The sequence below is a fragment of the Leptodactylus fuscus genome, chromosome 5 (assembly GCF_031893055.1).
Source record: "Leptodactylus fuscus isolate aLepFus1 chromosome 5, aLepFus1.hap2, whole genome shotgun sequence".
Classification (NCBI taxonomy): Eukaryota; Metazoa; Chordata; class Amphibia; order Anura; family Leptodactylidae; genus Leptodactylus; species Leptodactylus fuscus.
The window spans coordinates 147,260,511-147,389,778 of NC_134269.1; the positions used below are offsets into that span (position 1 = coordinate 147,260,511).

The 129,268-nt window shown below is 42.0% G+C and overlaps 2 protein-coding genes across 2 annotated transcripts in view; one reads left to right on the forward strand and one right to left on the reverse strand.

The window, feature by feature from the left end:
• Window positions 1–31,310: 31,310 nt before the first annotated feature.
• WIF1 (Wnt inhibitory factor 1) lies at window positions 31,311–97,047 on the reverse strand. Its single transcript, XM_075274448.1, has 10 exons — window positions 96,845–97,047; window positions 96,549–96,688; window positions 63,369–63,477; window positions 56,173–56,313; window positions 51,398–51,493; window positions 43,652–43,747; window positions 42,204–42,299; window positions 39,874–39,969; window positions 35,116–35,211; window positions 31,311–31,933 (listed from the first exon to the last, which is right to left on the reverse strand). Exons 1-10 carry the CDS (start codon window positions 96,984–96,986, stop codon window positions 31,812–31,814), a joined length of 1,134 nt encoding a protein of 377 aa, XP_075130549.1. The 5' UTR covers window positions 96,987–97,047; the 3' UTR covers window positions 31,311–31,811.
• A 27,100-nt stretch (window positions 97,048–124,147) lies between these two features.
• LEMD3 (LEM domain containing 3) overlaps window positions 124,148–129,268 on the forward strand; it is a 20,060-nt gene continuing 14,939 nt past the window's right edge. Inside the window, exon 1 of the mRNA XM_075274442.1 lies at window positions 124,148–125,259. Coding sequence (XP_075130543.1) covers window positions 124,161–125,259 — 1,099 coding nt within the window. The 5' untranslated portion in view covers window positions 124,148–124,160. The remainder of the gene's footprint in view (window positions 125,260–129,268) is intronic.

A 129,268-nucleotide genomic window follows, 5' to 3' on the forward strand; every position in this document is an offset into this window, starting at 1 on the left:
CTTAATATACCCCTTCTTAGCTGGACATTTGTCTAGCGAAACGCGTAGGGTGGAATTCAGGACTGTAATACATTGTACGTGTAGCTAGTGAATTCACCGGGGAATCCATATAGGAAATGGGGGAAGGGGTTGAGGTCTAGCCCGGGAGCTTCTTCACGTATGTTGGAGTGTAGTCATCTTTAGCCTCGGCATATATACAGGCTCCTAGACTGTTCCCTCTTGAAAAACCTCCGCATTATTGGAAAATTCCCCAAGCTCCAACACTAGCTCACGTTTTATAATGTACCAGAGGCAATACATTGTCGTTTATCAGTAACAATGTGATCGCTCATTTGCAGTATACTACCAGTGCCCTATCTGCCAGTCCAATGCTGTGGTTACTAGTTACTACATTGGGCATAGGGTGGTAATAGCATAATGAGACACATATATGTCTTATAGGCATGGTGGTGCTAGCTGTAAATTAGGGGCAAAGTACATGTGATCATCAAGAGTGGAGGCTGTGTAATAATAGCATAACTCTCAAAAATATGAAATGTGATCCATGGATTGCCCCTCCATTTTATTAGCGCACTCCGTCCAAGCTTACTGCTTTTTAGCTTTAATAGCAATCCTTTTATGGTTTTTGTATTCACTTGAGGTTACGTATCCCAAATAAATTATAATGTATAGAGGTCACTTTTCTGTTTTTGCCTAATGATAGAATCCCTTTAAGAAATCAAAACAATGCTTATTCCAGTCCACTTGCGAAATTAGTTAGGTCGGAGCCTCACATGGTAAAACCGCTGTGTTTTACAGTACCTGCTAAGTGAATGGGATTCTAGCAATTCCCATCCACGCATTTCTGAAAAATACCCGCAAACCATTGTGTTTTTGGAAATAGCAGCATGTCAATTATACCTCCAAAAATGCTATTTCCCTATAGGTTTAATTGAAGCAGAAAGTTTAGAAAAACTTCCTGTGAAAAGTGCTGCAAGAAAAAATGTGATGGGTTTCCACTGTGTTTTTTTTACCGCTGCACTTTTTTTTCCCCCTGTGGTAGGCTACGTGGGGCATTAGCCTTAAAGAGGTTTTCAGGGACTCATCAATTTAAATTCAGATCCCAAATGAAAATCAGATTAGCTGTTTGACGTGGCGGTGGTACTCCTTGAGGGTCTTCTTCAATGACCATGTGACATGATATTCTTTGGTCACATGGCCATTTCGTAGCTTGATGCCTTTCAAGTGAATGGGTTGAGCTGCTATACCAAGCACACTTGGTAGAAAAATGTATGGCACTATGGTCCGTGATGGGTAGATCATACATTATCAAGCCTGGAAACCCCTTTAGTACAAAACAGAATTATACATAAATAACAATTTAAGCGGGATTTTTCTCTCTGCATTTTTGGGGAGGAAACCCAGTGGACTCCATTATAGTGTATGGGGTCCATGTGTTTTTACAGGTGAGCGGCTCCAGAATAGATATATATGATTAAATGTCATTGAAAAACTTCCAAAATTGGGATCTAGTAAATGCCTTAAAGTTTGAAGCTTTTCCCATATATAACACAGGGCTTACTAATATTTCATCTTAATTTTGAAATATTGAAAATAAAGCTTTTATTTCTATAGCACTTTTCCCATAAAAATGTGGTCTCCATAGAAACTTTGATAAAGACTAACATACAAATTTGAACAGAAAACTCTTTCACATCATAGAGGTTGTTAATCATTGGCAATTCCAGAAAATATCAATTTTGTTCTCATGCAAGCTGTACAATGATAATAGCAGATGTACAAAAGCTCTCAGAATTGTAGCCGCCAACTCAAAGTATTACTTATGACCGAAATGTAATGGGAAGATACCAGATAAAGACGCTTTAGAAAACGGTGTAGAATAAATTTAAGCTATCAATTCATTTCTGGACTTCATTTAGAAGGTATAGAAGATCTCCTAGCTGTAAGTCAGAAGAAAAACCAGTATGGAGCCATAACGCAGGTATTCAGGGTATTAGCCATTCTAATCTTATGTAGTTGGAGATCCTGTCACTTGTTCATCATAAATCTGTTATTTCTGCTTAACACAGTAAAAAGTAAAACTAAAGTCTGTCTGTCATGGTTGTTCACCTTAGATGACTGAATGCCACAGTTGGCCAAGTGCAGTTTTAACTGGGATGCAAAGTTTACAGACCTGTTCACATTCAGATTTTGGTGCTGATTCCACCTCAAAGTCCTCTTCATTTTTCTCTTAACATACCCTAACACTAAGGTGGGAATAGTAGTTATAAGTGCAGATGCCAGTAAGAAGGAATTCTACTATGCGGGGGCCATTTTAATTTGTGTGGGTCAGGTATGTTTAAGTGGTGGTGATGGAGAAGGAAGGGGCATTTATTAAACTTTTGCACAGGGCCCACCAATCGGTTAAAACGACCCTGCAGAGGATGAGGAAGAAGTAAGATCCAGAACAGAAATGGGGTCATAACCAAGATGTGGCTGAGCAGAACATTGAGAGATCTAGTCATTAATAGAAGTAAGTAGGATGCCAGGGATCAACTAACCCACACATTTATTTTTCTTCTCTGGGCTCAGCTCACTTTCCCCTAACTTGACCCACCCAAGGTCAGGGTGGTTGGACTTCCCATTCATAGAATGTAGAGATGTTACAGTCACATACAGTAAATAGAAGAAGCACTACTTGCTGCACAGTCAAAGGACACAACCAGATATCACCCAATTGAAGAGAGAGATTACCTTACCAGACATATCAACTCATCCCTGAAATAGTCTCCTGCTGGATCACCTCAGTGCAGTGAATAATAGATCCTCTATGAATTTAAAGATTACTCATTTTTCATTAGTTGTGAGCAGGATTCTGGAAACAAAGTATACAAGGAACGCCAAAAAGTATTTAAGTGACCACTAAATGGTGTAAATAAAAATGGCTTAACTGTTTGTTTGATTTTTAATTTAACTAGCAACATTCCAGGGTCTTATATTATTATATAGGGTCTGGATATATGTAAGGAAATGCCCTAAAAAGGGCCACTCCCACTTATGTGAATCACCCTATAAAGGGTTCAAGCTAAGAGTGACCTTATCTTTATTTTTTCACTATTTTTTCATCTAACAGATCTGTCCCTGATATATCCATTGCAGTCTCAGGCCTTACTATAACTCCTAGGCAGCATGCCCGCTGCCTCGGGGTCATATTTGACGCAGACCTTTCCTTCACCCCTCACATTGAATCACTCGCACGTTCATGTCACCTCCACCTCAAAAACATCTCCAGAATACGCCCTTTCCTTACCAGAGATACACTAAAGACACTTACTGTCTCTCTGATTCATTCTCGCCTTGACTACTGTAACTCCTTACTAATCGGTCTTCCCCTCACTAAACTCTCCCCTCTACAATCTATTCTGAATGCAGCGGCCAGGCTCATCTATCAGGCTAGACGCTACAGCGATGCCTCTGGTCTGTGCCAGTCACTACACTGGCTGCCTATTCATTATAGAATAAAATATAAAGTTATTACTCTCATCCACAAGGCTCTCCATAAAGCCGCACCTCCCTACATTTCTTCCCTCATTTCTGTCTACCGCCCAACCCGTGTTCTCCGCTCACTCAATGATCTAACACTTACATCCACTATTATCAGAACCTCCCACGCTCGTATACAAGACTTCTCCCGAGCTGCACCACTTCTCTGGAATGCTCTACCCCGGACAATAAGATTAACTCCCAACTTCTACAGTTTCAAACGCAAACTAAAGACGCATCTTTTCAGACTAGCCTATCACAATTCCTAATGCACAAAATTGTCCGAACACTGTATAAGCAATGCCGCCCCTGCTACCTCTTGTGTCACCCCCTCTACCTCATAGATTGTAAGCTCTTTTGAGCAGGGCCCTCAGTCCCATTGTGTGAAATGATGTTCTTTGTTATGTATGTCTGTATCTGAACCCTATAAATTGTACAGTGCTGCAGAATATGTTGGCGCTATATAAATAAAATGTATTATTATTATTATTCACTCTTTTTGTATGTATCTTCAAGAATCCTCTACTCAAGTACCCTTACACTATGAATAGCTAATTATTTGGAATGGAAAAACCTGAGGACTATTTTCTAAGGTATCCTTTTGTGTCTATTGTTCATGCTTGGAAGATGTTTGCAGTCAGCTAATTGGAATTTCCTGTGTACATGAAGAGACTTTGTTATAGCCTTGTTATCAACATCACTTAGCACAGAGAACTAAATGATCCTGAAGTTTTTTCTTTCTTTTTTGCTATGACTCTTAGTATCTCTCTATCTGCTATGAGCTTGTATGTACTGTATTTCTCTCTTCCTATATACTACTGCACTATCCATGATGCTGTAACACACTGAATTTCCCCATGGTGGGACTATTAGAGGACTATCTTATCTTATCTTCTTCCAGGTTGATGTCTCCGTGCCATCTTTTGTCCAGAAAACACCAGGTAGGCATGATGACCCAGCAGCAAATACCCAATGTAAGTGACATTATAACATCATACAGTCAATAAGTCATCACCTTAGTTAGCAAAATAAATGCACAATAAGATGCACATAGCAAAAGCAAACTGCACAATACAGTTATAGTTTTGATAACTTTTGTAGCCATTCTTGGCTTTGGCTTATCAAAATACAGCAAAATCTTCAACAAAAAAGCTGCATTTCTGCAATGTGGGGCCTTAGGCTCAAGTGGTAAGTAGGAAGAGAGAATACGGAGAAAGTTTATACCCCAATACTCTCAAATGTAATGGTTAAAGATCACTATGAGCTTCAACCAGTGAACCACATAGATTCTTAACTAATGATATAACCAGTATTGCTCATAAAGTAGTTAATGTTGATGATAAGTTAATGCTGGGAACACAGTCCTAATAATTCTGCTAGTTTTTAGCCATGCGTCTCTGTTCCCCTGTTGTTGGCAGGCGTGGTAGAAAGAATTTGAACCTCTCAGTAAGACAGTCACTCTATTAACATATCTTTACTTGTGCAATGAACTGTTATGCTTGAGTTCCTGAATTTACAACATAAAACTCTACCAAGAGAAACGTAATCATTAGATATATCTGAATCCAACATAAACCAGTGCCTATATGCAGAAATTGAAATTACTTTTAATGCTAAATTCTGCCTCTCGATGTAGACAATTTAAAGACCATTTACCCAATGTCTTCATCTTTATAGCCCACACTTGATTCCTTGCCATTCGGAGTGTATGTCATTTTACTGCCTACACTAAGGCTTGAGAAACAAGTGAGAGCATTTATTCCATACACGCTGGCAATGACTGCTCTTATTTTTCCATGTGCCAGCGTATGTTAACATTATTAATGTCTCTGTTGAGTTGATAGTTTCCTTTGATGCATTTTATTGTTCATTCTTTATTAGGTTTTATATAAAAGTGATTTTAATAATGATTCCAACCAAAAACCAAATCAAAATTAAATCAACACCATCATACAGAATGCAAAAGTATGGGGTGGGGTATCCATGTCATCGAGTCCTGTATCTATTTAACCTATACTTCACTACATATTCTGTACGTCATGGTATGAACAACACTGTATTCTCTTTCAGATTGTCATCACCAATAGATATTTACATACAGAAACCAAATCTGAAATCCTCCACAATAATTCTTACATGGAGCTTGACTGCGTTCCTGACACTCTGTCAGGAACGTCCTTCTGCCCAGCAGCGCCTATCGCGCTGTACAGTGTGAGCGGGGAGGAACGCCCCCTCCCCTCCTGAAAATACTCATCTATGGGCGAGCACTGTGAGCAGAGGGAGAGGGTGTTCCTCCCCGCTCACACTGTACAGCGCGATAGGCGCTGCTGAGCAGAAGGACGTTCCTGACAGAGTGTCAGGAACGCCCTTCTGACTGTAAAGCCCTACGGTACCGGGACTGATAGCGCTTTACCCGGGGCACAGATCGGGAAATCCGATAGTGCGCTGAATTCAGTGCACTGTCAGTTTTCCAGCAGTATATAGAACTGCCTGTGCCCAATCTGATGAAAGGTCCTCTTTAAAGAGGACTTTTCATGTCCTCGGGCACATGCGGTTTTATATGCTGCTAGAAAGCCAACAGTGCACTGAATTCAGTGATCAGATCCCCTGTGGTTCAAGACCTCTAGGGGGTCTAATAAATGCATAAACATTTTTTTTTTTTTTTTTTTTTTTTTAAGTATAATAAAACAATAAATAAACAATAATAATATATATAAAATGTAATAAAATTTCAAATCACCCCCCTTTCCCTAGAAGAAATAGAAAAAAGTATGTAAATACCGTGAAACATATACACATTAGGTATCCCTGTGTTAGAAAACGCCTGCTCTACAAATCATATGGTAAATGCCGTAGCGGGAAAAAAGTCAAAAGTGCCAAAGTGCCAGTTTTTCACTGTTTTGCCTCTGATAAAAATTTGAATAAAAAGTGATCAAAGCAATAACGATTCCCAAAATCGTATAACTGAAAAATACACCCAGCCCTGCAAAAAAAGACGCCCTATGCATCCCCGTACATGGAAGTATAAAGAAGTTGTGGGTGTCAGAAAATGGCGACTTTTAGAAAAAAAAAATTGTGGCATAGTTTTGGATATTTGTTAAGGGGTTAAAATGAAAATAAAACCATATAAATTTGGTATCCCCGGAATCGTACCGAAACATAGAATACAGGTGACATGTCATTTTGGAAGCCTGTAAGAAAATTGCACAAATGCACTTTTTTTTCAAATCCACCCCATTCTCAATTTTTTTCCAGCTTCCCAGTATATTGTACAGAATAATTATTAGTAGCATCATGAAGAAAAATTTGTCCCGCAAACATTAAGACCTCATATGGCTCTCAGAGCGAAGAAATTAAAAAGTTATGGGGTTTGGAAAGGGAGGAGGCTCAAAAACGAAAAACAAAAATTAAAAAATGCTGTCGGCGAGAAGGGGTTAAAGTTATATGTAGAGAAAAAGTCCAATGACTCTTGTAGCAGAAAGTAAAAAGTAAAACGTCAGTCTGTGTCGCGGGGTGTTTAGAGTCTATACTATAGGCCATGTGTAATATATATTTCATGTGGAATGTATTCTCTAACCTGTTGTATACATCAATGTGTAGTTGGCTGATTAGGGTCTAGTGTGTTAGCACATTGTATGCAAATACCTCTAACTAGTGAGGACAATGGGTGGAGATAATCTGCCCCCAAGAAGATGTTGGACAGTGCATTGTCCACAGGAGACAGGGAGTCTGCTCTGTTTGGCATAGGTGAGGGGGGGAAGGATCTGTGACTCAGCCCTTCCCACCCACAGATATAGGATGTAACAGTCTTAGTATATGTTTGTAGCTAGCAGTTAGTATGGGTTAGCCGGCCTGTGCACAGCTCTGCAGAGAGCCAGGATTTAGTTACAGGACCAAAGAACCAAAGCTATCATTGGATTGTGACTTTCGTGGATTTATTGTTGTTACGGTTGATGTGACCGCCGCCGGCTACTAACTTTGTGGATTACAATAAATTGCTGTTGTCTCCCGACCTCTTGCGTCCGTGTTGATTCAGGATATCCTCCGGAGGAAGGACGTATACCTTTGCTCCGTGACAGTCTGGTTCTCACCTGTGATATGAATATGATGAATATGTTTATATGACTAAAATTAATTTTCAATTATCAGATTGAAAATTTGATGTAGTTAAAGGGATTGTCAGCAAATAAATGTTAATTCAGTGCAAGTATTCCAATATACTTTCTGCATCAATTGCTCGTGGTTTTCTAGATCTCTGCTTACTGTCACACACTCTGTTTACTTCCAGTGAATGAAAATTAGTCCATGGTCATGTGATGTACAGTCTATGGTCATGTGATGTACAGTCCATGGTCATGTGATGGACACAGAGGTGCACAGCTCATTATAGTCGCACCACAGTAATCAGACGTCTGCCTGGTAACGCGCTGCGCGCCTATGTATTATCACATGACCATGGACTGTATATCACATGAACACAGTCTGATGTTTATCCATGAGACGTAAGCAGAATGAATGACAGCATTCACAAATACATGGGACCTGCACATGGGTACAAAGTACCATTTCTTAGAGCAGTGGTCTCCAACAAGTAGATTGTGAGCCACATGTGGCTGGAGACCCCCCTCGGTATGATGCCATGGAAGTACTCAGTTATGGTCATAAGTACTGCTTACAATATGACATAAATACTGGCATTATTGAATATGTATCTGAAACTATTAGCAGTGCCAATTTATACAGTATATACTGTATAACACATGTACAATTACAATAAAATATCTGCAAATGTTTGTGTTTTCATAATTTATTTCTCCAAATGTACTTTTTTTTTCTAAGTGAATTTGGGTCTCAAACTCCAGACAAATGTAGCTGACAGTAAACAAAAGGTGGAAGATTATATCATAGAGCTTAGTTCTAGAGGGTCTGGTCAATTGGGGGCAAATATACATTATGTGATCAAAAGTATCCAGACACCCCCAAAAACATACGTTTTTCCTATTAGGTGCATTGTGCTGCCACCTACTGCCAGGTACTCCATATCAGCGACCTCAGTAGACATTAGACATTGTGAGAGAGCAGAATGGGGTGCTCTGTGGAACTCACGGACTTCGAACATGGTGAGGTGATTGGTTGCCACACATCAAACAGGTCAATGCCAAGCGACACCTCGCTTGGGTAAGGAGCGTAAACATTGGATGATTGAAGAGTGGAAAAATGTTGTGACGATCCGATGGCAGGGTGTGGGTATGGTGAATGCCTGGTGAATGTCATCTGCTAGCGTGTGTAGTGCCAACAGTAAAATTCGGAGGCGGTGGTGTTATAGTGTGGTTGTGTTTTTCATGGAGGGGGCTTGCACCCCTTGTTGTTTTGCGTGGCACTATCACAGCACAGGCCACATGTTTTAAACACGTTCTTGCTTCCCACTGTTGAAGAGCAATTCGGGGATGGCAATTGCATCTTTCATCACGATCGAGCACCTGTTCATACTGCACGGCCTGTGGCGGAGTGGTTACACGACAATAACATCTCTGTAATGGACTGGCCTGCACAGAGTCCTGACTTGAATCCTATAGAACACCTTTGGGATGTTTTGTAACACCGACTTCGTGGCATGCCTCCCCGACCTACATCGATACCTCTCCTCAGTGCAGCACTCCGTGAAGGATGGGCTGCCATTCCCCAAGAAACCTTCCAGCACCTGATTGAACGTATGCCTGCGAGAGTGGAAGCTGTCATCAAGGCTAAGGGTGGGCCAACACCATATTGAATTCCAGCATTACCGATGGAGGGCGCCACGAACTTGTAAGTCATTTTCAGCCAGGTGTCCAGATACTTTTGATCACATAGTGTAGGTTTTATTCTATTTTGCATACAATTTATTTATTACAAAATGATGATTACTTTTAATTGACATATTTGTTTTTGTAATTTTTTTTTTTTTTTATTTCCCCAATGCTGAAGCTAGCAGTTACACCATGGTTTGTAATATTCCTCCTCTATGGAAATTACATATAGATTATAGAGCACAGAGCATATATTCCGGTGTTCTGTGGCAGATGGATGTTTGTGACATCACTATTACATTTAAGAGACATTTAAGGCCCTTTTTAACATAGAGATTAGTGGAGCAGTTTTTAGGAACAAGCATTCCTAGGACTATGCAGGATAATAGCTGTTGGATTGTCGACATCACATTGCCTGCTGTGGTCCAACAATCCATGAAAGTATGGGGAGGAATGATTTCAGACGTGATGTAAAACAAGAGGGATCCAGAGAGTGAGAGCAGGCAGATGCATCATGGGAAATATAGTTTGTTCACAGATTCACAGCATGTAAATAACAATGATACGAGGAGTCTCAAGTAAAATAAAGCCAAGAAAATGCTGCATAAAGTAGAAGTCCATTTAGCACTGTTGTGAATGTATTTGTGGATCATTTTTGGAAGCTGAATAACCCCTTTAAGTTATGCCAGACAATTGGGACTTCCCTATGGGGTTATTTATCGCTAAATCCTCATCATGTGCTTGTAGTACATAAGGGATTTGTAGATGTTAATCTATTTCCATTTGTTCAGTAGTGTATATTATGACCATCAATATGGCAGTGTATTCTATAAACTATTAGCTTGAGAGCCACATTTGGTTCTTAACCCTATGCACACCACTGTGACTTGCCATAGAAGTGCTTAGTTATTATCGTATGCACTTGCAATTTCCATTATTGCAGACCTATTCTAGCCACCAAACAATGGCAATGTGGATGGATTCATAGTAGTATCTAATTTCAGCCAGTAAATGTTTGCAAATTTATGATTTCTTGTTTCTCTATATTTAAAGTATTTCTCCTCCATTCCTTAGTTTAATGTGGCTTCAGACTATCACTCAAAATTGAATGTGGTTTCTAAGATACAAATGTTTGGAAACCTCAGGACGGTAATTTCTATTTAAAGTCTAGTTTTAAGTTATGAAATATCCTTACAAAGTAAGAAGTCCTCCTTTTACTGTGGGTAATACTGAACCATTCTGATGACTTTTTAGGCCATTTTTATGATTTACACCCTACATTTTTAGTAGTTTTCCTTTCTGCCATCCTAATTCTTCATTCATACTGAGCTAATGGGTAGAAATGTCCCATGATTTAGCCCAAACTCTGTACACACAGGTAACAGGATTCTGTAACAGCATCATGGAGGTATGTAGTACAGCAGTACTGAGTAGTATTGATCTGAATAAAGTACTTACTGTTAAATGCAGCAACTATTCTTTAGCTATGTCTCTGATTCTCTTCTCCCTCCCTCCCTCCTTCCTGCGCTAAAGATTTCTATGGACACGTGTCATTTGATTTAAGAGTGAATGGTAGTTGAGGAAGGAAGAGAAGTTGGGAGGGGACGGAAAAGTAGAGAAAGAAGTATTTTCAGATAAAATATACACAGTTTCTTTTATTTTTTCTTATTATTGTGCTATTAGGTGGCTTTCACACTACCTTTGGTGACTGTCAGCAATGTCTGTAGCTATTGTCTGTTACAAGATTTTAGCAACGGACACTAGCTGAACCATCAGTAATCTTTAAAATTTCCATTCATTTTAAGGGGATTTTATCTGTTGTCCATTAGTGTCTCCGTTTGTGTCCATTTACACCCAATCTATCAGAAGTCCATTTTTTCCCAGCGGACAAAAAATCCTACATGCAGGACTTTCGTGTCCATTTGAAAAAATGAATTCTTGATGGACGGCAAGTGAATAGCCATCAGTTACTGTCCGTTATTTTGTGCCTGGTGGTTTCTGTGCATGCTCAGAAATCAGAAACAAAACAGAAAAAACAGACAGTATAAAAAAAATGGACACTAACTGATGCTACTGTCTGTTTTTTTTTTTAATTGATCTATTAAATGGATCAGGTAAAAAACAGACACATTAACATCAATGAGTGTCCGTTAATGTCTTTTATGATAGGTGTCTGTGTTTTTTTTTTTTTTTTTTAACTGGCACCTTCACAATGGAATCCAACAGTAGTGTGAACCCTGCCTTAGTAAGCGACTGCTAGGTCACTATGGGATATCCGCAGTCCTGATGGTGGTGGTGAAGTCAATTATAAGTGATGTATCTCTTGTCAACTTTGCCTATCAGATATGGCAGTTGATGCTCATTGGCATGCAGACAATGAGGAAGGAGACTAAGAAGCTTCCATTAGAGTCAATTGAGGCAGGCTAGTTTGGATGGCCTATGAGAGAGGTAGAACTGAAGGTAGTGTGCTCAACTCTAGAGACTGCAGCAAGTTCTTGGACTTAATTTTTCTTGCACTCTTTCCACTAACCTTTGTATCCTGAGTTTTGCCAGTAAAACCGTGAAAGGGGTTGTCCAGGATTTCGTTTTATTTATGGTGTATCCATATAATAGGCTATAAATATCTGATTGGGAGTCATGTGGATCAGCTGACTGGTGGTCATGCCCGGTCTGTGTTCAATACAATGTATAGGGCCTAGAAGAGATGGCTCCATGGCCTGTATAGTGGCTGGATACCATTACTGCAGCTCTGCTACCATTGAAAAGGAGCCTGTCAGGAGGTTTTTCTGCCCCAAACTGGTTACAACACATGCAGTATCAAATATTGAGCTTTCATATGGTGCCCCTCCATAAGCTTTCTGTTGTTTAAAATAGTCCAGCTTTAAAGGTACATTCACATATATAAGTTGTATCAGTATCAGGGTTTTTTTTATCTCTTAGGTATTACAACTAATGCCAAAACTGATGCAAAATATATTAGTTGTCATCAGGCTTTATTTATTTATTTTAAACAAATTTCTATTCCAAAACCATAGGTTGTCATCAGCTGTCATCAGTTTTTACCATGATGGTCCACAAGACATGTTGGGCTGACATTATACTGTGCAGGGGTAACTAACATGGCAACATACTGTGAAGGGGCACTAACAAGGCACTACACTGTGTGTGGTTCAACTAGTGTTGCATTATACTGTGCAGGGGCTCTAACATGGCATTACACTGTCCAGGGCACCTAATGTGGAATTATACTGTGCAGGGGGGTATTAATGAGCATTATACTGTGTGGGGCACTAATGGGACATTATGTCCCCACGCAGTATAAAGCCCCATTATTGTGCCTCAGTATGCTACTTAGTATCCCCCCACCCACAGTATAATTCTCCATTAGTGCCCCCCGTACATAATTTACATTAACAGTGGCCAGGAGTAATATTCACCCCCACGCCTGCTTGTCCCCAAGTCCTCATGCCTTACACTAAATGGCAGTAGGGATCGGCAATCATCCATGCTGCCTGCACAGGAGCTGACATATGTGAAGGGAGCCGGAATGATTGCCAATTACCGGTCGTGGAGAGAGACAGTGGGCGGCAGATGAATGTTTCTCCCGCCCCCTATCATAATGAAAGTGCTGGGGCAGAGGTCTGAACAGCAGACGACCCCCTGCTCCAGTATGATAGTAAAGCCGGCATTTTCACTACTAGATGATTGTGGGTTCAGGCCTCATCACCTACAGGAGATGCTGCTGAGCTCTGGAGACCCTTTGTGAATCCAGTAATTGCTGGCTACACAACTGTGCATAGATGGACTGCAGCATCGGATACATGCCGGGTGTTTCCCAAAGTTGGATACAGAAACTTTAAGGCATCCAGATGGAAAAAAGCTGTAGGTTTTGTATTTTCTATTTGGCTCAGGCATAAATCTGACCCTATACAGTGCCGGAAATGATGCCTCTTGTGCCAGAACGATCCCATAGAGAACTATGGGATCCATTCTGGCAATAGTTTCACTCTGGATCGTGTTTACCTTGCTTACCTTTTCAATGGGAGGTGTTTTTCTTAGCAGGATTTTGACGTGGATTGCGCATCAAAATCCTGACCATTTTGCCCTGTGCGAACTAGCCCTAAGACATTTACTCCGCCAACTTTTCCTTGCAGTGTGCAGGTGAGGATTGTTTAAATTTCATCCACTAAATTACTACTGTACATGGCAGTGAATTTGTCACTCGCAAATTCAGCAACTGTGTTGTTTTAACTTCTACCACATGTCCGTTTTCAGAACAGTGAAAGCCTATGGGTATATTCATATATCTGTTCGAATAGTGAAAAACATCTGTCCAAAAATCGAAGATATAATCAGGGGCATGTCTAGCAACAACTGTCCCCCATCCCCATGGAAAAGCGCTGCCTTTCCTGGCCCAACACAGTATAACACTCCATTTACACACAGTATAATATCTCATAGCAGCCCCTCCTGAGAGTATAATGTCCAATAGCAGCCCCTCCTGAGAGTATAATGTCCAATAGCAGCCCCTCTTCAGAGTATAATGTCTCATAGCAGCCCCTGCACACAGCATAATGTCCCATAGCGGTCTCTGCACACAGTATAATGTCTTATAGCGGCCCCTGCACACACTATAATGTCACATAGTGGCCCCTGCACACACTGTAATGTCACATAGCAGACCTTCCACACAGTATAATGTTCCAAAGCGGTTCCTCCACACACTATTATTTCCCATAGTGGCTTCTCTACACAGTATTATGTCTCATTGTAGCTTCAACAGTGTTCATCATCAGTGATCATTTCTGGCATGTAGCTGACATCACACTTTCCAGATGTCACTACTGAGGACTGTGATTGGACCTGAGTGTCACGTGGGGCATGCTGATGTTATGACTCTCAGCGGTGACATGCAGGACAAATTACATCAGCCGCAGACTTGTAGAGGATGCCAGTACAGACAATGGAGCAATGCGAGGATGCCCAGTAGAGGTAAGGCAAGGTGAGTATAACTGTTCATTGTTTTCTCTCACCACCCCAGGACTTCTGATTATTATAATGAAAACCAAAAACAAAACCAATATAATAACAGCGGTCTCAAAAACCATTTAAAGTATATATAACAAACAAATTGAGACTCCCAAAATATAATAAAATAAATAATTTTATTAATGAATTTATATAATCCAAATCAAAACAACACATAAAATAGGGAAGACAGACAAGGGGAACAAGACCCCCCACACAAAGTGGCAGTATAATACCTTACCCTCCCACAAACGAAGTCTGAGAGAAACCCCCAAATAACTATAAAATATCACATATGGAAAAAATGCCTGAAGTGATAATACAGTATAATCAGAAAAATAATGCCATAGTAGCTAATGTATATCAGTCTGACCACAGAATATGCATACAGTCATAATAATACTAACACCACAGAATAAAGAGTGTCCCAACAGGGAATACTCGTACATACCCAGAGGTGCAGACATGATTCCAAATCAAATAGTAGAAAAGCAAGGGAAACTCTCAGTACATCGTCGGTGGGACAATCAGAAACGCCTGACACGCGTTTTGCGAAGCCGGGTATCGGCGAAACACGCGTCAGGCATTTCTTATCGCCATTATTTATAAGGGAGCTATTAGCGATATGGGGACTATTATTTATAAGGGTAACTACTATTTATGAGATGGCTATTATTAATAAGGGGGAACTGTTTATAAGAAAGCAATATTATTTTTAAGGGGTGACTGTTACTGATAAGGGGGAATTATTATGGCCATTTGAATTGTGTGTGGGATAATGGGGGTTGTTATTATTGTTCTGGGGGCAGAAAGGAGACAATATTAAAGGGGTTGTTACTAAAAGTGCTGTAAATGACTTGTTTATTCACTGAATATGATGCTGTTGTTGATATATCAGCATTTGGGACCCCCTTTTCATTACGCCCAGGGCCACACTGACTTTGGACGGACACTCAGGATCGCAGCTCTTTACATTCACAACACAGGGATCAGAGCTCTGTCTTGAAACAAGCTGTGCAAACAATAACAATAATAAACAATTTATTTGTTAAAACTGGACAACTTCTTTAAGTGTGAAAAGATTTCATTTTATTTTGTAGCTACCACCTACCTAGATGAAATGTTTTTCATGAGATGCAGCTGTATTTGGAAAAATGACAACTGGAATACACATTGATTCATTATGAACAAAATGTACTGTATTCCACGAGGCCAGTCTAAACACAGAGCGCACAGCATAGTCAGGCCGCCGAGCACCTGTTGTAGATTGAGGTAACCTATTACAATTTACTATGCTGGAAAGCTTAGCAAAGCAATTTGGCACAAATAAAAAAAGCATTCAGTCTTTGTAGTAATGATTCAGTTACTAATAAGAAAAGTGGGAGCAGAGATCTTCTTAAATTTGAAACACATTTTAAAAGGTAGAAAATATTGGAAGTCTTGAGCATTCCTTGGCTGTCCATATGCACATGTTCAATGCTTCAAATTCCTTGCAGGTTATTGAAGTAGGACTTCCTGCATAATGTGCTGTAGACTTCTGGGAAAGAGCAAAGCTTAGTAAATAAGCAGCACTTTGTATATGTTTGGAGACCACTCTAAGATCTCCTTAAGGGCTAGTTCACACGGGGACATGGAGGAGGATTTTGACAGCGGAATCCACGTCATAATCCTCCTCCATACAATGTTAGTCTATGTAGACTGCTAGCTTATTTTTTTTCTGCTAGCAGAGAAAAAGAAGCGACATGACTTTTCTTCAGGCGTTTTCCGCCTGAAGAAAGCAATAGAAGTGAATGGGAAGGGTTTTTTCCGCACGTTTTTTTGTTTTTTTTTTTACAAAAAAACACGCGGTAAAATACGTGACGCGTTTTTTGCAGCCTGTTCTCTTAAAGGATGGGAAAATTGCCTGGAAGCGGTTTTTACAAAAAACGCTCCACAAAAAGCATGCCTAGGTCAAAAAAAACGCTTCCTAATTAGGAAGCGTCTTTTTTACGGTGCCAAAATAAGCCACGCGTTATTTACGTGTGAATTAAGCCTAATAAATACTGATTCATTATCCCATAAAGGCTTTCTTTGAAGAGAAGAAATAAGCATATAGAAGGAAACATGTCATGCTAAAATCTGTTACAAATCCTTGAACTCAAACACAAAACTCCGAGGCAGGCGCAGGCAAACTTTGGCACTCCAGCTGCTGTGGAACTACAATTCCCAGCATGTCTGCTTCCATAGATGTTAATGCTGCATGCTGGGAGTTGTATTTCCACAGTAGGTGGTTGCTGTAAGGGAAATGTGAACTGGAGTTTTATTCGTCAACTACTTTTTTGTCAACAGTAAGGCCTTATAACAATAAGACTGGGTACACTTTTTTGATGGTTCATTTTATAGTTCTGTCCATAAAAACAACAACAAAATAACCTGCCACGTTTGGCTATATAGCCCCCTTTGCAATCGACTATAATGGGGTCCATGTATTTTCTGTGCAGTGTCTGCACAAATCATGTGGAGAGAAAAGTGGTGCTTGCGGTACTTTTCTCTCCACATGATTTGTGCAGAGACCGTGCAGAAAACTCACGGACTCATTTATAGTCTATCGGGTCCTTGTGGTTTCTTGTCTCACCGCTTTTTAATGCGTTTGGTATTCCGTTTGGGTGGGTCCCCAAATGCAATACCGAATGCAGATGTGAACCAGGCCTTATTTAGCATCTGCCTCTTGTTTCAACAAAATCTGATTGTTAGGCTCCATACACACAGCAAACTTTGACTCCTTATTAGGGTTAAAATCCGATTTCCGATCATTTTTCATTCGAACCCGATCTCGATCCCAATTCCGATCCCAATGCAAGTCAATGGGATTTTTTTATTAATCGGAGATCGGATTTTAAAAGCAATCCTATTCACTAGAGATGAGCGAGTACTGTTCGGATCAGCCGATCCGAACAGCACGCACGCATTGAAATGAATGGAAGCACCTGGTACTTCTGCTTTGACGCCGGCCGCTTAACCCCCCGCGTGCCGGCTACGTCAATTCATTTCAATGCGTGCGTGCTGTTCGGATCGGCTGATCTGAACAGTACTCGCTCATCTCTACTATTCACTATACAGCATGGAATCTAAGAATTGTTAGAATCCACGCTGTGTAGTGAATCACTAAGTAGCCAGAGGATTTTTTTTTAATCCTCTGGCTACTTAGTCCCCCCTGGTGTCCACTTACCCCCAGAGATGGCTGCTCCGCTGCTTCTCTTTCTTCTTGTCCTCGCTGCCGCTCCAGCTGCAGTCTTCTTCTCCCTTCGCTGCCCCCTCCCTGCCAGGTTAGGAGAGTGTGGGCGGGTTAGGAGAGTGTGGGTGGGTACTGGGAGGGGAGATGTAACGTCTTCCCGCCCTGTACCCGCCCACACTCTCCTAACCTGGCAGGGAGGGGGCCACGAGGCGAAGAAGACTGCAGCTGGAGCGGCAGCGAGGCGAACAGCAGCGGAGCAGCCATCTCTGGAGGTAAGTAGCTACGAGACATGTTAGTTTAGTCTCCCATTAGAATGAATGGAGGCAGCTGGCGCGCGGGGGGTTAAGGCTGTGTGTCGGCTGCTTCCATTCATTCCTATGGAACCGCAGCGGAGCCTTCACTCATAGAGTATACACTATATACTCAGTGTGAAGGCATTGTGGGAAATACTACCGATCCTGATCCCACCTAAAAAGATCGTGTTCGGAATTCCGATCGCGATCGTGAAATTTTTTCAATCGCCGATCGGAATCCGATTTTGTCCGAACACGATCGCTCAACCCTACTCCTTATCTATTTTATGTGATACAAATCTATATGTTACTAATGTTATTTGATTCAGGATTTGAATGTCTATACTCTGTGCTGCCATATCAGAAGTGGAAGTGGCAGCAGTTTTCTACCCTATACCCATTCATGTTGGGCTGAGCCAAGTGTGCATGTGTAAGGGAGTTCAAGAAGAACAGCTGTCCGCTAAACAAGTATAAAGTTAGACTGACATGAAGACTGCAGAGGTTTCTGGATGTTGTGACAAGCATACTGCAATGTTCTCATCTTTTTTTAAAAAAAAAAAAGAAGAGGAAACCCTTTTAAGTAATACATGGCTTGCGATGTATCTAACCTGATGAGTATATACTACTCCAGACAATCTGTGCTCAGATACTATGCAATAATAAATATGTAAAGCCCTTTATCCTATTAACTTTGTGCAATCATTAATGTAGATGCGAGTTCCCATAATAGGACACAATTTAACCAGTGCTATATTCAATGTCACTTACCCCTTTCCAGATTGTAATTGCTTGATTTATAGTTACATTCAGCGTACACGCTATAGATGGGCAATGACCAAAACAGATTTTTGCTGCTAAAGGTCCTTACCACTGAATGTATTACAGATGTCTTTTTATCCACCTTGGCACCATTTCTTTCCTGAACACTTAGTAATTTTGATAGGCTGACAGATTTCCATCTCTTGCCATATTTTTGCCAGCGACAATGAAAAATTATGTTTTTGGAATATTTCATTTTCTTATTCCATGAGTCCTTTAGTTTTTCTTTTTTCATATCTGGCAAGAATATTCTTGATGGGTTCTCTTCTACTCACAAATTATTTCCATGATCCAACTTGATTTTTTTTTTTTAATGCCAACTTACATATTGAAGCTGCTGGTGAATAGCTGAGAAAATACAGATCTTGTTTCGACTACAGGCCAGAAAATGTCATATTCTTTCCATATTCCAATATATCCTCAAAGCAACTCACAAACTTTTTTTTATAGTATACATAGATACCGCATTTAGCGAGCCATACATGGCTATATAGGCCAATATTTTCTTAATGGTACTGGAAAATGAAGGTAAATCTTAAACAGTCACTTTGTATGCAAGAGTACAATTGTATGTGTGCGTATTAAATTCACTATATATGGGGAAAAAAAACCCTCTCTTTATCAGAGAATTATGATTTGTGTGTTTTGTATGGTTTTCCTTGGTTTTAGTGCATAGCGGCATTTATATGCTGAAGACAGATGTTTAGTACAATTCACTTGTTATTAGATTATATCATATCAAAATATAATGCCATTAAGAAATGTTTTATGGTATGGATTTAATATTTATCAGTTTTTAGAGATATAATAAGGATTGCGCTTTAAAGGGAACCAATTATAGTAAATATAAAAAAAAGAAGCTACAATTGAATATCAAGATGGGTCCTGTCTGCAAATGTCACTGTCTAAAATACCATTAAGGGCTTCTCACGTTCAATCTCCTCGGCATCAGTGGTTTTCCCTGCCCGAATCCTTTCCCAAGCTCCTGGGGCTTCACCCTAGACCCCGGTGGACTGTTTTGGGGCGCTATATTTGCTGTCTACCGGCCGGACGGACTCCTCGTTCTCTGAGGCCTACCTGCACATCGAGACGCTCCGCCATCTTGCCTGAAAGGCCTTCCTCTTCCCTGTGGTCGGCTGCAGCTGGTACCCGGAGCGGTCGCTCTCCTCCCTGGTGGGGTGAGTGACGGACCCGAGATCTCCGTGCGCTACCTCCGGTGCGCTGCTCCGGTCTCCTGTCGGGTGGCTGTGGAGGTGCGGCCTGCGGCCTGCTGCTGCGCATACGGCGGCGGCCATCTTGTGAGGAGACACGCGACGCTGCTTCTCCTCCTGCCCGACCTGCCTGCTGTGTTGCCTGCCGGTGCCCTTCTGGTGAAGCTCTGCTGCCTGTGCCCCTGCGGTCCCTGGTGCTTGCTGCACATTTTCCTGCTGCCTGGAGCTGCTGACTTCCATCTCTGCATTGCCAGTGAGTGATCCTCTGCCCTACCTAGAGCCTGTGTCTTTCCCTGGAGGCCGCCATTTACTATATTCCTCTGTTCCCTTGACAATCTTTCCTGGCAGTGACTTTGCTGATAATAACTGGGGAGTTTAGGTGAGTGCTGAGCCCCTACACCAACATCAGGGGGGGCTCCTCACCTTTCTCCCGGGCTGGACTTTGCATATTACCTGGCTTGCACCCTGCCTTTTTTTTTTTTTTTTGGTTGAGCCCCTACTCCAACATCAGGGGGGGCTCCTCACACTGGGCTCCCATGGGACTGTAATTACCTGTGTGTCCTCGCTACAGGCCACTTCTTACACCATGCTTGATTAAATCGTCAACAGTGTCACCTCTGGCGGCTCTCAGCTGATTGTTGGACTTCCTGCCGTATGACCCCCATGGTCCTGCCGGAATTTGCTGCTGTCTGACCTACTGCGCTGCTCCGCAAATTTTGTACCTGTCGCATTGATCTGCTCTCCTGTCCTATCAGCCTAAGTTGCGTCCCTGACCTTTCCTGCTGTTGCTACTATGCCTCGAAAGAAACCATCCTCCTCTAAAACTCCCAGGAAGCTTTCTGACTTTTTTTCAAGCAACATGTCGCACTCTTTGCCTTCCTCACCGTCCGGTTCCCGCTCCCCAGCGAAGTCGCCTCCGCGGTCTGAATTGGTAGGCTCTCTACCTGCAGAAGACTCCCTCTCAATTGAGCATCATCCCCCGCTGGTCGATGGTGGTAAGAGAAGTTTTGTTGCGTCCCCTCAGGGTTCTCCAAAGGGCAAGGAGCCGTTGTGTAAATGGGTCGTTGATGTCCCACCGGCCTCTGGTACTCTCTCTGATTTTGCTCACCCGGACATCTCTGATTTTCCAGCATCCTCAGACCCTGTAACGTGTGATACTTTGAAGGGGATGCTCGTTCTCCTACAGACGGGGATTAATAAATCTGTTTCCTCTGCAGTGGGCAATCTGCGACAGGACATTGACGCTTTGGGAGAGCGGACTGACCATCTTGAAAATAAAATGGAGGAATTTTCATCTGCCCATAATGAACTGGTTGATGCTCATAATACCCTTGAAGCGGAGGTCAGATGGCTCAAAATTAAGGCTGCTGACGCTGAGGATCGGTCTAGACGCAATAACATCAAGATCCGTGGGGTCCCTGAGGATGTGGCATCGGAGGACTTGGTGGCCTATGTTCAGCGTCTCTTTAAGAAGATTCTACCACATCTTACTGAACTGGAGCTCACCCTGGATCGGACCCATCGTATTCCAAAAGCGAACTCTGCTCCAGTAGATGTCCCAAGGGATGTTTTGACACAGGTCCATTTCTATCAGATTAAGGACTCAATCCTCGCGGAAGCCAGAAAATGTGGTACTTTACCGGCCCCGTTTGCATCAATATCTCTGTTCCCTGACTTATCCGCGGCCACTATGCAGGCCAGACGTGATCTGGCTCCCATCACCAGGATCCTCAGGGAACGGGGTGTACGATACCGCTGGGGCTTTCCTACCAAATTGCTGATACCCCGTAATGGGGTTTTTCATTCCGTTCCTGACGTGGAGGCGGGGCTGGCCCTCCTCCGTAAATGGAAACTTGCCCCTGCTGAATCTCGCTCATCTGGTCCAGACTCCTCAGTGCGGCCCTCCCATCTCTCTAAGGAATGGACTGTGGTGGGCGGCCATAAGTGACTTCTTTGCCCGCTTAGGCGGACTGATTCGCTTTGTCTAACGCTGATTTGATTTTCATGTTTGATTTAGGTGACCTGTGTGCCTTTCTAATACTCACCCTCAATGAGTGTTACTGACCTGTTTTTCTCCCCCCCCCAGCTGATTACTTTTGGTTATTCGGTGTTTTTTGACACTATGCTATTTTGTTTGCATTCTCTGCTCTTGTTTTATACCTGGAATGTTGTTTGGTTTTTGTACCTGTTCATGTATACTTTATGCACCCTTGTTTATTTGTATAGCCACCTGAGTCTTCTGCCATTTCTCTCTAGGTTGTTATTATGGTACTCCGCATATCCTCACTTAATGTTAGGGGTCTAAATAGTCCCTGTAAACGGAGTTCTGTCTGGAGGGAGGCCCGTCGCCTCCGCTGCGATGTGCTTTTTCTCCAGGAGACTCACTTTCAGGCTGGCAAGAGCCCTAAGTTTTCTAATCCCTCTTTTCCTCATATATATCAGGCTTCTTGTGATGCTAAGCGTAAAGGTGTTCTTATTGCTGTGCGAGACTCGGTAGCTTTTTCCCTTGAATCCACTCTGACTGATCCTAAAGGCCGATTTTTGGGGATTAATTGCCTTATTAATAATGTTAAATATACTTTGGTTACTGTTTATCTCCCGAATCGTTCCCAGGCTCAATATTGGAAGTCTGTGCTTTCCAAGATCTGCACTTTTGCTACTGGTATGTTAATCATTGGTGGGGATTTTAATTGTTTAGTAGATAATTCCCTAGACTCTTCCAACCCTAAGAGGCGCTCCCCTATATTATCCTCCTCCTTGATTGATCAGGGCCTTTATGATATCTGGCGTTGTCAACATGGCGGGGAACGAGATTATAGCTATTTCTCCTCTTCGTCCTCCTCCTATTCCCGTATTGACTTTTTTCTTACCGATAAAATTGGGCTGATGCAGGCGGAATCTACGGATATTGGGCTGATCACCTGGACTGATCATGCTCCGGTGTCCCTCTCTCTGCGTGAGAAGTTCTCCACTGCTATGCCTACCCAATGGCGTTTAAATGAATATATTTTAGATCACCCTTCCTATAGTGAGCACCTCTGTGTAGCCCTGAAAGAATATTTTTCCCTCAATTCCCCTTCCATGTCAGATCCTCATGTGCTTTGGAATGCCCATAAGGCATATATGCGAGGGATACTTATTCAGGCCTGCGCGAGAGCTAAAAAAGAAAGGTCTAAAGATATAGATGCTGCACTTCACTCCCTATCCTCCCTATCCGCAATTAATAAGCTTAATCCCACCCCCATGGTCTCTGCGGAGATTAGGCAGTGTCAACTCCGACTACAGGGCCTTCTGGCTTGCCAACAGGACTTAGCTTTTAGGCGTTTTCAGTGTCAGGCCTATGTGCATAATAGTAGGGCTTTTTTGGCTAAAAAGATTAAACAGTCGCGCCCTAAATCTCGTATTGCCTACCTTGTGGATGACTCAGGTACTAAAGTTATAGACCCCCGCCTCATTGCGGATCAGTTTCGCTTATATTATAGGTCTCTATACAATCTTAGAGATGATCCCCAGACGTATCAGCCATCCAAGGAGGACATAGATGAGTTTTTAGACTCTGTGGCCCTGCCTCGCCTTTCCCCGGAGCAATCTGCCTCCTTGGCCTCTCCTATCTCCTTGCTTGAGGTTACGGCAGCTATAGCCTCGCTGAAACCACTTAAGTCTCCTGGTTCTGACGGTTTTTCAGGGGTCTATTACAAGAAATTTGTGGATATTCTATCCCCTCATCTCTTGGCAGTGTTTAGAAAGGCGGCGGAGGAACGATGTTTCCCAGAGGAGATGTTGTCCGCTACTATTGTGACCCTCCCGAAACCTGGCAAATCTCCTACTGTTCCAGCTAATTTTAGACCCATTTCACTTCTTAATATTGATGTTAAGCTGTATGCTAAAATTCTTGCTGAGAGATTACTCCGTCTTATCCCCCAGCTGATTAAACCTGACCAGGTGGGATTTGTGTTTGGTAGGCAGGCCCCGGATGGCACACGGAGGTTCATAGACCTCATCCAGAAAGCTGAAAAAGATGGTGCACCTTCTTTGCTTTTAGCTCTGGATGCCGAAAAGGCTTTCGATAGGGTCCACTGGAGTTACCTTGATAGTCTCTTAGATAAGTTTGGTATGGGCCCTGTTTTTAAGTCTGCTATTTTGGCTCTTTACTCCCGGCCGTCGGCTCGTGTGCTGTCTTCGGGCTTTTTGTCTGAACCTTTTCGGATCTCGAATGGAACCCGTCAGGGCTGCCCTTTATCTCCCATTATTTTTGCGCTAGTGATGGAACCCCTGGCGGAGTCCATTCGGGTGGCTGAGGACATTGAGGGCATTACTGTGGGCCGCCGGCACCACAAAATTGGTCTATATGCTGATGATGTTATTCTGGCCCTAACCTCCCCTGACTCTTCTTTGAGTGCTGCTACTGCTGCCCTTGCAAGATTTGGTAGGGTTTCTTACTATAAAGTTAATTCTTCTACGTCCCAGATCTTACCTATTGTTGTTACACCCTCACTGAAACATGATCTTGGTGTCAAATTCCCCTATCAATGGACTGATTCCCGTATTACGTACCTTGGCATCTCCCTGACAGCGCCTAGCTCTGATTTGTTTGCTGCCAATTATGTCCCCCTCCTGGCTAAGATCTCTTCCCTCCTTTCTTCCTTTTCTCAATCGATGTTGTCCTGGGCTAGTAGAATAGCCATTGTTAAAATGATGGCGCTTCCCCTCATTCTGTATACGTTTCGTACAGTTGCCATTCCCCTCCCGGACTCGTATTTTCCCAAATTACAGTCTATTCTTTCTAAATTTATCTGGGAGGGTAAGAGGTCCAGGGTTCGATTTAAAGTGATGACTAGGCCTTGGTCTCATGGGGGTGCGGGTGTCCCAGATATTAGGAAATACTACATGGCATCCATCCTTGAACAACTCAAAGTTGGTTGGGACGAAACTTCTAAGTGGCGTTGGGCTGAGGTCGAGGAATGCCTGTTAGATGCCCACTTATGAGCATTCTGCGTCCTAAAGACCTGGCCCCCATCAAGGTACACCCCCCTTTATTGAGTCTTAGAGCATCCGTGACTGCCTGGCGTTATTACTTGTCACACACCTCTAGGGAAGATTTGGTTCCTTTGTCGAAATTGCCCTTGCTATATGTGTCCGCTTTCCTTCCTCAGCTGAGCCTTCGAGGGTGGAGCTCTAGAGGCCTCTATAAGATCGCTCATCTGTTTTCAGACGAGGGGTTGAAACCGTTTTCTATGCTTCAGGACGAGTTTCACCTTCCCAAAACCGACTTTTTAAAATATTTGCAATTACGTCATTTTTTTCATACTTATGACCCCTCGCGGCTGACCTTTCCCAGACTAGCTTTGAGAATGTGGAGCCGATCCTCGCCTGCTAAGGGTGGGTTGTCCACATTTTATACTTTCCTCTCTGTCCCTGCTGAGCAGGTCAAACCTCTCCATCTGCTTCGTTGGGAATCAGACCTTGCCAGATCCATTTCTTTGTCGGATTGGTATGCTGCACATGGGTTTGTCAAACGTGTTTCTAAGGGTGCAGCCCACTGGGAAATGGCTCTGAAAATAGCGTTACGCTGGTATAGGACTCCAAGCCAATTAGCGCACATAGATCCCTCTTGCTCGAGTCTTTGCTGGCGGGGATGCGGTCACATAGGCTCTTTCATACATTTATGGTGGGAGTGCCCTCCAATCCTAGCGTTTTGGACGGCAGTATTTCAATTTATGTCTAAGGTAGCTGGCCTCATTATACAGCCCTCCCCTGGTCTGGCTCTTTGTTTTTTGGACACTGATCTTTTCCCCTTGGGGTCACAGGTTGTACTGGGGCAGATAGTGCTGGCAGCTCGGGCTATGATCGCTCGTCAGTGGAAGTCTGCTCTCTGCCTAACTGTAGCTGAGTTAATCCATCATGTCGACTTAGCATTTACTATGGAACGTATGTTGGCCAACAAAAATCATACATATGCTAGCTTCCGTCTTAGGTGGTCCCTTTGGTCCTCGTATATGGACAATAGGAAGGCACCTCCTCCCTTACAGAATTAGGTAGGCCCCGTTGAGATCTCCTGTTTACTCCCTGACTACGGGTGGCTTCATTTTCGTTTTTGCTGTATTTCCTTTGTATAATCAGTATTATATCCAGGTATACTGTTCTTGAGCGTGTTTTGTTTTGTTTCTCTTGTTTTCTTGTGTTTCCCCTGTTCTTTCTTCTCTTTGTTTGTCCTCTTCTTGTGGTTCCCTTTTTCCTCTCGTCTACTGTTCCTGTACTTATTTGTTTTTCTAGTTACACCGTAGTTGCTGGTATTCTTATGCCCTGAGATTTGAATGGCGTATTGATCTTATGAGCTGAAATGTGATTCTATGGCGCTTTGGTGTTTCTTGTTCTGTTTGTGTTATATATTGTAAAATCCTTTTTTCTCAATAAAAATCAAATTTAAAATAAATAAAATACCATTAAGGCTAGGTTCACGTCTGCGTTGGAGTCTCCTAAAATCCGCAGAGAGAAAAGTCCCACAAGGAGGATTTTTTCTCTGCCATTATCAGTATAAAATTTGCTGAAACCTGGTGGACCCTATTATAGTCTATGGGCTCCGCGGGTGTCTGTGGACAGGCTCTCCATCTTCCGGGTCCTCATGTGTGAACCTAGCGTAAGTTAAACTGAACAGTCAAGTCACTATCTGGAAGACTAACCCCTCGTTCACATCTGCATTGGTACTCCTTTTGGGAGAGTCCACATGGGGACCCCCCCGAATGGAATATCGAACACATTTGCGAGCGGTATGCCAGTGAAAGCACATGGATCCCTATAGGCTATAATGGGGTTTGTTTGCTTGCCACCAGATCTCCGCAGGGAACATGCGGACAGGAAAGTAGTTCAAAATCTACTTTCCTGTCCGCATGATTTGTGCGGTGAGCGCACGGCAAGCACACGGACCCCATTATATTCTATGGGGTCCATGTGCTTTCACCTGCACACCGCTTGCAAATGCGTTCGGTAGTCCTTCTGGGGGTCCACATGCGGACTTCCCGAACGGGTTACCAAACTCAGATGTGTACGAGGTGTAAGAGTTCCTTTACAAGGCTCTTTTATAAGGCCAATTATTAGGGACGAGTGTTTATAACAATGCTCGATCCCAGTCATTGCCCCATGTATATGGGGCAAATAGCAGTCAACAGATTAGCAGAAGAGATGCAAGATCTTGGTCATCTCCCCATGTAAGTAAGGGATGTGTTGCCAACAATAATACTGACTGTAATGAGAATTAACAGTTCATTGTGAATGATCAATTGTGCCCTCACCCATTAAAGATCATTGTCCAATACAGTTGAGAAGTTTCGAGCAGTATGTGCACCCTGGGACTCGTATGGTGCAACCGTGGACTCTGATTCCCTTCCTTCCTCTTTCCCTCCTCGTGTCTCCCTGCCTTTGTCTCTTGTCATTTTTTCCTTTTTGCGTTGGTTTTTATTGCAGCTTTGTATTGCAACTATGGTTTTGTTGCTCTAATATGTGATTTACCCGCCATTTCCAGCTCTGGCGGTAATCTTTACACTGGATCGTTTGTTTATTTGAAAATTTCAATAAAAATTACAGTTTAAAAAAAAAATCATCGTCCTCTTTAACCCACTAAGGACATTGTCAAAAAGCAACACTGCCCCATTTTTCTACTGACATGTCACTTTGTGGCAATAACTTTGAGATGCTTTAACTCTGTGAAAGTGTTAACATTTTGAGAATGTTTGTCTGTGACACATTCTACTTCATGTAAGGGGTAATCTTTGATCAATATTTGTTGCATTTATTTATTTTAAAAAATTGGAAATTTTTCAACATTTTCATCAAATTTCCTATTTTTAAAATGTGAAATGCTCTGCCTTTCAGACGACAGTCATATTGGCCAAATACGTTATAAATAAAACTGTCATAAATAAATATGTGCTATATCCCTGCTTTAGGTTGGAATTTTTTTATTTATTTTTTTTAATGTCTATCATTTTATGTTGGACATTAAAAGGCTTACAAATCTAACAGTGATTTTCCAGATTTACAAGAAGATTTCCCAAACCTATTTTATAGGGTCCGCTTCAGTTCTGAAAGGGATGGATCACCCCATTTTTAAACTGTACCCCTCCTGCACCTCCCGCTACCCTTATGCCAATATCCCTCCCTACTTCTTGCTCCAGGTTCTGCCCCCCTTCCCCCTTCTCCCTCTGTTGGTGTATCCCCACATGTGTGTTAATGAAGCATTTCAATAAAACTTTTAATGATGAAAATTTACATGTTAACAAGGGGTTAAATGAGAAAATGCATCCCACAAATTGTTATGAAATTATACTGATGTTGGGGTATATGGCAGCATGCCAAAGGGAAGGAGTGTCAAAGGGCGTTTGGAAAACAGATTTTGCTTGAATAATATTTAGTTGCCATGTCGCATTTGCAGAGTTCCTAAAGTACCAATACAGTGGAAACCCTCCAAAAGTGACCCCATTTTGGAAACTGCACTCTTCAAGGAATTTATTAAGGGGTATAGTGAGCATATTGGGAGGACAGAGTTTGCTAGAATAGTTATCAGTTGCCATGTCACACTTGTGAGCATTTTGACCCAAGAAATGATTTCCAGAAAGAAATGTGCGGTGGATGGTGCAAAATGAAAATTGAAATGTTTCAAGATATCTGCTACTGTATCTGCCTGATATATTATACCCAACTTGTGGCACTGTGAAAGGTCATCTGACCAATTCTTATGCTCTGTTTCCTGATTTTGGAAACACTTGACATACTGTATGTCCTGAAAATACGAGATGGCTCAGACGTGAGAGACCCATGTGCATTTGTGGCCCAATTTGGACATTTACGCTGCACTGGCAGGCATTTTCAGAGGTCCTGAGATAAAATAAATAATCCCAAAAATATTACCTCATTTTAGAAACTGCACCCCTCAAGGAATTTCTCAAGGGGAATTATCATTTTGAGCCCAAGAGTGCTTCCCTAAAGTGCAAAGTGAAAAATGAAAACTTTATTGAAATATGCCATTTCATTGCCCATTATGTTGCGCCCACTGTGTCAACAGAGACATGCATCCTTTCAAGAAAAAAAAAAAAGTTAAAGAAATATATATATATGTGGAGTAAATTACTATTTGGGCACACAGCAGTACTCAGAAGGGAAGGAGCGCTGCATTCATTTATTTATGCAAAAATTAAAGTGCAGCTCATTGGGAAAACTGATATTTTCACTTTTTACTGAGATACGTCAATTTACCTTATATACTCGAGTATAAGCTGACCCGAATATAAGCCGAGGCCCCTAATTTTACCACAAAAAACTGGGAAAACTTATTGACTTGAGTATTAGCCTAGGGGGGAAATGCAGCAGCTACTGGAAAATTTCAAAAATTAAAATGGCCACAGTAGTTGCTGGGTGCTGGGAAAGGGGAGGGGGTGTTTTGGTTGTCTGTCTGCCCTTTCCCTGAGCTTGAGGACTGGGTTTTTTTCGCCCCATTTGGAATTCAGCCTGGCTGAATATAGGGTATCTGCAATGCTCCTATTAACCCCTTCCCAACGGAATAACAGCACTTCAGATACCCTATATTCAGCCTGGCTATAGTCAGACTGAATTCCAAGTGTGTGTGTGTGGGGGGGGGGGGGGGAACAGTCTCAGGGAAGGGGCAGTTAGACAACTTTTTTTTCCAGCTACGGCATTTACCGTACAGGAAAAATTATTTTTATAGATTTATAGAGTGGGCGTTTTCGGACACAGGGAATAGAGCAGCCTGGAATTCCCCTCAGCGCTGAGGTCTTCCTTCAGGTCTGCGCTCCTGCCGGCGGCCGGGGATTTCCCTTCAGCTCCGGCGGCCGGGGATCTTCCTCAGCGCCCGCTCCCTCCTCTCTCCAGGGGCATGGCGCCACAGCGGTTACCCCTGGACGGCATCTCCACTGTAACTCAGGAACTCCGGCATTACCACTGTAAGAGTTACAGTGGAGGTTCTGATTGCAATGGCGACCGCTCTTGAGCAGAGCGGTGCCATTATAGCTACAGACCACTACAGACTACAGCCACCGTAGTTTATAGACCTGGCATACAGACCACAGGGCAGGTGCCGGGCCCGCAGCATCGCCACGCTCCTGGCAGGAGCATGGTGATGTTCATTTCAAATTACAGAAGTACTTACAGTACTTCTGCTAAAAGGCCCCACTACTTCTGCCAGGAGCGTGGCAATGCTGCGGCCCGGAACCCACCCTGGTGTCTGTATGCCGGGTCTGTAACTACGGTATTACTGTAATGACTCGAATATAAGCCGAGGCGGACTTTTTTAGCACAAAAACTGAAAAACTCGGCTTATACTCGAGTATATACGGTAGTCCCCAATATGTAGCATCCAGCTTGTGTCAGAAGAGACACTGACTCAAAAAACTACTATACTAAGTCCCCATGTAGTGAGCCGCAGCGAGAAAGCACAACTTTGTGAATATTTATCTTTGACACAAGATGGACACACTAAGCTGACGTATTTGTGGAAAAATTGCAATATTCACTTTTCAACACTGGAGGGTTAAAAATGTTCACTGCACTCCTGGATAAACTCATTCAGGCGTGTAGTTTCCAAAATGGGGTCATGTGTCAGGGAATTCCACTTTCCAGGGGCTCTGCATCCAAAAACTATTCTGGGCAGAACAATGCCATACATGTGGGCAGAAACTTCTGTCAAGCAGTGCTATGTGATTTTTGGAGTCCAGATTTAGATCAGTTGATTTTTGGATGCCACGTCATGTTTGCAATGCCCCCTGAGGTGCCAGTAAGGTGGAATACACTAGGGAATCCCTCAAAGAATTTATCAAGGGGCGTAGTGAATGTTAGTTTTCTCAGATGTAAATGCACAGTGCTGGTGGAAAGTGAATATGTAAACCGTGCAAAGTACATTTCTAGACTGCATAAATTCCCTACTATTTTCCCCATAGCTCCTATGATTTGGGGGTCACTTCTGGTGTATTTTCCCTTGCTAGCCCTAAATCTAGGGTCTACCCTGTTATACACTCGCATAGCTTATGCATCCTCTTTGTTGTCATATCGTACAAGCTATAATTTTTATTCTTCCCATCCTCATAAAAAAGTCTGCAGAGAAAATGCACTGAAAAGCACTGTGGGAAAAACCGTAATGCATTGCTGCTGCGTTTTTTCCCGCAGCCCGCTACATGGGGCCGTAAGAATGCAACCCCCCCCCCAAAAAAAAAAAACCAGATAGTCTTTTTTTCGTGCCCGATTTGTATCACAGTTCTGTGAATAAGCCCTTAAGTCTGAGCTAGATACATTTTGAAGTTAATCACATACAGGATCAATGACAGAAATGTATTACATGGAATTGATGTGACACTTATTTCATATAGAATATTGTAACGTTTATTTGTTGATATGAATAATGTCTTTAAACAATCTGTATTATATATACTAGTTATTTGTACGCCAAGCACTAGAAGCAAGTGTGCAAGAAACAAAGACGATTTGGTCTGGACATTTAGAATGAATTATAAATATCTTAATTTAATTTTAAACATTTTCCATGTCTTACAGCGCTAGAAATATTTCGAGTATGGACACATTGGTGATGATGTCAACACCACATAGAGGTAAAAACCTACAAAAGTAATACAAATTGATGAAGCAAAATACTACTGCCTTTTTACTCCTTAAAGTTAGGTTTTATTATTAGAATACTGAACAGTGGACATATATTACATAGGGTGGAAGAACCACTAAGACAACAGAACAAAACAGAAACCTACTGGTTAACGCTAAACTCATAGAACAATTACATGGAAGTCAGTGGTTCTTAATGATTAAGCTAGTGAGATGTAGACCAGTAAACTGTGATGAACATGTCACCATCCAACATAAGGGAAGTTAATGGAAGCTGTGAATTTGTGTATGGTAAAGTTTTCAGATGTTCTGGTATTCACCAAATGTAATTTGACTCAGGAGGAACATGCCTGTCTTCAGTCCTTTTGGGTGAAGGTGTGTGCTGCCTGTTTTTGGTTCCTGTTGGCCTCATGGAATTCATAAGATTGGCTCCATATCCTGAAAAAAAACATCATTTATAACACAAATTATAAAAAAACAACCTACTGTTATTATTCACACTTTACATTATTCTCCTGTATATAAAATAATAATAATAATAATAATAATAATAATAATAAATAACCAGGTGAGTCAAAAATGATCTGCATTTTGGCTATATAATTTATTGTAATCAACTTTCAGGAAAAAAAAAAAAAATTTCAACATGATCTCCCTGCTTTTCAGTACATTTTCCATCTGTCGACAAGCATTTGTATTCCCTTATTAAGAATGTTTTAGGCTGAACTGCGAGCCACCATTGCACCGCTGTCTTCACCTCTTCATCAGACGTGAATTTGCTAATGATTTGCTGTATAATCCACTGTCACTTCTCTGGCCTACAGAATCAGTTCACGTGCACACTACATGTTGTTGTCCAGCAGCTTCTTCATGGCTGACACTTGTATTTCCCCCCTTAACTTCTCAATCCAGTCATACACACTGCTTTGGGATAAAACACTTTCTCCACACTGTACACAAAATCTTTCAAAACATCGGCACCAGGAACACCCTCAGACCACATAAAAGAATCACTGCACACTGCTCTTTTGTGCTAGTCATAAATGGGGCCAGCATTTTTTCTTTCCACTACAGTCACAAGTGAATGGACATAAGTCACCTGTACAGTAGTGACTAGGGAGACAGAGACCGTGTATGGAAAGCTTTGATAAGACATAGTTACATAGTGTGAGTGCAATCTGCTCTAAGTATCACCGTATTGAAGTCCATATTATTAAAGATATGCTAGCAAAGAGATACACACAAAATACACTCAGCTGTGGTGTATACAGTGTGTTCTGTTTTAATGGTGACAACGAAGCAGTATATAATACATTGCATAAACAAAAAACAGATTGGACTAGTATAATTAGCATAACATGATTGGTGGAGAAGTTGTATCAATAGTCCTGGTGCATGCCTACTGGATAAGAAAATGGAGAGAGGGGGGTTGTGAGCTCTCTAAACAAAGGTGAGTTGTAAAACATGTCTGGAATCCAAAATGGAGGTTGTGAGCACATGTCCAGTATCAAAATAGAGGTTACACAAGCTGACATCCTCCACACATAGTAGATTAGGTTGGATGAAGACAACAGTCCATCAAGTCCAACCTATAATCCTACAAACCCCTACAATATTGATCCAGAGGAAGGCAAAAAAAAACCCATGAGGTTTATAGCAATTGCCCTATTTCAGGAGAGAAAAATTCCTACCCGACTCCAATCTGGCAGTCAATATAACAACTCTGGATCAATGTGTCCTTAAAATCTAGAATCGATAACCCGTAATATTATTGTCTTTGACAGTACGACCAAAAGAAGTTTTACTATAACTGGAGTTTGATCATTTTTGACTCACCCCGAAATATTTAATATTAGAATTATATAGCTAGAATTAGATAAAAATGTAGACATAACCCAGGAATCAGGCCGATGCCGTAAATGAATACACTATTTTTGTTTCTTTTGAAGATTTTCTGGTTTATATGAGCAAATGGCTGTGCCAGCAGTGGAATTCCATTTCGGACTCTTTTTAGAGTAGTGCCCTTGTTATGCTATTGCTCTGCCGTATGTTATGACTCTTACACCATGTCACTGTTTGTTCAGCATACTTACAGATTTGGTAAACAGTTCTGTCCCGGCCATGAATACATAAGCACCGGCTTGTTTTAAGTGCTGTCACACTCCATAATAGTACCTATCATTATCTGCCAGCATCATCAGATTAAAAGTTTGCATTGGAAAGGAGCCAAAATGTCCTTGCCAGTTTAAACTTCTGTGGTGGTCTGGCCCCTCTTATACTAAGCTCATGGAGGTAAAAAGAATCCAAACTCTTGTTTTGTTTTTTTTGTTTTTTGACTGACACTGGGAAATGGCAGTGCACAGTGAGTGGGCGCTTATGACAAATCTACGTGGTAGAAGAAGGCTGTCACAAAGTTCACCGTTGCAATTGCTTATATTATGGGATAAATCATATAAACTACAGGGACCTGTCAAGACTAATTTTTTTTTTATTAAAATGAAAACATTTCAGAAAACATGAATACTGTCTGAATCTATATTAACAAGACCATATTTATATCTGTGAAAGGTCTATTATGTGCCATTAACAAGATTTTGTGCCATTACAGAAAATTTTTCTGAAAAAAAAATAAAAGATTTTCTTGCTTCCTCCCTTACTAGATTCGATGCTGTTTTGGCAAAAAACACCAGGCCAAGGCGCCTGTGTATGTCACACACTGTCTGTTTATAGTGGCGGTGTGAAGTAATTCCAGCCTTGTCACATAGACCTGTATAGGACCAGGCTGTAGTTTCATTACATGGCCGCTATGAGATGTATGATACTGTATAAACAGAGAAGCGGTCACCAGGTACCACGTTCCATTCAAACAGCTGATCCTGAGGGTCCTGGGTATTGGAACCGTACTAATTTTTTTAACTTTTTAATAAGGAAATGCCTGGGGCATTAACAATAAGGTGCACTGTTTTCAGGGGGCGCACAAGAAGTTATTAATTTAAAGATGTACTTGTGGGTATTATTCATTATGGGGGAGTTATATTATATATTTTATAACTGGGGGTAGCAGCAGGATGGGTGTGCAGGTAAGGACAATGCGGTTGAGTGCCTGGAAAGTAAGGAGCGAATGTGTCTGTGCTGCAAACTTTACAGAGATTGAAAGAAGTGGTCATGGCCGTCCATGGAAGAGAAACGGAATGGAAATGTGAATGATTAGTCCCTAAATATTACTGTACTGTATTCACCTAAATCACCTGCAGACCTGTGAAGAGCCGATATATAACATCAAATTTGGTCACCGTATAGCGATAATATGGTTATACCTAAGCTGGGGGCCCACTTGGACATGTTTGCCCCCCCCCTGTGCTCAACCCCTAGCTACGCCTCTGGATACAGTGTTCTGTCTGTCAGAGGTAAGCACACATTTCTTGACGAAAATATCAAAATAAAATATTTCAACGACCACTGTGTTTTTAGAATGGGGGTGGCAATATATAATTTGCTTAAAGTTACATTTTTCTGTTTACACAGCCATGGTTAGTTAAGTGTTTAGACTGAACTGCAGTAAATGGGAACATAGTCAAGAACAGGCCAGGAAATAAATAGAAAACTGAGCTCTTACTTACTTTTGTTACAGTATCTACCATTCCAGCCTTCCTTGCATTGGCATTTGTTGGGTTCAATGCAGGTTCCATGTGAGCCACATGAGGGTTCACAAACAGCTGCAAAACATATGATTATAAATGCCGGTTATAACACTCTCTACAATATAACTAAAGTCACCCACTTAGAAGGCGTTCGCACTTGCGCCCCTGTCTGTCTGCCATGTTTTTGTTCTAGTTCCCGGAGAAAGTGGATAGGGGATGGCTTGCTGGCAGTCACTTTAATAACCCATTCCTTTAAATGGGTTTTCAAAGCAAACCGCCGGAGTCCGTATTCCGCCTCTCTGTGGGGAAACCGTTTTTTTTTCACGGACACAAAGGTGGTCGTGCAGGACTTTGTGTCCATCCCCCCCAAAAAACCCAAAAAACTGTTTCACTGCAGAGAGACTGCATATGAACACTGGTAGTTAGCATTAAAAACCCATTCACATGAATGGGTTTTAAAACTAACCGCTGGGAAGCCATCTCCTATCTAGATTCTCCAGGAATTAGGATGGAAACACAGCAGACAGACAGGGGCGCAAGTGTGAACGCCCTCTTAAAGTCACCTTTTGTTACTTTGAGGGGGGAAGGCGAAAGGACAAAGTAGGAATGAGATCCAGCAGTAGAGATACAGCGGGGCAAAAAAGTATTTAGTCAGTCACCAATAGTGCAAGTTCCACCACTTAAAAAGATGAGAGGCGTCTGTAATTTACATCATAGGTAGACCTCAACTATGAGAGACAAAATGAGAAAAAAAATCCAGAAAATCACATTGTCTGATTTTGTAAGAATTTATTTGCAAATTATGGTGGAAAATAAGTATTTGGTCAGTAACAAAATTTCATCTCAATACTTTGTTATACAGTCCTATGAAAAAGTTTGGGCACCCCTATTAATCTTAATCATTTTTAGTTCTAAATATTTTGGTGTTTGCAACAGCCATTTCAGTTTGATATATCTAATAACTGATGGACACAGTAATATTTCAGGATTGAAATGAGGTTTATTGTACTAACAGAAAATGTGCAATATGCATTAAACCAAAATTTGACCGGTGCAAAAGTATGGGCACCTCAACAGAAAAGTGACATTAATATTTAGTAGATCCTCCTTTTGCAAAGATAACAGCCTCTAGTCGCTTCCTGTAGCTTTTAATCAGTTCCTGGATCCTGGATAAAGGTATTTTGGACAAACAATTCAAGTTCAGTTAAGTTAGATGGTCGCCGAGCATGGACAGCCCGCTTCAAATCATCCCACAGATGTTCAATGATATTCAGGTCTGGGGACTGGGATGGCCATTCCAGAACATTGTAATTGTTCCTCTGTATGAATGCCTGAGGATTTGGAGCGGTGTTTTGGATCATTGTCTTGCTGAAATATCCATCCCCGGCGTAACTTCAACTTCGTCACTGATTCTTGAACATTATTCTCAAGAATCTGCTGATACTGAGTGGAATCCATGCGACTCTCAACTTTAACAAGATTCCCGATGCCGGCATTGGCCACACAGCCCCAAAGCATGATGGAACCTCCACCAAATTTTACAGTGGGTAGCATGTGTTTTTCTTGGAATGCTGTTTCTTTTTGGACGCCATGCATAACGCCTTTTTTTTATAACCAAACAACTCAATTTTTGTTTCCAAAATGAAGCTGCCTTGTCCAAATGTGCTTTTTCATACCTCAGGCAACTCTATTTGTGGCGTACGTGCAGAAACGGCTTCTTTCTCATCACTCTCCCATACAGCTTCTATTTGTGCAAAGTGCGCTGTATAGTTGACCGATGCACAGTGACACCATCTGCAGCAAGATGATGCTGCAGCTCTTTGGAGGTGGTCTGTGGATTGTCCTTGACTGTTCTCACCATTCTTCTTCTCTGCCTTTCTGATATTTTTCTTGGCCTGCCACTTCTGGGCTTAACAAGAACTGTCCCTGTGGTCTTCCATTTCCTTACTATGTTCCTCACAGTGGAAACTGACAGGTTAAATCTCTGAGACAACTTTTTGTATCCTTCCCCTGAACAACTATGTTGAACAATCTTTGTTTTCAGATCATTTGAGAGTTGTTTTGAGTAGCCCATGATGCCACTCTTCAGAGGAGATTCAAATAGGAGATCAACTTGCAATTGGCCACCTTAAATACCTTTTCTTATGATTGGATACATCTGGCTATGAAGTTCAAAGCTCACTGAGGTTACAAAACCAATTTTGTGCTTCAGTAAGTCAGTAAAAAGTAGTTAGGGGAATTCAAATCAATAAAATGATAAGGGTGCCCATACTTTTGCACCGGTCAAATTTTGGTTTAATGCATATTGCACATTTTCTGTTAGTACAATAAACCTCATTTCAATCCTGAAATATTACTGTGTCCATCAGTTATTAGATATATCAAACTGAAATGGCTGTTGCAAACACCAAAATATTTAGAACAAAAAATGATTAAGATTAATAGGGGTGCCCAAACTTTTTCATAGGACTGTATATCCTTTGTTGGCAATGACAGAGGTCAAACGTTTTCTGTAAGTCTCCACAAGGTTGGCACACACTGTTGTTGGTATGTTAGCCCATTCCTCCATGCAGATCTCCTCTAGAGCACTGATGTTTTGGGGCTGTCGCTTGGCAACACGGACTTTCAACTCCCTCCAAAGGTTTTCTATAGGGTTGAGATCTGGAGACTGGCTAGGACACTCCAGGAACTTGAAATGCTTCTTACAAAGCCACTCCTCCGTTGCCCTGGCGGTGTGCTTTGGATCATTGTCATGTTGAAAGACCCAGCCACATTTCATCTTCAATGCCCTTGCTGATGGAAGGAGGTTTGCACTCAAAATCTCACGATACATGGCCCCACTCATTCTTTCATGTACCCGGATCAGTCGTCCTGGCCCCTTTGCAGAGAAACAGCCCCAAAGCATGATGTTTCCACCCCCATGCTTTACAGTAGGTATGGTGTTTGATGGATGCAACTCAGTATTCTTTTTCCTCCAAACACGAAAAGTTGTGTTTCTACCAAACAGTTCCAGTTTGGTTTAATCAGACCATATAACATTCTCCCAATACTCTTCTGGATCATCCAAATGCTCTCTAGCAAACTTCAGATGGGCCCGGACATGTACTGGCTTAAGCAGTGGGACACGTCTGGATCTGAGTCCCTGGCGGCGTAGTGTGTTACTGATGGTAGGCTTTGTTACATTGGTCCCAGCTCTCTGCAGTTCATTCACTAGGTCCCCCCGCATGGTTCTGGGATTTTTGCTCACCGTTCTTGTGATCATTTTGACCCCACGGGTTGAGATTTTGCGTGGAGCCCCAGATCGAGGGAGATTATCAGTGGTCCTTTGACAGCTCTTTGGTCTTCACCATAGTGGAGTTTGGAGTCTGACTGTTTGAGGGTGTGCACAGGTGTCTTTTCATACTGATAAGTTTAAACAGGTGCCATTACTACAGGTAATGAGTGGAGGAAAGAGGAGACTCTTAAAGAAGAAGTTACAGGTCTGTGAGAGCCAGAAATCTTGATTGTTTGTAGGTGACCAAATACTTATTTTCCACCGTAATTTGCAAATAAATTCTTACAAAATCAGATAATGTGATTTTCTGGATTTGTTTTCTCATTTTGTCTCTCATAGTTGAGGTCTACCTATGATGTAAATTACAAACGCCTCTCATCTTTTTAAGTGGTGGAACTTGCACTATTGGTGACTGACTAAATACTTTTTTGCCCCACTGTAGGTCTAAATACAGTGAAGGAGGTGAGTGCAGAAGACAAGTTGAACAAGATGCATCACTGTGTAACCCAGATCACTTAAAGAGGTATCAAGAACTCAAAATCAAGATTTAATATGTCTGTTTCCCACCACTATGGCCCAAACTAATGTTAAGAACATGAGTCCTGTTCCTCTCCCAGCAGATAAAAGACCTACCAGCAACTACATCCAAATAGCGAAGATCCAGTTACAGAAATTGTACAGCTGTTCCTGTATCTCCCATAGAACAAAACCGAGAGAGCCATACATGTACACACATGTACCTCGCCGGTCATCACAGGAATGGGTCTGTGCTGTGTATTATATTTCACACATTAATATATCATTACTCAGTCAAACTGCACAATCCGGATGGCTCTCAAGTCGCGTTATAACTAGCATGAGTTTCCCTATAGATTGATCACCTACAGAAATGACATTGCCATTAAGAGCAGTATTCAGAGTGGCCATCACTGTTCTCTCTTCACATGACATGCATGTAAGGGAAAGTCTAAGAGAAATTATAACGTCATTCCCTGCAGACGTCATGGTCCAAAACTTTAGATCATGAAATGCATAGATCTATTTATACAAGGATAACAATGTAACAGATATGTGGAAAGATAGTGGTATGGTGCTCAAATTTCATAACAAGAAGCGCTACAAAAAATTATAGCTGTCATCTGAAAACATATAAAAAAAAATAAATAATAAACCTATATGTGATTTACAAAGATTTGTGGAAGTGTGGGGAATATGGCAAATCCAGAACTTTCCACAATCCCCTTCCATCATCCATAGTTCCATAAACTACAATGAAAAAGTGAAAATGTCCAGGAAATTTTTTAATCCTAATGTGACTGTTAGGGGGTTAATATGTAACAAGTTAAAGAGGATATAACTGTACAGATTTCACCATTGTACATCATACATACAAAACCAGCACACCGACCCATCCATTTATCTATAGTATGAATAAATATCACAAAAAAATATATAAAACTTACGTTTTGAGCACAGATCTCCTTGGTAGCCCTTGGAACATTTGCACTTGTTCTTGCCACTACATTTGCCTCCATTTCGGCATGGCTGTTGACATTTACCTTAGTAAACCACAAAGGCACAGACTAGTCTTATATTATACTGCTTAATTTATATTATATAACATTTGTTTTCTTACAAGACCATTTTTCTTATATTTAAAATGATACAATGCAATAATAGGTCTCCTAAAGAATATAGGAAGTGAATAGGACAGAGAAGGCATAGACATTGTTCATTATTTATTACATCCCTTTGTGCTACTTATGTCCGCCTGTGCCGAGTCTGACTGGTTGCATGCTTTACTGTAGTTACCTTCTCTAACTGATATACACAAACTAGAATGCACTACATATAAGGAGTCTCCACTTTTTTTTGTAGCCATGTATTGCAAGTGCAAATACAATTAGGTGTTAATTTTGCAGTATAAAACTTCGTGGTTTACTCGCAGTATATTGATTATATTCTAGTACAGAGGCATACCTAGTGAGGGAGCACTGACACTGGGGAGCCCACTTTGGGACCATCGCAAAAACCAGCAATTTCAATAGTATGGGCAACTGCAGGACGCTGATACAAATGAAATGCCCTGTAGAGGAGTAAGTCACTTGCGCTTGCTTCTTGCGCTGCAGTGCTTAACTTCTAACACAAGCTACTTCAAGCCTGCAATCTACAAGACACCATGACTACAGCATATCTAGTTCCTGGCGCAGGCAAGTGTGATGACAGGACATAGACGTGCCGTGGTCATAGTACCTGTACACTGTAGGCCTGAGTGCTTTGTGGCCTCCAGGTTAGAGCAAGAAGAGGGTATGACTGCAGTTCCGATGCATCAGGGGATCAGACGTAGGTGAGTGTAATTTTTATTTTCCACTTTGGGGGCATTATTAATATGCTGTGAAGGTAATATTGATATAGGAGTCTTTATTAATATAAGGGGGTCATCAGGAGTCAGTAACAATTTAAAGTGGTATCTTTTATATAGGGGGCATTGGTCTATGGGTTAATGATTAAAATGAAGACAGCCAGGGAGCTGTAAAAAATAATGTACTTCTACTTACTTGCCTTCTGCCCTCCATTCCAGCACTGCGCCAGCTGCCTCCACCGCTGTTCTGTTCTACTTATTATACAAAGCGGCTACAATGGTATAGTCATGTCAACAGGATCATTGCAGCCTATTAGCACAGTATACAAATTAGAGAAATGAATGGCTGCAGCAGTCCCATGGATGGAACGTCACTGCTGCAGCCACTCTTTGTACATACAGAGTAGCAGGGGAGACGATCCGTCCATTGGCAGGAAGTAGAGGACACAGGGAAGTTTAAGTGTATTTTTAGTTTTTACACCTCCCTTGCTGCCTGCAAAGGGAGCAATATTTATGCACAGGAGTATACTACAATGGACATTAGTGTATATTTACCTCTGGGGAATTGAGAAGTATTGATCTAAGGTGTGCATTAATTATTAGGGTATTATTCATATCCAGGGGATTTTTATATCATATATCTTATAATTGGGGTAGCAGCAGGATGGGGACTGGAAAGGTAAGGAAAATGTTGGTCAGGTGTTTGGAAAAGTGAGAAGACAAGTACACAGACAAGTCATTGCTGGAAAAAGTGGTCATGGAGGTCCAGATGGAAGAGACAGGAAATGTGAATTATTACAATCAGAGACCTATAAGTAAACATATATTTCCTAGACTGAATTCACTTAAAAATTGTCTGCAGAGCCCTGTGTAGTGCTGGTGTCTACTACTATATGGTCACCGTATAGTGATAATATCGGTATTCCTAACTTGGCGACCCCCATGAATAAGTTTGTACCCCTGTACTGAACCCCCAGCTATGCCTCTTCTCTAGTACTTAGGAGAAGATGAATACATACATAGAAATGAGGCCTTATTCACACTTCGGTCTTTGTCAGGTGTTTATTTATTTGTTTTACTACTTCTGTATATGTTCTAAGCGTCTAAGGCAATTTTGAGGTTTGTACCTTTCAACAATCTACATGAACACTGCTTCTACACAAATATAGTATTACAAGTTAGGCTAAATGTGACTGTATTGATGTAGAGGCTGATAGGAAAATGTGAATATATTAGTGCTTCAAACACCACCGGTTACAGTGGCATGTGTGAAAGGCTTTGATGCTAAACCTCTGAAAATTCTTTGATCTTGACATAAATAAAAGCAGCTTGAAAGCTGCACTGGGAGTTACAATTTATTGCATTTTAACCTAACACAGACAAAGGACACATGAATCGCAGAATTCTGTATAATGGGTTCAGGTCACATACTTGTTTCACACTGATCTCCCTCGTAACCTGATGGGCAGATACACTTCCCAGGGTAGAAGCAGGTCCCTCCGTTCAGACAAGTTGTAGTACAGTTTGCTGTACAAAGAAATGAAAAACAATACATTTATACTGTTTAGTCTTTCTGTTCAGAGACATTTTTCATTATCTGGATAAGAAAGATACTTTGCCTTCAGTATCATCTAGAATGAAAGCTATGTTTCTGCGTATAACCTAATAATAATCATATCATCATAACAATAGAAGATGTCTGATGTAGTCTTCACTAGTGAAGCAGACGGTCACATTCTGCATAAGGTCCACCCATTCCGACCTTTAGAAAATCCATTTGAGGCTAAGGCACCACTGGGCGGAAACGCAGCACTAGAGCGCTGCGGGAAGGACCGTGGCGTGAATGCATTGCGGTTCTTCCCACAGCACTTTCAACAGAAAGTTCACATTTTCTTCCACAGACTTTCTGTTACAATTATATCTATGAGAAAGTCGCCGGTGTTTCCATAGATATAAGTGACATGCTGCAATTTTCAAAAACGCGATGGTTTTGGATATCGCAGCATGTTCGCGCTGCGATTTTTTCCGCAAAGTGGGCATGGGATTCGTAGCGTTTCCGACCAGTGGGGCCCCAGCTTTAGGTTAAGGCCCTACACAGCAAGCCGCAGCCAAAAAGTGCTGCGGAAAAGACTGTGGCGGAAACTCATTGCATTTTTTTCTGTAGAGCTTTTCATAGAAAGTCTTCCCTTCATCTCTATGCTCCAAAATCTGTCATATGCGCAGTTAAGTTAATGTGTAGTGTCCCGGCTTCAGTGGAGAAATGAGGATATGCAGGGAGCTTCAGATGGGAGTCCGATGAGAACATCAGACTCATCTCTCAGTAAATATTAGGGATTTATTTTAAAACAACCCTGGGATGGAAAGCCTACTATAGGTATATATGGGACACTAAACCACAAGCATATCCTTATGGACCAGTGGTTTAGTGTCCCAAATTCTCCAACAGGTTTAATTTAACTTGACTTTCAATGGCTTTTGATAAGTGCCACCTAAACCTGTACCATTTATGACACTGGTGTTATCTTATGTTGTTTCAACCACAGCGACACCCTGACCTTTGCAAATAAATTGTGTTTGGTAAAACTTTTCTAGGTCCTAAAAGATGAATCACCAGATACAGGACAGTGTAATACCGGGCTGAGCACTTCAGGCAACCCTTTAGAAGGCAAACTACATGGCCTAAAATCACGTGGTTATGTTGGGAGAAATAATCTATATTTTGCAAATCTGCAGTATAATATATCCATATAAATCACTACGTACTGCAAAAATTGTATTATAGGAAAATATGTCTTGTTACTGGTGATACTCAAAAAATATTCAAACAGGTATAACAATGTACACTTTTTCTGTATAATCTTGTACAGAATGGAATCTACCTTTATCACAGTTGGTGCCGTAGTACCCTGGAGGACAGATACACAATCCTGGAGTTACACAGAGCCCACCATTTAAACAGCGCGGCATGCAAAGTGCTGCAATAAAACAATACATTTACAGACTTCAATGCATTTACCAATGCATAAAACAAACAAGGAAGACATCAGCTAAGATACCGTGTAAGGCGATAGACATACCGTATGTTATGCACCATGGTTGCTAAATATAGTTACTGCATAATTTCTATAGAATTCTATGAACTGCAGCCTGTCCTCACGGAAGACAGATCCGAGCAGTTTCGCAGCAAGGAGATAGATAAGAAGAGAATAATTTTTCTTTGATTACATATATTACAACCTTATTTCTATTCACCTGAACTATTCATGTACAACCCCCCCCCCCCAAAAAAAAAAACAAACACCCCCCCCCATGAAACAGAAGGCACAGTTACTCTTTAAATAGTCCCAGACTGCCTGTTCACTATATAAGTCTAGGCTGTCTACACAGCTATGGGAACTGCCATTGACTTCTAGGAAAGAAAAAAAAAAAGAAAAATGTGAAAAACAGACCCACTTCCCCTACTTTTTTGTTTATATTTTGTATGATATTAATACATAGCAAAAACATGGAAAAATAAAAACATTAAGAATAAACAATGAAAAATGACACATAAATTATATGAATAACCCAAAAGAAAAAAAATGTTATAGCCCTCAAAACTGCATGTATGAAAAAAACCTGAAAATGTGTATGGTCCTGAACCAGGGAAAACAGCCCGGTATTGTCAGCAGGAGCAAGGATTGGTAAGTGAGGCCACGGGCCCATGAACCTCGACAAATACTGCTATCATTATACTCTGGGCACTTTTTGGATCCCAGAGTATAATGATCGGAGGGCCAGTGGAGGTGAGGGAACATAAAAACACTATTACTTACCTCTTCTGCGCTCTGGCAGTCTTCAGGCCTATTTGGTGAAGTCCCAGATGTCACATGGGCCAGGCCGACGTTATTATGCTTAGCCACGGTGGCTTGGCTCATGTGATGTCTGTACCAACATTGAAGAGAATCAAAAGCAGCGGGGAGTCAGGGAGAGGTAAGTAACTGTGTTTTTTATGTGTTTATCCTCCACGAGTTCTCCGATCATTATAGCCTGGGGTCTGAAAAGACCCCAGAATATAATAATTGTTCATGGTGGTCTACTATGGGGCATAATAGGGTGTGCAGGGGCCACAGTGAGAAATTATACTGTGTGGAGGGGCCACCATGGGGCATAATAGTGTGTACAGGGGCCACAGTGGGGCAATAATAGTGTGTGCAGGAGCCACTGTGGGGCATAATACTGTGTGGAGGGGCCACTATGGGGCATAATAGTGTGTGCAGGGGCCGCTATAGGGCATAATAAAGTGTGCATGGGCCACGGTGGGGCATTATTCTGTCTGGAGGCCATTTGACTTTGGGATATTATAGTCAGTGGGGAAGGGGGGGGCAGGAAAGAGGGTGCCATGTGGTTTGGGAAAGCCCCAAGTCAAAGTTTGGTCTCTGCTTGTTACTTCACTGCTTAGATGTTTCCCTTCTGATAAATCCACTCCTTACTTTGACACTAAAAATGCAGCAGAATCTGCAACAAAAAACACTGTGTTTCTGCAATGTGGGGCCTAATAACTGTGGTGCACAGCATGTTAGGGCAACATACTGTAAGTCAGATTTCTGGGGCATTGTGCTTAGTAAGTCTGTGCCACTATGTTTAGTCCAACCCCGCAGTCATGTTGAATATATTCTTCTTTATGAGCTACCCTGTGAAGAAATAGGAGGTTGGATGGAAGACAATAAGTGAGTAACACATGAATGCAGGATCATACCACACAAGTTTGTTTGAAGTTTGTTGCCATGGAAACACATAGGTATGTATTAGAACTGTATACACATACCTGAAATATTTTTTATCAAAACTATTTGCAAAGTATAGCTTTTATTTATAAATACTGGGGGAAGAAAGAAAACTCCAGAAGAGCACATAATCTTTCCATTCTCATGAGTGGGTTTGTAGAGATCAGATTCTGTGTAATGACAAGGTCATTCCTTTTCTACCTTCATCTCCTCTATGGTGTAAACACAGCACAGGTACAGACAATATCTCGGAGTAGAAATAGCTCTGAATGAAATCTTATTTATGTAACAAATAAACTACATATTTAACCTCTTTTACACTTGGCTGACTATTTTGCTTGTGGGTAAAAGCTTAAAATGATGCAGATGTGCAGCACATACACAGAACATGTGCGAAATCTCGGAGATATTTTATCTTTCGTCCTTCTAAAATATAATACGTTACACACATACAATATAGCACATACATTTCTGTATACTTGAATCATAAAGGTATAATAGATGTATCTTGTATTCAAGAGCATTACTTTTTTGTACTTTTTTCCCCCATAAACAATAGGAATGGATCCTAGAGGAAAGAAGAAGTCATCTCCTTTGAAAAAAAAATTAATTTTTTTAATGAGATCAGTTCCTGTTTTTGCTCTGCTATCAATCTCATGATTCATCAGTGCACCATCATATAGACTGCTGTATACTGTACTATATATACCAGCTGTCAAGCAGTGGAATTTTCTCCTTTCGTATCACATTGAAAGCAATAGGGAAAAAAGCAGCCCATTCATTTCTATGGGGAGCGCAAGTATGCGGCTCCCATAGAAAGCAATGGGATCTGTTTTAACGCCGCTGATTCAGAACATGTTACACATTCAGAATCAGTGAGCGTATACTCCGTGTGAAGGGGCCCTAAGTATATAGTTATAGAGCGGAGCTGTGAGCTCCTTCTCCATAGTAATGACACATGAACTTTCTCGTCTTCAGTAGTTAGTGACAGAAGTTTCTGTCTCCCCCTATAGAGAGTTTGTGTGTTACAGTCCATCATACAAGAAGTCTCTTTTGCATCTTTCCATGTACATTTTGTTGGGTCTGAGGGATGTCTCAAGACTTGGAAGAGGAGACGAATTCAGAAAGAAAGACAGAAACTAAAAAAGGTAATACAGGTTGAATTATATTTACTGGGGTACTCAGTACATAATAAATGAAAAACAATCCATGGGAGTTCTTCTTTAACTTTATTCTTTTTGAACCAGTCTTTGATAGACTGACTTGAATGTTTAGGGCTGTCGTCTTTCTTCATGACCCACATTCTTTAGCGAGTCAGCTCACAACATGTCCTAAGGTTTCTTTTAAAATTTGATGGTGTAATTTAGATTTTATAGTTACATCAATGATGGCAAACTGTCTGGGGCCAGATGTAGAAAAACAGGTCCAAACTATGATACTCCCAATACTATGTTTCACAAACAGTAACAGGATTTTATGCTTGAATTCAGAGGTTTCCTCTCTCCAAACAGAACTCTTCTCATTTACACTAAAAAGCTTTATTTTGGTGTCACCCATGCACAAAACATTGTTCCAATAGCTGTTTGGCTTGTCCAGGTGAATATTAGCAAACCAAAGACGGACAAAAATATACTTTTGGAGTGCAATGGCTTTCTTCTTCTAGGTAAATCAGTGTTGTTCAGTATCTCCTGATGGTGGAGTCATGGAAATTAACATTAACCAAAGTGGGAAAGGCCTTTAGTTGCCTAGAGGGTACCCTGGGTTTCTTTGTGACCTTGTGGACTAGTATACCCCTTGGTGTGACGTTTGTTGGTGAACCACTCCTGGGTAGGGTATTAAATGGATGTGAATTTTCTGTGCCATGATACGCTTCCACAAATGTATTGTGAACATCAGATTTTGATAAAACAGGACGCCCACTCATTTCTAAATGTCATCCCATTCCTTGAGAACACGAATTGTATAAATTACCAAATGTAGCATTTTTGACTAATGTGTTTGTTTTGATTCTCCTTATCTACTTTTACGTCAAATGTATGCAAAAATATAAAATATTACAAAAGATTCAAGCACCACTGAATTCTCATGTGCCCAGTGCATGTCTATATTTGCAGTGGGGTTGTAAGAGGACTCAATCCGTTATGACTCATTCATTCTTGTGCCAATCTTTAAAGAGTTAAGTGGTGCCATCTGGGGATAAGTGTGGAGCCATCTATTAATCTAATCCAGTTTGTCTTCTCATAAGGAATTTAAAAGAATTAGTAATGAATGTATCAGAGCTGGAATCCCATTCCTTCTATAATCTATCCTCTAATCTATCTTATAATATTGTCAAAGGAATGACATTATATATGGAATTGTAAATGTTTTAGGTGCCATCTGTCTATATAAAGTTTGATGGTATGCCGATGTCCCTCTCAACTGTATTGCCACATGCATAAGCCGTAAGGTTATTTTTACAAATGTTGGCAGCCTTATAAAAGACGGCTTCAGGCTTCAGGCACTTAGTGCGCATATTTGTTTGCAAACACCAAATACAAAACAGGAGTGAGCACAAAAGTATATTAAAAACCACACAAAGATATCCAAGTCAGGAATGCTGGCTGAACAAAAACACAGCACAGACAAAACTAGAATGAACTTTAGCATATTATAGTCATAGCCCAAAGAACAATACTGCTTGTAGAATGGTAGACAAGCTCATAATATTAATAATAATAATAATGACAACAACAGCGTAATTGTACATATGACATCCAAATGTATGCTATCAGGTTGGGAGATATTAAATCATGTGACTATAAAGGTAGATATTGAAGATCATAAAAATAAACGTGTGCTATTGAAAGAGTGTATTAAACAACATTATTTTTAAAGAGGTCATCCAGGGACACATTTTTACCTATTTCGTGGCAGTTTTGACCACGTCAAGTTTTTGGGACTTACATCCGGCACCTGACTCCCCTGCTATCATGCACATTATCATTCTCAGTTGGACACTGACAGCGATACAGAATGGGGCTTGTTTGGCTATTACAAAGAGCTAATCTGTCAGCCCCACAATGTACGTAACAGCAAGGTGCAAGTAGAGAAGGAAGGAACGGGTACAGGGACCAAATGTGACCTGAGCTTAGAAAATGGCCGGGAATCCAACGTTTAGAAAAGTCTGAACCCAGGCCAGAAAGAGGTAAATATCAGTCCCTCAATAAGCCATTTCAATAGCGCTAATCAGGGCCGCCATCAGGAATTTTGGGGCCCCATACAGCCTACGTGTCTGGGCCCCCCCCCACGCGACAAATTTAGCGCCACCCACTTTTCTGTTGACTCCGCCCATTCATTTTTCATGTGCTCCCACACAGTATAATCCTCCTACAGTCACCTGTAAATTATATACCCCACTCCATCTCTCCCCCAGTTTCATATACACCCTTCCTCTGCCCCCAGTTTCATGTCCCCCCTCCATCTCTTTCCCCAGTTTCATGCTGTTCTCCCCCTTTCAACTGCCCACAGTTTCATGTCCCCCCGTCTCTGCCCCATTGTCATGCCGTTCCCCCCTCATCTGCCCCAGTGTCATGCCATTCTCCCACCCCCCCATCTGCCCCAGTGTCATGCCGTTCTCCCCCCCACTTCATCTGCCCCAGTGTCATGCCGTTCTCTCCCCACCCCCTTCATCTCCACCAGTGTTATGCCATTCTCTCCCCACCCGCTTCATCTGCCCCAGTGTCATGCCATTCTCCCCCCTTCATCTGCCCCAGTGTCATGCCATTCTCCCCCCCTTCATGTGCCCCAGTGTCATGCCATTCCCCCCCTACATCTGCCTCAGTGTCATGCCATTCTCTCCCCACCCCCTTCATCTGCCCCAGTGTCATGCCATTCTCTCCCCACCTCCTTCATCTGCCCCAGTGTCATGCCATTCTCTTCCCACCCCCTTCATCTGCCCCAGTATCATGCCATGCTCTCCCCACCCCCTTCATCTTCCACAGTGCCATGCCGTTCCCCCCCTCCCCTTCATTTGCCCCCGTTTCATGGGCCCCTTCACTTACCTCTTCCATCGCTTCGTGTCACCCGCCGCTCCGCTCTCACGCCACTGAAATAATTTAGGCGCAATGTGATGACGTCATCACATCGCGCCTACAGACGCCGAAGCCGGCCAGCAGCGTTTAAAGAAGGAGCTGAGCTGTCATAGCTCCTGCTTTAATCGCGTAAGTACGGTATTCAGCTCATCGGCGTCCGACGGACGCCGATCAGCTGAAATCGGGACCGGCAAGTGCTGGGGCGGGCAAGTGCCGGGGGCCCCAAGAGGCTCTGTGGGCCCCGGCACTTGCCCGACTATGCCCTGCGCTGACGCCGGCCCTGAATGACTGGTGCAGGCGCCAGCACACGGTGGCGGGCCAAAACCGGGCCCCCACCAGTTTTCAATTTGGCCGGGCCCCTGACACCAGTACCAGTAATACTGGCCTATCGGCAGCCCTGGCGCTAATTTTTATTTGGTTAATCTCCAAAACTATATCTATATAATTATATTACTATTGCTTAATATGTTCCAACATGTGATGTGTTTGGACTCTAGTACCTGAATCCCTCTTTATCTCCCTGCAGCTCGATGTACATTGTAGAGACTGACAGACTTGCTCATTAAAACAGCAAAGCCAATCCTCTTCCCTTTCATTGGTGATGCTCAGTAGCGAAGGGATTGGATTTGCTATGCCAATGATCAAGTCTGCATAACAGCAAGGTGCAGGGAGAGGAGGAGGGGTCTGGTTGGAGCCAGAACCTAGGCAGGACATAGGTAAAAAACTGTCCATACATGATCCTTTTCTATAAACAGATCACCTTATCATAGCAAATCCTGCACTGTACTGTAGATACGCACATGGAGTCCTTGTGGGTCTCTAGACTTTGATTTACCATATACCACTGGATAAAGGAACTACACTACTAGAATACACATGCATGATAGTATTACACAGAACATGGCTCAGCTTTTTTCTGTCAGGTTCAAATGGCCTGAAGGAATTGAAGGAATGTTGAAATACAATTCAGCTCATGATATCCCTGTTAGCCAGATCTATTGTTTACATAGGATATTAAAATATATGGCATGCTGAATTGTAGAAACGTAGGTACTCTAAAAATAAATGTCGCTGGTTAAACTGTATTTTGGCCTCCAAAATACAGGGGGTGCATAGGTAGGTATACATTTAAATAATATGATATATATATATATATATTTTAATTTATATATTTATGTATGACATAATATTAATAGGCCCTGCCAGATTTATTATCAATAAGTCGCTATACACGAATAAATCACTAACCCTGGTGATGGGGCTATGAAGACTGGTGTTGATAATGCCAGTCTTCATACGTCTCCCCCTCTCTGAGGTGCCTTGCTTCTGTCCTCTTTCCCCGCCCGTTTTTAATGAGCCGAAATAAATGTTAATTTTTTTTTATACAGAAATGGTGAGTGGCCACTCTTTTTTTTTCCCTGTTTGGAGATACATTGAATGTAGTTTATTTGAGAGCTATGTACCACCAAAACTCTGATATCACAAAAAGACCTTGCAGAGGTTTTTCCTTATATGACTGTTGGTAGTGCGGTTTCTTATTTTTTTGGATTTATATGTGACCCTTTAAATTATATACATACATGTGTCCAAAAAACTAATGTAAACCTCACAATCATGCGAAGAAAGCTGGAGTAGAGATTTAACACAGTAAATCCTGATCCATGGTAACTATAGGAAATGTTGGATAAGGCTACATAAGTAAAGTAAAGTAAGGGCTATTATTCATGCAATATATAGTTTACATTACATATAGTATGTTCACTTATAGTCTTAGAGAATGTTTTACCTTTTTCACAATGTGGCCCGTAGAACCCATCTGGACATTCACAAACATGTCTTTCATTGCAGAAACCTCCGTTTCTACATCCACCGGGACATTTTGCTTAATAAATAAAAGACATAAGTATATTAGTATATAAAAAAAAAAGTTATTTTAGGAACCTATGGGATTAAACCAACGTTTTTCTACAGTTCTGCCACTTCCAATTGATGAACATATATTCAGTTCTGTAAGGTCTTTCATATGCAGTTTTTGTCCTTGTTTTTCAGTAAAAAAATGTCATGTGCTTCAAGCACTTTATGGTGTTTATATGCTTTTTTTTTATTTTGTGCCATTTATTAGTACACAGGCTTTTACTGGTGTTTTTGAAGTTCAATAATAAAGCCTTTGGAGTAAAAACACTATTCTTAGATCATTCTGTGTTTTCTTTTAGAACACTGCTGACCTCAAAAATGCCACAAAAATGTGATGTTTGTAGACATTTTCTTATTTTGCTATGGATTTTAAACTAACATCTGGCTTTTGGTGCAAAAATAGTGTGCAAAATAAGAATCGGTCAAATACTATGTGTCACCACATACAATATCTAAAATACTTTATACAATAGAGAAAACCCAAATGAATGTGTGTTATACAGTGAAGGAACAGCAAAGGCTATCTGCAATACAACTGTACAGAACCGATGGCAGATGAGGTTAGCCATAAGGATTGAGCAGCGGTTGCCACTTGCAGTGAATTACCACAATTGTTTACGTCAATTTTATGCAGCTCTGACTAAAAATGACTAATATCTGAAAGAGAGCTGAGAAAAACTGTGCGGTGAAGCAGCTAAATAGAAAAAAAAAAACATCTCAACATCTTCAAACTGATATTCAGGATTGATCAACAAGTACAGGAAATGTTTGGTTTAAGTCATTTCGCTAACATAAATGCCAAGAGTTACTAAATCTAGAGGTCCACATATTTTTTCTATCAGAGATTATGAACATCGTGACCATTAAACACATGGGAAACTGCATGTCTGAGTGCCATTTGGCACATCAAAAATACATGTACTATAAGGACTTGAAGGAAGATGAGAACAAAACTTCACATTCAAGTAAAGAACAGACAAACTAAAAGAACTCAATATCAATTCAATCCCTCTGTTCAAAAATAGCTTTATTTCTTTTCCATGGAAGACAGAGGAAAAATAAACCCGTGTGAAGGCGCAGTCGTAGTTTCATGCCATGTTACTTACTTAATAAATTACTTTTCAAAAACATAAGTACATCCGGTCAGAGGAGAACAGAATGATCTATCATTCAGGAGAAGCTAAAAGGGTTGTCCAACAACATAAAAAGTTTTTTGTATATCAGTATACTTTAATAGTTAAAGGCCCAATTTCAGTCGACTGTCGCACTGTCCACTTTCCCATTATGTGCCCCAGGACTGGAGATATCGGTGTCGTTAATTTCAGCACCGATCTCTCCAATTGTCAGAAGGGCATTCCTGACAGTCTAGTGTCATTGATGAGCTGTGAGGAAGGCCCCACCTGACAGCACTGGGGCCTTGTACTTTCAGAGGGGGCATTCCTTACTGCCCAGTGATGACGCCAAGCTCTTATATGCCTTCCCCCCAGTGCAAGTCTATGGACGAATACTGTCAGGGAGCGGTGTTCCTTACAGCCCAGTGATGACGGACTGTCAGGAATGCCCTTCTGACAGTCGGGAGAGGTCGGTACTGAAACTAATGGCACTGATCTCTGCAGCCCCAGGGCACATAATGAAATAGCGGTGTAAAAAAAACATATGCATGAGGACATGAAAGGTCCTCTTTAATTTTAACTATTAACATTCCTATTTTTCAAGACATTTTCACTTTTCAGCATTTTTGCCACGCCTGCCTGTATTGTTTACAGGTGTAGCGAACACAGGGGTTCTGCTGCTGACATAATGCAAATTGATAGGAGTAGAACATCCATGTTAAAAATCACTCATCTATTTGGTTTTCACTGGACTGTGTGAATGCTCACTTAAAAAATGCCTATCGACTATATTGTAGATTGGTGCTTCTTCTGGGCCTCATACTATCCTGTGTAAAATGACTAACCGTAGACAACAAAGTAAGATATAGTTTGGACAAAGTATTCCCCGAGAATACAGAATACTAATCTGTACAACAGTGAAGTGCCTCTGACCTCCCTGGGCTCTTCAATACAAAAAAAAAAAAAAATCTACTTGGGTTCAAACACTATAAGATAAGATAAGATAATCCTTTAATAGTCCCACCTTGGGGAAATTTCAGCGTGTTACAGCAGCATAGTAATACAGATACAGGATAATACAGAGTAATATGTTACAGACGTAGACACAGATAAGCTGAGAAGAGAAGATATACTAGGAGTCCATGGCAGCTAAGGAAAAACAGAAGAGAAAGAGGAAGACCTCATGGTCATCCTCATAATCATTAGTTCTCTGTGCGGAGAGCTCTTCGTTTGGTCTGATGTAGATTATACAGCCTGGTCGCGGTTGGAAGGAAGGACCTGCGATAGCGCTCCTTCTCACACTTGGGGTGAAGCAGACGGTCGCTTACAGTGCTGCCAAGTCCCATCAGGGTCCCATACATGGGGTGGGATTTGTTCCCCCGCATGGAGGTCACCACAGACAGTATCCTTCTGTCACCCACCACCTGTACTGGGTCCAAGGGGCTCCCCAGGACAGAGCTGGCCCTCCTGATCAGCCTGTCAAGTCTATTTCTGTCAAGTCTATGCCATCTCATCTGTTTGTCTATTTAACCCTTACCTCCACTTCTGTATCCATCTTGTATTTTGTAGGTCCTGTGCAAAAGGGAAGGTAATGGTAATCCCCTTACACATCTACAATAAAGGTTTCTCCTGTCCCCTTATCTTATTTTCATCCACTCTGCTCTTACACAGTTTATAATAAACCCCATTGAGCCGTATTACCATAATTGTAATGAGCTGCAGAATAAAGTTATCGTGTAATTTATACCACACGCGGAATGCTGTATAAGTGAATTCCCCTCCAAAAAAGGCAGAATTGAATTTTTTTTCTATCTCACACCTATAAAAATATTAGGTTATTCAGTACATCATTATATACCCCAAGATTATTAAAATTACAAATTGTTCTGCTAACTGGAAAGTTTCATACTTAGAGAATAAAAATATGTAAGTTATGACCATGTGAAAACAGGAGGAAAGAATGTTACTGCCCAAAGCTTTAATATTAGTTGCTATGGGGTTAAAATGCACTTAATGTTCCTGTGTTATGTGCACAAACAATATTTACTTGGGACAAATTAAAAATCTGCAATAAAAAGAATTTACATTTTTGTAAGATTTTTTACAATGTAAGGGTGCATGCACACTACGTAACGCCGGGCGTGTATGAGAGCCGTACACGCCGGCATTACAGCAGGGCTGCCGAACACTTCCCATTCACTTCAATGGGAGCGCTCGTAAACGCCGCTGTTACGAGCGCTCCCATTGAAGTGAATGGGAAGTGTTCGGCAGTCTGCTGTAATGCCGGCGTGTACGGCTCTCATACACGCCCGGTGTTACTCAGTGTGCATGCACCCTAAGGGTAAGTTTAGATGGTTTTTTTTTTTTTGGACTGGAACCGTTCCAGCCCAAAATCCGATGCACTGCACTGGCATCCAGCCATGCACTCTGCTCCGGATTAGGCCCAAGGAATGGGTCTAGTCCGGAGGAGGGTGTGTCTTCAGGCCGAATCGCGAGGCGAAATCGCCTGAAGAATGAGCATGTCGCTTCTTTTTCCTGGGAGCCAGAAGAAATGGCTTCCGGAAAAAACTCCTGTGCGGCTCCTGGAAGAAAACTTCTGAGCGGCTCCCATTTATTTAAATGGGAACCGTGTTTTTGGTCAGGATTTTGAGGCAGATATGGCCTCAAAATCCTGACCAAAAAACTCCGTCTGAACTTACCCTTAAGCTAAGGCCCATCCACACATTGCAGAAAAATACCCCCAGTGGAAATTCTGCGATTTCCAAAACCATCACATATTTGGAAATCGCTGCAATAAAATTATATCTACAGAAACGCTGCAGGTTTCCATATAGAAGCTGAAAGTCCAAGAATATTGAAGCAGAAAATCGCAGATGATTTTTTTTGTGAAAACCAGTACTGGAAAAAAACATAATGCATTTCCGCTGTGGTTTTTCCTGTAGCGCTTTTGGCTGTGGCTTGCTATGTGGGGCCTTACCCTTATATGGTATAAGGGTAAGGCTCGCAAACTGCCATTGATAAAAAATGCAGCATGTTACTGTGCATGCACCCATGCCATTTTTTATCAATGGCAGTTCGCGAGTGCCGGAGGAAGATGGGAACCATTTTAAAGGCTATTCACGAATATGTGGGGCTCTATCAGCATAATTTTGTTGACAGAGCCCCTTTAAGGACACGTTTCCCCATACCTCTTTTTTCCTTTTATTTTCTTCTTTAATTCCTCTAACCTAAAGTTGCCTCCTAGTCTTAATCTGAACTGCATGTCTAGTATTTTGGACAGATTCTTTATACTAGATATGTGTTGTTATTAGTTGTCATTTTTGCTGATTTATTTTTCCTTTTCCTCTAACAATTCCAATAAAAAGTTTAAAACATCAAAAAGACTCTTTCACAAAGACTGCATTGCTAATTGAAAAATAATTAAAGTGAATTTTATTACGCCTGCGAGCTCTACAATCCTGGCTTCTGACAGAAATTTTATGATGCCTTCAATATGCTTTGGCTTTATGTAATTCTTGTATTTTTTTTCACTTACCTTGCTGACATGTTTTGAAAAAGATGGCATTTTGCGGTGTCTGAAGAATCACATTGCCTTCTGAATTCATAACAATTATATTAACCTCAAATGCCGCCACTCCATCTTGATTGCCAAGGCAAGGGAATCCAACCTGAACAACTGAAGAACAATAGCATGAATGCCCAAAGCCACCATATTCTAAATGAACAAGCAAAAGTAATTTATGGAAGCCATATGAGAGAGTAAAAAAGAAAACAAAACGGTAGTGCTCCAGCACTTAAAATTTCCACTCATTGCTCTCCTTCTGTCTCTACCCCCCTTCCCTCATACACTGTAAGCCCCCTACCCCACTGTGCCAGTGGTCATTGTTAGTATGATATCTACCTGTATATTTTGTGTATTGTATGTAACCCCCAAATGTAAAGCACCATGGAATTAATGGTGCTATATAAATAAAAAATAATAATAATTAATAAATAAATAAATAAATAAATAAAGAGGACCTTTCACCATCTCCACCAACTCCAGTTGTTCATTCCACCACAGTTGGATTTTTTTCTCTAGGCCACGGATTGGACTATCAGCAGTTTCAATGGAGCTCCAGAAGAGACTCTGGAGAAGCCGCCAGAGCAGAAGAACTGGGATGCATCGGGAGCATTGGAGACAGGCAAGAATGCAATTTTTTTTAAAAAATTTCACTGCCCCCGACTGTTTTAAAAGTTAAAAAGGTTGTCCAATTTTGGCTGGACAACCCCTTTAACATGACAGAGAAAAAGCATGCTCCAGAACCTTCATGACAAGGGTTTCCATGACCAAGTACATTCAGGCAAGCTCACGTTGCCAAGCGTTGGATAGGGTGGTGTAAAGCATGTCATGGAGTACTGTAAAAAACATGTTCTGTGTAGTGATGAATAAAGCTTCGCTATCTCCCAGTTTTATGGACGCAAGAGTGTAACGAATTCCAGGAGAACGTTACCTGCCTAACTGAATTGTGCCAGCTGTAAGGTGACCGGCTTTAGAGGTCACCTTACCCAAATGGCTGTGAATGACTGGGGATTAGTACTCTTCATTTATAATAAGTGGTTTATAACTGGACAAACACTTTAAACTAAGTTTGTAATTCCCCAGGAAAACCCATTCTTGTGCCGAGTTTCCCAAAGCTCCCCATGCTCTCCTTCATGTCTCCTTACACTATACCCTGGTGGAAACCTCATCCTGTTTATTCAGATATAAATAGCAGATGGATTGTTTTGTGATTACAGAGTATTGGGCCCACACATTAGCTTTACACATGGCACAATGTAATCTGGATTGTGAGCACAGAACACACACTTACCATGCTGCCATCTTCAGACTTAAATGCTAATTGCATGTTATAGTTATTGTTACAATGACAGCACTTATAGGCAAATAGCTAAATTGTATATACAAAGTTATAACCTCATCTAGCATTAGTAATTCTTCACCTAATATATATATATATATATATATATATATATATATATATATACACAGTCCTATGAAAAAGTTTGGGCACCCCTATTAATCTTAATCATTTTTAGTTCTAAATATTTTGGTATTTGCAACAGCCATTTCAGTTTGATATATCTAATAACTGATGGACACAGTAATATTTCAGGATTGAAATGAGGTTTATTGTACTAACAGAAAATGCGCAATATGCATTAAACCAAAATTTGACCGGTGCAAAAGTATGGGCACCTCAACAGAAAAGTGACATTAATATTTAGTACATCCTCCTTTTGCAAAGATAACAGCCTCTAGTCGCTTCCTGTAGCTTTTAATCAGTTCCTGGATCCTGGATAAAGGTATTTTGGACAAACAATTCAAGTTCAGTTAAGTTAGATGGTCGCCGAGCATGGACAGCCCGCTTCAAATCATCCCACAGATGTTCAATGATATTCAGGTCTGGGGACTGGGATGGCCATTCCAGAACATTGTAATTGTTCCTCTGCATGAATGCCTGAGGATTTGGAGCGGTGTTTTGGATCATTGTCTTGCTGAAATATCCATCCCCGGCGTAACTTCAACTTCGTCACTGATTCTTGAACATTATTTTCAAGAATCTGCTGATACTGAGTGGAATCCATGCGACCCTCAACTTTAACAAGATTCCCGATGCCGGCATTGGCCACACAGCCCCAAAGCATGATGGAACCTCCACCAAATTTTACAGTGGGTAGCATGTGTTTTTCTTGGAATGCTGTTTCTTTTTGGACGCCATGCATAACGCCTTTTTTTTATAACCAAACAACTCAATTTTTGTTTCCAAAATGAAGCTGCCTTGTCCAAATGTGCTTTTTCATACCTCAGGCAACTCTATTTGTGGCGTACGTGCAGAAGCGGCTTCTTTCTCATCACTCTCCCATACAGCTTCTATTTGTGCAAAGTGCGCTGTATAGTTGACCGATGCACAATGACACCATCTGCAGCAAGATGATGCTGCAGCTCTTTGGAGGTGGTCTGTGGATTGTCCTTGACTGTTCTCACCATTCTTCTTCTCTGCCTTTCTGATATTTTTCTCGGCCTGCCACTTCTGGGCTTAACAAGAACTGTCCCTGTGGTCTTCCATTTCCTTACTATGTTCCTCACAGTGGAAACTGACAGGTTAAATCTCTGAGACAACTTTTTGTATCCTTCCCCTGAACAACCATGTTGAACAATCTTTGTTTTCAGATCATTTGAGAGTTGTTTTGAGTAGCCCATGATGCCACTCTTCAGAGGAGATTCAAATAGGAGATCAACTTGCAATTGGCCACCTTAAATACCTTTTTTCATGATTGGATAGATCTGGCTATGAAGTTCAAAGCTCACTGAGGTTACAAAACCAATTTTGTGCTTCAGTAAGTCAGTAAAAAGTAGTTAGGGGAATTCAAATCAATAAAATGATAAGGGGGCCCATACTTTTGCACCGGTCAAATTTTGGTTTAATGCATATTGCACATTTTCTGTTAGTACAATAAACCTCATTTCAATCCTGAAATATTACTGTGTCCATCAGTTATTAGATATATCAAACTGAAATGGCTGTTGCAAACACCAAAATATTTAGAACAAAAAATGATTAAGATTAATAGGGGTGCCCAAACTTTTTCATAGGACTGTATATATATGTATATATATGAATAATGTTATATGGAAGATACAGTATTAACAAAAGTAATACAATTATTATATCTGACTTATATGACAACCCCTTCACTAAGACTAACACTAGTGATTATTAACCCCATCACCCCAAAGAGTACTGCACCACACTGCCATGTTACTTCTTCTGGGGAACTTCAAGCAGGCCCCAAACAACCCCCTACTTTGGAAGGTGTACTAAGGACACTTAGTAATATTTTCCACTTTGGTATATACTTTCAAAAGAGTTTTAATATACAAAATGTTTATTTTTATACATTTCATTTTCAAAATACATGTAGCAGTAGTTACAGAGTATGAAAAATATGACTTTAACCCCTTCCTGCAGGCATATTAGATTTTTGTTTTTGACTCCCCATTAGAGATGAGCAAGTAGTATTTGATCAAATACCTCCCCTGCATAGTTATTGGTGTAAAAAAAAGCGCCAGGGACGGTGGGAGGGGAACCGAATTTTTACTGCGTTTACCGCATGGTATTCGACAGAGTACAGTCATGGCCAAAAGTTTTGAGAATGACACAAATCTTCTATTGTCACATGATCTGCTCCCTCTGGTTTTTATGTGTGTTTGTCAGATGTTTTTATCACATACAGAAATAGAATTGCAATCATATTATGAGTAACAAAATCTTATATTGACAGTTAGAATGAGTTAATGCAGCAAGTCAATATTTGCAGTGTTGACCCTCCTTCTTCAGGACCTCTGCAATTCTCCCTGGCATGCTCTCAATCAACTTCTGGACCAAATCCTGACTGATAGCAGTCCATTCTTGCACAATCAATACTTGCATTTTGTCAGAATTTGTAGGTTTTTGTTTGTCCACCCGTCTCTTGATGATTGACCACAAGTTCTCAATGGGATTAAGATTGGGGGAGTTTCCAGGCCATGGACCCAAAATCTCTATGTTTTGTTCCCTGAGCCATTTAGTTATCACCTTTGCTTTATGGCAAGGTGCTCCATCATGCTGGAAAAGGCATTGTTGATCACCAAACTGCTCTTGGATGGTTGGGAGAAGTTGATCTTGGAGGACATTCTGGTACCATTCTTTATTCATAGCTGTGTTTTTAGGCAAGACTGTGAGAGAGCCGATTCCCTTGGCTGAGAAGCAACCCCACACATGAATGGTTTCAGGATGCTTTACAGTTGGCATGAGACAAGACTGGTGGTAGCGCTCACCTCGTCTTCTCCGAATAAGCTGTTTTCCAGATGTCCCAAACAATCGAAAAGGGGACTCATCAGAGAAAATGACTTTACCCCAGACCTCAGCAGTCCACTCCCTGTACCTTTTGTAGAATATCAGTCTGTCCCTGATATTTTTTCTGGAGAGAAGTGGCTTCTTTGCTGCCCTCCTTGAGACCAGGCCTTGCTCCAAGAGTCTCCGCCTCACAGTGTGTGCAGATGCACTCACACCTGCCTGCTGCCATTCCTGAGCAAGCTCTGCACTGCTGGTAGCTCGATCCTGCAGCTGAAACACTTTTAAGAGACAGTCCTGGCGCTTGCTGGTCTTTCTTGGGCACCCTGGAGCCTTTTTGCCAACAATGGAACCTCTCTCCTTGAAGTTCTTGATGTTGCGATAGATTGTTGACTGAGGTGCAATCTTTCTAGCTGTGATACTCTTCCCTGTTAGGCCATTTTTGTGAAGTGCAATGATGACTGCACGTGTTTCTTTAGAGATAACCATGGTTAACAGAAGAGAAACAATGATGCCAAGCACCAGCCTCCTTTTAAAGTGTCCAGTGGTGTCATTCTTACTTAATCATGACAGATTGATCTCCAGCCCTGTCCTCATCAACACCCACACCTGTGTTAATGGAGCAATCACTGAAACGATGTTAGCTGGTCCTTTTAAGGCAGGGCTGCAATGATGTTGAAATGTGTTTTGGGGATAAAGTTAATTTTCTAGGCAAATATTGACTTTGCAAGTAATTGCTGTTAAGCTGATCACTCCTTATAACATTCTGGAGTATATGCTAATTGCCATTAGGAAAACTGAAGCAGTAGACTTTGTAACAATTAATATTTGTATCATTCTCAAAACTTTTGGCCATGACTGTACACCAATAACTATGCAGGGGAAGTATACGATCGAATACTACTCACTCATCTCTACTCCCCATCTATTAAAGGCCATAACTTTTTTTTTTATTTTTCTGTTCACAGAGCTGTATGAGACCTTAATATTTTCAGGACAAAGTACTACATAGTGGTACCTGTTTATATTCTGTATGATGTGCTGGAAGGCTGGAAAAAAAATTGTATTTGCACAACTTTCTTACAGGCTTTGTTTTCATGGCATTCAGTGTGCAGCAAAAATTACATGTCACCTGTATTTTATGCATCAGTATAATTGCGGCAATACCAAATTTAATTTAAGACCCCACATTGCATCCCCTAGAAAAAAAGCGCTGCGAGAACATCAACGCATCACATTTTTTCCCGCAGTGCTTCTCAATGAAAGTCCACACAGATTTCCTCTGTGGACTTTACGCTTCCATTATACCTATAGGGAAACTGCCAGCATTTTTCTAGGCATAATTGACATGATATGATTTCCAAAATCACAACGAAGCTGCCATCTTCCCTAGGGTTCTGGACAACCATCCCCTTCCATTACTTTGTATCCTCCTTGCCACCACATGGACCTCTTTCTATAAGGCCAAAATTGAAGACTGTGTGAACTGGATCAGTACTGGTGAGAAACTCTCTTGATGATCTATACCATGTTGGTGTCCCTTCGTGGGTTAGTCACTTACTGTCATCATTGAACAATGGGAGACAGACTTAAACATGACCTTCTCTGACCTACTTCCCACTTTGTTGTGACAGATTCATCAGTCCACAGAAAATATTTCCACTGCTCCAGAGTCCGTGGCGGTGTAATTCAGTGTCAGCGTACTTTACACCACTCCATTCCCTGTATGACATTGTGCTTGATGATGTACGGCTTACATGCAGATGTTTAGTCACTGAAAGTCCTACCATGAAGCTCCCTGTGCAGTTTTTGTGCTTGTGTTAATATCAGGTGCGGTTTGAAACTCTGCACTTATTGAGTCAACAGGGCACTGGCGACTTTTATGTACTATTTGCTTCTGTACTTGGCTCGCTTTGTAACTTTACATAGTCTGGCACTTCATGGCTGAGTTGCTGTGGTATACATGGACAACTTAACTTAGAGTCACTAACAAGCAGCTGTTATTGCTAAGCCTATGCTATGGTGTATAGCGGGTGGTCTTGAGCTGGAGGGTTTCTCTTCCATGACATCCATAGATCTTTCAGTCAGCTGGTATTTGAAATATAGGGTTCTTTTTTCATGGAGAAAAAAATGCGTAAGAAAAACCATGCTTATATACGTAGCTAGCGGTGGGGGGTAGGGGTAGGTTGTGGTTGCGTACATGCCGTACTTTTAACTAGATTGGAATCTATAGGGTACTGATCTAGTTAAAATGCATCTTGCAAATAGCTTTCTATATTGTAAGCCACATGACACTTTAGGCCTGCAGTTTAAAAGACTCTGAGACAACATGCAAGATATCTGCTTATCGGTACAGGCGGATGCGATGATATGTACTGATATGTATAACCATAGAAATGAAAGAGGTGCGCTTTGTTTTTCTCATTTTTCTATATACAGAGGTAAATAGGGAACCTGGAGGGTTAATTAAAATCAATCATATAGTTCAATAAGTAAATAAATTTGCAGAATCAGAAGCCTGGAGCAGACAGCTATTTTTTGAGCAAACATATTCAGTGCATCCTCCAGTGGAGGCAATAGTGGAGCGTACATGTATCTTTTTATCTGTGTAACTTTTCATTGTTTCCATTAACACGTTATATACTTCAGGTGTCATGGCGTGTGAGCTGAAGCCCTGCCCCCAACTGCCCCATTTTCATAAGACTTGAAAGATATATTTCTCCGAATCTACAAAAATAACATACATAACAGAGGTATGTTGTTTATCACTGATGTGCTATGTAGCGCGGTGGTGACAGTTGAATATACCTGGAGGAAGTGGTACACTGCCTTTAAACTATAGCATAATGCTTACCTGAAGCTTTGTGTGGAACAGTGCCCAGCAATGGTATATTTACTGTAGGATCTGCCATAATTGCTTTATCCAGAGAGCGAAGCGACAGGAACTCATAAAAATATTCTGCCTGGAACAAAAAAAAAAAAAAGTAAGGCAAATAAATCTCTGAGTCTATGTATACATTTGTGAGTATTTTTATATTATTGCATTATACTTCGTTTTGGCGTACAATTTTTTCCAATAGTTATTTCTTTTAAACGTTTTCAGCAGTTCTTATTTGGCAGCATACATGTCTTCACATACATTTCAGACTATTGTGTTCCATACTCAGTGAAATCTGTCAGAGAAGACGTCTAATGGCTAAGACTACGGCCTCCCTCTCTCTCTCTCTCTCTCTCTCTCTCTCTCTGCTCTCCTGAGAGTTCATCATTTAAAATGAGTTCTTATTGATACAAACTCAGCTTAAATTAGACACTATGGCCTGTGAACAGGAGATAGCCTGTAATGACTGTAAAAACCTGCTGTCTTCATTTTCAGTCCAAAATAAGAACAATGCAATAAAATGAAATGCTTACAAAGGTGCCCACAACCTATAAACTCTTCCCAGTGCAGCTATGATTGTTTCAAATTTTGTTACCAGTTGTTTTTACAGCGTTCACCATGTAGTAAAACTGACATTTTCCTCTTATTCGGTGGGTCAACATGATCACAGTGTTACCAAATTTACATAGATTTTGATGTGTTGTAAAACTTTATAAAAGTAGAAAAATGCAAAAGTAGAGCATGCCAAAAATTCTATCTAAGGCTAAGGCCCCATGTGGCATCCCGCAGCAAAAAAAGCCCTGCGGGAAAAATTGTGGCAAAGCATTGTGGTTCTTCCCACGGCACTATTAACAGAAAGTTTGCAGATATTTTAATGCAGGTATTTTAATGCAAACTCGGGATGGGATTCACTAGAATCGTCCACTGTGTGGATGTGTATCATAAATCTTCTTCAATTGTCTCCAGAGCACAAATGTTATAAATTTATGATGCAGCAACTCCCAGCCATCAAAGGAAATCAGAAAGGAGATCAAATTAGTTAAATCAGCCTTAGGGAGGGTTCACACGGTGTAACGTGCCGCGTGATGTGGCACGTCTACGCCGCGTGAGCTTTTGTGGGCCGTTCACGCTCCCATTGATTTCAATGGGAGTGGGGATCGTATGTGCCGCGCTATTTTGCTATTTCGCAAAATCACGGCCGCAAAATAGTGCGGCACATACGATCCCCGCTCACACGGCATGTTACACCGTGTGAACCCTCCCTTAGTGTGTTGGGGGTGACCTTTGGGCCCTGGCTTATGGATCTGGTCGCAGCTGCAATCCCTAAAGTTACTTCAGCATGCAGCTGTGTCCCAAACACTTGAATTGGATACTGCTTCAATATTCATAACCACCACTATAATAGCAATTACTGATGAGAATTGTAGCTCACAACATAATGGGCGACATATTCATTGAGAAAAAAGCTGATCTGTGGCGGCCCCAACAGTCGGAACCCTACAAATCTAAAGTTTATGGCCTATCTTAAGAACAGACCGCCAGTTTTATAAAACTGAATAACACAGTCTTTCCCAAACTTTTTAGTTTTGGGGCACCCCTGGAAAAAAAAAAAATCCTTATAGCACCTCTACTAATTTTTACCAAAAGACAGTAAGCAGCACTTTTGATGTGTTTGTTAGTGAAGTGTTGGAATTTACAGCTGAAGCATTTGAAATAAATTTTATAGAAAACCAAACCAAAAACTGCACCAAAACTGTATGCATTTTATACTGATGCAGTTTTTCACTGCACCACAACTGCACTGTGTAAATGCACCCTAAAATTTACATTGCGCTATACTTCCTATCCAACCACTGCAACCCAGGAAATAGCAAAATAACCTTTTACCATCACCCATTACACAAAGTATATTCACCATCACCATGCTCCCATAGTGTGTCCCACACACACTTTACAGTGCCCCCCGTGGCCTCTACTAACTTCATAATGCTACCCAGTGGCTGCCACACACTGTGGACACACACACACACACACACACACTGTGGACACACACACTTTATAATGCTACCCAGTGGCTGCCACACACTGTGGACACACACACTTTATAATGCTTCCCAGTAGCCTCCCATATACAGTACCTAATCCAAAGTAGTAGAAGATTCACCCTCTATCTTATCTTCGGGTCAGATGGTTGCTCTGTCCCTCCTCCAAGCAGCTTCACTTCTTCTGATTGTCTGCGGTTTCTAAATACTTGTCTATGACTGTCACCGAGAGAGTTAATTCATCAAGATCAGAATGATAATGTATAAATTATAGTTTACCGTATGAACCTTCACTCTATGCTCTGCTAAAAATAGTGCAAGGGTAAAAAAAGGAGGGTGGCAGAAAAATTTGCTAAGGCCAGGGTCCCACATTACATAAACGCTATGGTTTCCCCATAGGTATAATTGATGCAGAAAGTCCACAGAGGAAACCTCTGCAGGCTCTCTGCACAAGGACCGCAGGATAAAACCGCCATGCGTTGTCACCACAGTTTTTCCCACAGTGCTTTTTTGCTGCAGGACGCTACGTGGTGAGTTATAAAGCTGACTCTTTTCAAGCGGTCACACATACTACTTTATAACCTTACATTACAGGATTCCTAGTTCAGGCCTAAATTCCATACTCATGTTACAGAGAATATTTATCAGTACACTGAATATAATGGTGTAATACCTTATGGCTGGGGCTGCAGTTTGCGAAAAACCCTGCTTTTTTTGTTACAGATTTTGTTGTGTTTTTTTTTTACCCAAAGCCAAGTATGGTTTTAAGGGCGGGGGGGTCACATTACCGTTGGTGACCATCAGCAGTGTCCATGGCTACTGTCTGTTACAAGTTTTTAGCAACAGACACTCAGAAAACTTAAAATCTTCATTCTTTTCAATGGGATTTTATCTTGTGTCCGTTTACACCCAAGTCTGTTTTTCCAGAGGACAAAAAAATCCTACATATAGCACTTTTCTGTCCATTAGAAAAAACGGCCGGCAAGTGTCCGTTATTTTTTTAACATTGAAGTCTATGAGCAACGGACAGTAACTGATAGCCATCAGTTACTGTCCATTTATGTCCATTACAATAGGTGTCCGTTTTCTTTTTTGCAAACCAGACACTTCATAATGGATTCCAACAGTAGTGTGAACCCTGCCTAACAGGAATGGAAAATATATAGGAAGCACATATACGTCTCCTTTCTGCTATATTCATACCAGGACTTAGCTCAAAAAACCACTACAAAATCTGCAATAAAAAGGCAGTTTTTCTGCAATGTAGGACCTTAACCTAAAAGTGGTAGTGCTTTACTTAATTATTAAAGAAAAGAAAAGACAACAGGGGTATTTTTTGCCAAGTTCTGCAATTAAAAATTAAAGGGAGTCTATCATTGGCAATAAACATTTTTAACTAAACACATCTTCGCATAGCCTTTAGAAAGGCTATTCCAGGCATACCTTTTATTCATTAATTGGCGCTGGCATTTTTGAATTAGCCCAGTTTTAGCAATATGCAAATTATCCAGCATGGAGCGTCGGAAGCCTTCTAACTGTTCCTTGAGCACCACAGCATCATCAGCCTTCCCCTACTCACTGCCTCCTTTACCCAGAATCCCTCCTCCTCCCAGGGGGCAGTGAGAAGGGGGAAGGCTAATGATGCTGCGATGCTCAAGGAACAGTTAGAAGGCTTCCGATGCTGCGTGCTGGATAATTTGCACATCACTAAAACTGCGTTAATTAAAAATTTCCGGTGCCGATGATAGAATAAAAGGTATCCCTGAAATAACCTTTCTAAAGGCTGTGCAAAGATATGTTTAGTTACAAACGGCTATTGCCAGTGATAGACTCCCTTTAAGTCAAAGCCAAACCATTGGTGCCAATTGCTAGATTCTCACTAGATGTGTAAATAAAAATTTACAATATTTTTACCTTTGCAAGATAAATCAAACCACCTGCTGTGAATTACAATTGACAGCATTACTTGATCTCAATCCATATGCAAAGCCAACATGAATGCAATCTTTTTTATATGAGTTCAAAGGTAACAGGCTGAAAATTCTTGTCTGCTAGTCAGATAATATGCAATCTGCTAACCTCAAAAACACTTTAAGGGTGCATTCAGACTACGTAACGCCGGGCGTGTATGAGAGCCGTACACGCCGGCATTACGGCAGACTGCCGAACACTTCCCATTCACTTCAATGGGAGCGCTCGTAAACGCCGCTGTTACGAGCGCTCCCATTGAAGTGAATGGGAAGTGTTCGGCAGTCTGCCGTAATGCTGGCGTGTACGGCTCTCATACACGCCCGGCGTTACGTAGTCTGAATGCACCCTAAGGCTGCATTCACACGGAGTAAACGCTGGCGTTTTTTGTGTGTTTTTTGCACATAGCGCCGCGTTTACGCCGCGTAGCGTCGCGTTAACGTCGCGTATACGCCGCGTTAACGCCGGGCAACGCCACCGCTAAATAGCGCGGCGTTAACGCGGCGTATACGCGGCGTTAACGCGACGCTACGCGGCGTAAACGCGGCGCTATGTGCAAAAAACACACAAAAAACGCCAGCGTTTACTCCGTGTGAATGCAGCCTAAGGCCGAGGCTCCACGTTGCGAATATGCAGCGTTTTGGATGCTGCTTAAATCAGAGTACCTGTAAAGTGGATATGATTCTGGCTCATCCATTAAACGCATTGTAGAAAAAAAATATGCAGCAGAAATGTTGCGATTTCAAAAAATGCGCATGTAAATCGCAGCATGTCAATAATACCTACGGAAATGCTGACATTTTCTGTATAGATATAATAAAGACAGAAAGTCCAAAAAACATTGAAAGAGTTTTCCTCCTCTGCGGACTTCCTGTCTTTATTATATCTATACTGAAAATGCCAGCGTTTCCGTAGATATAATTGCAGACGCTGCAAGAAAACCCCCCCAAAAACCAAAACCCCACGAAGCTTTTTCACCGAGGTCTTTTCAGCAACATTTTTTGCAGCAATTCGCTGCATGGGTCACGTAATGCATCGCTTTTTTTTTCTGCAGCGTTTTTCATTGTACAGTCATGGCCAAAAGTTTTCAGAATGATACAAATATTAATTTTTACAAAGTCTACTGCCTCAGTTTTCCTAATGGCTATTTGCATATACTCCAGAATGTTATAAAGAGTGATCAGCTTAACAGTAATTACTTGCAAAGTCAATGTTTGCCTAGAAAATGAACTTTATCCCCCAAAACACATTTCAACATCATTGCAGCCCTACCTTAAATGGACCAGCTAACATCGTTTCAGTGATTGCTCCATTAACACAGGTGTGGGTGTTGATGAGGACAGGGCTGGAGATCAATCTGTCATAACTAAGTAAGAATGACACCACTGGACACTTTAAAAGGAGGCTGGTGCTTGGCATCATTGTTTCTCTTCTGTTAACCATGGCTATCTCTAAAGAAACATGTGCAGTCATCATTGCACTGCACAAAAATGGCCTAACAGGGAAGAGTATCGCAGCTAGAAAGATTGCACCTCAGTCAACAATCTATCACATCATCAAGAACTTCAAGGAGAGAGATTCCATTGTTGGCAAAAAGGCTCCAGGGCACCCAAGAAAGACCAGCAAGCCCCAGGACTGTCTCTTAAAAGTGTTTCAGTTGCGGGATCGGGCTACCAGCAGTGCAGAGCTTGCTCAGGAATGGTAGCAGGCAGGTGTGAGTGCATCTGCACGCACTGTGAGGCGGAGACTCTTGGAGCAAGGCCTGGTCTCAAGGAGGGCAGCAAAGAAGCCACTTCTCTCCAGAAAAAACATCAGGGACAGACTGATATTCTGCAAAAGGTACAGGGAGCGGACTGCTGAGGACTGGGGTAAAGTCATTTTCTCTGTTGAATCCCCTTTTTGATTGTTTGGGACATCTGGAAAACAGCTTATTCGGAGAAGACGAGGTGAGCGCTACCACCAGTCTTGTCTCATGCCAACTGTAAAGCATCCCGAAACCATTCAAACCAGCCAAGGGAATCGGCTCTCTCACAGTCTTGCCTAAAAACACAGCCATGAATAAAGAATGGTACCAGAATGTCCTCCAAGATCAACTTCTCCCAACCATCCAAGAGCAGTTTGGCGATCAACAATGCCTTTTCCAGCATGATGGAGCACCTTGCCATAAAGCAAAGGTGATAACTAAATGGCTCAGGGAACAAAACATAGAGATTTTGGGTCCATGGCCTGGAAACTCCCCAGATCTTAATCCCATTGAGAACTTGTGGTCAATCATCAAGAGACGGGTGGACAAACAAAAACCTACAAATTCTGACAAAATGCAAGCATTGATTGTGCAAGAATGGACTGCTATCAGTCAGGATTTGGTCCAGAAGTTGATTGAGAGCATGCCAGGGAGAATTGCAGAGGTCCTGAAGAAAAAGGGTCAACACTGCAAATATTGACTTGCTGCACTAACTCATTCTAACTGTCAATATAAGCTTTTGTTACTCATAATAGGATTGCAATTCTATTTCTGTATGTGATAAAAACATCTGACAAACACACATAAAAACCAGAGGGCAGCAGATCATGTGAAAATATAAGATTTGTGTCATTCTCAAAACTTTTGGCCATGACTGTATTTTCACAGTTTTGATCTGTGCACTTTCTGAAAAACACCAGAGCTTCCTCAGGTATAATTGACACCCTGTGTAAGGATCCAGTTCTGTTTTTACGTTTCACCTGTCTGTGGGCAAGTCTGCCTCGTTGTAAGATGGCCGCTATAGCTTCGGTGGCCATCTTGCCTGCTCTTGAGGCTATATTAATGAATGCACCTGTGTTCCTCCCTGCTTGAGTATCAGTCAGATCTTTGTCTCGTCTGCCTCTAGCTCTCCGCCTCTATTGTGAAGAGTCCTGTGGTTCTCTTGTTCCAGAGTTCTGCCATTTCCTACCATACCTGCATCTAGATACCTGTCTTCCTCCCGGCTGTTGCCCTTCAGCTTATCCCCTCAGCTGCACATGAGCTCCCCCTGATTGATTCAGTCTCTCATCAGGAAAACCTCTAGTGCTACACAACCTGCCTTTTACTACCGGCCGAACGCTACCCAGCCGTGCTGCAACTGACTGTAAGTTCGTCTCTTCTTTGCTGTAACTATTGTCTGTTGTGCATTTCCCCTATCAGCCATAGGTGTCCACAGAGCATCCACACATAGTGTAACAGGATACTCAAGCCCACAAGATGGAGGCCGCTGAGTCTGGGGACTTGGAGACCCGTATTAAGAGAATACAGCAATACACAACTTCTTTGTATACAGAGTTGCAGTCGCTAAAGTCCAAGATAAATTCTCTAGAGTTACAAGCTAACAAAAATGTGCAGGATCTTGGCAAAGCGATGCAGGACTTGCATACACGGACAACCGCGGTTGAGGCTTTGAAGTCAGCTCCCCCCGTAGTACTGAGCCCCCCAAAATTGCCACCATTTAGGTTTGGTGGAGACCGCGACAAGTACCGTGGCTTTGTAAACCAGTGTAAACTCTATTTTGATGCACATATCGGTCAATTTCCAAATGATCGCGCCAAGGTACTCTGCATCATCATGCTTCTGACACACAAGGCTCTAGCATGGGCAAACCCGCTAATTGAGACCGCTGATCCTTGTCTAGATAGTCTGACTCAGTTCCTTGATGGCATGGCCCTGATGTTTGATGATCCTAATCGTCGCGCCACTGCAGAGACCAACTTACTGGCGCTTCGACAGGGCCGACGTACGGTCACAGAGTATGCCATGGAATTTAAGAGATGGGCAGTGGACACGACTTGGAAATCTGAGGCGCAACTACCGTTGTTCAGGAGAGGATTATCCAGCGCCATTAAGGACGAACTGGCCCGTTCTGAGGCTCCCTCCAAGTTTGAAGAGTATGTACACCATTGCATACGGATTGATATCCGCTTATCCGAACGAAGACAAGAGAGATGGGCAGCGATGAATCGCAGGGACAGCCCACCAGCATTTTCTCCTGCATTTCCCAAGGAACCTTCTAATAGGCCCCCACAGGAGACTGAGCCAATGCAACTAGATGTTGTACAGAGGTCTGAGAGTAATGCTCGTAGGGAACGCCGGCTGCGTGACGGTCTATGTCTCTATTGTGGGGAGTCCGGTCATTTTCTCATAAATTGCCCGAATCGACCTCGCAGGACTGTCGCAGCCGTGGCCGAAGGAGATTTGTCTGACTGTGAATCAGAAGCCTCAGAAGCGTCACAGCCTTTGAATGCAGTTATTCAGACCCTGTCGTCGGTGGCTTCACACCTGGAGAAGAGGAAGAAGGAGACCCATTGCCTCCTGCCAATTCAGATTTGGACCAACACTCGTTGGATTTCCACCTCAGCAATGGTGGATTCCGGAGCTAGTGGCAACTTCATGGATCTGGCCTTTGCTAAAGAACATGGTATCGCAACCCAACATAGGGCCTCACCCGTGCTTATGGAGACTGTGGATGGTTCCCCCCTGGTATCGGGGCCAATAGATCAGGAAACCAGACCCCTAAGGGTATCCATGCCGCCTGATCATCAGGAAGAACTATCCTTCATGCTGATCTCCTCTCCTCATTTTCCAGTAATCCTAGGCCTCCCATGGTTGAAAAAGCAGAACCCAGCTATCAACTGGGAAACTAGAGAGTTACGCTTCCCTGCAAAGAAGAAGTCAGCCATTTGCCCGGTCACATCTGCTCCTGACAATCCTTCTAACCTTTTTTCATCAGTCTATTCTGACTTCTTGGGCGTGAGTGACAAGAAGAATGCAGATAAACTTCCACCACACCGGCCATATGACTGTCCAATTGAGCTTTTGCCCGGTGCAGCAATTCCGTTTGGCCACATCTATCCTCTAGCCGGGCCGGAGTTAAAGGCCCTCAAGGACTACGTTGATGAAAACCTGGCAAAGGGGTTTATTCGTCCTTCCTCATCTCCAGCAGGTGCTCCAATCTTTTTTGTGAAAAAGAAGGACGGGTCCCTCAGACCCTGCATAGATTATCGGGAACTCAACAAAATCACTGTTAAAAACCGTTATCCACTTCCTCTAATCCCCGAACTTCTGGAACGAGTTCGCCATGCCAAGATTTTTTCCAAATTAGATCTTCGAGGAGCATACAACTTACTGCGGATTAGAAAAGGAGACGAGTGGAAAACTGCCTTTCGGTGTCGGTACGGACACTTTGAATATCTGGTCATGCCGTTTGGTCTATGCAATGCCCCAGCTGCTTTCCAACATTTGGTTAATGACATCTTCCGGGATCTCTTGGATCAGTTCATGGTGGTGTATTTGGACGATATCCTTATTTTTTCCAGCTCTCTACAAGAACATGAGGAACATGTGAAGATTGTTCTGGACCGCCTACGAGTAAACCAACTTTACATTAAACTCGAAAAATGCGAGTTCCACAGGACTGAGATCCAGTTTTTGGGCTATGTAATCTCACAACAAGGATTGTATATGGATATCAGTAAGATCCAAGCAATCATGGATTGGCCGGTCCCGAAGAATACCCGAGAGGTACAACGTTTCATAGGCTTTGCCAACTTTTACCGGCGCTTTATTAAGCACTTCTCAGAGATTGTCAGTCCCATTACCCAACTTACCAAGAAGGGGACAGTGTTCCGTTGGACACCCCAAGCCCAGGAGGCATTTACTCGCCTTAAGTCAAGGTTCACATCCGCCCCAGTATTAATACATCCTGATCCGGAGTTGGCATTTATAATAGAGGTGGACGCTTCAGACAGTGCCGTGGGAGCTGTCTTATCTCAGAGAACAGGAGAGAAGGGTCTCTTGCACCCTTGTGCATACTTCTCCCGAAAGTTATCTTCTGCTGAGAGGAATTACGATGTCGGAAACAAGGAACTGTTGGCGATCATCTCCGCGTTCAAAGAATGGAGGCATCATTTGCAGGGGGCTTCTCAGCAGATTGTCGTACTCACCGATCACCGTAATTTGGAGTTTGTCCGATCCGCAAGATGTCTTTCTCCCCGACAGGTTCGCTGGAGCCTATTTCTAAACCAATTTAATTTTATCATCTCCTATCGACCGGGCTCCCGTAATGGCAAGGCTGACGCCCTTTCCCGGATGTTCTCTACCGAATCGGATTCGGCTCCCTCATTTGAGACTATAGTACCCGACGCCAATGTGATGGGAGTGATACAGAATGAAGACTTAATTAACGCCTTTAAGGAAGCCTATGTCACTGATCCTCTCTTGTCCCAGCCGGCTAATGACGTTCATCTGACCTTTAAAAATGGAGTATGGTTCCAAGGCCAATGCCTCTACGTGCCTAAGTCTGCCAAACTAAGAGTACTAAGACTGATGCATGACTCCAAGGTGGCAGGTCATAAAGGGGTGCAGAAGACTCAAGAGTTCCTCTCACGATTCTTCTGGTGGCCGGGGTATCAGAGGGATGTTAAAGACTATGTCCGTTCTTGTGTCATCTGTGCCAGATGTAAGACACCTCGGTCTGCTCCGACTGGATTGCTACAACCTCTGCCAGTGCCTTCTCGTCCATGGGGATCCATATCTATGGACTTTATTGTCGAATTACCTATCTCTAAGGGTATGAATACCATTCTAGTTGTGGTTGATCGATTAACGAAGGCTGCCCACTTTATACCTTACCCCAGACTACCAACTGCTAAAGACACTGTGGAATTAATTATTCAAAATGTCTTTCGGCTGCACGGGGTTCCCGACGAAGTCATTTCAGATCGAGGAGCGCAATTCATGGCGAGATTCTGGCAAGGATTTTGTTCAGCATTAGACATTAAAGTCCGCTTGTCCTCTGCCTACCATCCGCAGTCAAACGGCCAGACCGAGAGGACCAATCAGACTTTGGAACAGTACCTGCGTTGTTTCATCAGTCATTTGCAGGATGATTGGCTGGATCTCCTTCCTCTGGCAGAATTCTCCTATAACAATTCCCAGAGTGCTTCTACAAAGGTGTCACCCTTCTATGCCAATCTGGGGTTCCACCCCAAAGTTTTTCCCAGGCTGCCAAGTGATGTCACCATACCGGCAGTTACGGAACGTGTGGCAATCATTCAGCAAAACTTGGAAGTGTTGAAGGAAACCTTGACTGCAGCTCAGGAGAGATATAAGAGATCAGCGGATCAGTCCCGCAGACCAGAACCCATATTCAAAGTTGGAGACTTAGTCTGGCTTTCTACAAAAAATTTAAAACTGAGAGTACCCTCCCCGAAGCTGGGGCAAAGATTTGTAGGACCATTTAAGATAAGTGCCATCATCAGTGCAGTGGCCGTTAGATTAAAGCTCCCCAACACCATGAAAATCCATCCAGTATTCCATGTTTCCCTATTGAAGGCTGCTATCCCTAATCCGTTCCCGGGACGCGCTGCCCAACCACCCGATTCAGTATTGATTGATGGTGAGGAACAATTTTTGGTGGAAGAGATTCTGGATTCTAGAATCCATAGGAACCAATTACAGTATCTGGTCAAGTGGGAAGGGTACCCGCCTGAAGAAAATTCTTGGGAACCTGTTGATAATATAAATGCTCCCCGTCTGGTGTCCAGGTTCCACCGAAGACATCCCGGTAAGCCTGCCCATAGGGTGTCCGGAGGCCACTCCTAAGGTGGGGGTAGTGTAAGGATCCAGTTCTGTTTTTACGTTTCACCTGTCTGTGGGCAAGTCTGCCTCGTTGTAAGATGGCCGCTATAGCTTCGGTGGCCATCTTGCCTGCTCTTGAGGCTATATTAATGAATGCACCTGTGTTCCTCCCTGCTTGAGTATCAGTCAGATCTTTGTCTCGTCTGCCTCTAGCTCTCCGCCTCTATTGTGAAGAGTCCTGTGGTTCTCTTGTTCCAGAGTTCTGCCATTTCCTACCATACCTGCATCTAGATACCTGTCTTCCTCCCGGCTGTTGCCCTTCAGCTTATCCCCTCAGCTGCACATGAGCTCCCCCTGATTGATTCAGTCTCTCATCAGGAAAACCTCTAGTGCTACACAACCTGCCTTTTACTACCGGCCGAACGCTACCCAGCCGTGCTGCAACTGACTGTAAGTTCGTCTCTTCTTTGCTGTAACTATTGTCTGTTGTGCATTTCCCCTATCAGCCATAGGTGTCCACAGAGCATCCACACATAGTGTAACACCCTGTGGATTTTTCTCTGTAATGTGTGGATGGGATTAGTCAGAACCTCACCCACATTGCAGGTATTGTTGAACATTGAATGCAGCATTTGTTGTCACAGTATTTCAGTCACAGCAAAAATGTTGTGGAAACACTGCATTTTTTGGTGCAGATGTTGCTGCAGTTTTTCAGTCAGGAGTGGCTTGAAATGGAAAATATAAAGGAAGCGCTTAGATATTTCGCTCTTGTTAAATCCACTCCTGACTTTGTATCAAAAAACTGTAGCAAAATCTGCAACAAAAAATGCTGCATTTTTTCATTGCCTTTTTTTTTTTTTTTTTTCCATTTCTCTCTGTGGTTTTCCTTCCCTTACTAAATCTATAGGGAATCCCATTCATAGCTAGATTCTCATTCATTATGCTGATACTGCAAATGCAGCATCTTTTTCTGATGCGTTCTGCAGCAGCCCAAAATGTTGTGTTTCCTCAACATGGGGCCTTTACCTTGTTCTGTATGCTAGTGGAAAAAAGCGACATGAACTTTCTTCAGGCAAATTATGCCTGAAAAAAACAATGGTAGTCAATGGGAGGCGGAAAAACCGCTACCGTTCTTTGACGCTGTTTTTGCAAAAACCGCTAGTGGTTTTTTTTTCAAGGTCCATACACTGTGCTGGAGATAAAAACCATTTCCTAATTCCTGAACCAGATTTTTTCCTCTCCAAAATCCAAGCCAAAAAACTCTGTGTATTGACCCTAAGGCTGGGTTCAGACAAGGTTTTTTGGACCAGATTTTGACGCAAAATCCGCATCAGAATCCAGCTCAAAAAACAGCCTCCTATTGAAATCAATGGGAGCCGGTCAACTTCTTTTTCCACGAGCGGTTTGTTCCTAGTCGCGGAAAAAAGAAGCGACTTCAGGTGGATTCGCCTCGCGACACTTATCCGGAGCGGAATGCCACTACTGGATGCTGGTGCACTACACCGGCATCCAATCGCAGCTAGCTGTTTTTTGGACCGGAATCTGAGGAAGCCTCCGGGTCAAATTCCGGTCCAAAAAAACCTGTGTGAACCCGGCCTAATACTTTTCTCTCCTGTTAAATCCTCCCTTGGCTTTGGATCCAAAACAAAAAACAGCAAAATCTACAACAACAAAAAAAAAGCAGCTTTTCTGCAATGTGGGATCTTAGGGTAAGTTCACACAGGGATTTTTTGGTTCGGAACCTGAAGCAGCCTCCGCCTCAGGTTCCGGACCAAAAAACGGGTAGCCACGACTGAATGCCAGTGCACTGCACCGGCATCCAGTCGCACACTCCGCTCCTGATTAGGCCCAATGAATGGGCCTAGTCGGGAGTGTCTTCAGGTCGATTTGTGAGGCGAATTGGCCTGAAGAATGAGCATATCCGTTCTTTTTTCCGGGTGCCGGAACAATCAGTTCCTGGAAAAAAGACCTGACTGGCCCCCCATTGATTTCAATTGGAGCCGTCTTTTTGGTCAGTATTTTGAGGCGAATACGGCCTCAAAATCCTGACCAAAAACCCCGTGTGAAGTTACCCTTAGGCTAAGGCCCCACATTGAAGAAATGCAGCATTTCTGCATGCTGTTAAAATGGAGCACTAAAAAACATTGTGTTTTACAGTACCAAACACAGTTTGTCAATTTTAGCTGCAGAAACACAAGCATTTTCCCTATAGATTTAATAAGGGAAGAAAAAACAAAGAAAAATGCAGCAAAAATACAATGTAAAACACTGTTGAAAAAATGCAGTTCTTTTTGCTGCGTTTTTATCTGTGGTTCGATAGGGGGGGCCTTAGTAAAACGCAGTGTTTTTTTTCTGCTGCATTTCTGCATCAGCAGAGTGAATTGCCTCAAAATCAGGTCTAAATTCGGGCCAGAGTATGCCTCCCATTGTTTTCAATGATGTTTTTAATCAGCGAGTAATCCCAAGGCAGAAAGCCAAAGCTCTGTTTTAGCTTTTCGCCATGGAGTGCATAGGGACGAAATTTGGAGAGGAATCTGAGGGAGAATACCGCCTCAAATTCCTCTTCGCTTTCTGCCCTGTTAATGGCCCTAAGCAAAATGCATCAGTATTCTGGCATGATTTGCACCAAAAACTGTCTAATCATTTTGAGACATTTCTCAAGTATTATAGTTTTTATACACTTTTTGGACTTGTAGGAAAGGTTAAGTAGCTTTGTGGGAAAGGATACTAGTAAATCTGCCCTAAAGGATTTTGTTACTTTTTTTGCAGTTTTTTTCCCTTTTAAGCAAAAAGCCAGGAGTGGATTCAGAAGGAATGGGAAATAGAGGAAGAACTTATACTTTTCCTTCGTTCTAAATCAACTCCTGGTCTTGTCTCAAAAAACACAGTGAAACCTGCAGGAAGAAAAGAGGAGAAGTACCACCTGTCCTTTATACAGTAGGATCTTATGATCCACACCAGAATTTTTGGAATTTTTTTTTTTTTTAAGACAAGGACAGAAGTATATGCACAAAAGACAGCATCAAATAGACACAAAGATTACATGTGTGATTCCAGGTGCTAAAATAATATCTAATTTTTATTTATGGGAAACTGCACTACTACTGACAAAGAAGTAGAACATAAGGGATAACAAAGATGCTTCAGAATTGTTTTTCATAAGGAATACATTTGTTTATTAAGAGAATTTCAGGAGAGCAGGCACGTCCTCTTTAGAGAACTATACATATGTGCAGTACAAATTCAAGACCAAATGAATTGTCTAAAGTCACTCAATGCAGATCTTTACAGACTAACTTTCTTTTACAGTTCTGCAAAAAAATATTGTCCCCTTAGGGTATGTTCACATGGCAGAATTTTCATTCCGCATGTGAACATTCCGCGACGGGATGCCAGTGCAGTGCTCCACCATCCCGTCACGGCATTGCGCTCCGGATTAGGCACAAAAGAATGGGCCTATTCGGGAGGGAGCCTCGCACCGCAGCTGATTTCGCCGTTTAATCCATGGCAAGAAGGGTCATCTCACTTTTTTTTCCCGCTACTAGCTAGCGGAAAAAAGAAGCGAGCAGCTCCCTTTGAAGTCAAGGGGAGCCGGTTTTGGCAGCAGATTTTGAGGCGGATTCCGCCTCAAAATCCGCTGCCAAAAAACTCAGTGTGAATGAGCTCTAAGAGATTTACTTTGTTTTTGCACATTTGTCACACTTAAATGTTTTAGATCAAACAATTTGAATATCAATTGAAAAAATGAAGTAGCATGTGGAGTCAGCAGCACTACTCAATGTATGTGAATCAACACCAAAAATATGGCATAGTTTTAATGGATCACAGGTTTAGTAGTTAAGGCTTTAAGGTGGTGCTCACTGGCATAGAAAAGGTAAGACAGTCCCAAATAGCAAAAATATAGAAAAACAGGGCACTCACCAGCCATTAGTAAAATTTCAACAAACTTTTATTTTCATCCTTAAAAATAGGAACTTGACAGCGTTCACAACGGGGGTCAGGTAAGATGGAATGACTGTGGTAATGAAGCGATGACCATTTCGTGCTACACGCACTTCATCAGGGGAAGCCTGATGAAGTGCGTGTAGCACGAAACGGTCGTCGCTTCATTACCACAGTCTTTCCATCTTACCTGACCCCCGTTGTGAACGCTGTCAAGTTCCTATTTTTAAGGATGAAAATAAAAGTTTGTTGAAATTTTACTAATGGCTGGTGAGTGCCCTGTTTTTCTATATTTTTGAAAAAATGAAGTAGACTAAAAGATCACAAAAAGCAACACATTATGCCTGATCTGTAGAAATTTGAGAGCAGATGAAAGTAATTGAGAAAGACAATGACATCTATTAATCTGGAAAAAGTTACAAAGCCATTTAGAACTCCAGCAAACAATTATCCAGAGAGCTATTATTCACAAATGTCGAAAACAGGGAATAATGGTGACCTTTCCAGGAGTGGCCAGCCTACCAGAAATTACTAAAGAATGCATCAACTACTCATCCAGGAATTCACAAAAGAACCTAGAACACCATCTAAAGAACTGCAGACTGCACTTGCCTCAGTGTTCCTGATTCAACAATAAGGCTGAGTTCAAACGGGGTTTTTTGGTTCAGAATTTGACGCGGAGGCCGAATTAGATTCCGAACCAAAAAACAGATAGCAGTGCACCAGCATCCAGTTGCAGCATTCTGCTCTGGATTAGGTCCAAATGAATAGACCTAGTCGGGAGGGAGTGTCTTCAGGCGGATGTCCAGCCTAAAGAAAGAGCATGTTGCTTCTTTTTTCCGGGAGAGGCACCAAACTGCTCGCGGAAAAAGGAACCTATTGATTTCAATGGAAGGCGTTTTTTTGAGCCGGATTCTGACGCGGATTCCGTGTCAAAATCCAGCCCAAAACCCCCCCGGCTGAACTCAGCCTAAGAAAGAGACTGGGCAAAAATGGTATCTATGGGAGATTTCCAAGACGAAAACTATCGCTGACCAAAAAGAACACAGAGGCCGTCTCATATTTGGCAAATAAACATCTCCCAGACTTTTTTGGGGAAAAAAGACTTTTATGGAGAAAAGCAGAACGTTTTGGAAGGTGTGTGTCGTGTTACATCTGGTGTAAAACTAATACAGCACTTCAGAAAAAGATCATCATACCGACAGTCAAACATGGTGATGGTAGTGTGCTGGTCTAGGACTGCTTTACTTCTTCAGGATGACTTGCGGCAATTGATGGACCCATGAATTTTGCTTTCTAGCACAAAATCCTGAAAGAGAGTGTCCGGCCATCAGTTTGTAACCTTAAGCTCAAGCGTACTTGGGCTATGCAGCAGGACAATAATCTGAATCACACCAGTAAGTCCACCTCTGAATGGCTGGAAAAAACAAAGTGAAGGTATTGGAGTAGCCTAGTCAAAGTCTGGACTTGATGATGTGGCATGACCTTAAACAGGTCGTTCATGCTTAAAAACCCTCCAATGTGGCCAAATTAAATCTATTCTGCAAAGAAGACTGTGCCAAAATTCTTCTACAGAGATGTGAAAGACTCATTGCCAGTTATCCCAAACGCTTGATTGCAGTTGTAATCACCAAGGGTGGCACAGCCAGTTATTAGGTGTAGGGGCAATTACTCCTTTACATAGGGCCAGGTTGGTTTGGATCACTTTTTTCCCTCAATAAAATCAATATAAAAAAACCCCTGCATTTTGCATTCATTCAGGTCATCTTTGTTTGATAGTGAAATGTTTTCATAATATGGATAATGTATGACTAAAAAGCAAAAGAAATCTGTAAGTACAGCACTGTACTACTCCTTTAGCTTCTGTGCTCCACCAAAAAAATTCCCTTCTTGTCTTGGATGTTCCAGAAGATGTAATTTGGGGTAAGGGCTCGTTCACATCTGCGTTGTGAACTCCGTACTTCAGGTTTCCGTTTCCTGCCTAAAACAGAGGCAGGAGACGGAAACCTGCAGGAGTCTCTCTCACCCATTCATTTGAATGGGTGAGAGAGATGTCTGGCCATGAGCGGCGGTGAGCGTTTTATGCTCTCCGCCGCGAAACCGGGTTTTCTAATCCGGACACAGAGTCGGACATGCAGTACTCTGTGTCCGGATAAAAAAAATCCGGTTTCGCGGCGGAGAGCATAAAACGCTCACCGCCGCTCACGGCTGGACCCGGTCTGAGCTTTCCAACTTCTGGCATGCAGAAGACGGAAAGCTCAGAACGGACAGGTGAACGCTAGTGTGAACCTAGCGTTATATTAGCAGCCTATGATGCACCTATATCAAGAAATATTACAATCCATCTAGTTTAAAAACTTCTTAATTTGCAAAAAAATATACTTTCCCACAAAACACAAAGTAATCAGAAGATACTTTTATTAGTCTGCCATTTGCCTACCTTTTTTTTGTCTGCAGGATTTTTGGCACGTTCCAAAGACAGTCTAAGGCTAAGGCCCCACGGGCCGTAATCGCAGCGCCACAGCGCTGCAGAAAGAACCGCGTTTCTGTTACAATTATATCTATGGGAAAGCCGCCAGCGTTTCCGTAGATATAATTGACATGCTGTGATTTGCAAAGCCGCAATGGCTTTGCACATCGCAGTGTGTCCGCACTTCGCTTTTTTTCCGCAAATTGGGCATGGGATTCGCATGCCTCTTGCTCAAAAAAATGCAGCAAAATCTGCAACAAAAAAAGCTAAGTTTCCGCAACATGGGGCCTTCTATACCCACTTAATTTGTTAGCATTTCCAGTTAGGATGTAATGCAAAAATATTTTAAGAGGATGGTTACTTGATTTATTTTATTACATAACATCTTAAATACAAACTAAAAACAAATAGAAGGGGTTAAAGGGGTTATACCATTGCAAATATGTATCCTCTTTTCAAAGTGTAAAGGATACATTTCTGATTGGTGGGTATCTGAAAGCTGAGACCCCCACCAATCCTGAGAACAGTGAAGTCTCAACCCCTTTGAGAATGAAGCCAAATCGTTGGAGGAATCCCCAACCCCGTAAGAGAGATCTGTATGGTTCCATATGAGCGCTGTACTATATCTAGTGCACTCATTGATGAAAATGGGAATTGGGGGAAGGGAAGCTGGCATCCAGCAGTGGTAGGCTGTATTCACAAGGAGGGCAAAGCACCCCCATTCTCAGGATTGGTGGGAGTCTCTATACTATAGAGCAGGGGTAGGGAACGTACGGCTCTCCAGCTGTTGCAAAACTACAACTCCCAGCATGCATACTTGCTCTGCTGTTCTTGGAACTCCCATGGAAGTGAATGGAGCATGATGGGAGTTGTAGTTTCACAGCAGCTGGAGAGCCAAAGGTTCTCTACCCCTGCTATAGAGAGAGGATAACTATTTTCCATGATATAACCCCTTTATCCAGGTGGATGTACAGGAAGTATGATGCAAGTAGAAGTAGTGATAGGATGGAGTAGTTAGGTAGTGGAAAAACAGATTAGCAAGTTTATTTGCATTTAACCCTTGGATGGAAAAGAGTTATGTAAATGGCCAGAGGTATAAAAGACTGGCTTGTCTATGTTAGTGCATTGATCCCTGATGATGCTTTGCAGTGAAATGTGTTAGATTGCTGTATTATGTATTTACTGTGAAGAATGACAGTACTTCAGTTAGACAGAAACTACACTAACATAATGAGAGTAAAGAAGGGGAGAAGGTGGTCACTGTATCCAGTAGTCATTGTATGGTCAGAGCTCTATCATCAAGGTTGGGAGTCTGCTAAAAAAAAAAAAAGTTCAACTAAAATATAACTTTAATGTGACGTGATACCAAGGCTTTCATTTTTTAAAAGCATTTTCTAGTGTACATTTGTGCTCTGTAAATGAAAAAAAGGGAGTTTTTAGAACACAAACAGTTACTGGAGATTATTATTGGACCACGTGACATAGTCTATTGGTATTATGACATTTTGCTCCGTGCACCATTTTCTAAACTGATTTTACATCTGAGATTTTTTTTGGTGGAGATAAAAAATAAATTCATAGGACATTTCCATCTTACAATATGCTATAAATACCTCTAGGACCTATATCTAGCAAGACATGTCTGATCGCAGATACTTAACCCCCCAAATGCCATGGTGAGATGCATGTGGCAAGGCTGAAAAGTAATACTGCAATTCTACCATAGACAACAATACAGAAGTAATGCCGTTTATGGTGTAAATGATAAGTTAAAAAATGCTTTTAAAAATATATGTAAAAATATTGTTACAAAGGATTTTAAAATATAAAAGAATATATAAATGGAAATAAAACCTCCTTTCTCCAAGATCACATATATAAAACTAAACAAAAATAAACATTAAACATATTAATATTATACTACGTGCAACTCACAAAATTGGGATGAGTTTACTGCTCACCGGGCAGACACTCCTTGGGATAGATGGGAATGGAAGCATGGAGGTTCAGGATGGATAGGCAGAGATCTGGATAATTGTTAGGAAGAGGGGAAGAGGGAAGACTGTCACCTTGAACATGTCAATAAGTTTCCCAAGTTGGCAAATGAGGGGGACGTCACTCAGGGTGTAGCGAAGATGCAGGAGGACACAGGGGAATGTCTTTTCCAGAAAGAAGAGAGATGGGAGTCTAGGAAAGGCCAGACAGGTGCTGGTAGTGGGACACTCAATTATTAGGGTACAAGCAGGGCAATCTGGAACAAACGCTGGAAAGTTTCTTCTGGGTGCTCAGGTTCAGCGTATCATAGATTCGGCTGACAGATTACTAGGAGGGGCTGATGAAGATCCATCAGACATGGTGCATGTTGGCACGAATGAAAAAGTTAGCGGTAGATGAAAAGTCATAAGAAAATTATTTTAGGGACTTGGACAAAAAGATTAAGGCTAGGACCTGAAAGCTATTATTTTCAGAAATACTACCTGCACCATGGGCCACAAAGGAGAGGCAGGAGGATCTAAGTAAGGTTAAACAAGTGGTTCAAGAGTTGGTGTCGGAAGGAGGGGTTTGGTCTCTTGCAGAACTGGGTCGACTTCTCTGTGGACTACAGGTTCTATGGTAGGGATGGGCTGCACCCCAATGGAGAGGGTGTAGTTGTGCTGGGGAAGACAATGGCTAGAAGGCTGGAGAAGTTTTTAAAGTAGGGATTGGGGGAAGGGACTAAAAGGGAAGGATATTGTAGATAGTGACAGGGGGATAAGCAAGGAAAGTTAAGTGACGTAATGCACACTATGATCAGGAACCTCAACAATAAGACTCAGTAATAATGTCAGGATACGGAGTCGCCGCGGTCTCCTTGCTGCGCGGCGTCTCCCTGGGAGACGTGTTAGGAGTTCTATTGGGTGTGCTTAGGTCATTAAGGGTTAATCTTTTCCTTGCTTTCAGTCTCCATGCCATTAGCCATCAGGTGTGTTCTCTGCTGCTATTTAAACCCCACCCAGGCATGGATCCTTGCCAGCCATTCACTTGGGTTTCCTGGTCCCCCTGCTCAGTCTGTTTCCCTGTCTGTTTGTATTTGGTCTGTTCCTTGGTTATATACCCGGCTTGTATTTTTGACTGTCCCTTGTCTTTTGATTCGGTACCTTTATTATATCTCCTGGCTTGACCTCTTGCTCGTCTGACCTCGCCTTCTCTTCTGTGTCTTGCTGGGACTTGTTGTCCTCCCTGGTTCCATGCTGTTTAGGCTTTTGTTTTGCATTGCAGTTACACTGTGCTTTCTGTTTAGGTGTGACCCCCGTGACTCCAGTCCCTAGGACTTTCAGGGCCTCCTCTTCCCTTATCCTAGCCGCCGGGATAGAAGCGTAAGGAGTCGTGGTAGGCGCACTTCAATTAGGAAGTGCATTGGTCTGCCTCATCTCAGATATTACAGCATAGTTATAGCTGCAGGGCCTACGACCCCTTTTGTCATTAGTTCACAGTGTTGCTTTCCCAGCTGTGTCACTTTGCACTGCCTGACCCTGACTCCAATCCTTACAAATAAGATGCAATAATGTTGGAAGAGGAATATGATTTAGTGGGGATAAGAGAGATGTGGCTGCATGACAGCTATAATTGGACTGTAAATATACAGGGGGTACAGTCTATTCAAGAAAGACCATATAAATAAATGAAGGGAAGGGGTTTGCTTATATATAAAATCCTGACTAAATCCTGTGCTGTTAAAAGGCATCTGTGAGGTATACGAATATGAGAGTCTATGGGTGCAAATAAGGGGAGGGAAAAATAAAAATAAAATACTAATGGGCATATCTACCGAACAGCGGTTCAGAGAAGACTTCTAAATGTAGGAGAAGAATAGCCTTTGTTAAGGTTATTCCTACGTGTTAGTAGTAAAATATGGGATTTTAATGATAGAATCCCTTTAACAAGATGCTTAGTAAGGGGGTACAAAATAACTAAGCTAAGAGATGACCTTAGAAACTAAACTAAATAGGCAATTATTAAAAGAATCTTAAATACTGTACATCCTGTGAAAGATATATACTATATTAGAATAAATGTGTTAGGAACAAAAGAACACCACTATCGTTAAACCTGTGAGGGGCGCAATAAATGATTTAAAAAAAAAAGCATTAAAGTATTAAAATGGGTGAGACGTGAAGAAGTATTAAAGCATTATAAGGAGAAAAATGAGGTGTTTAAAAAAAAAAAAAAAAAAAAAAAAACACATATAAAAGGTGGCAAAGATTGAGAAAGACAGCTTCTTAGCCCGGAAAAGTAAAAATAATCCCAAAATATTCTTTAATTACATAAATAACAAGAAGCTTAAAACTGAGACTGTGGGTCCTCTCAAAAATAATCTGGGCGTAATGATAAAGGAAGATGAGGAAAAGGCTAATCTATTAATTGTCTTCTTCTCGGTTTTTACATAAAAATTCTACAATAAATGTCTACAGCTTAATTCAACACTAAAATAGACAAATCATGGGGTCCTGATGGTATTCACCCCTGGGTTCTGAAGAAAATAAACAATATACAGAGGACTATATGCATATCCCACAAGATTGGCTCATAGCAAAAGTTGCACCAATATTCAAAAAGTGATCTCAGAAACTATAGGCAAGTAAGTCAGACCTCAGTGATGGGTAAAGTATCTGAAGTTTTTCTAAGAGATGCTATCCTGTAGTAATTCAATGAAAATAACCTTCTAACACCTAATCAGCATGGGTTTATGAGGAATTAGTCCTGTCAGACTAATCTGATCAGCTACTATGAAGAGGTCACTTTTAGACCAGGGGTAGAAAACCTTTTTTTGTTCGTCGTGCCGATTTTAAATAAAAAAAACCCAAAAAAAAAAACCACACACACAAAGATATTGTCCTCGGAGTGCTGGTCAATAATTGTAAGCCTGATGACTCCTAAACTAAAATCATATACCACAAACTATAACACAGAAGTGCTGCCACCAGACAGGTGTTTACTGCCATTTCCTGGGACACAGCTGTACTTTTCCATTACAAGCAATGAAAGTCCATGTGCAGCCCCCAATTATTGGTAAATGTATGTGTCCAGGAGCACCGTATGGCATCGCCTTATGGTGGAAACACACTATGCATCTGGATGCAGCTATATTCTTAGGGCACTGAAACATTTACTTTGATGTAAAACTGCATTCACATGGTGTGTTTTTGCACAAAAATAAATAAATAAATAAATAAAAAGCGTGCAATTTTTGAGCAAAAACACACTGTTATACAGAATAATATCCCATAGCAGCCACTGCATACAGTATGTCCCATGCCAGCTACTGCAGACAGTAATATGACCCATAGTGGCCCCTGCATTTGGTATTATGTCCCATAGTGGACTCTCCACACAGTATAATATTCCAATAATCACCACTCACTGCCTATTATTATACTGTGGGGTCTCTTCAGGTCCCTGAGTATAATAAGTGGAGGGCCAAGAGAGGTGACGAACATAAAAAAACAATTTTACTCACCTTCTCTGTGCTCTGCAGTGGCTCTGTTCTCTTTGGCGCTTCTACCTGAAGTCAGCTACCGCTGATTGGATCTCAGGGGTCACATAATGACGCCGTGACCCCTGAGGACCCATCAGTGGTCTCTTATTTCAGAAAGAAGCGACGAAGAGAACAGAGCCGCTGCAGAGCACAGAGAAGGTAAGCCACATTATTTTTGTATGTTTGATCACCTCCCCAGGGCCTCTGCTTATTATACTCTGGGGTCTAAAGAGACACCATAATATAATAATACGGCCATGTTGGGTCTGATCAAAACAGCTGGGCGAGGCCTCGGGCTGCCCGTGCCAAGAAAATAACCCTCACATGCTACTCTTGGCATGCAAGCCAGGGGTTACCAACTCCGTTCTATACTGTATATGGGTAATGTGATGTGTGTATCTGTAATTAAAAAAAAAAAAAACACCTTTTGATACTGTACCACATAAAAGATTGGAATACACAATGAGAATGTTGGGACTGGGAGAATGTTGGGTCACAGTCACCAGTGGGGTGCCACAGGGGTTAGTGTTGGGAACTCTCCTGTTTAATATCTTTATTAATGACCTGGTAGAGGGTTTACAAAACAGGGTTTCTAGATTTGAAAACTGAGGAGGATAGCAGAATATTACAGAAGGATCTAGGGAGGCTGGAATCATGGGCAGATGCTTGCCAAATTAAATTTAATGTAGACAAATGGAAAGTTATGCATTTTGGTCAAAGAAATAAATTGTATTATTATGTACTTAACAGTAAATTACTGGATAAGACTGCCACTGAAAAGACTAAGGGATTTTGGTATATAGTAAACTTACCTTTAGTAAGTTACAAGTAATATAATAAGGAGGCACAAACATGTTTTTATCTTTCAAAGTTTAAAAACAAAAAAATATATATAGAAAAAAAACCTATATCAATTTAGCAATGGCCTAACCATTCCACTAGCTAGTGATTGCAAGTAATCATATTGGCATCAATTTTTTATGATATAGTATTTGATCATTAAATATGTATTGTGTATAGTACTGTATAATAGAAATTCATATATTCCATGTATCTCTGGTGCTCTGGGCTTGCTTGACGTGTACTTGCCTTACCCAGCAGATTTAATTACCTGGTTACCTTGTATTGTACTTCTGCTTCTTTAAGGATTAGTGTGCTCACCTGCAAACTTTCTTCTGCCAATTTATGTCTATCTGTATAAGAGTCTCCTTCTTTTGCCTCAATGCATGAGCAATATTCTAGCTTCTGTTGGTATTCCTGTGCCAAGATCTTTGTTAGTACATATGTCCTTCTGCCTATATTCCTGAATGGACACATGTCCTTCTGCTTGTATTACTGTTTGGACCCATGTCCTTCTGTCTGTATTCTTGTGTGTCTTGACCTTTTGATTGGATGTCCGTATTCCTGTGTATTACCTATGTCTTTTCCTATTTAAGTACATACACCTGTTATCTGTCCTGGTCTCCTGATATAGTGCATTCATCTTCTACCTGTCTTAATGTCCTGGTTTGGACTCCTGTGCAAGATCTGGCCTCTACTACCTGTATGTGCTAGCCTGTTCCTGACTCAGCACCCCTGATCACCTGTGTGTTTATTCTCTGTGCAATATGCAGTCTGTTCTGACCTTAGTCTGTATTCACACTCTGTGTTTACCTGATTTTTTGGTGAGCTGCATTATAGTCCTTGACCTGCCTGGTCAGTGGTCACCAACAGGACCAACTCAGGAAGTAATGAGCTGGAAGACTCCACATAGTGAAGTCCAGATTTCCATAGAGGGTTAAAGGATGAATACTGGGGTACACTTAAACAACTCTTTTAGGAGTAGCCCTAGGCCAAACTGGTTTGGTGACACCGCAGGTCCACAATTCGCTCTTCACTACACTCTAGAGTGCAGAGAATGCACTCACGTTATTCCCAGTCTGCACACTTTCACACCAGTTTGCATCCTACCCACAAAAGTAGTGCTCAATAGTGAACACATTATTTGGATTATATCATTAATATTTATATATAAAAAAAACCCTAACTGTACAACAGATATTAATATGTTCTGCTGAGGCTGAATAGATCATTGAATGAATAAATGAATGAATGAATGAATAAATTCCTCTATTTTCCTTTCTGAGGTTATTTATTCAAGTGAAGCTGTACTGAGAAAGCAATCTCATCAAACCACACAGTAATACATCTAAAATTATGGTGTCAACACATCTTAAAATGTTTGCAGAAAGATGGAACACTTTTACTACTATATACCACAACTAATTCTCTGGAATATTTGTGAAATTCATTTAGCACCTTCACATTTAGATGAAAGACTTTCTAAGAAAATTTCTAACTTTTTAACTTTTCCCTTGTGTCATCTTTCAGTGATAACTACTGAGCTTAGTTGACCATAAAGAGTTCTCAGCTTTTAAGAAAATTAATCCATGCCTTGAAAGGTAAGACACATGGCTAACTGGTACAGACTGATGTTGGACAGGCTTCAAACTATTAAGCCTTTGTTCTTAGGACTTACAGAGTGGCTTTGATGTCTTGGATAAAACACCCCGGGCACACTAAAGACCAAATGCCTGATTATGTTCTAACGAAAGTATAATCAATAGCGCACGTAAGTTAAAAGCGAGCAGAATTAAAATGCTTTTGTAATTAAAACTTTATTGACTGTATATGCCTCATTTAACCCAGCCTGCACAATTGGTTTGTCTATGGCCTAACTTGGTGCTTGCAATTACCTATGCTACAGTTACTCCAAGAAGTACGTTCTGTCTATTGACAGCTATTGAAAAGGCATGAAGATGTTGTAAGACACACTGGAGGGAACATACAAGCATCGTACTGGTACGGAAAATGAATTGTTTATACTGTAAGCTGGAGATCCTTTTTGCTCCTGAAATTGGGATACATTCTCTAAAGAGGTCAGTCAAGGATTATTAAAAAGGATACTGTTCTCAACAATGTCATTTCATTTAGTTTCCCTCTAATCTAGTAATCTGCCGCTGAGTTGTTAGTGCTGTTGTCTTGCAGCACTGGGGTCCTACGTCCAAATACGACATCTGTATGGAGTTTGTATATTCGCCCCATGTTTGCACACCAAAAACTAATAGGTTAACTGGCCTGCTATAAAATTCTGATCTGTTTGCGAGACATGGAATCTCAATTGTGGAACATGGAATCTCAATTATAAAACATGTGGAGTATTGTGGAATGAACTGACATTACATGCTCAATTTATTTCACGAGGGCAGCTCCTAAAGTAAAATGCAGAGCAAATGTGCATAATTGTTATAATGGACTTAATGTGTCTGAGTGTTTATTCTCTCAAATTGGTCTTTTAAATGTAGGTACTCTGTACAAGTTATTTTGCAAGGGGGCCCCCTTCTCCATCACAATTTCTCTACAGTTATTGGATAAAGCTGCACTTCACAGACTTCCTGATTTTCCTGCCCTCTGTATTCAGTGTTTCCAGCTTCAAAATAAAATGATTAATTTTAATTATTTTATACAGTGATTAATATTGTATAATTAATTAGATGGATAGTTTGTTGCATATTTACTTTCATAGTGATTCTATCACTAGCTTTTTAATGAATTTGAAGATTTTAATTGCTTCTGACTGACCAAAGCCATTAAAGGAGTCAGAGTTAGGTTCACGCTTGTGCCCGGTGTCTGACCTGTGCCATTCCGCTGGGTTTCTGTCCTCAGCCCGGAGAAACTGGACAGGTGACGGCTTCCCGGTGGTCAGCTTTAAAACCCATTCATTTGCTTGCGGCCTTTTTGCAGGGAAACAGGTTTTTTTCGGCCAGACAGTTTGGACATGCAAGACTTTGTGTCCGGTAAAAAAACCCCAAAGTCTTGCATCCACAAACTGTGTCTGGCCGGAAAAAACGGTTTCCCTACAGAAAGGGTTTTAAAGCTGACCACTGGGTAGCCGTCCCCTCTCCAGTTTTGCCGGGGCTGAGGACGGAAACCCAGCGGAATGGCCCAGGGTGGACATGAACACAAGTGTGAACGCCCCCTTAGAAGTGGAGTCGGAATTTGAAGTCAGGCTGTGGAAAAATCAAAGATCCAGATCCGGTGGTGTGGCCTACTAACTCCACAGCCCTGTGTGTAAAGCACTTTGGAAAACCGCATTTGAAAGACCAGGATAATGCATATGAAGATTGCTTCACTATCTGGAGATGGACAGTGGCATTTTTATTATTGTCATTTCACTTTTTTCTGTTGTTGACTGAAATTTTGTGTCTCTTTCCCATCATTAGGAAATAGGAAGAGGTACATGTAACATACATAGTAATTAAGTATGTGTGCAAGTGGCAAGATGTTGTTTTAATTGAGTATTTCCATCTCAGTGTTCATGGTTATATCCATAAGATTGCCTCAAAAATGTGACAGATTTGGTTTCTGGAATCTGCATTAAGCTCAAGAATGGGTCTCCATGAACCAGAGATGGTTATGCATGCGCATCTCTCTACTCACTTGTATGGGAGTTACAGAAATAGCCAAGCTGACAGTTTTAGCTACAACTCTACTTTCAGTAAATCGAGAGATACACTCATGTACCTGCCTCTCCAATACACCTAACAGACACTGACAGCCCCATTCTTGAAATAGATGGGGTCCCAAAGGAGACCCGCATCTATCAGCTATTGATGGCATATTGTAAGGATGTAGTCATAAGTCCTAATATGTGAATAAGGTGTCAGGCCTGAAAACCACTTAGAAAAGAACCTCATCAAACCTTCATAACAATAATATCCAATTTGTTCTTAGTAATGTCCCTGCATTAAGTTACAAATTTTGCAAACTTGAAAGGTACTTGGTTAAGTTAATACTGGAATCAGTGAAATGCATTATACTGCTATTTATCAATCCGCAGCATCATATTTGGCCGGCATTGTGAGAAGTCATCAATCATCAAATAATACATTTATAGTTGCAGTAAACTTGATCACACATCTACTAGATTATATTCACACTGTAACCACTTACTAACACCTTGCAGAATACTCCATGCTCAAGTACAGCAGCATGAGTAAGTGTCCATTCAATAGGCCCAGTCACAAAAAGTTCCAATACATAGTCACGGCTAATGCACTATCCAATAGAGACAGAAATGCAGAAGTTCTACAAGAATACAGGCTACAGCCATGATAAATTGACTGTGTTAGCCACATACTCATTCCGATTATAGCAGCCATAGCAATGCTGGTTAATGGCCTCAAGAAAAGCTGCACTCATTATTAGTACCAGTAACAGTAGCTTTCAAGAATGTCTATTACTAGAGATGAACGAGTAGTATTCTATAGAATACCTCCCCGCCATAGGTATCCGTGTAAGCGGCCGAACACCAAGGGGTTAAACACATCGAATATTCGATGCGCTTAACCCCTTGGTGTTTGGCCGCTTACACGGATACCTATGACGGGGAGGTATTCGATCGAATACTACTCGCTCATCTCTATCTATTAATAGTGTGAGACTCATAGCAGTACCCATTAGTAGTGCCAGCAATAGCAGTAGAATTAGTGCTAAAAATTATTTATATTCTGCATATACACTTACACAATGACCTCGAGTCAGAGTAATTTGAGGTAACATCCATTGCTTGACCTGTTGCATAACTATATTTAGATTGTACGCCATTTCTTAGCGTTCTGGTGGGAACAATACTTTCTACATTGGCAGAACAACAAGCTAATCAACAAAGCCAGCTGCCCGCCTTACTAAACTGATTGGAATACATGTCTTGGCAAGAATGCATTAAGATACTTAAGATCCTAATTCAAGAAAACTTGTGAGAAGCAGTGGTGTGCAATGTAGAAGTTGTGTGGCTATAGGGGTTATAGGCACAACCAGGGACTGATACATAAAGACCCCACCTAGACATAGGTGAACAGTAGTACTATGCGGTGTGATGGAATAACTGCACAAGAATATGGAAATACACTCTTGTGCAAATATATTTTACTATACATATTTATACTGTACTTTTTATATCTCTCCCTTTTATAAGTTGCATAACTATGGGGCAGATTTATAAAAACAGTCTAAGGCTACGGCCCTACGTGGCGTCCCACATCAAAAAAGTGCTGTGGTAAATACCACGGCGCCAAAGCATCATGGTTCTTCCTGTAGCACTTTGCACAGAGATTTCACCTGCAAACTTTCTGCTTCCATTATACCTATAGGGAAACCAACGTCGTTTCCGTAGGTGTAATTGACATACTGCGATTTCTAAAACTGCAACGGTTTTGGAAATCGCAGCATATCCACTGCGCAAATTATATCGCAAAGTGGGGATGGGATTCACAAGACTGTGATGGTAAAATGCCATGGGACCCCAACCTCAAAGGGAGTCTGTCAGCAGTAAAATCATTCTAAACCTAATCCCAGTACCTTGTAGAGGCGATTCTACAGTTTCTATCTATGCCTCTGTTATTCACTTTCAGAGCCTCATTTTATGTAAGTTGACATTTTATTTGTATACACATAAGGTGAAAAATGCTTTGGGGTTGTATTTTTTTTATATACCTACAATGGAAGAATCTAAGGCTGGATCTCTCCAGTGATGGAATCTCTGCTTGGACACTCTGTTGCAGTGTTCACTGAAAATCACTGGATGAAAAGTCCTGCAGGTCCGACTTTTTGTCCAGCAGTTTTAGTTTAAAAAATGGGCACTAAAAGAATGGAAAGAAGTACCCAGGGGTGAAGCTAGCATAACAGAGCATCCAATGCACATAGGAGCAGCAATTTGGCCCCGTTCACACAGCTGTAATATTCAGGTAAGCTACACTCTGTATTACAGCTGTAAGTCCCATCATAATGACTTATGTAGGGGGTTGACAACCTGCGGCACACCATACAAAAAAGGTTGCCCACCTCTGCTATATTATGAAGGTATTCTCCTGAGAAACATAGCTATGCTCCTATAGGTGATAGGTGTAAGGGAGCTAAGACCTAGTTTTTACTAATGATATCAGTTCTATTCCAATTACTTCTCATTTATTGTTTGTTTTACCACTTTTTAATATATGATCTTGGAATATTTAAGAATTTATTCTGCAATTACAATCTTCCAGACAGTCCATACATGTGCCCTCTCTCACTTGAGCACAACTTAATAGTTAGCTGGAGGATCTGGAAAAGAGGATTAAGTAGGTTTTCCAGTGTTTAATAATAATAATAATAATAATAAAAATATATAATAAATTATGTAAATTAAAAAAAAATACTTCTACTCATCCCAAACGACTGACTCAGTAGTCATACATGCACACAATATGACAACTGCAGTGAGGTACATGCAGGCATGTATGACACCTCACAGTGCAGGAGACTGGCGAGGCAGCGGAAATGACAAGTATACGACATTTTTTAATTTTACAACATTCTCTGCTTTTAGTATATTTTTTCAATCCTGAAAGCATATTATCACATATTATACATTGTTACATCAATGGCAGTCACAGTTACATACACATTCATCTACATACATTGTAAGAAGGCAGGTGCCTGTTTTAGACAGCTACCTTTTTTTATTGCTGGCTCCCTTGTGACTAGTTGAAGAGTTTGTCCTATTGTTGGGTCTGCACTCTAGCCTAAAGGTGACGGAGTCCCCACTAGATAAGCAATCCAGTTGCCAATAATATAAGTTAAATTGAAGATTTTTTTTTTATTGTTTGTCTTTTGTGTGTGTATATATATTTTTGTTATTGTACTTCTAGTACACTGTATATGAAGCTATATTTGCTGGTGAATCAAATCCATCAGTGTTGTAAATGTATAGACTTTGTGTGATACATTTCAACTAGAAAAGTAACCATATGGCTTATTTATAAGAATGTTATAGATGAATGTTATAGAGGCCACATTGAAGTAAGTGGTAAAATAAATGTCATAAAAGCTTTGCAAAACATCATTATACATCGCAAATAAAATGCTTTGCTGTTTAAGAACCTTGAGCAATTTAGAAGAAGACATATAGTGCAGAGGTAAATATAGTTATTACACTTGCCAGTGAACTAATAGTGATATCCTGTCTGCATTTAGCAGACATGTAATCTCACTTGATTTCCCTCTTCTTACATGTCTTGGGTATTTCACGGACTGATCTGTATGACATTAATTATATCTTTTGCATTGTTGTGAAGAACAGAGGTTGTGTATTGAACAGTTATACTATGTAAACTACTATGGAAACCAGATGCAGCTTACAAGGTGCCTCGCATCTCAACTTTAAGCACTAAAGCCTTTTTTGGCCAAAGTTTGAGTGGTTTACCGCTGTTTTCTATCAGATAGAACAGATGGCATGCACATGCTTGCTGGACTAAATGAAGTGGGATTTCAGCAGCATTGTGCTTTGATCCTTGGTGGCATGTCTACAACACCAAGATGCAAAATACCACAGAAGAACAGGATCTCAATATTAAAGGCTGGGAGCCACACTCTTGATATGTGAACCCCTTTAGGTAAAAGCCATGCCCACAGAATGTAAACACATTGACATTCCATTTTGGAAATTCTGCTCCCGAGGTCAGGAAACTAGGCATTTTCCTCTGTTTGGTGACATGCAGCACTGTAAAGGTATATGTCCCTTGAGTGCAGTATACTTTTGCTGGCTGGAGACGTTTGTACGTCTTACTAGGAAAGAATTTGAACTACTGATATTTGGCAATAAAGTAAATATTAAGAAAAAATATAGTAATCATACAGAGTGAATGAAACACAGATTGCTATTCACAGAGATGCTAAGACTCCGCACAAGTATTTATGCAGACATGAATCATATTTTCTTTTACAGTATGACAGGGGGCTTATTTATGTGGCAAATTTATAGATATAGCTACTCAGCTACTTGGAATTGGCAGCCTGCATTTCTACACACATCACAATGACACAAGACCCCTCTCGCTGCAATGCTTTGGGGATAGTTTACCCACTATGTCGCCCTGCCGCTTTGATGAAGGCCTTGTTTTGGATGAACTTGAAAGAAAGGTTAAACATACAATTTTGCTTCTCTTTCAAGTTACTATGTGTGACATATTTACAGTCAGTTTTGTGTTTGAGCAGCTGGGAGTCTGGGGCAGCTGCTTGGGGACTCACATTGCCTCCTGAAATATTAAATGGCACAACAAGATCATTGCCAGAACTCTGCCAACCACATGACCTATTTGAACACATGAAAGAGTCTGAAAACTTTGTTCACATGCTCAGAAATGCTGTTATATAAACTTTTTATTATCAAACAGATTTTCATGTATCATTGCGTAATAACAACAAAACTGATAATAATTCATGATAATAAAAGTCATGATTATTATGATGATTAAGTATTAGTAATTAAAAAATATCATTTTACTTAGCAATGAAATTCTATATAGATAATAAATATATGTATAGTTATGTACATAAATATATATGTATTTTATTCACTTATTTCATTACCAAATACTGTTCTGTTCACAGAAATGCTAGTTAACCCTCGATGGCTACATAATTTATAAAAAAAACACATACCATGTGCATCAACAGCATAACATGGATAAATCTATATCTAACATGACATTACATGACACTCACTTGTCGATCCTGGTTGTCAGCCCTGTTAACAACATCATTCTATACATACCTGTCCAGTGGCTTTCCATGTAAAGTTCATTGCCTGGATATTGACAGGGATAGCTGGCATCCTCTGTTGGGCTTTCCTAAAATCATGAGTGAATGGTGCCATTTTCCCCTCAGAAACAATCAAAATATCTTCTTCAAAGCCTGGGAATAAATGTTATGGTGATGAGAAGACAGGTAGATACACATTGTGTGCTCTATCACAATGCATGTAGTGCACTACACAACTGAACAGATCAGAGACTTGGAAAATACCCTTAAAATGTGAATTCTTTGGATTCCCCAGCTAAAGCAAGCTACCTATTAACACTCTTGCTTGGTGGGCATCAATCCACATGTACAAGCTGTCTTCTTGCTGCTGAGCAGCTTCTGCTTGTGCAGATACCCAGAAGAGAATGCTCCATAGCTGGAGAGTGAAGCAGCAGAGTGCTGTTAGGGCCATGCTGCTTAGAGAGATGCTAGTGTTAGGCTCTCCACTTCTGTCCTGGGCTCTTACACTGATTCTATTTACTTTCCCTGCTCTGATCTCACTCAGGGGGCTGGCTCCTGGCAGCATGAAGTCAATGAAGTAGTAAAGGAGGGAGAACTGAGTGTGACATGGGGGAGGTTCCTGATTGCAATTTACTTGATCACCACAAGGGAGCGCCACACAACAGCATTGAAGTCTGCCTAAAAGTTGCTGCTTGAAGTCAAAGCATTCAGAATAAAACACAAACTTGGTAGAAAAATCTCACTGATTTATTTTGTGGGAAAAAAAACCCAAACGTCTGCTTGAAAGACTAATTGTTGTTCTGTAATCCTTGTGCAACTTATGCAGCATACAAGATCCTCAAACACTCAGATTGGTGTAATATAGAAGTATTCTTTTATTTGGTGCTGAGATCATTTATGTCGTCTTTACATTGTTTATTGATTGTTTCCACTTATTGTTGCCTTCACGTTTTATAATATTCTATACTTATATTTGTATTTTGTACATTATATTGCAGGGTCTTACAAATGTCCTCAACCGAAACGTCACATCTATAATTCAAATAAAGCATTGGTGAAATATACAAGATCCTTGCACACACAGAATACATCTATATTTAGTGGATAGATTGGGACCCTTCCTCTGTACCTCCACATCGGAGGGTCACTGCTATCCTACATGTCATCTATACAGTAGTTGTATACAGTATTTTGTAATCCTATTAATGGAAGTTTCACACAATTCAGGGACTTCGTGATAATGGAAAACTACTGTCAGCCATCTCAGCAGATATGGGTTATTTATGCCCGCCACTCTCACAGAATACTGACTAGATCCCTTTATTCTGCTGACCAGGTCATAGGACAGCAGCCAGATTTTGCTTCTGTAAACATAACACAGTTTATGAATAGCAATCTAATTAGAAACCTTACAATTTTCTCAGGCTGTGTTGCCATCTGGATCAGAGGCGAATCTGGACAGCAAGTTGAATCTGACAGACCAACTGAACAGAATACAAGTGTGAACAAAGCCTAATAATCCTCAGTTTAAAATAAAACTTATATAACATACTTTTAATTGTGCAATAGACTTTTGGTACATAGCATTGGACACATGACATTTAGGGCTCATTCACACTATGTAAACGCCAGCTTATTCTGAACGTAAAACACGTCCAGAATAAGCGGCGTATAAAGCAGCTCCATTCATTTCTATGGGAGCCAGCATGCGAGCGCTCCCCATAGAAGTGAATGGGCTGCTTCTTTCACTGCGAGCAGTCCCATTGAAGTGAATGGGAAGTGCCGGCGTGTACGGCTCGGCATGAGCAGAGCTTGCCGTATACGCCGGCACTTCCCATTCACTTCAATGGGACTGCTCGCAGTGAAAGAAGCAGCCCATTCATTTCTATGGGGAGCGCTCGCATGCCGGCTCCCATAGAAATGAATGGGAAGTGTTCGGAAGCCCTGCTGTAACGCCGGCGTGTACGGCTGTGATACACGCTGGCGTTACGTAGTGTGAATGCCCCCTTAGGCTAATGAACCCATACACCCATGTCTGTGTATTATTAGGTAAAACTCATGACAGGTTCTGTTTTGTCCGTTTAGTGGCCCGGGCTCACTTCAGCAAATTGCTTGGACTATAGAAACACAAATCTTATGCTGTCTGTGCTGGTTACCCACGGACTGACACATGGACATGGTCGTGTGCATGAAGCCTTAGACCACTTGCACACTAAGCATTTTTCAATTAAAAAGAACCTTAAGGCGAAGGCCCCATATTGCAGAAACACAGTGATTTTGCTTATAGTCATTATGCAGCGGAAAACAAAGTTACATTTTACAGTATCAGCAAAGTGAATGAGACTGGTTAATCTAAACCACAAGGTGGATTTCCAAATCACATGCGTTTTTGAAAAATATAACATGTTAAACTTAGCTGTGGGATCACAAACATTTTCTTTATAGATCTAACAAAGGAAGAAAAACCCATTGCTAAAAGCAGCAAAAACTGGATAGACAGTTTCTATATTTGATTCAGCATGGCCACATCTAATTTTCTGCTTCCAGATCTCACATATTGTCATTGGTTTGTCAGTTGGTAATGTACAAAAAGATTCCCATACAGGAGATGGCCACTGGAAACCTGTCTGCTACTGCCATCGAACCACAATCTCTCCCTAGGTCTGCCGCGGGTAGCCTTCTTGAATGTTGGGATTGCGCATTGGCTGAAATCGTTACTATCATTAAACAGGCCCTCAGACTGCCGGTGTGCAGGAGATGTAAGTAACAGTGTTTTTTAGGTTTCCTCACCTATCCAAGCCCCTCAATCATTATACTCAGGGGTCTGTAAAGACATCCATGTACTGTATAATGATAGCAGTGTTTATGGGTCGCAGCCTAACTTACCAATCCTTGCTCCTGATCACAGAAGTCTACGTTTCCACAGTAGGGGAAGTGCAGATGGCTGTGAGCAGGAGTGGGGATTGGTAAATGAATGGGGCCTGTTACCTCCCTATATAATTTAAAAAAAAAACAAAAAAAAAAAAAAAACACAAGCACACCACAAATACACACATATATACATCAGGGGCCCACCGGGATCCCAAACGTTGCAGGCCTTGAGGCAGCTGCTACCACTGCTACTCTGGTATTTATGCCACTGGCCACAACCCTTTTCCTCTGATGGTGTCAGAACTTGAGCCCAGGGACTTCGTGTCCCAGACTGCAGCTCTTCCAACTGATATTCCGCTTCCTGGACAGCTCCTGTGCTAATCTGAAGCCTGGATTCCCAGTGCTTCTAGTTTCAGTTCCTGCCTTTCTGGTTTGCTCATCCCTGTTCCCTGATTGAACATCCTATTTAAACCCAGCCTTGCACTTCCTATTTTGCGAGATTACTGTGCTCTCACCCTGTAATCTAGCTAGTCTCTCCTGCCCAGCTGCTATACTGACGCTCATCCTGTGCATTGACCATTGGATTCCTCCTGAGTAGGTTATCAGCCTTGCAATTGCCCCATGTGGTTATAATAAAAGACTCTGAAGCAGACCTGGAATGCTACAAATGGTCTTATCCACTAAATAATAATCATTGGCAATGTCATCTTCATTCCCATTTTTTTCTGATTAGTTATGGCCATGGGATTCTTAGACCTCTTCATAACACATACGTTACAACAAGTAAGGGAGGGTTCACACTACCGTCGGTGTCCGACAGCTAGTGTCCGCTGTTAATGTCCGTTCAAAATCTTGTGCGGACATTAGTAGCTGACACTAGCTGTGTCCGTGACATTTTGCATTGATTTAAATGGACATCGGGTGCGTTCTTTTACTGTCCGTGGGTGTCCTTAACTGTCTGTTCCCAAAGATGTCCGACTTTTCAAGCGGACAGCAAAACCCGACATGTAGGTTTTTGCTGTTTTAAATACTTATAGAACTTGTGAAAAAGGAGCGTGGACTCACAGTAAAGGGGCGTGACCTACAACACTGTGCAGCAAAAATTCACCAAAAAAATTCTTGAGCCATGTGATGATGTGAATCTCCCCCTTACTGTAACGGCCTTATTTGTCAGTGTTATTTTAACATTGCTGGTATTATCTGACCGCTGCTTGTGTAAGTATGGCCGTGTTGCAATTTCTACCGGGTTCGGAATGTAGGGCCATTGAGATGCGTGCACAGTGACATCACAAGCAAGTAGTCCTGGTGACAGTGACATCACTGGTCAGAATCCTTTGAGCTGTGAGGTTTCCTCCTCTTATCATACCAATAGTTCACTGTATTCAGAAGAAGTGGATGTCCTATAATTTCTTCTCATTATTTAGTATACTCAAGGGAAATGTAGTATTATACAATTCCAATATGGTGGCTTACTTATCTATGTACCATCTATCTATCAATAGATCTATTTATCTATCTACAATAGATACATAACTAGATAGTTCAATAGATAACCGATAAATATTAGAAAGAAAGATAGATACGATAGATAGATAAAAACATATATACAATAGATAGATATGACCTCAACCTATCAAATTTACTATAAATCATGCCAGAAAACTAGCATGAGCTATACCTGAAACCTATACCAGTCAGTATTTTTCCATTATTTGGTATTATCCTTTGATCTGTGATGTCTTCTCTTATTGTTTCAGTACTGTCGGAGATTTTTTGAAGCCCCAAACCCGAGGAAAACAACTTTAGGACCTCGAGGACCTTTTTGAGGTACTGAACAGAAAAGAACATCATGTACTGGTTCATTGTCATATGCTTTCTCTTGATAAGAAGCCTCCAAGCCAGACCAATCTCCGTGACTCTGCACCAAAAAGAGGATCATCAGATGGGAACAGCCAACATGGAGGATCTCAACCGCTCGAGGTCCAAAAATGTCATAAAAGAAGCCATAAATTAAATCGGCAAATGGCTGCTGCTCAGACTTGTGATTCTGGCCGTATGCATGTGCTGTTTATTCAGACTTCTCTCTGACTTCTGCGATAAACATGGGGATAAAATCCCAATCAACAAACTATTGAATATGACACAATTGAATCCCCAATCGTACAATGAGGAGGATGAATGATCCTTATGGATCCAGGGAATGTGAGGTCATTTACTATCTGCCAAGACCCTCACACACTTTCCTACTCCTATAATTGGATTGGATTTTACCGGACTTGACTTTTACACTGGATTTGACCTAAGATACTGGATGTGACTTTGTCCATCTAGCACTGCTGCCTCTGCTCCTTTATCCATCATTGTGCTCTCGCCTGCTGGAACCTTCTGCACCATGCCTGCCATCCAATAAAAACAATATTTGGCAATAATAATATTTCTGACTTCTACCATTTTTTTCTTGTTTTTTTTAGCTTGATTTAGATGTAAACTCTTTTTTTGTGCTGTCTCGTTCCATGTATAAGAAATTCATAAACCGTGATCGGGGATTCTTCAGTTATATAGATGAGATTATATATATATATATATATATATATATATATATATACACACTGTATTTTACACTTATTATATGTTTTATTAATAGTAGTACAAAAAAACAGAATCATTTCTGGAGTTACCCTTTAAGTACAGCAGTGACCTCCAGTTTACACAGTGATCTATCTTTGGTTATTCTGGTTTTACCATTGAATGATGTAGGATTGTGTAATAAAAAGAGGAGGGGTCCTATCCATATTCAGTTATTCTGTGATGACTCCTTCCCGATACGCTCCTGCTCACCTGGGTGTCAGTCAGGTCTCCCGGACTCCTACAACAGAAGTTGCAGCAGGAGCACTCTGGGTCCTCTTCTGGCCTCTTCCGGCCTCTTGGGTGCAGTGTCCATATTAGGACATCCTCAGATATCAGAGTCAAACATCAGCTTATAGCTCCGATACCTGACTTCTGATTTGTCTGATACCTCACTACTGACACCTGATACTGAACTTCTGACACCTGACTACTGACACCTGATACCTGACTCCTGGCACCTGACTACTGATACTTGATACCTGACTGCCACAGCATAGTGAATGGCATCTGAACAGGTCCTATTCACACTGTGCAGTTTGTGGGCTGGTTGAAAAACTCAGAAGATTTCTGACTCTCATCTATGACTGAGTCACAAGGCAGCAGTCGGCTAGAAAACACGTACAATATCCCCCCTAATGATTGGCCTGGATTACAGACCTCCCTGCTCACACTTGGGATTAGAAGATACAGTGTATATAGGATCTGCAGGCTGAGAAACTCAAATTAGACCTGATACCTGACTACTGACTCAGTCAGACATCACATACAAGCCAGCACATACAATTTTGGCAGTTGTTTTCCTCGGGTTTGGGGCTTCAAAAAAATCTACAACAGTACTGAAACAATAAGAGAAGACATCACAGGATAATACCATATAATGGAAAAATACTGACTGGTATAGGTTTCGGGTATAGCTCACGCTAGTTTTCTGGCATAATTTATGGTAAATTTGATAGGTTGAGGTCATATCTATCTACTATATCTATCTATTCTATATATGTTTTTATCTATCTAATATTTATCTGATATCTATTGAACTATATAGTTATATATCTATTCTAGATAGATAAATAGATCTATTGATAGATAGATGGTACATATATAAGTAAGCCACCTTATTGGAATTGTATAATACTACATTTCCCTTGAGTATACTAAATAATGAGAAGAAATTGTAGGACATCCACTTGTTCTGAAGACAGTGAACTATTGGTATGATAAGAGCAGGAAACCTAAAAGATCAAAGGATTCTGACCAGTGATGTCACTGTAACAAGGGCTACTTGCTTGTGATGTCACTGTGCACGCATCACAATGGCCCTACATCCCGAACCCGGTAGAAATTGCAACACGGCCATTCTTACACAAGCAGCGGTCAGATAATACCACCAATGTTAAAATAACACTGACAAACAAGGCCCTTACAGTAAGGGCGAGGTTCACACCATCACACGGCTCATGAATCCATTCAGAAGATTAAAAAAAAAAAAAAAAACGGATGCAGACATTTGCCTGTAAGGGCGATTTACACCTGTGCCCGATCTTCGCTTTGGAGTTTTTCTGGTGAATTTATGCAGCACAGTGTTGTAGGTCATGCACTTTTTTTTCACAAGTTCTAAAGGTATTTAAAACACTTGCTAAATGTGGTGCCCAACATGTTACAGAGTTTATTTGGTGCAAATGATACCAGAATTATGGAGCATTTTATTTGATAAGTTTCCACCATTGTATGTGCTGGCTTGTATGTGATGTCTGACTCTCATCTCTGACTGAGTCAGTAGTCAGGTATCAGGTCTCATGAGCTTCTCAGCCTGCAGCTCCTATATACACTGAGTTTTTCAACCAGCCCACAAACTGCACAGTGTGAATGGGACCTGTTCAGATTCCATTCACTATGCTGTGGCAGTCAGGTATCAGGTGTCAGTAGTCAGGTATCAAGTATCAGGAGTCAGGTGCCAGTAGTCAGGTATGAGACAAATCAGATGTCAGAAGTCAGGTATCGGAGCTATAAACTAGCATTAATCTGATGTTTGACTCTGATATCTGAGGCTGTCCTAATATGGACACTGTATGCTTCTGCCTAATCATATATTCAGATATATAACATGTTGTGAGATTCACATAGACTTTGCTTTCTTCATTTGATTGACTTGGCAAAAATGAAGCAGGCTTGTAATTTATGCAACAGCTGTGTCACATTTGTTTTAAGGCGCGTCCCACAACATGACCATTATTGACAATCTTCACATGTGTTGCTACAACACTACATTGAGCTCTTCATGCCACATGAGAAAAGTCGCCATATGGTCTAAATATATATATTTACTTGCCTTAGGCCCTAGGCACACGATCAAGCATGCTTCCTATCTGGGGCCATGTTTGCAGCTGAATGCACTATGAAGACACTTGGATGTCACTCCGAGTGTCATCCAAGCATGTGTTCTGCTACAAAGTTAGCCCCACATTGGACACACACTTGGTCTTGTGCATAGTGTCTAAGGGGTGGACTTCTCCAGGTGTGATGAAAAAGTTGTGCTGTAAGCCAATCAGCTCTCTTCCTCTGTTGCTACCAAAACCTTCATATAGCGTTTCACTAAAACACAGAAATTTCTGCCGATTTCTTCCCCTTTTCCATTTCCCCTATTTACTGTTATATACTAATGGCGCATTTAAAAGACTAAGGGCATTTTAATAATGAAGGTGAATTCTGGGCTGCTGGGAGGCATGGTAGATAACACTTTTACCTAAAAACATGTTGTCTATTACAATGATTACACAATTACATTTGCATGCACTGTGAATATTTATTAATATATCTATTCAAGTCCAGGAGAAAGAGGCTCTTGTTAAAGCAGAATGTCACTTTGATGATTACAGATATCGTGCGCTTATCAAGTTGTACTAATCAGCACCACAACTAACAGTCTTGTACAGTATATCATAGGCATGTTCTGTCCATGGTACTGAAAATTAATAGATTATGTAAAATTCCCCAATACTAATATTGATGACCCTAGAACCTTACTCTTCTAACTACGTGCTACTTTGTCTCTCCAAAGTCTTCTTCAACATAGCATCCAATCCCATAAAGGGAGTCTATCACCTTCCCCAGCCACTTTAAACTCCTGCCATAGTGCTGGAAGAGCTGTAAGCACAATTAAAACCTTACCCTTGTAGTATTTCAGAGCCCCAGGGATACATCTAAAAAGCAGCTTAGGGTGGAACTTCCAGGTGACGCATGCATGCGCAGTATGCTTGGTCATGTCTTTGATTACAGAAGCAATGTCCACATGTACCGGATTTCATAGTAACTTTGGCGACATCAGAACAGTGGAAGATCAGCTTCCACTGCCCTGGGGGGAGAATGCATTACATCCAGGATGGACCTCCAGACTGCTCATTTGCACATTGTGAAATAAATTAATATTTAGGCTCAAATTTTCATGGGGATATTGGAATTAAATTCAGGTGAGCCTGACCTATCTGAGTATAATTTAATATGCTTCACCCTGCTGACCAGTGTAGGGGCAGGTGAGAGCTCAACATCAAACCCTGCATTGATCAGCTGTTTTCTGAGCAGTATACAGAGCCAAAAATACATGGCAGTGGGCAGGTTTGCAATAGCCTACTTCACCTCTCTCATCTATTCTCTCTCCAATAACCCTAAACAACTCTTTGCCTCCCTCCTCATGCCTAAGGTGCGGGTACCTGTCACAGACCTATTGCCTGCCTAAGACATGTCCACATACTTTAACCACTTCAGTACCGGGCCAATTTGTGGTCCAGGACCAGACACATTTTAGGTTTATTATGTATGTGCGGTTTTGAGGTCTGTAAAATTTTTCTCGTATGTCTTAGTCAACTAATTTTTGCGTCTTTTTTCGGGGACACATAGGGCTTTATTTTTATGTTATTTTATTTTCAAATGTGTTTTAATTTTTTTTATATCCACGAAAATAGAAACAAAATAGGAGGGAAATTGTGTCTGGTTTTCAATTTATAATTTTTTTTTAATTTAATAACACAAAGTGTCACTGAAAAACTTTATAATATAGTTTTTCCTCTCCGTTACGGTAATTTTTATTTTGTATGGTGTCGTCGGGGGTGGGGCTATAACCTTTAATAACGGCGTTTTATTAGTGTATTATTTATTTATTTTTTATTATTATTTTATTTACATTTTTTTAAAAACTTTTTTATTATATTTTTATTTTATTTTTTTCCCCAGATTGTGTCCCCATAAGGTGATAAAAGACCTTTGGGGACATCTGATCACTTTTTTTTTTTGTACTTGAGGCTGATTTCTCCTATAACTGAGGCTGGTACATTTAACCTCAGCTACAGGAGAAATACAGACTCCTGCACACTGTATACACAGTATGCAGAGCTGATCTGAGTCCTGTAGGACCCAGCAGCTCTGGCAGGACACTGCTCCCGGCAGATCACGAGTCTGCCGGGTCAGAGGGCAGCTGATTTATGGCTGCGTCCTTAGCCGTGTATACAGCGCTCATTGAGCGCTGTATACACCGCGATTGAGATAGCAGAGCAGGTAATAAATCTGCCCTGCTATCTCTCTGGGAGCTCCGGCTGAAGTTACAGCCGGCTCCTAGTGAAAGCAGCTGCATGATCTTGTGCAGCTGCTGTGTTCAGACTTGGACGTACAGGCAGGGCCGCCGATAGGCCAGTACTACTGCTACTGGCGTCAGGGGCCCGGCCAAATTTTAAAATGGGGGGGGCCCGGGCCCCCTGGCGCCGGCAGCAGTCATCGTATGTCCTGTTTCAACTCAGATCTGCGTCCAGAGGACGCAGATCTGAGTTGAGCACATACGTGGCTGAAGCGAGGAGCTGACACAGGTCAGCTCCTCGCTTCGCCGCTGCCGCCTCTCTCGCTGACACATATGCGGCTGAAGCGAGGAGCTGGAACCCGGCTCAGCCGCATATGTGTCAGCGAGAAAGGCGGCAGCGGCGAAGACGTCACATTGCGTCTACAACTGTGCGCCAGTAAGAGAGAGAGGCGCGCAGAGAGCAGCGGGGGAACGAAGGAGAAGGTAAGTGTAATGTGGAACGTGAAACTGGGGGCAGATGAAGGAGAGGACGGCATGACACTGGGGGCAGAGATGGAGGGACATGAATCTGGGGGCAGAGATGGAGGGACATGAATCTGGTGGCAGAGATGGAGGGACATGAATCTGGGGGCAGAGATGGAGGGACATGACACTGGGGGCAGAGATGGAGGGGACATGAATCTGGGGGCAGAGATGGAGGGGACATGAATCTGGGGGCAGAGATGGAGGGGACATGAATCTGGGGGCAGAGATGGAGGGACATGAATCTGGGGGCAGAGATGTGAGGACATGAATCTGGTGGCAGAAATGGAGGGGACATGGATCTGGGGGCAGAGATGGAGGGGACATTAATCTGGGGGCAGAGATGAGGGGACATTAATCTGGGGGCAGAGATGAGGGGACATTAATCTGGGGGAAGAGATGGGGGCACATGAATCTGGGGGCGGAGATGGGGGGACATGAATCTGGGGGCAGAGATGTGGGGACATGAATCTGTGGGCAGAAATGGAGGGGACATGAATCTGGGGGCAGAGATGTGGGGACATGAATCTGTGGGCAGAAATGGAGGGGACATGAATCTGGGGGCAGATGAAGGGTGTATATGAAGCTGGGGGAGAGACGGAGGGGGGACATATAATTTACGGGTGACTGTAGGAGGATTATACAGTGTGCGGGCAAATGGAAAATTAATGAATGGGCGGAGTCAACATAACAGTGGGTGGGGCTAAATTTCCCGCCGCACATTTTGTCCCTCTTTTGGTTCTTCAAAAGTTGAGAGGTATGGGTACAGGGGGCAATGGAAAGATGTTAGAAGGTGGACGGGGGGGGGATTGTTGGGACATCGGGTGTGCGGCACTGCGGAGAGGGAACTGGGGCAATAATATATAATATATAAGTTTTTAGCTGGAGAATAATAATGATGTAGGCTGCTATGCTACTAGCATAGCAGCCTGTTTGGGGGTGGGACTTTCACTTTAAAGGAGTGTTCACATTGCGTTTTTGGCCTCCCTTGCTGGGATACGTTGGTAACCAGTCACAATTAGCTCCCCACTTATCCCTGCACGGAGAACTGCAGGCCCCCCTTTTTTTTTTTAATGGCCAGTTCTTCGTGCAGGGATAAGTTGACAGCTGATTCTGACTGGTGTTAGAGTTAAGTCCTCCATCTTTGTATTTTGGCAGCCATCTTGTACTCTTTCACATATAAACTGTATAAGTATGTATCTTTCTGCTTAAGTCAAGGAGGCCCCTTGTTAGACTTTAAGGAATGTGATAATGAACGTTAATGCATAGGTTGCTAATCATTATCTCTCAAGGGCCTCATTTTGAGAAGATGCAGCTGACTTTGTATATCTCTTATCTCCTTTACATGATGTATGGACACATAACCAACAAAAGTATTAATCTTATGGTATCTGGGCACTCTGTCATATTTTATGGTATATGAAGGTCACTTAGTGTGTGTATAGACACAGAGTCTATGGAACGTGTCATCTTATCTCTTTTGCCATGATATATACATATAGACATAGTCTGGGATGCTAGCTCACACATAAGTATTTTGAATCCTTCTTTGTTTCATGGGAAAGTCCATCCCAGTGTGGAAAGCTATAATGAGATGCAGATTATAATGAGCCTCAGCCAATAGCCATGTGCCAGGCTTGTCTTATATCTCTATAACCAATCATGATTGTACTGATTAGAATAGCCAAGCCAGCTCTTTGTCTGTAATGTATTTAAACTACCTTTTTCTTACAATAAAATCAGAACTCTTTTGATACACCATCATCTTGTGTCTGAATCAGTTCTCCAGGCCTAAAAGAAAGATGGCTGCAGTCCATCTAGGCCTGTTAATTAATTATCTAATTAGGACCTCTACAACATATGGAGGGATCCATATGTCCCTATCACTGGTTACCAACGGATCCCGGCAAGGGAGGTCAAAAACACAATGTGAATAAGCCCTGAGGATTTATTAAGAGGGCTCTTATAGATGGTGTTGGCTCTCTATAGGCGCTGTCACACGTAGCAGATTTTACCTCCAAATAGAATCTGATTAAGCCTTGTAATGCTGCTAAATAAAGGGAAATGTAATACAGAATTGGTATGACGCAAAATAAGGTAGTTTTAAAATGGTAGGGGAGGGGGGGGCCAGACACAGGCTGTATGGGGCCCCAAAATTCCTGATGGCGGCCCTGCGTACAGGTACGTCCTGGCAGAACTAGACAACCACTATCCGGACGTATATAGTCTATGGGCGGTCCGGAAGTGGTTAAAGATGAAATCGACAACATCTGTGAGGAAATAACCCAATCTCCAAATAGCATCAGTCCCCTTTCCTATCTTGCTCCTCATTGTGAACTCTCATTATTTGGCCCAGCAACAGAAGAAGTCTCCCAGCTCCTTTCTTCTTCTTGCCCTACTACTTGCACAAGCAATCCTATCCTGTCACACCTCCTCTGGTCTCTGTCCCCAGCTGTTACAACTCGGTTGACACTGGGTTCACACCTGCACCTCGGTCTCCGTTCTCAGGTTTCCATCTTCTGCAGACAGAGGACGGAAACCTGACAGACCGTGTCCGGCCGTGAGCACCGGTGAGCGTTTTGTGCTCTCCGCGGCGAAACCATTTTTTATTTTTTTTTTACCGGACACAGAGTCCTGTATGTCCGACTTTGTGTCCGGTTAAAAAAAAAACAAAAAAAAAAACGGCTTTGCCGTGGAGAGCACAAAATGCTCACCGGCGCTCACGGCCGGACATTTTCCAAAGGATTATTTGTGGATTCTGTAATCCACATGAAGACTTGGAAACTATTCCCCATTGGGTATTGGGATCTTATTGTATGGGATTTATCAGAGTTGGTATTTGCAGCACATTTTGAGGCAGTAAATGCCCCGATATCTCCTCCAAGAGCAAATTACCTTAAAAGAGAGCAAGTGCTATTCATATAATGCATTTGAGGTCCTAATGAAGTTATGACCCTTCATCACGAGTGCAGTAAAGATTATTCTGAAAATGCTAATTGTTAATAACCATCAATAGCTCACCACTTATGGGACAAGTTTTGTTTCTCAGAGCGATTGTATTTATCAAGCTGTATTTGGCCATAAATAGGATTGTTTGCCTCAGTCTTCATGTGTTCTGAAAGCATTATAGACATTTGCACAACATTTAGGCTGCTGTCAAATGTGGCAGACATGCTACTGAATTTCTGTTGTAGAAATTCAACAGGATGTTTTCCTAAATTTCTTTATGTTTTTGGAAAGTAGAAAATACTATAGTGTATGGTTAAACTCAGACTCTGTATCTACTGCTTACCATTCATTTTTCCATAGACATACACGTCACTTTTGCTTTGATATAACTTCGACTGTGTCCGTATGCAGCCCCTTCACCTGGAAACAGTTTTTTTTTTTTTGCATGGACACAAAGTCCTGCATATATGACTGTGTCTGTGCAAAAAAAAAAAAAACAACAAAACAAAAAAAAACAAAAAAACCACGGTTTCCAGGAGGAGGGCTGCATACGGACACCAGCGATTACCTTTAAAAACCCATTCAAATGACTGGGTTTTAAAACTGACCCCCAGCAAGCCGTCCTTTATCCATTTTCCGTGAGGTTTAGGATGGAAACCTTGGGGCGGACAGCGGCGGTAGTGTGAACGCCCCCTTAGAGAACTAGAACTTGGACAAATAAGTTTCTAGGAACGCTGACCGTATCATACACTATATTTTATTTCAATTTAAGTTGTGGTTCATACCAAACTTGCTCAATCCAAGCCACCCAAACTCAAAACACGTCTTGAGAGGTTCGCCCATCCCTAGTGATCGTACCTTTTTTGTGCCAAACTGCAATCTTGCTGCTCAGAAAATCAACTTTTGATGTTCGGTAGCCGCATGTGAAAACAGGTGCTCTAACAGATGTGGCTGGGATTCCCCCCAGTGAACTGAACATCTCATTTCTATACGGATTATAAATTGATTTCCTTTACAGCAAGATTACACTTTACACAACAACGTGTGTTCACTATGTCACTAGCAGTCCGTACAACAACAGTGCATACAGTAAGTGGTATAGAAGAGATTGCGGTGGTGGTTGATACCCTTTCGCCTTTTTTTAAAAAAAAACATTTATGAATTTGGCATATGAGAATAAATCAATTTACAATACTGTTGGTATGCTGGGGCTAATATGTAGTCACTAGTGTTGAGCTTCATGAGATCGCAACAGAATCCAGTACAAGGGAGCCCTCTGGAGGATGAAAATGAGAATTTATAAACACAAGAGTGGCTCATTGCAAGCTTTACTGTAAGAATTACAGATATAGTTCCCAGTTTTCTTATATTAACACATTTGCAGATACATTTTTGTACTTTATATATCTATAAATAAAAATAGTTGTGCTTGTAAGAGTGTATTTCGTGTAATTTATTGTTATCATGGGGTAATATAGAATATGATAGTACCAGGTATAACTGTCTATCTATCCAGACGCTAGGAAGGGGGGGGGGGAGGGGGTGTACAGCTGCAGGTGTCACACCTACACAAAACCGACGGCTCGTAAGGTGTGCAAAGCTCATGTCATAGGAGTTACAGAAAGGAAGTGTGTGTCTGTGTAATTTTGTAATCCTAACAGCTAAAATGGGCTTCATCCTTCAAGACTATGGATAACTTTCGGAAAGAAATGTTTTTTCAAAGAGTAGAACCATTTCAAGGAGTAGAACCATTTTAATTTTTGATCTTTCATTCATTTTCTGACCCCCGATATACAGTTTGCAACCTGCTACTAGTTTCCATTGCTGTGTTGCTGTTTTTTTTTAATTCTAGAGATATGAGGTCTACGAGTTCAGGATGCTGCTGCCTTCACCAGCTGATCCTGGTGTGGATTTCTCCATTATATAATCCATTCTTTTCCCTCTTCAGATATACTGATATAATGCTGAGATTTGCCACTTGTCAACACTTCCTGTGATGTCTTGCTCCCTCTCCCAGCTATGTAAAGGAATTACATATGCCTGGAGCTGCAGTGGTCATTTGCCTTCTCTTTAAAGGGGTTGTCCCACGTCGCATACTCACTAGTCTTCGCTGCAGTAAATTCTTCTGTTTTCCGGCTTTGTTGCGTCATTGGTGGGCGGGGTTACATATGCAAAGCCAGCGGCGAGAAGTAGTCGCTTCTATGCCACTGGCCCTGCGTGTGCGCTGCCGATGCACTAGGCATCGGACGTACAGCCTTCACAATGTAATACAGACCCGGCATCCGCTGTAATAGAGAGGCGGATGCTGGGGAGTGTAGACGCCGGCACAGGTGAAGCCAGCAGCGGCAGGACCGATGCTGCTATTCCACTCCTCCACCCACCCCCCTCCCCTCCGGAATAGCAGCATCGCTCCTGCCGCTGCTGGCTTCACCTGTGCCAGCAGCGGCAGGAGCGATGCTGCTATTCCACTCCTCCGCCCACCCCCCTCCCCTCCGGAATAGCAGCATCGCTCCTGCCGCTGCTGGCTTAACCTGTGCCAGCGTCTACACTCCTCGGCATCTGCCTCTCTATTACAGCGGATGCCGGGTCTGTATTGGTGGCCCCTTCCCTCCCCCCAAAGTGTAAACTATCCTCCTCCAGGCTCGCTCCCGTGCACTTAGCCCCTCCCCCCCCCCCCTCAGAGCAGCAGATACATCACTTGACTTATGACCAGATAAGTCAAGGGATGTGTCAAAAAAAATAAAAAAATAAAGTAAGATAGTGGACAAACAAAGCAGTTTTAATAATAATAAATTTTATTTATATAGCGCCAACATATTCCGCAGCGCTGTACAATAGCTGAAGCAATGTATTTAGGAAAAGTCTTACATTCACATTAACAAGCAGTATAGATAGGATCCTTGTGATGGACAACCCCTTTAATAGTGGCAATTTTGAGTTTTGTGGGACAGACCTGCAGTAACTTAAAATCACCACTATGAAAGGGAGTGAGCACTGCAGCTCCTGGTATATAAAAAACGTTGGGAACTATGGTCAGGTAAAAACAAGTTACCTGGGGGATTCTGACTATAAGGCCAAATTGTCACACCAGTAGTTGGGGCGCTGCTTTGTTCCACAGCAACCATACTTGAGCCCATCCATTATTGAATCGCAAACAAAACCCGGATTTCTTGCTAAAGATGATATGACTCCAGTCCATACCAATCAAGATTTCTCATTCATAACACCACTGCAATCAAAGGTACTGATAACTGGCTGCCAATGGCAGGAAATTGTCCAGGCAGAGACGGGTGTGGAATGGGTGGTGAACAAGGAAACTGTGAGAGCCGCTTATACTTGTTGGCAGATCAAATGATCCCCTCTACAAAAGGGTCTGTCTGGACCATCCAGAGCCTGTTCACCCCATGTACGTGATCTCATGTAAGCACTGCTCCTAACACCTTCTAACAACTAGTTCTGAATAGCCTAGATGGCGGGCCATTTCTTGAAATGACCATCCTGTATTCTCAGTACCATGATGCACCCCCAAGTAAAGTATTTCAACTGGACAAAACGTATTTGAGTGCATCGTAGTGGCATGTCCAATAGTCAACAATCTCTAACCAAAAGATACACTACCCAATAGTGGCCTTTCAGAGCCTTTTTATAGAGCAGCGAGCGAAGCACCTTGTAATATATCCCACTTGCAAGTTGCAGACTGCTGCCTTCTGTGAGATGGTACATCCTTTATAAGACAAGACTTGTATCTTTTAATGTCCCGGTACTGCTCGTCCCATTCCCTTTAATAGTCCTTGCAGACCGAGATGGTATGGACATTTGCATGTAAGAGTTTCCTCCCCCTTCATTCCTTCTATATATTACCAGAGCCAGCACACAGGGGGTCTATTAATGCACCATGTTGTGGATGTTTTTGTGAACTACACCTGCCTATACTTGCTATTGTAATTTGAGTTGCCAATGTGAAGGTGTGTCCATTATGATCAGGTGACCTTCAGGACCAATCAAGCTCCCTTGACTGGCCTGGAGGAGGAGGAGTTACAGCCCCCTCTAGGGGGGTTGGGGACCTTTTGTCTGGGGTCTTTGTGCGGAGCCATCGAACACATGGGAAGCTGAAAATGGCAGCCAAGTCTCAGGGCACTTCAAGCAGAGATGTCTTTTCCTCTGTACTCAAGATTCTCCTCAGAGAGTGTTTTCCTCTGAAGCTCCAAGCCTACAAGCACTAAAGTTGACAGACCTGGTTATCCATACATCTGGGACTTCTACACGTATCTCTCTATTCAAGTAAGTCTTTGGGACAAATCTATATTTAAGAAGCCCATAGCTAGTCTGGCAGAATTTGAGGGTTTCCCGCTGCTGGCACTTCTATTTGCTCTCCTACATACGTGTACCCAGTTTGTTGAGGACTAACCCCCTGGATACAGGCCATCTTTACAAGTATATACAAGTTTAACTACTCAAGCAACTACTAATTAAACTATCCAAAGCATTCCCACTCCAAGCTCTATCACCTGCTTAATTAGACACTACCTACAAAGATCGCTGTATTGTATATGAAGAATTACTCCATATGTACATTTGTATTACCTTATCCTGCTAGTAAAAGAGCAACGGCTACCCCCGAAACCTGGTTGTCTGTTGTCATTGTCAGATATCACGTGGGGGTGGGTAGTTGGGGACATCAAAAAGGAGATTTTGTGCACATTTGGGACCCAGGGACCCCCTGAAAGCCGGCCACATCTGATATATTACCCGTGATACCAGCCCTGGCCCTCCTGAGCGTTACATTAGGGCTAGTTCACACTGGGTATATTGAGCCTTCAGAATCTGGCTCAAAAAAACGCCTCCCATTGAAATCAATGGAAGCCGGTCATTTCCTTTTTCACTGGTGCTCACGGCCGGACACGGTCTACCAGGTTTCAGTCTTCTGTCAGCAGAAGACGGAAACCTGGAAACGGAGATCGGGCGCTGGTGTGAACCCAGCGTCACTTGGAGAGTCTTACTACTGGTCACATACCATAGCTAAAGACAAGAAGAGCATGAATAATTCATAAATACCACCAATAAGAAGGTTACTTTTACCAACATTTAAATTATGTACCTTTCAAACAGGTAAGAGAAAATGAAAGGAAACGTCAGAACAACGAAGAGACCTCAAGACCTCTGCAAGTGCTATGGAACAAAAATATTATGTCACAAATTATCTTGTGAAGCCAAAGTCAGTAGACTCAGTGTTTACTATACAATTCAATGTTGATCTCAAACCTCATTTCCTAAAACCAGACAAACAAAATATATGGTGTATAAGAGTCATCCAAAGCATCTTTTTGTGGAAGTGCTGCTTTAACCCTTTAAGAATGCAGGGTAGTTTGTATGTTAATGCTTGGCAACTTTTTTCATATTTCCCTTCCCCGCCTCCCAAAATTCATAACTTTTTAATTTCTATGTTGACTTAGATAAGTGATGGCTTATTCTTTGCCTGATGAGTTGTACTTTCATGTTGCACGATTTTGTGGTACATATACAGTGTTGGCCAAGTGTTGCAATCATTTTCTGGAAGAACATGAGTATTATCTGACAGACTTGCAGGGGTGCCAATACTTTTGGCCAACACGGTAATGTTTTAATTAGATTTTATTAACTTTTTTGGGGGGTTTCCATGAAAAAAAAAAAAAAAAAAAAACCTATCAATTTTTTTTGCATTTAGTTTTTACAGCCTTCACTCTAGAATTAAAAATGACATGGCAGCTTTTTCCCGCGAGTCAATATGATCACGGTGATACTATATTTTTTAGTGGTTTTATTACAAATGAGTGATTTTCCTGGGGCCATTCTGTTACAAATGCATCTGCAACAAACCATACTATAAAAATAGAACGCTATATATATCCCTCACAGTGAGCTCTGTAAAAAAAAAACAAGAAGATTGCTGTTGCTTGGTCACATTGTCTAGATAAAAAAAAAAATTATCAAAAAGTCACATGCAACTGAAAACTATACCAATAGAAAGACATTCCCATTAAAAAGAAGACGTCACAGCTTCAATGATGAAAAAAAAAAAAAAAATTCTGACTCTTAGAATATGGTGCTACTGAAGTAAACTATTTTTGGCAAATAAGTAATTTTATTGTGCAAAAACAGTACGACATAAAAAAAACCCTATATAAACTTGGTATCACCATAATTGTACCGACTGGCAGAATAAAGGTAACATGTCATTTATGATGCCCAGTGAAGCATTTTATTATTTTTAAAGGCATGTATATTAGACACCTCCATAAATCCCCCCATCCTCAAAACTCTTCCCACCACATAATTCAAAACAGCATTTGGGAAGTTTGTTAACCCTTTAAGCATTTCAAAGGAATTAAAGCAAAATGAAGGTGAAATTTAGGGTTAAAAAACAAAAAAACAAACTTTCATTCAGCCCTAAAATTTACACATTCACAAGGGGTTAAAAGAGAAAATGTATAACACAATTTCTTATAACCCATATGCAATTGCTGAATAGATACAGAACAGGGCTCAGAACAGAAAGAGCACTATTAAGCTTTTGGGGGGCAGATATTGCTAAAATAGTTTTCAGGTGTCATGATGCACCCGAACCCCCCCAAACATACTCACCTCTCCCCTGAGCTCTGGTATCATCCCAGCGCAGTCTGATCCTGCTGCTCAGCTGTGTACTTTTGTGGAAGTCCTCGGTGGCTGGACTTCTGCAGGAAGAAAGCAATGGAACTGCAAGACAGGACTGCGCTGGGAGACACCAGAGCAGAGAGGACATGTGTATTTTGTTTTTTTCACTTCCCTCCAGCCTAATTAAAAATAAATAAATAAATAAATAAATAAATAAATAAATAAATAAATAAATAAGCCTGGACTATTAAAGTGCCCTTTTAAGTATTTTGACACCAGAATTTAATAACATTGGAGCATGAAAATAAAGATTTCCATTCTGAGTCCTGTTATGTACCCATACAGCAGAATTGGCATGTGAAAATGAAACATGAAAAATGCAACAATGAAAATGCAACATTGGCATTGGAAAATGAAAAATTAAACTTTCCCAATAAAATGTCACTATAGCCCCAAATTTGCAAAGTGTTAGGGTCAGTGCACACAGTTCTTTGGCGCTGATTTTGACACTGAATTCGCCTCCAAAAAAAGCCTCCCAATAGAGTTCTACTGATTTTGAGGCGGATTTAGTGTCAAAATCAGCACCATAAAACTCTGTGTACACTGACCCTTAAAAGGTTCCAATTTCATATGCAATTTCTCCTGAGTAAGGAAATATCCACACATGGATGAAAACTACCGTTTGGGCACACAGCAGGGCAGAGAAGGCAATAGGCGTCATATGGCTTTTACAGGGTAAAATCGTTATCAAGTAACATAACGCATTTGCAGAGTCAATAACATGCCAGTGCAGCGGAGAGTACAAAGAAATTACCTAATTTTTGAAAAAAATATACCTCTCAAAAGATTTATCAAGGGGTACAGTTATTATTTTGACCCCAAAAAGAAATTCATAATTGATGGTACCAAATGAAAACTGAAATTTTTCACAGGTATAGACTTTCAGAGTCCGATATGTCATACACAGCTTATGGCACTGTGAGAAGTTAGCTCTCTTGTTATTATACTCTATTTCCTGCTTTTGGAAACACCTTACATGCGGCCCTAGTCTTTCGCCTGAAAATATAACAGGGCTCAGAAGTGAAAGAGAACCATGTGCATTTGAGACCTAATTTGGTTATTACTCTGTATTTGCAGGCAATTGCAGAGGATCTGAGAAACTACACCCATCCAGAAATTTATCAAGAGGTATAATGACCATTTTGAGCCTATGCCCAGAGGCCCCACATGGTGCAAGTGCCACAGAAAAAAAAAAGTGGTGTTTTATAGTCTCTGAAAAGTGGTTGGGATTCCCATCCACACATTGCAGAAAAATACACAGCAGGCATACTGCAATTTCCAAAACCACTGCAGTTTTGAAAATCGTATTCAGTCAATCATACCTATGGAAATGCCAGTAGTTTCCTGTGGTCCCTTACACAGTAAGTAAGCTGGTGTAAGTGGCTATTTTCTTCTGGCAGCTGGTATGCGCAGTTGGCTCTGCCTGAGGCCCGATGGCAGAGCTGATAGCACATGCCTAGAAGACTGAAACCCAGGATGGAAGAAGACACATGCAGAGGGCGTTCCAGATGAAGATAGAGGCGGCGCTGGAGAGTTCTCTTGCAGCATTGGGGACCGCCCTCAGTGCCGTGAGAGAACTCATTTGCATACCGAAGAAAACCGGGATTTTTACCTAACAGTGGTGCAGAGAAGACATCTAATGGTAGGAGAACCTTTCTTAAGGCTATTCTTACGTGTTAGGGTGCATTCACACTTCGGATACACTACTGATTCTGAACGTTAAAACACATTCAGAATCAGCGCGTATAAAAGCAGATCCCATTCATTTAAATGGGAGCCGGCATATGAGCGTTCCCCATTGAAATGAATGGGCTGCTTTTTTTCTCTATGGGCCCCTTCACACGGTGTAAGTGCTCGGCTCATTCCGAGCCGTACACGCGAGCGCTTCTAACTTCCCATTCACTTCAATGGGAGCTCTCGTAGAGAAAAAAGCAGCCCATTCATTTCAATGGGGAGCGCTTGTATGCCGGCTCCCATTGAATGGGATCTGCTTTATACGCGCTGATTCTGAGCGTGTTTTAACGTTCAGAATCAGTAGCGTATCCGAAGTGTGAATGCACCCTAAAGTGTATCCAATGTTGTCATGTGAATGGATCACCACCCCCAGATCTCATTCCAAAGAAAACTGGTGTCCTTATCAACTTTGACTGAGGCCATAGGAGAAGGAAGGGGAGGTGGGGGTGGTTAATGTCTGCGATCAGTGATCAGGGACCCTGTGGCTATGGCGGCTGCCATATTTAAATCGCCCGACATCTGCTGTAACTGTATGGTAGATGTCAGAAACAGGGTTAAACATGGTTGTGTTCATGGTTCAAACCCCTTTAGGCTAAGGCAACATGAAGCGAAATACCGCAAAAAAACCCTTTGGAAAAAAAGGCGGCAGAAATGCATAGCATTTTTTAGTGCATTTTCGCTGAGATTTCTTTTGCAGACTTTCTGCCCTTATTATACTAGCTATACAGTAAATGTCAGCACTTCCTTAGGTATACTTGACATGTTGTGATTTTCAAAAATGCAGCTTTTTCCCTGCAGTTTTTTTTTTTTTTGCAATATGTGTATGGGATTAGTCAGAATTCCATTCTCTTTGCAGGTAATGTAAAATGCTGTGTTTTCGCAACATGGAGCTTCAGCCTCAAGGGAACTACAAAAAGGGATGGGTTTCCCTCATCTTATATATGCATTAGACCTAATACTCTTTGGGCTAGTTCACATGGAGTTTTTTTTACAGGAGGATTTTGAGGCAGAATCTGCCTCAAAAACCGCCTGCAAAAAAGGCTCCCATTCATTTCAATGGGAGTCGCTTGCTTCTTTTTCCAGCTAGCAAATTTTTTTAAGATAGCGGGGAAAAAAAAGCAGCAACATGCCCTATCTTTCCATGGATTCCGCAGCTCAGACAGCTGCGGCATGAGACTCCCTCCTGACTAGGCCCATTTATTCGGGCCTAATCAGGAGCCAGATCCCAACGACTTCCCGTTGTGGCTAGCCGTGCGGAGAGTTCACATGGTGAAAAAGGTTTCTGCTGTGTCAACATACCCTTACTGTATTTTGCAATGTAGCTTGTCAACTTATGCTTCATTCACATTTGCGCCCCTGTCCAGTGTTTGCTATATATATATATATATATATATATATATATATATATATATATACACACACAGTGGCAAGCTACTACAATGTAATAAAGCAAATAATATTAGAGTGTGACAAGTGGAGGGACAAGAGTATTCATGTGCAGCTGCATTAGGTGAGGAGAAGATCTTGCTTCAGAAGAGTTCTGCTATGCTGATAAGGCCTTATTCACATGCCCACATTTCACATACATAAATATTCAGACATCAGTATTTTGATGTGGACCATAAAGTGGAGAATGAGGCCACAGGCTAAGGACCCATGTGGTGGGCTCCAGCGAAAAAGCCCTGTGGGAGAAACCGTGATGTAGAAACACATTGTGTTTTTTCCCATAGTGATCTTCACAGAAAGTCCACAGAGGTTTCCTCTGCAGACTTTCTGCTTTAATTATACCTATAGGGTAACTGCCAGCGTTTTTGTAGGTAACCTTGACATGCTGCAATTTCTAAAAATGCAACAGTTTTTTTTAAATCACAGCATTTCCATGGCGGATTTTTTTCTGCAATGTGTGGATGGGATTTGCCATTGCAGGGACAGCCACATGGGGCTTCTGCCTAAGGAAGAAGTGCTGGTGCTGTAGAACTGTAATTATGGTGGTCTCATATGTGGTGAACAGTGAGGTCACCATAAATTAACCTGTGTGCTTGTTTCCTTTGGGCCTGTGATGTACCTGATGGTGGTAGTAGTTTCCTACAGGGCACTTCCAGTTAGAGAGGGGTCCTCTCTTTTCCAGAGCCATGGGATGGTGTTTAGAAGGGCCCTGATGTGACATGTAGGAACGACTCAGGAGGCAGAAGTGCAATTTTACAAAAGATATAACTTTACTGAGGTAATAACAGAAACCAATGCAGCTTCCTGGTTGGTAGTAATATGGAATTCCTCTGTGGGTGGCTGGCACCAGACTTGATATTAGCGGGTGCACAGGAATTGTTGGTAACTTGGTCTCTTTTTTTTCCCCACTCCAAAAAATGTATATTCTGCCTCAACTACTATAGATATAAGGGCTGATATGTTGGGTTCCTTTTGAACTATAAGATGATGGGTCCTGGCTGGGAGGCCCTAATAACCTCAACTCCTCCTCCATATTGGCACTTTTTCCATTCAGGGGGCATTAACAACATGTTTTCCCTGTCTCAGGGCTGCAACAATGGTAACAAGGCACTGGTTCTTAAAATAACCCAGGTTTTTCCTTCAGTGGCTGCAAGGTCTCTTAGTGGGTCTGTTCTGCTTTCCTGCTACCACTGGACTCAACTAACTGACTCAGGTCACTTCCAGTCTCCTCACCTAAACGTCGGACAGTGATGGCTGGGTGATACAACATGAAATGAGAAGGGAGCCATCTTCAATGATAGATTACACTACAGTATATAACAAAGGGGAACACACTTAGGGGAAATCACAAAGCATATTTAGCTTGGTCCACTGAGATAATGCATTTAGTGACATCTCTATATTAGTTTCTGTCCATTTTTCAGGAACACAAGCTTGTGTGTCCCTTTAGATTGTTTGTGCATGTGGTATCATAGATTAAATCAAACTTGCTAACACTCCCTTAAAGGGGTTGTCCAGGATATAGATATTTTTTAGTTAGGTCGGGGAAGGTGACAGACAAATAACCCCCTAAAAACACATATTCACCTGTTCCTAGTGCTCTCAGTATGGTCTGGTCTTGCAGCTCTGTTTTCTTCCGGCAAAAGTCCCTGCTGCACATGACTACCTGTGTCGTTCATAGGTCCTTGCCTTCCGCTGACGCCTTTCAGCAGAAGGGACAAGAGAAGTCACAGCTGGCGAAGACTTCCAGCAAAAGAAGACAGCCAAGCAGCAGGACCGGACCGACACCGAAGCACAGGTATTTTTTGCCACCTCCCCCTGCTTAATTGAAAATAAATAAATATTTACAGGAGACCTCCTCAATGAGTGAAGAAATTTCCCACTAGTAGGGCAACTCTACATCTTTACCTTCAATGATTGGGTTTGAATCCAGCCAAGAACATCTGCAAGGAGTTTGCATGTTCTTCCGGTGTTTGTGTGGGCTTACAGCATCTGGCATGTAAACATTTTCTGGAGATGCCCAGAACAGATGATATGCAGGGAGTCCTGTGTGTCAGACTGTTGCAGATCTAATACTAATAATCTATCCTAAGGATAACCAGGACTGCAGATCTGCATTTGTTTTTTAATTGCAATAACAAGTAGTATGTCACTATGCATCTCACCTGTATGCTAATGGGCAGCACACCAGAGGTTATTAGCTTAATGATCATTAGCATACCATGAAAAATAAAAAAAAAAAGCGGTTCTTTAGCAAAAATAAATAAATAAAGAACTGCGGTACATGCAGCTTATAATTGCAGTAATACTTAGCATAGGGGGTCACAACCTATTTATATGGTGTGCTAGTTTTTTTTTTGTTGTTTTTTTAAATCAAAGACAATGTGTGCCATACAATAGTTGTAAGGATGTCAATCTCTACATGAAAGTCATAAAACAATCCATATCAGCAACCAATTAAACATATTTCATTTGTGATGCTTTTCTGTCGATCAGATCAGCTTTCAAATGAACAGAGAACTCAGATATTTATACAGTCTGATCTTTTCGTTGAATAAAGTCATACAAACTTTTCCAGCCCTACTGAAATGAATGAACAGCCACTTTAGCTTGTTTTGTTACCATATGATAATTGTAGGTTAAGGCCCCACATTGCGAAAACGCAGCATTTTTTTTTTTTTTTTTTAAAAAGGAGCCACTCCTGACTTTGGCTCAAAAAAACCACAGCAAAATCTGCAACATAAAAAGTTGTGTTTCTGTACCGTAGAGCCTTAACCTTACACTTGCTTCAAAGCATAAAAACAATAGCTCCTCTGAACAGGCTCGTTTATATCCAGACACAGTATCACACCTTATATTTCCTCTTCCTCTCCTAGAGCAGCACAGCTGAGATATTCCTGTGCCAGGCAGATATACATGACGTGCCGGAGGTTGCGGCCTAGTATGTGTTAGTATACATTTCACCTGTATGTAAACTGCAAATAAATGGAAAACCTTTGTGCACTGGCTGTTAGGATTCAGGTGAAATGAATAGCAACATGTGCAACTTATTACTGCAAGAATAAAAACACATGCAGGTATTCAGTAAAAAGTACTGTGTAAACCCAGCCGTAGGTTCAGGTCCCACGTAGGGAAATGCAGCGTTTGTTTCACATCGTTTTTCACAGAAAGTCTGCAGTTTTCCTCTGCAGACTTTCTGACCCTATTAGACCTATATGGAAAAAGCCAGTTTTTCCACAGATATCATTGATACATTGCAACTTTCAAAAATGCAAGTGTTTTTGAAAACACAGCTTTTCTGCTGCAGATTTTTTTAAATTTTTTTTTCAATGTGTGGATAGGATTATGCTTCGTTCACACTTGCACCCCATCCAGTGTTTGTCATTCTGCCGGGTTTCCCTCCTCAGCCCTGGCGAAACTGGACAGGGAAGGAAACCCGACGGTCAGCTTTAAAACCTATTCACTTGAATGGGTTTGGAAAGGTGACTGCCAGTGGCCTGTCCACGGGGAAAACTTTTTTTTTTTTTTTTTTTAACTGGACACAAGGTCGGACATGCAAGACTTTGTCTCCTGCTAAAAAAATCTGTTTCCCCCACAGACAGGCCACATGCGGACACCGGCGGTCACCTTTACAAACCCATTCAAATGAATGAGTTTTAAAGCTGAGCAATGGGCTTCCGTCCCCTGTCCAGTTTCGCCGCGGCTGAAGACGGAAATCCTGCATAATGCACACACGTCACACCGGAGATCGATTTGGAGTCACATTTGAGGTGTTTTCTCTTGAAATCAGCAAGAAAACACTGTGTGTGAACATAATCTATTATTGGGGTGCTGAGGCTGACATGCTTATGACGATATACTTTAAAGACACTATATATATTTATACATTAGTAGTGTTTTTTAGGGGAAAAAATTAAAAACTGATGAAAACAAACAAAATGTTGTATATGTGAAGTGGATAGTAAATAAGAATGTAACGTGAGTGTGTTATGAGGCACAACCTGCACTTGGACATATGTGCTTATTAATGCCGCTGCATACCACAGGCCCTAGACCACGTGACGTGTAAACATGTACACCAGCCTGGCAGCGACATGACTGCAGTGACACAAGCGCCAGACTGGCTCCCGGGTGAGCGGCTGGTCTAGTTCACAGTCTAGTTCGCTGACGTCACTTCCGGGGCACAGCCAGCGTGTGTAGGGGGGCAGATAGCCCAGACGAATGGTCAAAATGGCGGCCGCACAGTTAACGGACGAGGAGCTGGTTTCTGAGCTGAAGCGCTCTGGCGTGATGCCGGGACCGGTGACAGACAGCACTCGGCCGGTCTACCTGAAGAAACTCAAGAAGCTGAGGGAAGAGCAGAGGCCTCGAGTCGGGAAAACGCGGCTAACAAATAACAACCAGACCGTGGATGGGCACTCGGAAAGCCTGGGAGCCCGCCCGCTTTCTGGGGATGTGACGCACAGGCGAGGCGGCCGGCACTACCAGCAGGCAGAGGCCGGGAAACCGTCTCCGATTGTAGGCTTCAGCTCCGACGAATCGGATGTGGACAGTGCCTTGGGGGCACATGGCGGGCGCCGGGAGAGGAGCAGCACCCCGCAGACACAGAGGAGCCCGGCCCAGCGGGACTATATGGACAAGGTAGACGGGCGGAAGGCGCCTGTCTGGTGGGGGACGTGCAGGCCGCACAGCCCCCCGCTCCGCGACGACACACAGGAGGAGACGGCTAAAAGCAGGACCGTGAACGGCAGCCGCCTGTACTGCAAGGATTACTCTGACTCTGATGAGGAGGACTATGCGGAGGATGAGCTGATGAGTCGCCGGAGCAGGCGGCCTCCGAGCAGACAGGCCCGCGATAACGGCATGGACCCTGCTGAGGAGACGAGCAGACCGGCCTGGGACAGGGAGGAGTCTCAGGTGTCTCCCAGGCATCGGGCGGCCGCCAGGAAGTCTCACTGTCCAGAAGTGGAGACGAGCAAGAGCAACAATCACCTGGGGGCCGCCTATAGCCCTGACACGGGGCCCCGACTACACCTCACCAGCAACAGCATTCCTAGCAGCCGCGTCTCCCCGTCCAACCATGCCGGCTCTAACCACAGCTACTACCCGTACACCGGCAGCAAGAAGAGGCCGCACAAGCTTCCCGAGCCCGAGGAGGCGCTGCTGCAGCAGTTCAGGAGTGACGAGGTGTCCGCCAGTGCGGGCTTCAGTGCCCACTACCTGTCCATGATCCTGCTCACCGCCGCCTGTCTCTTCTTCCTGCTGCTGGGACTCACCTACCTAGGCATGAGGGGCACAAGCCTGACTGGAGAGGAGGCCAGTAAGTATTACCAGAGTAGGTACACTGGGGGGAGCACTGTTCATGGCTGTATACATAGAGCTGACTGGAGGGAGCACTAGCTATAGGGGGCCCTTGTATACATAGAGCTGACTGGAGGGAGCACTAGCTATAGGGGGGCCTTGTATACATAGAGCTGACTGGAGGGAGCACTAGCTATAGGGGGCCCTTGTATACATAGAGCTGACTGGAGGGAGCACTAGCTATAGGGGGGCCTTGTATACATAGAGCTGACTGGAGGGAGCACTAGCTATAGGGGGCCTTGTATACATAGAGCTGACTGGAGGGAGCACTAGCTATAGGGGGCCTTGTATACATAGAGCTGACTGGAGGGAGCACTGTCCATGGCTTACTTAGGCCAGCTATAGGGGGGGCTTGTATACATATAGCTGACTGGGGGGAGCACTGTTCATGGCTTACAGGCCAGCTATAGGGGGGCCTTATATACATAGAGCTGACTGGAGGGAGCACTAGCTATAGGGGTGCCTTGTATACATAGAGCTGACTGGAGGGAGCACTAGCTATAGGGGGCCTTGTATACATAGAGCTGACTGGAGGGAGCACTAGCTATAGGGGGGCCTTGTATACATAGAGCTGACTGGAGGGAGCACTAGCTATAGGGGGCCTTGTATACATAGAGCTGACTGGAGGGAGCACTAGCTATAGGGGGCCTTGTATACATAGAGCTGACTGGAGGGAGCACTAGCTATAGGGGGCCTTGTATACATAGAGCTGACTGGAGGGTGCACTAGCTATAGGGGGCCTTGTATACATAGAGCTGACTGGAGGGTGCACTAGCTATAGGGGGCCTTGTATACATAGAGCTGACTGGAGGGAGCACTAGCTATAGGGGGCCTTGTATACATAGAGCTGACTGGAGGGAGTACTAGCTATAGGGGGCCCTTGTATACATAGAGCTGACTGGAGGGTGCACTAGCTATAGGGGGCCTTGTATACATAGAGCTGACTGGAGGGAGCACTAGCTATAGGGGGCCTTGTATACATAGAGCTGACTGGAGGGAGCACTGTTCATGGCTTACTTAGGCCAGCTATAGGGGGGGCTTGTATACATATAGCTGACTGGGGGGAGCACTGTTCATGGCTTACAGGCCAGCTATAGGGGGGCCTTATATACATAGAGCTGACTGGAGGGAGCACTAGCTATAGGGGTGCCTTGTATACATAGAGCTGACTGAAGGGAGCACTGTTCATGTCTTATAGGCCAGCTATAGGGGGGCCTTGTATACATAAAGCTGACTGGAGGGAGCACTGTCCATGGCTTATGTAGGCCAGCTATAGGGGGGTGCGTGTAGTGTATATATAAAGCTGACTGGAGGGAGCATTGTCCATGGCTTATATAGGCCAGCTATAGGGGCCTTGTATACATGAAGCTGACTGGAGGGAGCACTAGCTATAGGGGGGCCTTGTATACATAGAGCTGACTGGAGGGAGCACTGTTCATGGCTTATATAGGCCAGCTATGTGTGTGTGGGGGTGTAGTGTATATATAAAGCTGACTGGAGTGAGCACTGTCCATGGCTTGTATAGGCCAGCTATAGGGGGCCTTGTATACATAAAGCTGACTGGAGGGAGCACTGTCCATAGCATAATGTTAATGTCGGTGTGTGACTCCCCACTCCATTACTGTGCTGGATGTTATCAGTCCCAGCCTCGGCCCACAGTCCCATTAGGGCAAGTGGTAGTTTTCGTGTGGATTTAAACCTCTTTTCTGTGTGAAGACACTTGCTATCTGGAATAGGGTTTCAAGTCCATGTTGTGGCTGTACATCAGCTACATGCATATTGGCATCTGTGAATGGCATGGATACGGAGTTGGAAGAAACCCACCTCGGCCTCAATATAAGTTTCAATTATTTTCTGCAATTAATAACATGTATAGATTGTTGTATATTTGCTTTTATAGGTATACAGTCACAAGGTGTTTAATGAATTAGAGGATCTTTACTGCATCTGCCTGACCATGGCTGTCATCCATTTATGAAGGAGTGAGACTTGCTGTGGAAAAATGAGTCTGCAGCTTAGCCTCCTGATGAATGGGGCTGCATGTGGTCTTGTTATAGATTTGCAGAGTGCTGTCTCTGGGTCACATGACTGACCCAGCTCTATTCCCGCTGCTCGTTCATAGAGTAGAGCTGGTTCAGTCACAAGATGCAGATTTCTGGACGACACCCCAAATCCCCCCAGTTCTTTGTGAGTCTATGAATTAGTACACCAAGAAGCCAGTATGTATATTAGTAAATATGTTCCTTTTGAGCAGTGAAATCATTGCCCCAAAAAGATGTATTGCCTGCATCACTCCTTTAATGGGTTGTCAGTCCTGAAAATGGGTTTTCATACTAATGACCTATCCACAGACAGCCTTTGGGCACCTGGGTTAAAGCAGTATATGATAGTCTATTCAACCCAGTGGACTGCTGGAGACAAGTGTTGTAATAAGCGGTTATGGCCATTAGATTAGGATTTTGAGGGGCTTGTTCAACCACCACGCCACACATCGGCACACTGTATCCCATACTCAGACCTGATTGGCTGGGTTTATGCTCTCCTTTTTTTTTTTTTTTTTTTTTTCTTTCATTGCATGCAGTGTATATTGTACTAATGACTTGCACGTGTTACTATTCATCTCACCTGTATGAAATGGCCATGAAACTGAAAGCCTCTGGTTGGTGTACTGGTGAGATGTCCAATAGCATGTTTTCTTCATTGCTGCAGTTAGAGGACGGTTCATGTCCTCAGGCACATGCAGTTTTACCTCTAGAAAGCAGACAGTGCGCTATATTGGTAACAGCGTCTTTTGGCTTTCTAGCGGTATATAGAAGTGCATATGCTTTAAAAACTATATATATATAGTCAACTCCTCCTTAAATGGCTACCACACCAAGCACCTAGTTTTGTCTGGCCGACTGTTCAAAAAAAAAAAAAAAAAAAAAGCGCTGAAAATATACAGTAGAGTTCTATTGGGAGGCTTTTTTTGGAAGCTGATTTTGAGGCGGATTCGGCATCAAGAAACTGTGTGCCCTGACCTTTAGGGCTAGTTCACACGGGGGCAAGGAGGCGGATTTTGACTGCGGATTTCGCCTCAAAATCCGCCTCTGTACATTGGTGGTCTGTGGAGACCACTAGCGTCACTCTCTGTTCCAAAATCCACCCCCAAGTGAACAAGACCTTAGAGGGGTTGTCCTGTTATGGATGTTTATCCTTTGTCCTCTGCATAAGGGATAAATGTCCATAAGTGTCTGATTGCTACTTCCCGCAGTGATCAGGAGGGACTACTGGGACAGTAATCTCTGGCAGCGGCCCTTTATAAGTGAATGTAGTGCAGCTCATACAAATGCACTTGCACTTCAGATCTCTGGGGGACCTGGTGATCAGACACTTATCTCCCTAGGGGCAGCACGGTGGCTCAGTGGTTAGCACTGCAGCCTTGCAGCACTGGAGTCCTGGTGTTCAAATCCCGCCAAGGGCAAAAAACCATCTGTAAGGAGTTTGTATGTTCTCCCTGCGTTTGCATGGATTTCCATCCCATATTCCAAAGACATACTGATGGGGGGGGGGAGACACTTCTCTCCTTGTCCTGTGGATAGGGGATAAATGCCCATAACTGGACAACTCCTTAAGTAAAATATTCTTTTTAATTAGAAAACTAACAGATTGTGAGACGCTTATGACTTTCTGTGGGTATGTTCACACATTAAGGATTTGCTTATGACAAATGCAGCCTATATTTACAAAAGAAGCTGCTTCAGATGTCCGAGGCTCATTCTTGGGTTTTTGTTCCGCACAAGCAGTAGGTCTGCACAAGGACTGACCCCACTTCCACTCAATACAGCTTTATCCTGCAGATTCTGCATGTCTATTCTTATGGTGGATGTCTGTCTTGTTTTTGCGGTGAGGAGTACGCCACAGTTTGTCACAGACCATGTGAATGGGGAATAACTTGCTCCATTCTCTTGGATTCAGAGCGTCATTGC

Bases quoted from the DNA above. Each gene is read 5' to 3' on its own strand.
- WIF1 (XM_075274448.1), bottom strand. From the start codon at position 96,986: ATGGCCCTAACAGCACTCTGCTGCTTCACTCTCCAGCTATGGAGCATT. The intron at 51,494-56,172 runs GTAAGTGAAAAA...TTATTTATTAAG, and splicing joins TTTCAAAACATGTCAGCAAG to CAAAATGTCCCGGTGGATGT. The intron at 39,970-42,203 runs GTATGTGACCTG...TGGTTTACTAAG, and splicing joins GGGAGATCAGTGTGAAACAA to GTAAATGTCAACAGCCATGC.